Here is a 130,038-nt window from a genome sequence, read left to right on the forward strand (position 1 = left end):
CATTACTATGACATGTGCTTTTGCTCCTGGTTTTAAATGCAATTGAGGCTTTCTGCATGCTCTTCAGAGGGGATGCAGTGGCACATCTGGAAAGCTTTTCTTCATTTTCTCCAGCAGTAATGTTGCAACAGCTTAGAGACCTTAGTTTGTTTCCATCTGCCTGTGCAGATTTCTAAGAGGTAGATCTGAATGATGTTTTTATTCCAGTAGAAATCTCACTGAGATTTGATTGTGGCCTTCACACATGCTCAAGAGACATTTTATCTATGTAGATGGACAGATGGAAACTAATCCTGCGAAGAGGGAGGCACCTTCACATCAGAACGCTCTATGACTTAATTACAACCAACACACCTGTGTCAGATGTTTGCATCTTGAAAACTGGGCACATTACACCAAATACTTTTTCCAGACATTTGACATCAGCGACATATGACAAACAGGCTAAAATAGTACTTCTTTCTGAACTCAGACTATGGAAAACTCCTACAATTTCATGCAAAGTAGTTTAGCATAACAGTTGCCCTCCGATGTGTACGTTATGGGTTATTAATGAGATTAGTTAAATTGCATTTCTGATGTGCCTTTGAGCTACAGGTCAAAAGGGAATTGACTGAGACTACATAACTGGCTTTTATTCCACAGCTCTTCAACCATGTTTCCAAGGCAGACGATTCATTTATTTGTCCCTGTGATCCAGAACAGTCCACAGCAGGAGAAGGCCTTAAAAAAGAAAGGCAAAGCATTGCCAGTGTCATAGAGCACGAGAAGCTTTGGTTTGAGTGGTGTTTGTTATTAGTTCCACATGCACATTCTCTGCAAGAGGATGTCCATGTTATTATGATTTATCTTCCTTCCCCTACCAATGGTCTTCATTACAATAGGTGTCTCTGTTCACAGTTTCTTCACTATTGGCTTGCAGATACTTACCCTAGTTTAAACACTGAACATTATCAAGCATAGTTACTGTTCAGTGATATAATTCTACTTAGTCTTTTATTTTCTTAATTAGTTAATACGCTGTCATTTGAAATGGTGGTATTTCACCCAGTTAAAACCAGATTAAAGAACAGAACATGAACTATTAATACAGGACCTAAATACATGCTTGAAAAACTCCCTGATATCTTCAGTGATTATTTTATTATAGAGTCTTTTATTGCAGTGAACCTAGATGTTGGATCTAAATAAAGGAAACTTATATATACTTTTTACAACAGAATTAGTGTAATAGGTCAACCTTTGAGGCTGCCAACATTGCAATAAGATAGTCAGAGGTCAAAAAAGAAAACTAGTTAAGTTTGAATGTATTAATGGCTTTGGTTTTAAGAATGATATCAATGTCTTATGCAAAATACTTCTCCTTAGGAAAATGAAAATATGTCAGAAAGGTTGTATAGCTAAATTGCAGAGAGATAGCTTTTTGCTTTCTCAAAGGTGTTTGAAATACTTATTCAAATACAGAGGTAAGCCTTATCTTTTAAATAAAATGCAGGCTGCTAAAGATTTAGATGGGTCAGAGGAGAAAACCTGGCCTATATGTTTTTACAAAAAAGCTATCAGAAGCTACAGTCTTATCCCCAGCCCAAATGGAATTTAGGAGTATAAATAAATTGCACCAGTGTCAGAAATTATGAGTGTATAGCAGCTGACTGCAAGGAAAGCTTGTGACCATACTGTGGTGAAGCAGAAGAGCCAAACAGTCTCTAAGCCTCTTGTAGTTTACAGCCCATTTCAGACATCTTCTCTGCCCAAGAAGTCACATGAAAGAAATTTAATTTTAAGACAGAGCTTTCTCCATTCAACTTTTGTTTGCTCTTTCTAGAGTTCAGCACCAAATCAGAAGTTTGCCTTGACAAATAAAATTTCCTTGTACCCTCTCGACTGTTCAGTAACTAGGCAGACTACACAGCTGAGCTCATGCTGACTGTACTTGGGAGACAAAGTAGAGAACAGCTTGATTTACTGTCAGCAGGAAGCTGCTTCTTCCAGTGTGAGAATGTGGTGTCTGAGGAGGAAACAGTAGCTCCTGCTGCAGTTCACAGTATTTCTGACATGAAAAGGGAAAGGACATGATTTATTCACAACAGTGCTATTTTCTGAGCGCACAGGTGAAAAGTAAGCAAGCTCACCTTTATGAAATGAGTGCGCACATTTCCCCTCTTACATTAAACCTTTCAATCTACAAGGAAGCTCATCTACAAATGCAATTGATAATGTGTTCAATGTGGAACTGAACAGCTGGATTTTAGAGCGTTAATATAGTGAAATTAATTTTTTTTGTGCAGTTTTTATTTTCTTTACATTGACATGTCAGCATAACATACTGCAGCACCAGCCTGCATGGCTGACTGCATTGGCTCTGCTATCACAGTTGACCTTTGTTTTACAAGCAACCAATTCTACACAGGTTACTTTCACTGGCCTCTATCGTGTGTAATTTATCCTGTGCTCTTTGTATGAACAACTTCTCTGGGGAACACATTACAGTGTTTCTCTTCAGCATGTGCAAAGGCAACAATGACAGTCAAATATCTACCTCATAATTTCTGCTGGAATAAAAAACTGTTTGGGTTTGTCACAAAAAAGCTTTACCATCCTTGCAGTCTATGAGTTTTTCAAAGTAAAATGATAAGTCCAGCTTCCTAGTCTCAAGCCACAGGATGTAAGCCCCTCATCATTTACACAAAGGCTAATTATTCCCTAAAAGTATTTAAAGATTTTCTGTAACAATTTTAATAATTTGTGCTTCTGAGAACACTTAAATGGTGCAATTGCATTTTCACCTACATTGGCATGTGTGACAGCACAGGATAGAAAACATATCAGCCTCTGGTGGATAAAGTTCTAATAGGAGTGAAGCTTTAAAGCATTTCAGTGATTCTACACGGCCATAAAGAGAATTTAAAATCATAACAATTGGGATCTGTATTAAATAATTCTGTCTTCAGATCTGTTAGTTATGCATGGAAACAAGAACTGGGTATTTGCTCAAGGTGGAAAGCAACTGTGAAATTCAGCACAAGAACACAGAAGAGGCTCTCCATGAAATACTATCCTAGTATAACAAATTTGAAGACAGACCTAAGCTATACCCTACATATTTCCCTAACAACTCTGTGATACTCTGGAACAAGAATCATTCAAGCTGAAAAAAGCAGCAAGAATATAGGCACATTTTTTCACCAGCTGGCTTTTCCTTTCTGGTCTGATATAATAAAAATCTAAATAAATTGGTCTTTCTGTAGAAACCATGTATTTTTCATGCATTTCTTCCCAGTTCTACCACATGAATCTTTTCCTTTGGTCTCCCTCTAAGACCGAGAGTGTCTCTCATGACCCTGAGCTCTTTTTTTTGAGTGGACAGCAGGCCAAGGGGCAGTGTGTGCCTTGGCTAGTTTGGAACAGGAGACAGGGTGCCAACTGCCCAGCTTAACTCTGCTCCTGAGCTTTTGGGGAGCTCACCAGAAGACAGAATACCTGACCCTTCTCTGCCTTCATTTACACACAGTACTCTGTCTTCCTTCTCATATTCCTAGAGACCAACTTTTACAAAATTTATATGACATCAAGGCCATTGGGATTTCCACCCTTCTATCCAGGATTACTGAAGCAGGTCAACACATACAGAAAGTTACTTTATACAGATCACAGACTTTTCCCTTGGCAAGGGAATGAGTCTTCTAGTGCAGCACTAAGTGAATTGTCCTTCTTTCCCAAACACTTGCTAGCTTTTATTTTCAGTTACACTAACTACATGCATGGCAAACATAATCACTTTGCTGTTTCTCATCTTTCTGGGCTGGTTTAGGTCCAGCTGGTGTGTTTTCTGTTTACTGGTCAGCAGCTACTTCAGAAACAAAAGAAGGACTGAGATGACTCCCTAAACTGGTTAATTCTGGCCTTCTCTGAAGTTTTCACACGCCACTTTCTGCCACCACTGTGTAATAAAAATATTGAATTTCTCTTTTCCAGTTACACAAACTGACAGCAGAAGACCAGGAGTAAAGCAAGCATACATGCCTCCATGTGCTGTGGGTGTGTGAACATACTGTGTGTCCTCCTGCAGAGAGATTAAGAAGTCCCTTGCAGGGATTTCTGGCATGCACAGACACAGGCAAAACAAAAGAGGACAGAAATAACTCTGTAGACCTTTGCACTTTGTTGTCTAAAATCCTCTGCGACCCTATATAGGCCTCACCCAGCCTTTATATTTGTAGCTGCTCTCTACAACAGCAAATTTGTGAAAAGCAGAAGGAATATATTAGTGCATTTGACTACTGAAAGGCAAAATTAAAAAAGGATTTTGAGAACTCTGTAGTTATTAGCAATCAAAAATGACAACATCCTTGTTGATGTTTTGAGTTAGGTTTAGGAAGGGAATTCCATTCTAGATAAATGTCCATCTGAAGGATAAGAATGTGCATCCAATGACATGGTAAATTGAATTGAAGAGAAACTGAAATTACCACAAAACAGGTCTTCCAACACTAGAAATGGAACTAAGATGGCCAATATGCCAGAAAGGCCTAGATAAATCATCCAACTTTTTTTGTCGTCTTTCAGAGAGAAGGAAAAGGAAAGGGGAAGAGGGGAGAGACAGAGATAGAGGAGATAGAAAGGCAGAACAGGGAACTACTGTCCACAGGTGTCACTGCTTTCTGGGAAGATGAACAGTAATGTTCTGAGGTATTTAAAAAACTATAATGATATGGCCTTTGCACAGTATCCTTAAAGCTGATTTAACTAAGACCCTTGCGTGCTCCACCTGGATAACACCAACCATCTCTTCTCATCTTCATCTTTGTTGCAGCACACCTGGAATTGAAGCCGTGGCTTTCTGGGACCATGAGGCATCTAATCATGTTGGCAATATGTGAATCCTTACTTCGCTCATTAGCTTCAATGTAATACATTTCTTTATGCAGAGAACAAAGGACAAATCTGGGGAAGTTTCTGAGAAAAAGCCTGTCTTGGCTTGCCCAGACCTGGGGGACAAGGCCCAGACATTGCTGACCCAGTGAGCCACCTTTGTGCTGATAAAGAAATAAGGCAGAAAAAAAAACCAAGAGGAGCAGAGACGATGCTGGCTCAGGAAAGCTAACCATTAATATTTCCTTTTACTTCAAAATGTAAATTGGACCTATTTTGCATTCACTAATTTTAAATTAAATATAGTCTGATGTAATGATTCTGAAATAGTTTCAGCTATGCATGTTTGCAAAGCCATTAAAATTATGATGTCTTTCTACACAGAAAATAAAATAAAAAAATAAAATAAAATAGTAAACTAAAATATTATTTCCATTTCTGTCCTTGAAAAATTAATTCTGCAAGGCACTAGTGAAGCTGTGACTTCACAAAGGACAGACATTTAGATAAACTGTAATTTCACTTGCTTGTCTTGTATAAGTGGGAAAAATTGGTAAAACTATGAATGGAAACAAAATAACTCAAGGATGACTAAACACAAAATAAGAAAATACCTTGAAATATTTGGAAATTTTTACATCTTTCATTGAGTGATGTTAGGCTTCAGAAAAGACTGGCAGCAGAAATACACAGCAGTCAGGAGTGTGTTTTACTTCATACTCATACAGTCCACTTTCTAAGGCATGTATCATTTATTTTGGACAATAAACACCTGTTGTGAGTCAGTATCTCCCCATTTGCAGGAATGGTTATAGCTATCAAGACGAATCTGTACTCAGAGAAGGAACATCTCCAGATGGAGTAGCAAGACAAAGTGTAGACAAGTCTTTAAACTTATTCTGCAGAAAATAATTCCAAGATGAGACTGCATAATGGACTTGTCTTTGCCTGGAATTTAGAGCAGCAGAGGTGACTTAGCTTCCCGTGCTTTTGGCAGCTATTCGCAGCTCCCTTACAGTTGGTTTTCCAGGCTCACAACTGCCAGTGATGGCAACACAAGGAAATCATTCCCAGGATCTGCCTCACTGTGAAGAGATTCAGCCACTGGACAACTGGTTTGCTACACAGAGTGTTGGACATGCACTTTGCTGTCTTCTGTGATATTTTTTTGTGATTTGACTGTTTTGCTCTGTTTGTAGAAGCAAGCAGCTAATCCATGTCTGGAGGAAAGTGTCTGGTTCAGTAGTCTGTTAACATGCCAGTGCAGTGACTTCTGCATTCCTGTTTCCTCTCCATACCTGCCAGTAATGCGGAATTTGCATATGCAATACTCTCTTGCACTCTGGGAGATACTTTGCTGCTGTTTTGCTCTGTGCTCAACAACTGCTCTCCCTTCTGAAATCTTCTGTTGTTGCTGTTGTTTTTAATTTATGATCTGTTCCATGAAAGGTCTTAGACTTATATCATGGCAGTCTTTGACATAAAGATTTAACTAGTTTCTTCCAATTCACCTTCCATACTGTGCACTGTGGAAACAAATAGTATGCTTGCAGGTCTCCAGGTTTGCAGAATGAGTCTTCAGAACCTTCTCTGCTACAAATCAAATAAATACACACTTTAATTAGTATAAAAACATCCATATTAAACAAAATTCAGGATTACATGGGAAAACCTCCTTTTGCTTCTGAGAGCTAGCAAGAAAAAAGCAGCGAACAGTGGATCAATTTATGTAACAACAGCACTTTTCCCCATCTTTTTGTGTAATGAAAATTATTAATTAAGACTTGCTAATTTAAACATTAAAACATTAAGAAATGCCAGAATAAAAATTGCTTGAGCAATCCTAATTCCACCTCCACCCCCATACACACATTCTGTACTTAATGAGCCTGCATGGCCTTTAATTACACTTTCAGGTATCATGTAGGCTCCTTTTATAGTACAGAATGCACAAAACTATTAAGTTTGCCTATTTTCTTCTCCTTTCTTTCTTTATCTTTTTTAATGTTACCAAATTTTAATTATACATGACAGAGGGACAGCATTCCTAACAGCAGGAAACTCCTTACAGTTTCCTGAAAACCTGTGGCTAAAGAGAGACAAGAATCTATTAGAACCACAGCACAGAAACCTGCAGTGTCAGCATCAAGCAGATGATCCATGCAGGATATTACTAATGGCCCAGCCGTGATGAAAGGGTTGCAACTGACTCAGTGCCAGTCAACCCAAAGGTGTACCCCTAAGATATCTGACTCCATAGTTCTGCAGCTCAGGACATCTTATTCCCTACCTCTTGCACTGCACAGCAGGTGAAGGAGCTGCTTTTCAATCTGTCACTTTTTCTAGCAGTGATGAGATCTCCGTAGCTTCAACCACGTGTAATGTAAGAACAGGCCATCTCAGTTTTCAGGATAAAAAGAGACAAATAAGCAGACCAGCTTGAGTAAATAGGGAATTGTGGCAGGACTCCAACACAAAAAAACAATATACCAAAGATGGAAGCAGGGATGGGCTACACAGGAGGAATTTATAAACATTGACTGGGCATGTAGGGATGGTGTCAAGAAAGTAAAAGCTCAGAAGGAGTTTTAACTTGCATGAAAATAGTAACAAAAAGAGCTTCAGCTGCTAAAGGGTAAGCAGCTGAACAAGGACATGGCATGTGGTCACTGAGTAGGCTGGGTGTTTTACTCAAAGAGGACACAGTCAAACCTGAGGAGCTCAATGCCTCTTTGCACAGTGAGGTCTCCTAGGGCTTCAGGCCTGGGATTCATGGAGGGGAGAGATGACAATGAGTGGGTGAGTTAGGAGTGACTGGAGAAAACTTGGTTTATACAAGTCCATAGAAACACAAGGGCTGTGTCCAAGGATGCTGAGAGAACTGTCTGATGCCAGTGCAAGATCACTTTCGGTCATCTTTGAGGAGCTATGGGTATCCCTGCCAACTGTAGAAATGCTGCACTTATATTTAAAAAGAACTCAAAGAACAGCACAAACAACTGCAGACTATCCAGTCACACTTCAATCCCTGGAAAGAAAACCCATGAAACAAGTTCTCTTTCATGATATATTGGAACACATGAAGGAGAAATAGGCAATTGTGAAAAACCAGCACAGGTTCACCAAGGATAAGTCATTACAGTGAACATGCCTGATTGCCCTTTTTTGATAAAAGAATGGATTTTTGGATGGGTGAGAGCAATGGATGTCATTTACCTTGAATTTAGCAACATTTTCAACTCTTGTTCTGTTACAACAGTGTTCTTGTATTTAAGCTAAGACATTATGGTCTGCATGTGTAGCCAACTGATCAAACTTCCAATGAGGTCAGAGGGTTGTGCTTAATGAGTTGTACTCTATGTAAGGGCTGTGTTGACGTATCTGTCCTAGGGCTGATCCAGGAGAATCAGCTGCCCAAAGAGGCTGTAGAGTCTCCATTGCTGAGGGTTTTCAAGACCAGACTGAGTCCTAAGCAAACTGGTCTGACTTCATTGCTGTAGCATCCTAGGAGACAAGAGGGCTCATGTATATGCCTCAAACACCAATAGCCAGATAGCTGTGTAGCCAACCATAGATTGTTGGCAATAAGAGCCAAGAATTGTTGGTAATAATACACTGAGAAAGTACAGGATGTGGCTGGAGTAGAGATCATAAGGAAGTAGGACAGCACATTTCTGGGACAAATGTCCTCATTCTGGCTCCTGGAGATGAGCACAACGCTGCACAAGTGCAGGGATGAGGCTGAGAAATGGGCATGAACTGTAGGAGGGGATTGTGACCACCAGAGATCCCCAAAGCCATTTCCAGAAAGGTCTAGAGGAGTGGACTGCACAGGATTGGTAATTTGCACACAAAGTGAGAAACTTAGCTCCAAGATGAGGAGATTTATCTGTAAAAGGTACCCCCATAAACCCTGGGTGCTCAGGTGCTCCCAGAACCCTGAACATACCATCAACTGCATCAGTGCTGGAACCACAACTGGTGTTCTCGCCTTCTTCCTTTTTTTTCCTTTCACTCTCTCTCCTCCTCTCCAGTTCATCCCTCTGTTTCTCTTTCACCCTACCCCATTACCCAAACCCAGTGCCAAGTGCTTATACCAATTCACATGCCAAGAGTGTCATTTACTAATAAAACTTTTTAAGCTTTTGCAACTCCTCTGACTCGTAATTTCTTTCAACCATGAGCATCTACAAATCTTGGGTACTCTGTTCCCCTTTAAGCCAGAATTTCTGACTCTGCTTTGAACCTGGAAGATCCTGAAATTACCATAATGGGAGCTGAATACTGGAAAAGTGCTATGGGTGCGGAATTCTCTTCAGACACTAAGTTATTTCACATCCACTTTTCAACCAATGTACAGAGACTCCAACTACTCTACTGATGAAAACTTTCTTTCCCTTACTTACTGTATCAATTGTATAATTGGTTCTGATCAGTGTATCTTAGTTGTGCTTACATATCAGAGACTACAGATATCCCAGTACAAGTACCCACAAAACAAGAAACTGCTTAACTGAGAAGCAGACATCTGGCTTGTGCTTCCAGTTCATAAAAACAAGAATAAGGATGAAAATAGGGATAGGATGTGCTTGGGCATGGGAAACAGAGGGTGACACTGGGGAAAAAGAGACTGATAGAAATACATTAAGAGCAAGCAGAGCACCAGGAAAAAATGAGAAGATGCAGGGCAGATGAAGCCATTCTCCTTCAACACTAATCCTATTGTTGTCCTGGTTGTGCTGCCAGTACAAAATGGTGCCCCTGTTCATAGGGAAGGCGGTATAGAGCAGAGGAATGAGGTTGCAAAGAACTGCTCGAAGTACTCCTACCTTTCTGCAGCCCCAGACCAGTCCTTAGAGGGTACATACAGCATGGCAATGCATCTAGAAGGATAAGTGGAAAAAGGATTTATTTTACTCCCAGGTTTGGGAGCAAATTGTTCTGCTCCAAACATTAGAGCAATTCTGTTCTGCTGCATTGTCCTTTTCCCTTTCTGTGGCCCTATTTGACACTGGATTTCTGATGTCTGCACCAAAATGGCAGAGCTCTCACAGAAAGTATCTCCCTCACCATCAAGCTCCAGTTTGCTCTAGGACCCTATTTCAAGGCACACCATGTTATCTTGATATAAATAATACAGAAAGGGGCTAAATAAGGCAGACTGGATTCTGATCTACATATACACATGATTTGAGCTTTTAATGTATTTTACTGACAAAATGAATCAGTAAGAGAATTTCACATGGGATCTTGGTTTCTGACAGCATTGTTCAGACATCTGTAAAGATAATAGATATTTTAAGCAGGAAAATGAATGAGCATGGTAATGATCATGTACACAAGGTCTTAGTGAAGACCTTTCACACAGGGCTTGTCTGCCAGGATAGACCAGGGAGAAGAGGGAATGATGGTTCTTCTGGTGAGCACTGGCCACTGCCTCTCTGCTGTCCCACATACCTTGGCCTCCTTCTAGCATGTTGGTGTATAAGTTTCTCTGCACATGACAGCACTGCTGGGTCAGGAGGGCAGTTCACTCGTGCACACAACCCAGATCACTGCATGTCTTTCCAGAGCAGGGCAGAAGCTGCTGTGCATCAGCCTACAACATACAAACAACAGTGCACATTTGTCAGCAGCTCACACACCAGGCAAACCAGGTCAGGCACTTGTAGACAGAGGAACATGTCAATAATATTACCTTAATATTCCCACTTGCTATTACAAAATGTCAACTGCTTTTACTAAATGTCAACCCCTAATTCCAGCTGAGAGAGACTAGAAAGCACAATCTATCAGTCAGCAAAGCTTACTCACTAGTGCAAATAACCCCTGCATCTCTCTACCCTGAAACAACAGGCTTAGCATGGGCTAGAAATCGTTTCTTCTTCTTCATTCTTCTCTCTCCACTCTCTTCCAGACCAGAAAATTTCAGCTAAAATAGTTCATGAGAGAGTACTAGCATGCAGAATAACCTTCTTTACCCACTCTCTCAAATATGCTCAAAGCATTCGGCATGAAGTCCTTCTAATAGTGACCTCAGCCTCTTACTGAGAGGGTGATACAATTTAACAGGTTGTGGTGTGGAACAGCACAAGGATTTCAAAGGTCTGAGCAAGAGGTGACGACATGGTGGATTTTGTATTATGGGGCCATTTCTGGAATCCAGAGCCTGTGCTCAGTAGTGCTGAGGCAGAGCCGTTGGTGTGTGGTGGGTGTGTGAGGCTGATTTACACCTCACAGCTGACATAAAGACACCCAGGCACTACCAGCGTTCATCCGACCTGAAGTCACAGGGCTTGTTTGGAACAGGTGGAGGCTTTTCTTTTTGCAGTCCTTTGCATTTTTTCCTTTGCTGAGTTTTTGGGTAGGAGATAACATCCAGTGGGGTGTCTCTACATGGGGGAAAGACAATGCTGCTGTCTGCAGCAAAACCAGTCATAAAAATCCATAACCAAACTATATATCCTACGGCTGATAGACCCCTGTGGGTCTTACAATTCTCCCCTTAATCTTCACTAGTCCTTCTCCTACTCCAGTAAGCGATCACCCCTCGGACCGGGCCGGTCCCTGCTCACGCCACCACCGGCACCCCCAGCCGCGGCAGCTGCTGCCCGCAGGCGGGAGCTAACGGGGAACGGGAACTAACTCCCACGGGAACGCGGAGCCCTCAGCGGGCATTAGCGATGGTGGCGACGCTGACGTTTGTTTAACGAGCGGGACAGGCGTCTCCTGGCCAGGGCGGACCCCTTTCCGCGCCCCTCAGCAGCCCCGATGCGGAGCGCCAGGCTCGCCCCGGCGGAGGAGCGCGGCGGGATCCCGGCGGCTCGGCGGCCAAGGGCGGGCGCTCGGCTCGACCCGGCCCGGCCCGGCCCAGCCCGGCTCCGCAGCGAGGGCACGCCCGCAGCGTAACCCCAGCCGGGCCGGGGCCTCCCCGGGGAGGCCGGGAAGGGCGGCGGGGCGGGGCCGGACGGGGCAGAGCCGAGCCGAGCCGAGCCGAGCCGTGATGGAGGGTGCCGAGGCGGCCAGCCTGCTGGGGGAGCGCAGCCTGGGGCCGCCGGGCCGGTTCAAGACGTACCGGCGGCGGTGGTTCCTGCTGGCCGTCGTGTGCCTGCTGAACTGCTCCAACGCCATGGTGAGTGCGGCCGGCTCTCCCGCCAAGGACAGCCGCTCCGCAGCCGGCCTGGCGCCGGGTGGCTCCTCCGGGGTGGTGGGGAAGGGGCGGCCGCCGGCGGCCCCGGGTGCCCGAGCGGCAGGCGGAGGCGCAGAGAGGGCAGGGCACGCAGCCCTCCCCTGCCGCCTCGCCGTGCCGCATGTCTGCAGAGCAGCTCTGGCTGCTCCTCCTTCCGCTGCTGCGGAGGGAAGACGGGCTGATATGGTTCGCCGGAGAAAAGCCACCTCCTGTTTCTTCCTAGAAGCAGCCAGGCAGTCCTTAGGGCTCTGCCCCAGTGCCCTGTCTCAGATCCACCCCCTCATCCTTGGAGCACCGGGACTCGGTTGTACGGGCACGGTTCAGGGAAGCGTCAGCCTGGCCGTGGCCGTGCTTTATGGACGGAATAAGCGGCTTTTACTTTGGAACTTTGTCGTTCTGGCTGTGACCTCGGCCTTCACGCTTTCCTTTCTGAGCGGGGGGATCCGGGACACGGGGAGGTGGTGACGGGGGAAGGGCAGGATGGGGCGGGAGGGTGTGTGTGATCTCCAAGAGCACAGCAGGAAGTACCGCAGCGTCAAGTCAGACTGGGATGACACAAAATGTGTCCTGGAGCACAGCAAAAGTTGCTGCCGAGTCCAGTTCGTAAGCCACGGGGAGACAGAGAGAGTATTCATCGTCTGTGAGGGTCACATGCTCTAGCCTAGGAATAGCAGAGTAGTGTTGAAACGCCGTGGTAGAGGAACAGGAGTTAACTCTGCTGCATTGCTGGCCTGTGACAGCAGATTTATCTGGTCAGGAAAAGAAGCAAGCTTCCTTTCAGGGTCTGTTGCATACACAGAACACTATGGAAGTAATTCTGCATTAAGCAGATGGTTGTATGAACTTCTTTTTGCCTGCTCTTACTTCCTTGTTTGAGAGACTTGAAAAAATTGGATGCCAGATCATACCCTACCTGTTGAACAGATTTAAATTAAGCTCAGCAGTTACAGAGATAAACCCATGAAGTTTCCTCTTATCAAGGCTTAATATATTAAAAAGAAGCCCAGATCTTTGCTCATCAAGTCATTGAGGACATTGTTGATAATTATCAGACTGATGTAGAATTATTCATGATCTTGAGGATTACCATGCTCTGAATGCGGCCTGTCTGGCAGACAAGATCAGGCACTGCAACCTGCAAACATTTAAATGCTTTGAAGGAAGATTAGGTATTCCATGATGCAAGAGTGTTGGAGTAGAGAAATGGAAAAACATAGTGAGAATTTAGCTGTATATGAAAAAAAGAAAAAGCACTTTCTCAGTGGAAAAACAGTATATCCTTTAAGAGTGTAAAAAAGTGTGCTGCAGAAAAGCCCCACTGCTTGCTTGCAGTTAAATTGGCAGAGCAGAAGAACGTTATGTGGCAAAATATAAACGCAAACTGCTAGAAGTGAATGGTGACAGTGGGTGAAGGAAGCTGCACCAAGCCTTTTCCAGGATGTCTTGTCAGATTTTGACTTTGCTGGAACCTTAAAAGTGAAAGTGGAGGGTTTCTTAAACAGATCTTTTCAGTACATCTGCAAGTATTACTGTATCCTCTCTGTGTTGCTGAAAACTTTGTAGCCCTGGAAGATTGAGGTGTTCTGTCTTCTTTTTATCTTGACAATTTCCTGACTACCACAATATTATTTTTCCATAGTATGAAATTAGGTGAGAACTTTATGACTTCAAGACTGGGTGCCTAATAATCCTCGAGTGGAATTACTGTTTCTAAGCCATTGCAAAGATCTGGAATGGCAACTATGCTGACATATACAGTTGAAAGCAAACATTTCCTGATACTAAAGTTGCTCCTGAAAGTTCTTGATAAAAATCACATTAAAGTGGATGGAGTGGTTGAAAGTCTGTGAAATCAAAGTTGCCATTTCAAAGTTCCAGATGAAGATTAATTTACCAGTTCTGAGGCGTGAAAAATTGCCCTTCAAGTTAAGATGCGTCAATTCCTGTGCAGATGTTGCATGCAACACTTTGTTCTATGTACAGCTGTGTCAGGCTATCTGCAAAAGCATATAGTAAGGACACATGACTTTTGAATTGTCTGACTTATTTGCTGGACCTCATTTGCTGGACCAAACTCCCAGAATGTTGCCTTGTATTCCTCACTCTTGTCCATAAACATTCAGTTTTCTATTAGTGGTCTTTGGTGGCACTAACAGTGGCAATCAGGAGACAGTACTGAGTGGGGGAGACTTTCAGTGTCAAGAAAACAAGGTAGAAGCAACTTAACTGCAGGACAGAAGATTTGGTCATGCAGCAGGGGGGCAGGCTGAGAAAGGAGTATTTCTCAGCCTGGTTTAGGGTGTTGTTGAGCAAAGCCAGATCAGACTGTGTGGTGATGAAAGGGGCACTCTTCCCTATATCCTGCTTCTCCTCTTCATCGTGTGAAATCCTTTCATTAACTGCAGCAGAGTGGGGTTAACATGATATAGAGGCTTTTACACCAACAATAAATAGCCCCTTACTGATGCTTCTATTACTGACCTAAGTTTAAAAGCCTCTGTCTCTCCCTGCTGTACAAAGTGGGTACTACCTTAGCAGGAATTTGTTCTCATTTCCTAAATAGGGCTATTCTGGGAATTCCTAGCTGCCAATACAGTGTAAAAAACTCCTGCCTTATCTTAAGAAGGCCATAAGCAGACGTCAGCATAATATACTTGCTATACTTGTTGCCTGAAGTCGTGGGCAGCGAGGACATTCTGACCACAGCTAAGCACAGATGATTTATCCCCATTTGTCTCTTGCAGCACTGCTGATGGGGCGGGGTGTAGGTGTGACATATCTGCCTGTGGTTTCTCCCCAGATTTGTTTTCCGAACTTATGCTGTGGTTTTGAGTGTGATTTTTTTCATCTGAAGGCTTATTTTTTAAAGAGTATTCATGGTGTGCTTGCAGATGCTGTAGCATATAGCTCCTTAATTTATTCCTCCTGCCTGTGAAGTTGAACGGGTGGCAACTTTTGTGTTTCACAGGACTGACTCTCTCTTGCTTTAGCACTGGGGACACAGAAAAAGACAGAAGAATGAAACTGAGAGTTTTTACTGCCTGGTTCTGTGTTCACCAGCATGACCAAGCTGGGGAGGAGCAGGGGAGCAGAGGGTTGGAGCTAACTCATACTCGGACAAGTGGTTATTGACTCACCAACTGGAGTACTTACACCACCTCTCAGTGTTCTTGGGAGAGGAAAGAGAGCTGCACAAGTGGAGCCTGGCATGCTCCAGGGCAGGGTGCACACGCTCCTTACCCATACTTGTCTTCTCCAGCAGTGCCCCTGTAGATATGCATGCGCACGCAGCAGCTGCTCTTTATTCCTTCTACTTCTCCTGAGAGCTGTAGAGACTAAGAGACATCTTGGCAAGGATCTGGCTTTTTCTGAAGATCACACCACTGTCTTAATGTCCTAGACAACTGTGTCAGCATGGGTGCCTTCAGCTGAGCACAGAGGCTGTTTGCTTCCAAACTGTGTGGGCCTTTTACCCTTGAAGATGAGGACTCTGATATAAGGGCATTGTCATCCAGTCTCAGGGGGTAAAAGACAGCATCCATGTCACAGAAAGACCTCTTACATCACCATGTAAGCAGTGTTCAGGTGCATGAAAGAAAGCATGCTGGAATTGGCAGAATTGCGGTAGGGAAAGCCCATGTGGGGACTGGCGAGCTGTGCTGGTGCCTCTTACGAAGCAGAAGCTCCTGTTTCATGCAAAACAACCCCCTTGGCTCCTCCTTTTAAAACTATACATAAAAGGTACTGCAGGGGCATTTCTACAGTCTAGTCAGCTATACAGTATGTCAGCAAATGAGAAAAGCACTCCATATATATATTTGCTAGCTGATACCACCACAGACAGGGCAAAGTGGCCTGATTCCCTCCCTGGCTGGTTGCATGTGTTTGCCTTTCTACAAATACTTTGCTTTCTACTTTTAGAATCTTGATTTGTTCATTAGGAGAGTAGGCACTGATTACCAGCTTGTCTTTTGTGAGGAACATGTTTGGCACTGCTTCTGGCACGGCTGTGCCTGGTTATATGTGTGATGCATCAATATATTGTTGCTGCACTTTGAGCACCAAAAGTTTCGCATCTGTCTTATATGCTGCCTTCTATGGCTCCCACCTATTGTCTGCCAAAGTGTAGAGCCTGTATGGAGTCCTTCCTTCAGTCACCACCTTGTTGCCATTGCAGACACAGAGCTAGTATCTCACAGCCTACCAACAACCTCCTGCAGAAGGGTGCAGAAGGACAAACACTGGGCTGTCTTGGAATGAGTAGAGGGAAATCAGATCCTGCAGGTGAAATAGGTCCTGGAGAGTCTGTGTGGGAGGGATGGTAATAGGGTGGATGAACTGAACCAGGAGAAGATGGAGTTATAAGGGGAATGAGTGCAGGAGGAAAACAAAAGGAGTTAGGCTGATTCTGGGAGGAAGAGAGCAGGATACATGTCTGAGCATCAGCTATGAATTTACATGGATATCAGTAAGGGCAACAGAAAAGCTTATAAATGGGAGTCAGGATGAGAACAGCTGTAACCTGTTTTGATTACAGGAATGTCCATGCAGGCCTGCAGTTGTCATAGATCATGATCATAGAATCCTAGACTGGTGTGGGTTAGAAGGGACATTAAAGATCACCTAGTTCCACCCCTCTGCCATGAGCAGAGACACCTTCCACTTGACCAAGCTGTTTATCCAGCCTGATCTTGAACGCCTCCAGACATGGAGAGTCCATGACCTCTCTGTGCAACCTGTTCTAGTGCCTCACCAACCTTACAGTAGATTTCCTAATATCTAATCTAAATATACCCTCCCTTATTTTATAGCCATTCCCCCTGGTTCTATCACTATATACTTGTGAAAAGTTCCCCTCCGTCTTTCTTTTCAGCCACGTTTAATGGAGATTAAGTCTTGGTTAATGGAGAAGGGAGCAAGCAGTCTTTGGGAGGTGCAGGAGAATTAATATGTCAGCTAGAAGAAGATTAAAGCAGAGGGCAAGAGAGCTGAAAGTGGAGCCAGTACCATTCCCCACATCAGTATTAGTCAGATAGTTTGAGTGCCAGTGCCCTGGCCCTGGTGCAAGCTTCATTGTTAAAGAAGGTGTGGAGGGGGGCCTTCTGTAACTGAGGATATGACTCTGGGTAGAAAACATTTCTCTTTTTTTCCTAGTTTTGGGGCATGGCTCCCCAGTCAGCCAGCTGTGTGCAGTGGGAGTTACAGCTGTATTCCAGTGCAAGCTGCAACAGGCTTATGGATCATCAGAAGCTCTTCTGTCCTTTTCCTCAGCTGCTGAGCACAAGTTTTTATAGTGAAGAGTGTGTGCTGAGGTATGTCTTCCAAATCAGACTAGCATGCACTGAAGCTTTTGCTATCTTAAAACCTAGAAACCACAGTGAGATGAACATGTTTCTAAGGCTTGAACTCAAAAGAGGAGTGTAGGAACTAAAATTCCTGCCTTTGGAGAAGAAACAATGTCTGTTATTATGCTAGCTGTTCCAACATCCTGCTGGATGCATATTTGAAAGGAGGAAAAAGTCCATACCAAATGTTGAAGGAGCAAAATTTAAAACATCAGTGAAATAACCAATGATATTGGATTATACTACAGGAGGAGCTGTAATTTGAAAACAACTAATGCAAAATCTTTGAGAATGCTGGGGAAGTGAGTTTGACAAGTGTCAGGGGATGGAGCTCACAAACTCATTGTGGCTCTTTGACTTGCAAAGGCAAGAGTCCCTGTGATTTAGTGGCTCTGCATGGGCTTCCATATAAATCTCAATTAACATGCAGTGGTTCAGAAAGTGAACTACTGCTGACTTCCATCATCATCCACTCCAGCTTGTGCCAAGTTGAGAATTTTGTCAAAGTTTGCCAAAAGGTTTTCATTAATTGTAGCACTGGCAGGACTTTGAAGGGACCTAAGCTGTAGTAGGTGAGTGAAAATTGCTTGTCAGCCTCGCAGCCAGGAATTGATATTGTGGCATCTCTTGAGCTGCCTTTGAAGAAGTGCACGTAAGCATGGATGAAGCAGTGCAGTGTGTAACAAGAACTCATCTTCTGTAGCTGACGCTGAGACTCTGGTTTTGCGTGGCCTCTCAAGTAATGGAGCTACATGCAGCTTGACCATACCACAAGGGTATGTTTCCCCTGCACAAAGTGAAGCTTGTGCAGGAACTGAAAATTGCAAGGACTGAACGACCCTTCAGGGACAGAGGTGTGTCTCTGTTTCTCCTTCCTTTATCTGTCCCAGAAGCAACAAGCTTCTGGGGTCTGACATCCTATAACCCCACATGTTCTCTCTCCCCTTCCATCTGTCACTTTGGTCTACTGTGGTAAGCCTTGATACAGGCCATTCAATTAAGACTTGTACTTGATTCTTGTGAGGCCCTTCCAACTCAGAATATTCTGTCATTCTGTGATTCTGTGGTTTTGGTGTGCCAAAGATAAAGACAATGGCCTTTGGGGAGTGGCAGAGGATGGAACTTCTCTCTGTCTCTATTCTGCATCTTTAGAGCTTACAGGGTTTTGACCTCACCAGGAGAGAGCTGCATCTTCTTTACCTGTTCTACCTGTGGAGGCCTACCTCAGGGCAGCCCCTGAGTAAGTACCAGCCTTGGCCATGGCAAGTTATAGAAAAATGTGTTGGATAAGGGCTCTAGCTTCCAGCAGAGAGCTAATTAACTACTGTGGGTGGAGTTACCACAACTGGGAAAACCAAGAGCAGAAGGTGGCATACTGACTGTGTATTTCTCTGCGTAGGCAACACTCCACAATGCTGCCTTTTTGTTGCAGGGACATGTGGTGACTTCTTTGACTATAGTTTCATCTTGAGCTCCATTGCCCAGTTCTGAATTTCTTTGTTAGAGCAACACATGGTAAACAATGAAACATACTTTTTCTCTCCAGAGCTGTAAGCAAACACATTTCCTATTTTGAGGGACAAGCTCAGTCTTGGACAACCTGCAACTTTCCACCATCCGTGCTCTCAACATGGATATGCTAGGACTGGAGCTCTTACTCAGAATAGGAATGTGGGGCACCTCTATGCTTTGTGTTCTGCAAGAAATGGTTTTACTAAATCTAATGGGATTGTGCCAGTGCTCGATCCCATATCACCTAGATGCGTTCAGTCACTGAACAGAAAATGCTGGGCTCTGGCTTGTGGCATCAATTTCCTAATGATGTAATGCATGGTTGAGCATGTTGTGAAGAGGAGCAGGAGGGGTGGAAAATGTACCTGAAGCTGGCTTACAAAATGTATCATCTTTTTAATTACAGTGTTTCCTGGTAGAGTGTTTCATCACCACCACCAGTAAGTGGAAGGCTTAAGGAACCCAGAAGTGCTATTGCTGGAAATACGCAGCTGGGATTTGTTTAGCAGAAGTTTAGCATACCATAAGCAAATTAATGCTCATGCCTTAGTAATGTTTGTAACATCTAAACAGTTACATTAGCATTAAACATTTAAACTCCCATCCCAGTCTGATGGAAGTCTGGAAAGTGACCTGGATTAGCCTCCTTGTTGTCTAAGAGTACAGTTTCCTTCAGCACCTAGCATCTTCATTCATCTGACTGTAGAAGCCGAGTAAACACCAAATCCATCCCCTACCAGACCTCTGAATGATGTCACACAGGTGTGTCTGAGCCCAGCATGCTGATGTGAGCTTTGAACTGAATACAGGAGATACAATATGGCAGCTCCTTTCGAAGAAGAAAGGGCTGATGCTAGGAGTCCTTGCAAGGCTGCTGAGAATATATTCAAAACTTCTCTTTCACTACTATTTACCCATTGCATCCCTGCTAGGCTAGCTAAAGAATGATTTGCTAAAGAATGGCTATTGTCATGCAGTGACTCTAGGGAGAAGAAAAGTCCATTTCCTCTTCTGCTCCTGTCTAAGATGGTAAGTTTTTATGGACCTTATCATGTAAGAAAGAAAGCCCAGGCACACTGGAAATAACAAGAAGCAGTTTTTAGGAGCACACCATCCTCTGAGGTTACCCAAGCCTTTTTCAGTTACATATAAACACCACATCTGATGCTTGATGCAGGTTGCAGGCTGTGAAGAGGAAGCTTGTAATGACAGAGGGGAGTACCTGGACAGTGACTGTGGCTGCAGTTCTTTGTAGAAAGGTATAACTTTCTTTTTGTAGAAAGGTATAACAGAAATGTTCACATTTCTGCAGACTCTATAACCGTGGGTATTCAGTAGCAGCAAGATCATCTTCTAACAGTGAGGTAGCCTGTAATTGACATTATTGAATGGTTAGGCCATTTGACAGGTTAGACCAGTATTTTTTAAAAGCACAAGGATGCATCTTGGCAAAGAATCTACAGAAACATCCTCTAACTTGTAGTACCTCATTTTCTTTTTTGTGGATGTGATCTGAGAACCTGATTTGAGGATCAAGCAGTTCTCATCATTCCCATAAGAAACCAGAAGCAGACAGAAACGATGAAATCATTGTCTAAAACGAAGTCTAGGGAGCTGTGTTCAGATATGGCACTGGAAGAAAAATGTGGACAGTTGTTGAAGTACCTCTTCTGTGTGTACCTCTGTGTTCTCATACATACAATAATACAATCTCTAGTACAGTACCATAATACAATTTTCTAACTGTTGAGTGTGTGTCTAGGAAGGCAGGGCATAATGTATCTCTTGCTGACATATAGTAAAGTTGTTGTCACAAGGCCACATCCAGATGTTACTAATGGAACTGAAAATACCAAGTTTCAGAGGATCTTAGCTGCAGAGAGGAGGTGGCAGATTCTATTTTGTTTATGTTAACACAGAATGAGTCCATCTGGTTTCCGTCAGGCAAGTAAGTGCATCAGGGCCAATGTGTTCAACATGGCGAAAGAAAAAGGTAGTCTGACTTCTGCTTTTGACAGCCTTCAGCATCAGTACTAGGGGATTGGGGATGAGGCAGTGAAATGTATGGGGTGCTCTGGGCTGAGTAACCGCAGACACTGAGGTCTTGAACTTTTATTACCAGCCTTAACATTACAATTTCAAGGGGAGACTAAGACAGCAAGCCTCCTCACAACTCAGTTTGAGGGGATGAATTGCTGAATTACTGTTCTGTTGGAGGTTTTCATGCTTACCCATTTTTGGTCTTTGTTTTGCAGCTGTGGCTGACGTTTGCTCCTGTGGCTGATAAGACAGCTGCTTACTTCCACATTTCCCTGGAGTCAGTCAACTGGCTCTCAATGGTGTACCTCCTCATCTCAATCCCATTTGGTCTGGTGGCAACATGGGTCCTCGACAGTGTGGGGCTCCGCTGTGCTGTGAGTTGAAGTGTTCTGTTCCCCCGAGGAAGTTTCACCTAGAGGTAGCTGTAGATGCACAAAGCAGTAATGTACATACTTTGAATAGGAGTCTTGCCAAATGCTGCAAAGAATTAGCACATTGAAAGCTCTATCCTAGTTCAATCACATCCCCTCTCTAGGAGTGGTGGAGAGAGCAGTGGGAAGAGTCAGAATAAAGCTTCGTGTTTGTCTTTCTCAGCTTTAGTTTTCATTGTCTTAGACAACTGGCAGGGACAGATGTTGTGAGCTGACTCTGTGAAGAGCTTTCTGCAATTGAGTCAGATATGCTGCGGAGAAGTCTTAGCACCACAATTTTGTTGTCAGGACCAGTTTAAGGAATAGCAGGACAGAGTGCAAGCAAGAGACTCCTGTCAGGTCAGAGCTTGGTCTCTGCAAAGCCAGCTTGTGGTCTCTACACAATCCCAGAATTGTGTTGTGAAAAGCAGCATTGAAACACTAGCATGCGAATAGAATAGAAGAACATTTGCAGGATCCATAAGCTGAATGATTAATTGCCATGATCTTTGGATTGTCATTGCAAAATATGGGTGATGGCGCAAACTTGACAGCAAGGTGTAATTAATAAACTCCAGATTTCTCATCAGTGTGGTTCTTACATGGGGCTGAGACAGTCATCTTGCTCCCCATCACCCCAAGACACTCCCTAAGGAGGCAGGTTGGATCAGGAGCATCTTGCAGTGGCCTAGAGGGGTTGGGATGGTCTGCAGGCAGTGATTACTAATATGCAGTGTCTCCTGAAGAGTATTTGAGACCTTGCTCATGCTAATCTATTGTATTAAGTTCAGCCCTCAGGCTTCAGCATGCAAATCCTGTTTGTTTCTGCTCACTGCAGGTGGTCCTGAGTGCATGGCTGAACATGGTTGGTAGCATCACCCGGATGTTCAGCGTTCTGAAGTTCCTGAGCTGGGGTTCCCAGAGTTACTGGTACCTGTTTATTGGACAATGCTTCTGTGCATTAGCACAGCCTCTTATCATTTTTTCACCAACGAAGCTGGCAGCACTATGGTTCCCAGACCACCAGAGAGCAACAGCAAATATGATTGCATCAATGTGTAAGTGATAGCTGCAAAGTAACACTGCTGCCTCACAGAACTTGCTAGCAATTTGTTTGCCTTTCAGAGGCAGCAGGCAGAGGAAGTCCTTTGTACTGAAGCAATTTGCTCTTGCAAATACAGCTCCACCCAAGAGTCTTGTAGTCATGTGCAACAAAACAGGTGAACAAGAACTGGGTATAAGCCATATCCAGGTGCAGTGCTCAGTATAAGCCACCCAGACTCCTAACCTTCTTCCTCTCTTCCAGGACCAGGTTGGCATCTTTGCGTAAATATCACATAGGTTGACAACAGCCCTTAATGTTACTAAGTCTTTAGTGACCTTCATTTTGCAGTTTCTTAGGAAGGTGTCTTAAATTACATTGTAGTGCCAATGGTCATGGTTGCCAAACTCTGAGATAAGGCTGCTATGGCAATTTTGCCCACCAGTTCATCCAGTAGGAAGGCTGAGCACATATTCCTAATTGGTATGTATGCACACACAGATAAAATACACTTGTCTGTCTGCACAAACATGTTGTGGATGCTAAATGGCAGGACTGTCCATGCAGGAAGCACACCTGCCTTGCTAAGTGCCTGGAAGCTGGGCAACTGGAGGAGAAGCACCACATAAGCTTGCTGTAATCGCATTCCTCTCTTGGTTCCTTTGGGCACAAAGAGACAGGATACTCCACTTGATAGACCTGTTTCCTCCATTCATGTGACATTTTATCCAGCAGCCAGAGAAATCTCTTCCTCTTTCCTCCAAGGACTTGAGAGGTCCTTCAGAAACTGGGCTGGCTTACTGGCTCCAGCTGTGAAGTCTCATAGTACCTGCATGTGTCTGGCAGCCCCATCTGTCCTTCCCACAAAACAGCCAGTAGCTGCTTTCCCTCCCCATAGCCTCAAGCTGTAAAGAAGAGCACCTCTATGCAGCTTTTCCAATGCTGCTGCCAGACTAGAGCACAGGCACTGTTTTTCAGCAAGAATGAATCTGTGATGTCAGAACAAATAAATTATTTTTGCACTGCTTTTCCTAGAATGGGGTGGATATGATGGCTCACCTGCTTTTCCAGTGCTGAGACAGACCTTCACCTCCCCTTGTGAGAGAAGGAGCTCTGATGTCAGTGTGGCATGAAACACTACCAAGGAACCACTGGGCACTCAGTGCTTCATTGCTCTGAAGGACTGCAACCTACAAACAAAGTGCTCTTTTTAAATGAGAGAGCAGCCAGAGAAGCTAAAGAGCATTTTGTTCATGCAACATCCTCAGTCTTTACAGAACCAAATGAATCTAACTATGATGAAGAACAAACCTGAAGAGCAAGGAAAAGTGGAATCCCAAGACCTGAAGCTGTTCAGTGTCTGGCATGTTAGGATGTCACAGTGCAGGCTGAATGGGCTGTGATGATTGTTGTCTGCTGCAACACCTGCATATTGCTCTATGGAAGGCTTCATTTAATAATGCCTGGTTACATACATAATGTCTGCTGTACAATAGCAGGATCTCATTTCAAGAAAATTGTAATAATGTCTGGAAGGAGCATCTACCACAGCCCCAGTCATTTAATCCGGTGGTTAATTAGCTCATGGCAAATGTCAACATCTCAATCTCTCTTTATGCCCTGTGTATTCAGTCTTGCCGCACCTGTCTGTCAGGTAGTTATGGACAAAATCATCTCTTCTTTTCTTTGTCTTGAAAGACTCAATGGCTCCCACCCAGCCACTTTACAGCCAGATTTCTCTTTGCTTCTTCCCACTTGTCTCCATTCTTCCTGTTGCTGATGTGAACTTCTTGTGTCATCTTGCTTCAATTTATCAGTGCCCACTTCCTGTGTAATTAATGCTGAGCAGCACTCAGCATTCCAGTACTCTCAGTATCAGTGCTGCCTACAGAAACTGGCTCTACAGCCTTGTGCTGTTAATGCCTATGGGTAGGCTTCCCTGGGCTTTTGTGACAAATATGAACCTTACACCAAGGATCCTGCTGAGCAGCTGAAATTACTATGACTCAGCTGTCATAATGATTAATGACTCAGCTCCTGAGTGCTTGTTCTAGCCATCACTTTTAGAGAGTTAGAGAGAAGCAGTGTAGGGCCAAGAACTCATTCCCTGTGAAAATCACAAGAAATTCTCCTGTGTCAGAAGTAGAAGGAAGAGTAGAGAAGTAGAAGATGTCTGATTACACTGAAGTGACCTCTGTTTCATCCATAGGAGTCTTCATTTACTGAAGTCTGTTGGTATGTCATTTTCTGCACCCTGAAGACTTTCTGTGCATCAGCATCACTGACCACAAAACACAGCCTCACTGCAGAGTACCACAAGCTACTCCACCAGCACCCCTGGCTCATAATGTATACTTGATTAACTCAGTGACCTCCTTTCTATTCATAATCTAGGCTCTTCCCAGGAAAAGAAGGCAACTGAAGCTATGTAATTACTCAGGTGGTCTCAGTCCTTTCAAGTTTAGCCCAGTGCTCACCTATACTTTTCCAATCCTCATCTACACTTTCTGGAACTGCTTCAGCATGTTGATAGTTCATGGAAACAGCTCACTAGTTTACAGGCAGTCCCTTACAATGCCCAGTTGCATTTTATCCCAACAGAGAAGAAGCAATCCATCTCCTTGGAAACTTGGAAAACTTGTTTCCACGTACTTAGAAGCAGGTAGTATTTCACCAGCATCTTAAGCTAGTACTTTCCCAAGCACAGAGTAGAAATACTAGAGTTGTGTGCTATAGGATTATTAGTGATGTTTTAGTATCAGAGATAGAAAGCAGCTCTTGGAATCATCTTGTCCAACCCCCTGCTTAATCAGGGTTGTCTAGACCAGGTTGCCCAGGTTTATGTTCAGTCAGGTTTTGATTATCTCCAGGGATGGAGGTGTACCAGCTTATCTGAGCATCTTGTTTTAGTGCTGGGCACAGTAAAGAGGTTTATATTTGGGTAGAGTTTCCTGTGTTACACTTTGTACACCACTGAGTGAAATCTGATGCATCCTACCAGTCTCATGGATTTATGTGTGTCTGGCTTATTTAATTCCTCCAGCCTAGTCTTTCTCCACTGAGGGTAAATCTTCATTACTTCAAACTTTGTCTGGTCTCAGAGCTGAAGGTCAGTCTTGCCAATCACAGAAGATGTGAAGAAGGCATTGAATACCTTGATGTTTTCTGTGTCCTTTATCTCCTGCCCCATCCAGCAACAGGCCCAAGGGTACTTTTCTCCTTGTCTTTCACCAGACTCATCAGGCTGGCTTTGCCTTTCTTAACCCCATCCCTCCACACAAGTAGAAAAGCAGCTTTACTTGTATGCCTATTTGCAGAATGTTGCCTTAACATTAAAAAATTGTCACTTGCAGTTCTGGATATTCCCAAGTGGAGTCCCAGGAGTGCTGCTTCACTCACTGCTCAGCTCCAGCCCCATAATAATACAACTGCCTTTTTTACAAAATCTGCAGGATTCTCTGCTGGCATGTAATTTTTGTAGCTGGTCGTGGAGATCAACTTGTATACCTGACTGGTCTTTGCAAAGGAAGTATAAATGCTTGGAAGGCCTCAGGAATGACCTAGTTTCCTTTTAGAGTGCTGTTCATGGCCTTTTGCAGAGAAAAGTAATGGCATCCTGGTAACCCTCATAAAGGGCATTGCCAGCAGCTCTGAAGAGCTGTGTCTGGTTTTAGATTCCTATATATAAGACGGACATGGACATATTAGTGTAAGTGCAGATAAGCCACTAAGACAATTAAGGGAAAGGAGCATCTGTCATGGCAGTAGAGGCTAAGAGTGCTATGGCTGTTCTCCCTTGAGCAGGAGAATCCTTTGCACAGTTTATACATGCCTAAGGGCATAGAGGAATACAGAAAGAAAAATACCTGTGTAACTCTTGGTATCTAACACCAGGACAGATGACATGGATTCACCCATTTAAATTTTGTCCCTTCAACTTGACATTTACTGAAACAGCCTTGTTAGAGTGAGAACATCATAGTCCATAGCTGAAAAACAGTTCACAGGAGTTAGGAGTTGAAGTGAGATGTTTTTATAGAATGGATTTCATGGGGGTGAGACAACAGATGTGAACGCAGTAAGACCATGCAGTCAGCTTCTCCTAATGTTCCCCTCCTGGTTTTTCCTATATATGCCTTGTTCAGTCCATGCAGTGCTGCATACGGCAGCTGTGGCACTGGCAGGCAATAGGGGTGGATACATGATTCTGACTGCTTGCATGAAAAAAGTGTTTCTCTTCTATTTTCTTCCAGCCAATCCCTTGGGCATTCTTATAGCAAACTTGTTGTCACCTGCACTAGTTCCTGAAGGAAAGCACATTCCATTGATGGTAAATGAAAACTGCTTTAATCAGTCAGCTGGGCCAATTTGGGTCCAGCTGATTTATTTGTTTGGAGGTAGTGGAGCTGGAAAGACTAGTAACTTGTCTTGTCCTTCTGTTGTGTAGCTGGGTATTTACGCTGTCCCAGCAGTAACAGCCTGTGCTCTAGCAACTCTGGGGATTCACGAGAAGGTCCCGCCAACACCTCCGTCAGCCAGTGCCACTAACTCCAACTCACAGCCATTCTTCACAGGGCTCAAAATGGTAAGTGCTACAGCATAGGGACTGCCATGCTGGACTAGAGGGATGCAGCCCTACAAGACAGGGATATGCTGAATGATCTGCTTACAAAGCAGACTCTGAATGCCACTCCCCCAAACCTGCCATGGAAAGCCCCTTGAAGGAGATCAGGATCCCTTTGTTTTTCAGCAAGTAGAAGCTCCTCACAGCAAAGCTGCAAGAGATGCTATCTGACCATTCAACTGTGGGCTGGCACCTATTCAGATAATTCAAACAGGCAGACTTGGGCTAATCCAAGAGGAGCACACAACCTGAGTCTTCTGAACAGATGTAGTAACAGACAGGATACCACATGGCGAAGAAAAGGAAGAATTTGAGCACTGAAGAGTTCCTTCCTCACTACAGGGTCCCCATTGTAACCTATCCTCTGGCTGAACTGACAGGACAAAGCCATACTTTTGTCAATGATCATGGGGTTACCTTGTTAGCATTTTCAACTGAGGAGTCAGAGCCACTGACCCTCAAGTCTGCTGTCACAGCCAGAGAGACTTTTTTCCTCCTCCACTTACTTACATTAACTTATTTTTTTATAGCTCCTGAGAAACAAGCCGTACATAATCCTGGCAGTGTGTTTTGGAGGAGGAATTGGGATGTTCACCTGTTTTTCAGCTCTGCTAGAACAGATCCTTTGTGAAAAGGGGTATTCAAATGTGAGTCTTCTTCCTTTCTCCCCATTGTCCACATTGTCTGTGATACAATCAAATTGATTTTCCCTCATAAAGGACTGAGAGCAAAATGAAGATAATTGAATATGCTGCACTCTCATATCTCATTTGCTTATGTTATCTAATATAGATTAAGGAGTAGATTAATCCAGAACACAGTCAAACTCTTAGTATAATAGATGACCTGGATTTTTATCATTTTCATTACTGCCTGTGGTCAGGCTCCCATTTACAAATGAAAAATTTTTTAGGAAAAAAGAATGTTGTGATTTTTCTAAGCCGCTCCAGAGCACTCCTATCTATGCAGCCTTCTGAGTAGAATAGAGTAGAATAGGGCCTCAGCAGGCCCTAGAGGGAAGCTGAAGACCAGCTGATGCAAGCACCTTTTCCTCTTAGCACAGATTTGCATGAAGGCAGTGGTCACTGGTACTGTGACAGCTGTTTCTTCATCCTTCTCATGACACCAGCAGGTGCTGCTTTTACACAGTATGTGCACAGCTGGTTCCTGCTGCTCTCTTCCTCCTGCTTATTAGGAGGTCCCCTGAGTTCAGGTGTTTCCTCTCAGCAGGCTGCACTTCAGTCCTGGTGTTTGTATTGTCATGGGGGTCCTCTTAAAACACCTCTCCAGCTGTTCTGTATGCAGATTTACATGTCTGGTCTCTGACATACCCTCTTCAGCTCCCAGATCTAGTATCTGACTCAAGACTCCATAGCCAGGTCACATTTTGCACACTCCATTGGCTTTTAACTGGAAACCCCTTAAACTTTGCTGCCTTGCTTTCTGTGCATCATTATTTTATCTCTGTGTGACTGGCTTGTCCTGGCCCTTTAGACCAGAGAAGCTACTCCACATAACCTTTTTTTCCAGTGCCCCTGAGGGTCCTGAAAATGTTTTCCAAATTTTTTAAAAGCTTCTCTGCTTTCAGGATTGCTGTCTGCGTTTGAATTCTTATGGAGCTGAAGAAGTGCTACAAGCAAAGGGCAATCACTGCAGGCAACAGAGCATGTACCCTATTCTAGCCATTGCTCACTGCCTCTCAAATTAGACTTTGACACAGCTGGTGTCTCCTCTAATATGCTTTGGATATGCCAGTGCAGGTCCCTAGTAAGAAAAGGGCCAGGAGGATAATTACAGACATCAGAAGGTCCCAAGGCAGTTGGGCTGTTGCCAACAGTGTGGACAAAGCACCTGACTGCCCCTGGAAGAGCCCAGTGGCTCCAGGCTGGAATATTTAATGCCAGGGAACTGCTATTGCTCTGCATCCAGCCTCCCTTGACAGGTGTACAGACAGACTTGTCATCCTTTGTGAGTGCTGTCACCCCGCTGTCCCCACACACTTGTAGAAACATCTGGACTCTGTCATTTGCTACTCAGAGCCCTGTGAAGGCCTCAGCTACTACAGTGGGCAAGGAAGCTTAACCTATCTCAGTAAGTGAACCACTCGTAGCTGGTAGATGGGTCAGTGGCGTTAAAACCTCTTTCCTAACTGCTCTAGTTTCTCATTACTTGTTCTTCTGCCCTCCAGGATTTTGCTGGCCTGAATGGTGCACTGTTCACAGTCTGTGGTTTGCTGGGTGCTTTCCTGCTAGGCATGTATGTTGACCGGACAAGGAAGTTCATAGAGTCCACCAAGATTAGTTTCTGTCTGAGTGCACTTGCCAGCATCATGTTCGCAGTGGTGAGTTCTCCCTTGCATTGTGCCATTCCTATGGGCTTATTTCTGTTGCCACCTGATAAATCATCAATTTAAACTGAGGTCATTTGATGTCATAGTGTTTATTAAGCCCTGTGTTATCTTTGGGATTATCTCTTTGGGCTAGGAATGTTTTAAAGAAAAACCCTTTACTGAGGATTTGACAGTCACTGTGGAGCCTGAGACAGACTGATTTAGGATATAGTTAAATAGGCATTATTTGACTTCCCTATACTGGATCACCGTGTTTGCTTACTGACTCCTGAGACCATTCTTAAAAACAACAACAACAACAAAATAAAAAAAAGGGAATTGTTAAGTATTTATATCACAAAAATTAACAAGAATGTCATGTTTTTCCAACACCTGCCTTTAACAGTGGTGGGTGTCAGGGTTGTAACATTAGTGGAGAAAGAACCTAGTTATATTATAGTTCTGAAGTACTTTCTTGAGGGGGACAAGAGAAGCAGAAGAGGAGAACACTTGAATTCAGCCAGGAGAGGAAAGCACAACCTGGAGACTTTACACCCATGGGGCTAGGGTACAAATACTGCACTCAAGTACAGCCATTGCCAGTGGAATCTGAGGAATCTGGTCATGACACACAGCACTGCAGAGGACCCAGAATGGTGCAGGTTTCTGCTTTCCCAGGACTCTTATGCTGTGCATTTCTCCTCTGTGACAAAAATCCCAGACTTTCTTTAGAGGGTGATAACACCTTCCCTGGGGCCCAGACCCCAGAGATGTTATCTGCATTTGGAAGAGACAGACAAATGCAATGCTTTTGTCAATACAGGACAAGGTGCCTAAAGCCCTTGCATTTTCTGCTTTCACATTCTGGCATTAGTTTTGAGGATGATCTGAATACAAGTCAGCTTGCCTGGACTCAGGTAAAGCACTAAGAAGGCAAGAAGCTGTGTTAGGAGCAACAAGCAAACCTGTTCCTCTTTCCCTTCCCTCCTCACCTTCATACCATATGGATGAACTGTTAGTTCAAACTAGTAGAACAAAAATCACTCATTCAAATCCATTTGATCCTTTAGCGCTTTGAACTCAGATTCCAGACACAGAGTTTTCCTTGACTTAACCAGTTTAGCTGGACCAGGTTTGTTGCCATGCCAGGACAGACACCTCGTGTTCCTCTGTGGGAATTCATTACATGGTCAAGGAAGGCAGTACCAGCAGTATAGTACTTGGTCTATAGTAACATTGGCTGGACAAGGTCATACTCTTTTCTCCAGAGTTAGGGTAAAGGCTGTTCTACACACTAAACTAATCTCCAGGGTTTGTAAATATTTCAGGTGGGTTTTTTTGTTTGTTTGTTTTTTAGCTTGGGTCTTTTGATGTTAAAATCCCAGTGTTACAAACGCATGTCTGACTGATTTTCTTTATCACTGTGCTGCAGCAATCCAGAATTCTCACAAGTAACCTAATGCAAACATCATTTCCAAAATGTTAATTTGCTATGGGACAAAGGTGTGTGTTTCACTTTGCCCTAGAGAGATGTTGAACATACTCCTGGTAAGTTACTGACCAGTCAAGTTACTGTACTACAACCACATCAGTGCTTTTCAGGTAATTCTGCTGATACTTTCTTTACTTCACTTCAACAGATAGGTCTCCATTTTGTAGCCTTTTGTTGACTCTAGAGGGTTGAAAGTAAAATTGATTTCAGGAAAAGGTAGGGAGTATACTGATGAGTCACCCCCTGAGACTTCCTGCAGGTTAAAGGTTCAGAGACTTTCTGCACAGTAGTGCTGACATTGAGACTTTGGTACTGTTTCTGTTTGCCTGCAGATTTCTCGGTTCAGACATCAGGCTATTGTGTTGGCCATCACAAGTTCGCTCTTCGGTTTCTTTGGTTTTGCCATCTACCCCATTGCCATGGAGCTGGCTGTGGAGTGCTCCTACCCTGTAGGAGAGGGGACATCTACAGGCTTGATTTTTGTTGCAAGGTAAGAAGGCAGATTAAATCCAATTGATAGATGAGCTTGGGTTCCAACACTCATACACACACAGGGGTGTGGGTGCGGATAGAGAATAGCATAGACGTTAGTGCTTGCTGTCCTGCTGAATGTTTTTCTGGTGTCTGCACATGCCCCTGGGAAGGGGAGCTGGCTGGCTGAGCCATAGAGTTGAAGAGCTAAATTATTTAAAAGACTATGTGGAAGAGGCGCAAGAAAAGCAAGAAAGAAAATGAAGGTGTTCCTTGGTTGGCACAAATCATGATTTAACTATGTCCAGCACCACCTGATTTTGAAGCAGATGGGGTCTGCATGCCTGACAGAGGCACCTATTCCCATAAAAGTACAGGGATTAGTCAGTTCCCCATGCTCTGTTGAGGGAGATGGGGCTCATCAGTCCCTGAGTGATGGTGACTGTCCTTTCAGTTACCAATTGACCTGCCTAGGGCTGGCTCTGGACTTCAGCAGGAATGACTTGCTGAAGCTCTAAGCAGTGGCACCAGAGATCTGATGCCATGTGTTTGTGTCAGGTGGAGGTGCAGCAGCAAGAAACATCAGTGAGTGGCATCAGACACTGCCTTTGAAGGTTGTTGTCTCTCACTGGTTGTGGACTTAGTGACTGCTGCTAGAGAGTTGTGAATGAGGAAGAGGGTGAAGCCATAGCCTTTTTTGCATCATCAGTCCTGCAGTGAGAAGTGTTTCCAAGTCTCTGCCCAGTTAATATGCCCCAGCTTTTTGACAGGTGTAGTTCAACAGCTGCTCACATTCAGAGAGACTATGTAGTGGTCCTGCCACACTGGCCCTGTGTCTGGAGTTGACCTGGACAGAACCAGTTAACCAAATACCCAGGCCAGAGGAATCCAGCAGTAGTTTTCTCTGCTAGAAAGACCATGCTCCAGAAAGAGGCATAATTCTCTTCCAGCTGTGGAAGGTGACCTTGTCTGCAGCACCGGTACTTCAGGCAGGTAACATAACTGCATGTTATGTAGTAACATAACATAACTTCTCCCCACAGCCAGATTGAGGGTGTGATTTTAATGATTCTTCTACAAGCTCTCACTGTCCGTGTCTCTGAGGATCCATTCTCCACCTGTGCCCTTGACCAGGATGGAGCCCTGGACTGGACAAGTAAGTATGTCATTGGAAAATTATGCTGGACACTCACTTGCACCCCACATGCTCCCCACTCTCCTCCAGTTCTCAGTGTGAGGTAACCTGCAAGTCTGATTCCTATTGCAGCCTCTTCTAACTCCCTTTCTGAACCTCATGGTACACTCCTTGCTGCTCCTGGTAAACTAATTCTGCAAGATTGACATGGAAAGAACTCTTTAAGGTGCCATAAATGCCACTGCTGGCTCTGGGTTAGAATTTTTCTTGCAGTCACCCTGCAGAGACTTGAGTTTCATAAAGCTAGAAAGCAGCTGTTCTGAGGGGAAGACAGTGTCCATGTAGCATAACCAGGGTTTGTTTTCATATCGGAGGCCAAGATTACAAATGTTGTGACTGAAAGCTACATCCCTTTCTTCTACACACACAGCTTCCTGTGTTTGTAACATACTCATACAGCTTTGTTCTGACTTACTCCAAATTTTTCTTCCTTTCCTAGCTGGTCAGAAGAGACAGCAACTGAGATGAACAGGAGTGCATAAGTGTTTTCAGTGCAGGCTGAACCCTAGTCTTGATCTCTCAACTGGTTCATGTTTATGTAATACTGACATTTGGGGACACCGTAAGCAAAGGCTGACCATCACCTATTAAATATATCCTGCTTGGCTGAGCAGAAACTCTCCAAAATAAGGTCTACTAGCTGTAAGGGATCAAGGCTTCATAATAGCTGTCCCTGAAAAGCAATTTGACTGCTTCATCTCTGAAAGCCTGCAATTTGCCATTTAATCAGATCAGAGCTGGATCTTGGGATTAGGTACCCATTCCTATTCCTTTTGTGGTATGATACATACAGGAAAACCTGTGGAGAAGGGAATGAAAATATTCACTTGGGACACTGGTGAAATTAGAACTGCTTCCAGGCTCTGTTACATAGTCTTCTAGATACACTTTTTATTTCCCTTCAGAAAAGTTTCTTTAAGCACAAATTTTTTTTAATAAAAGTTAATGATTTTTTTCTACACTTTGCTCTCAGATGATAACAAGTACTACCTGTGAGGACCTGTTCCCTTGTGGAGCTCAAGTGATTTCATTCAATCTGTTTTGTAATGTTTTCCACCACCCCCAAAGACACAAATGTGTACACTTACACAGAGACACAGACTCCTACAAGTACAATGTGTGCACTAGTGTGAGACCTCCAGCCTGGGGGGGTCACGCTGGACAGTGTTTTGGAAGCCCTCCACATTTTACCTAAATACTCTTCCTACTCCTCTGTTAGGTAAAGCAAGATTTGTCTTGTTACCAAACTGGTAATGTCCCACTGTGCTCTGCACCCTGTCTTCAGGGGCATCCCTTGGGAGGAGGTCAGACAGAATGTGCTGTTTTGGGGGATTGACCCATATATTTCTACACCCATGGGGACTTCTGGATTTGCTGCCTAAAAGCGTATCTCTCTCACAGCTCCGGTACTGGTGCTGGCTGGCCTCTGCAGTGGTATGGCTTGCTTCTACGTCATCTTCTTCCACACTGACTACAAGCGGCTCCATGCTGAGACAATCAGTGCTGATTTGGCCAAGGCAGAAGATACAGAAACAGAACATGTTCCTGAATCCTAAACAGGCCAAAAAGGGGATGCCAAGGATCAAGGACTCAGACTAGTGGACATGGACCAATCCTGAGCTGGTACACTGGGATATCCATGTCATGTTGCACACAAGCAAGGACTAGAGCAAACAGCACCTTTGCTGTGCATGTCTCAGTCTTCTTTTTATATGGGGATCTGGGCTGTTAAGAATGGCTGTCCTGCCAGAAAGGTCAAAGTGGCAATAGACATTTATGCACACAACTAGAATTTTTAGCTGAATTGATTCAAGCTAAAGAAATGTCAGTGGAGGGTAGCACCATATTTTGGCCATTTTTTAATTTTCATGTACATGGGTCAAGGGTGAGGGTTTCAGAGAGATGGAAGCTTTGCCTACCACAAACCCAGAAAAAAACTTCTATTCAAGGACTGTGGTACAGCATAACCACGCTTCTGCTCATGTTGGAGCTAATTGTGCCTTTTAGCTAAAGGGCAGTAGAAGCTAGAGCATCCTTTCATTCCAGTGGGGATATATAAGTATGTGATCTGTAAATACAAGTCTGTTACAATGAGTCACTTTGTCTCCTACAGGAAAAGAACAACCTTGCCTGTAGTGCTGCCTATAAAAGAAAATATCAGTAAGCAGCAAAATACAGCAGCATTTCTCACCCCTCTGTCTCCTTGCTAAATGCTGAGGCGTTAAGGATTAGCTTGTTCCACTTGGGGTTCTGTTTCTTCACCTCTCCTACAATTTCAATGGTTTAAGTTTTCCACAAGAAGATGAACCTGCTGGTTTAGTCTTAGAATAATGTGATGCTCTCCTATAGAGCATCACTGGTTTTGGCAATGACACCATATTGTCATTGGTGGAAGCTGGCAGAAGAACTGACTCATCATAAGTTTCTGCAGGTGACAGGGGCTTTGGGGAGGAGACCAAGTAAGAAACAACATCAACAAACACCTTCTACCATCCATCTCTGCAACTGACATCTGTTCTTTAGTGTTAGATGAGATGGGAAGTGACACAAAAGATCCCGTTTGGAATTCAGTGACAGTAACCATTACAATGGATACAACTGCATTTTTAATTTTATAGTACTTCCACAGCAGCGTAATGTTCTGCTTTGGATTCAGGTCTAGGTGTACTACATGAGAATTTTTTACTTTATAACACTTACATGGTAAACAGAAATTAGATAGCTGGGATTTTGTGATGCTTCATGGTATACATATTTCAAGGGAATATGAGTACTTGCTGATAAAGGGACCTTGATGCAAATTGAACCTGTGATTAGCTCTATCCAGTCCAGCTAGAAGATGAGCCCAATGCCAAGAACACACTGTCCCTGAGGAACACAGCTTCTTAGGCGGTATCTAACGACACCTGGTCTTCTAAGGAGCCTGCTCATTCCCACAGCTGCATCCTTGCTATCACTAGTAAACACTGATGTTTGTCAAAAGGAGCAGGAAAGAAGTCTGAAACCAAAGTGAAACAAGATTTTTTAAACCTGTCAGAGGAATGAGATTTGCTGTCTTTCGCAAAACTAGCTGGTCAGTTCTGCAGCCCTGGAACTGACACACCAAACAGATTAATGCCAAATTTACCTGCCACTTCTGAATTCCGCTGTATTGGGAAGCAAGAAGCACTTGATACTTTATAATTTTATAAATTTACAGATGTTTATGTTTTTTAATAAAGGGTGGTTTAAGAAAAGATTAACCTCTTCTCATTGTATCAGTCTTTTAAAAATATTTTATAGATGCGAGGGTGTGTTGGATCTGCTGTGCAGCAAAAAACAAAGGCCCCTGTATCTGCCAGATGTCATTAACTTGTGCTTACACTGACAATGTGTGAAGTATAATCTCAGATACTTGAAATGACCATGGGAAATTAGCTGTAGGTTAAACTATGGTTAGCTCTGTTTTGAAGGATAGGTTAAAGGAGTAAGGAAATACTGCTAGCAACTGTCTCCAAAACCTGCTCTTGCCCTGGTCAGAGAGTCTGCTTTGCATCAGCTAAGACTCTATTATCTTTATCCAAGCACATAGAAGAGATTCTATAAAGGGGAGACTTTTCTGTCTACTAACGCATGAGACACAGACATATGTGAGGCTCTTTCTGGATTGCTAATGAGGGATTGCTCCCTCCCTGTATGATTTGTCATACCCTGACAGCATCCCATAAAGTCATGATGACACTGCTAGCAGTGAGGCCAGGCAGCTCACACAGGTACCTACTTTGCACCCTCAGCTATTCCTGCTGGCTTGGCTAACTTTGTCTTTTGTGTTTAGAACAAAAGAGGCTCGAGTGTCCATGCTAATCTGTAATTACCACCACAGCTGAAGTAGACTTCCTGCTGTGTACTCTTCTCTTCAAGACTGTATAACTCACCTATCTCACAGCTCACTTATAGATGTGCCTTTCCCTGGAAAAGCTATGGAAAAAGTAAAGCTGAAATCTTATCAGAACGGAGGAGCTTTGATGTTAAGGCATGGGTCAGGCATGCTGGGGACCCATCCATATCCCTTCCCTGCCAAAGGAGTAGCCTTCCATAATCCCAGCAGAGACTTCTACAGTTAGGTCTGTAGGTGTCACTGGAAAACTGCAGAAAGCTTCCTGCAAAGGTGAATGGTCCTGGCTGTGGCTGGGTCTCAGTAGAACCCTTCTGTTTTTGTGAAGCCAAAGGAAAAGGAGATGGGACAGTTATGTCACTGGTCCCATCACAGCAGTAGATCAGAGAGAAGCCCTCTGAAACAGGCAGGGATACACAGTCTTCTTGTGGCTGTAATCTGTAATCTGAGGCAATGCAGCCTCTCCCTACAGGAGTTCTGTCTGGGTGGGGACAGCAGACGCCACCAGGATAGATAGGGTAGATCTCAGATTGCAGGAAGATACATGTTTTTCCTGGGGCAGGGACAGGCAGCACACTATGTGCAGAACATGTGTTCAGGTGGTGCACCTCCTGCAGCAGGTGGCTGAGCTGCAGAAGGCAGTGAGGAGACTGCATAACATCAGGGAGACTGAAAAGGTGTTAGATAGCTGGTCCCAGACTTGGCCTGCAGTGGCCTCATAAGCTGACAAACAGCCAAAAAAAAATCCCTCATCAGCACACACAGAAGGTAAAGGAGCATTAGCTCTTTTGCAGAAGAATGGAAGCTTGCAGTGGCAAGGACCACAGGGCGAAGAGATTTCCCTCAAGCCTGAAGTGCCCTTGCACAACCACTTTGTTTCTCCACAGACTGAAGAGGAAAGACATGCCACATCATGAGAGGCACTAGAGCTGAGTAAAGCAGCCCCATCTGGTCCTGCCTCACAGCCAGCACAGCTAAGGAAAGGCTATGGGTGATAGCAATAGGTGACTTCTGATAGGTTCAGAGGTACCCATTTGATGACCTGACACACTCTCTAGAGAAGTGCTGCTTACTGGGAAGTAGTAGCAGGGATGTCACTGATAGGCTACTGAGCCTTTACAGTGCACTGACTATTACACACTGCTGTTTCATTAATCTTACCTTTAAAGGGAAAGTGAAAGGGCCAGTCAGGTCTGGAAAATCAGCAAATGGTTACAGGCTGGTACCACAGTCAAGGTTTTGGCTTCTTGGGCCACATGAGAAACCAGGTGTACTAAGGGCTGAAGTCTGTCTGTCAGAGAAGGGGAAGAACATCTTTGGCCATAGGCTTGCCAGGCTAGTAAAGAGGGCTTTAAATTCAGGAGATGGGAACCTCAGTCCCTCTTAGTCCTTCCAGTCTGATCGCAAGTCAGCAAGAGATGCCCAGAGCTTGGAGCAGGTCAGGAGGAGAATACGTGAAAAGTCACTAAGGAATTTCTGATAGTCTAGCCAGTAAGTCATCTTCATCAGAGATTGAACTTAAATGCCAACACACACATCACAGGGAACAAACAAGAGGAGTTAGAGATGGGCTAACAGGCACCACAGAGGTACAGTGGGGTGACTCTTAGAACTGGAGCATTGGAATGAGAGGTTACAGGCTCTTTTGGAAACAGGGAGGAGAGACCAGGAATTAGTACCAGGAAAGAGTGCTGCTCTCTGCCAGTGCTGAAGTGGATGGAGGTCCGTGCTGGAATGGATGAAGAGCCAGCTGAGAGCTCATGGGTCTGGGTTGAAGGCAGGACAGGGACAGATGACGTTATAGCAGGGGCCCACTACAGGCTGCCTGACCAGGAACACTGAGCAGATGAGTCCCTCTGCAGACAGGTAGGAGCAACCTCAACAAGCCTGGTCCACAGAGGGGACTTGAACCACCCTGACAGCAGTTCAAGTGAAAATACAGCAGGACAAAAGCAATCTTTGAGGTTTCTGCAACATAATGATAGTTTTCTTCCCCAAGTGATAGAGAATGAGACATGCTATGCAGGACTTTGTTCTCACCAAGAAGGAGAGGCTGGAGGGGAATGGGAAGCCCAAGGGCAGACTTGGCTGCAGTGACCATGAAATCATGGAGTTTGAGATCTTCAGGACAGTGACGAAGGTGCCCAGTAAGCTCAGTACCCTGAACTTCAGGCAGATCTTGGCTTCTTCAGGGGTGTTTAGGGATAAAGTCCTGGAGGGAAGAGAAGCCCAGGAAAGCTGGTTGATATTCAAGGATCACCTCCTTCAAGCTCAGCAGCAATGCACCCCAGCAAAGAGGAAGTCAGGCAAAAAATGCCAGGCAGCCTGCATGGATGAAGAAGGAACCCCTGGACAAACTCAAACACAGGGAAACAGAGGATGGAGGTAAGAACAGGTAGCCTGGGAAAGTGCAGAGAGATTGTCCAAACCACCAGGGAACAAGTAAGGAAAATTATTTTTGGCCTAGTTTTTTGTATGAGGGAGACCACAGAGGTGGCTTCTGTGAGAAGCTGCTGGAAACTTCCACCATGTCCAGCAGAGCCAATGGCTGATGGCTCTGAAGATGAACATGCTGCTGGCCAAGGCTGGGCCAACGAGAGATGATGGTAACACCTCTATGATAACGTATTTAAGAAGAAACCAAAACAAAGCTGGGAGTGCAGTTTTAATTATAGCCTGAGAAGAGGAGGAGGTGAGAACATGTTAGGGAAACAACATGGAGACAGCAAGATCAGTGGAGAAGGGGCAGGAAGTGCTCCAGGAACTGGAGCTGAGATTCCCCTGCAGCCCGTGGTACAGAGCATGGTGAAGCAGCTGCATGGTGGCCCTGCAGCCCATGGGGATCCACTGGGGATGCTGAGATCCACCCACAGCCCATGGAGATCCACAGGGGATGCAGAGATCCACCCACAGCCCATGGAAGAGCCCCATGCTGGAGCAGGTGGGTGCCTGGAGGAAGCTGTGATCTGGTGGGAGATACAGAGGAGAGAGGTGCCCTGCTTCCAGGCTGGAGCATCCCATCCTTGGAGGACTGCATCCCATCCTTGGAGGACTGCATCCCATGGAAGAGTGACCCATGCCGCAGCAGCTTTGGGAGGACTGCTGCTCCTGAGATTTGGAGCCACTCTGGAGAAGTTCACAGAAAACTGTGTCCCATGGGAGGGACCCCACGGTCTCACAGGGGGACGACTTCTCTCCCTGTGCAGCAGAAGAAAAGTTCAGCTGATGAACTGACCAAAACCCCATGCCATATCTCCCTGCACTGTTGGTGGGAAGGAGGGAGTGGTTGGGGGAAGAAATGTTGTTTTTAAGGGCTTATATTACTTCTCATTGTCCTCCTCTGATTTTGTTAGTAATAAACACACCTGGTATCTCTAAGCAGAGCCTGTTTTGCCCTTGGAGTGTTTTCTCCTGTGCAGCAGCATGGCAGGAGCTGCCGAGACCGCCGCCTTCCCAAGAGCATCTCTCTCTAGAAGAAGAGGATAGCTCAGGTTGCACCAGATGGTCGTGCACCATGATAACTTCTGAAGGCTGACAAAATAATGACAGGAGGGGTTCTTTGTATGATATTCCTGTGGGGCTTTATTGATCACACACAGAAAGGAACCAGGGACAAAGAACAAGAACTAAGCAAGGGTCCAGGACAAAATACCGCTTAGTGGAGGGTGGAGCAACAGAACTGAGGGCCAATGGGCTGAGGGAACAGGGGTGCAAGGGCAGGATTACAGGGTATCATCCAACTGGAATCTAGGGGAGGAGAGTCTAGGCACAGGGGCCAACAGGAAGGTTGGGAGTGGGGAACATTCTAGGATGGGGGGGGTGAAGAATAGGGATGATGTAACTGGGTGATTAACATAGAATTGCAGAGAACTGTGGGAGAACATTTCTCAAAATCTCTCTAACCTCAAGGGGTTTTTGCTTCCATGGTATTTGGGCCACAGCATCCTTTACTGATTCATGGGATAGCAATGCTTCTGGTCTTTATCTCAACTCATAAACTCTTTGTTAAATTCTTCTCGTTTCTGCCCAGCTGAAGACTTTGCCCTGTTCCAAGGTGGACAGCCCACTCATCCTGGATAACACTGAGATGATGGAGCCTGCCTCTGTCAATAAACCAGCTGACCTAAGCAGGCCCAGCCTGAGTACTTTTGTCTTGTTCCTGCTGACAGCAAGCACTGCCCATGAGTGCTTCCTCAGCTCCTCCATATCACCCCTTTGCATACCACACACTTTCAGAAACAGCAGCCCCTGAGTGGGACCTCCCCTTTTCCAATCACAACTTGCTTGGCAAGGAAAAAGCAGTTTAACCATCTGTCTCCCAGTCTGGAACGCCCTGGCCATGAGTGGGAGGATAGCCACATCCAGTGGTTGAAAGTGAGTACAGCAACCGGAACTGCAATATGTGTGAAGTTCTACTCACTGGCAAATGCCTTCAGAGAAATTAACAAAAGAAAAACAAAACAAAAAATCTAACACATAAATAATGGACCCTGCTCCGGGTTTGCATTTCTGCAATTGATCCTAGGGCAGATGTTTCCAGGGGACTCCACGGTCAGCCCGTGCCCCACAACTCAAACTCTCAAGTCCTCCTCCTCAGCGCACCCTGTGCCCCACATCCTGGGGCTCTGCTCTCCTACCAGCTTGCACTGCCCACTGCAGCCTCATTATGGCAGTGCCCAAATCCCTCTTCCTTCCCGGAGTCACGACTTGCTGCTGTTTTCTGCACTGTCCCAGGGTTGTACTCTACCAAGGCAGGAGCCCCAAGAAATTCAAGAAGGGGAAGTGCAGTTTGCAGTGAAAGGGAAGTAGGTGAGTGTTCAGGCAAATGAGCGAAGAAAGGCACAAACGATGAATATCACTTATTCAAGCCTTTGTTTTCGTTTTCTTTTCTTGTCTGGTGAATAAAACGGTAGTGAGTGGGGAGGCAGAGGAGCTCTCCTAAGGGAGCAAGGCATTGTGCAAAATCCCTTGGTGCGAAGCTAGCAGTTTACTTACAGAAAAGTTGCATAGAACTTGTTAGGTAGTTGTAGAATTTAATGGCCATTGTGGCCTATTTTGTGGGAAAGCAACACACCTCAGTGTTGAAAGCAGTCCATTCAGACAATCCCCTTTGTAGGGAAGAACCCAAATTTTGTGTGCTTTGAGTAGAAATGGGCAGGGTATGAGTCTTGTGGAGCCAGCAAGATCTATGGCACATTTGGGTATATTTGGGGTTTGGTGAGACAGTGTGTGAACCCTTTGGCATGGCCTTGGAGAAGTCTAAGAAACTCTTGGGAGGATTTAGGGTTTAGGTTGTTTGTGGACATTTTAGATGAGTCTTTGGGGGCAGTTGAGATGAATTCATGGCCCAAGAGAAAGGTTTCAGAGTGTTTACTGGACACAGGATATGGGAAATTTTGGGGGCCATGGACAAGCTTGCAGTTTGTTTGGTGGCTCCTGGAAGAGACTTACAGATATTTTGTGGATGGCAAAAAAGGTTTATCGGGTGTTTGTAGGGAATTATGGTTTGTGGGTCTTTGAAGAAGGACTTTCAGGGTTTCAGAAGCAGGGGTTGGAAACTTTGGAGGCTGTGAGGCAGGTTTGTGGTGTTTTGAGGGAACTTGGGAGGGTTTGTAGGTAGTCATGACACCCATGACACCAGGTCCCATTCAGAGGAGCATTCTAAGTATTTGGACATCTGGAGTGCAGCTTTGGGACAGTACTCTGACAGGATTGGAGAATACTGGAGATACTCAGGTAGGCTGTGGGAATAAGTAGAGGTACACTGGAGCAGGACTTAAGAGGAGTTTGAGCTGCTGGTGTGGGGATGGGAGTGTCTGGGGGCATTTGGGTAGGGTGGGGGGAAGCTGCTAAGCAAGGTTCAGAGGAAGGGGACTAGAGTAGGGATCGGGATGTTTTGAGGCCCTGGGGCAACTCAGGCACCCTTGGGTTTAGTCAGGCAGGGATTTTGGGGTCCTGAGGCTCTTGTATTCAAAGGAAGGCTACACAGATGGTGAAGAACCTTGAGGGGAGGCCATATGAGGAATGGCTAAGGTCACTTCATCTGTTCACCTTAGAGGAGACTAAGGCAAAACCTCATCCCGCTGTTTAACTTCCTTGTGAGAAAAGGTGGAGGGGAAGGCACTGATCTCCCTGGTGACCAATGACAGGACCTGAGGGAATGGCATGACCTTGTGTCAGGGGATGTTTAGGTCAGATATCAAGAAAAAGCTCTTCACCCAATGGGTGGCTGGGCACTAGAACAGGCTTCTCAGAGAAGTGGTCACAGCACCAGCCTGACAGAGCTCAAGAAGTTTTTGGACAATGCTCTCAGGCACATGGTGTCATTCTCTGGGACGGTGCTGTGCAGGGCCAGGAGTTTGGCTCGATGATCCTTGTGCATCCCTTCCAACTCAGCACATTCTGTGTTTCTGTGATTACGTGAGGCCGAATCTTGGGGGCTTCAAGCAGAGCTCTGGGTGTTTGGGGCGGTGGGGCTGGTTGGTTTAGGCTTTCCTGGGGACAGCAGAGCCGGTTTGCTTGTGCCCAGCGATAACCAAGACCGCCGAGTCGGTGTGGGGAGCCTTTTTAAACTGAGCGCACGAGTGGCGACGGGCTGCCTCAGCGCTGCGGGGACACGCTCCGGGAGGGTCCCGGCCGCTGCCCCGGCTCCCGCCAGCAGAGGACATCCCGCCGCCATCCCTCAGCGCCTCAGCGCGCTCCCGCCGTTGCAGCGCCGGCTCCCCCAGCGCTGCCTCAGGCAGGCGGAGGTCCCGCCACAGCGAGCAGAACGGCAGGGCCACGGGGCCATGGGGCTTGGGGTCATGGGGCTTGGGGCCATGGGGCATGGGGACTTGGGGCTGGGGGTCATGGGGCCATGGGGCTTGCCCACAGCACCACAGGCTCCGAGGGTACAGCGCGCATGTGCCGAGCGCCGAGCACAGACAGAGGCAGGGAAGGGGAAGGGACGGTACCCCGGGAGGAGAGGGAGAGAGGGAGAAGGGTAGGGAGTGGGGAGTGGGGTTGTGTCCGAGAGTGGAAGGGAGGGTCCGGGGGAGGAGGAGGAGAAGGAGAAGGAGAAGGAGAAGGAGAAGGAGAAGGAGAAGGAGAAGGAGAAGGAGAAGGAGAAGGAGAAGGAGAAGGAGAAGGAGAAGGAGAAGGAGAAGGAGAAGGAGAAGGAGAAGGAGAAGGAGAAGGAGAAGGAGAAGGGAGACAGCGATAAAGAAAGACGTGGGGACAACGAAATGAAGGGCAAAGAAAGTACGCGAAAAGGATACAGAAACAAGCCTGAGGGCCTACCAGTAGGACACAGAGAAATTGGGGAACAGAGGGGCAGAGTGGAAAAACCAGGAAGTGGGGCAGAAACAGAAGAAAAGGTATGGAGAACAGAAAAGGGAAGAAGCACAGCAGGAGAGAGGGAAGTGCACTCTGATTTGCAGAAAGGAATGTGGAGATGGGAAATAGGACAGGTAAGAAGATCCTCAGGCCTCAAGGATGCAGGCTGACCCCAGGAGAACTGCACATGAGCACAGACCCCATCTTGGCCAAGTCCCTGTCAGCAAGGCCAGGGGCTGGCACTGCTCCCTCACCAGCTGAGCACCCACCGTGCCCAGTGGTGCAGAGCCCAGCACCCGAGGAGGGGAAATCACCCTCCCAGCTGAGCTCTGGTATGGTGGCCTACACCTCTGTGCTTCCTCTTTTGTGGGGAAAGAACAGAGCAGGGGCTGAAGAATCAGAGCCTGAGCTGTTGGGGATGAGGAGCTATTGCTCACCTGCCTGACACTTTGCTTTTGTTGTGCAGCTCTGTTCCATGTGCCACTGGATCATGCAGAGCTCAGGTAGCAGCTCTACAGTCACCTTAACCCACCCACAAGGCATCTGCTGCTTGCAGGAGTGGGGAGCCATGTTCATGGAGATCCCTAGTGGAGATCCTTAGTTCATGCAGACCCTCCTGCCACCATCTGTCTCCCTTTGCACCAGCAGCACCTCTCCATAACTCACTTCTTTGGTTTCCTAATCCCAGCACCCATCAGAATTGGAGTCACCCCAGCCCAGCTCTCTGCTTAACCAGCCAAGTATTTACATCCTACAGTACTTCCCTATCCTCCAGCATCCCCAGCCTCACCAGCAAGGTCACTTGGCCTGTGCATATGTGGCCTGGTGTCATCCACCTTCCTTGGAGAGGAGCTGAACCCAGTGAGTGGTCTCTGCAGCTTGACATGCATGGTGAAAGACCAGTGATGTAACTTCTGAACAATGCACTATATCCACTCCAGCACTTGACACCTTTGCCAGACTTCCCCAGATCACTCATAACTCATCCAAACCACTCACGGGATAAAGCACTTTCCAGCACTTCCTGCATTGTAAGGGTTTTCTTCATCCTCCTTTCTTCTTGCTCAGCTGTTAAAGTGTGACTGTGGCCAGTTGTCCTTTATCTCTGTTGGCTCACAGCATGAGGTGCTGAGGTTTGGCTTGGAAGTCAAGTCAGTGCTAGATAAGCTGACTGGGCAAACTCAGCAGCAAGCATGGTGAAAAGTGGTAGAAGTGCTGTCTCATCTGCAGACAAACTCATCCACAGAGGAAGGATGCCCAGCTCCAAACTTGCTGAGTTGTACCAAAGTGACCTAGAGGAGACAAAACCTCAAGAAGAGGAACAAGTCACATAACTTTACAAGGTCAGAACACAGTCTGAACCACTAGGTAGAACTTTGACATGGACCTTGTCTATAAGCCCCAGTCTGCAGCAGTCCATCCCCAGTTTCACAGGGAAATGACAGAGAGAGAAAATGCCTACCTCCCAGTTCTTTGGTGAAAAATCCTGGTTCTATATTTATGTCATCTGCTTATGCAGGAGGTGGGGACTGAGCAATGAAAACATCCAGAGCTGTGCATCCAGGTGTGCATCCTTACTATAGGATCTCAGCCAGAAGGGCCTGGTTTTATCTTCTCTGGGAAAGCCTTTTGCAGTGGCAGCACAGTTCAGGTGGACATGGGAGAGGAGGAGCAAAACAGAATTGCACAGTAATCTTGTTCCCTATGTATGTATCCTTCCTTAACAACAGCCTGTGAGAGAAACACACCTTTGGGCTACTTCACTGATAATGAAGCCAATGTGAGCAGTGATCCCAACAAAGAACCTGGTTGCAGTTCAGTAGAGCAGTAAGTTATGTTTTCTAGACTCCACCGTGTATATTTGGTTGTCAGACATGCTCATTTCTGCCAGATGACATGGTTAAATGGCTTTCTGTGGAGCAAAGCAACCCAGGCATTTCAAAGAATTCACTTGTAGCCTAAATTTGAAATGTGATTAAGAGCGGAGGAGTGCAGAGAAGGAGCTGGACTGCAAAACCTCTGAATTCCAGCTGTCTGCATTTGCAGGCTCAAAGTGGGATATTTGCAGCACCAAGTTTCCTACTTTCAGAGAGCCATAATATAGGTGGATTTACCATCCTTGTGAGATCAGTGACTTGTGAGTCATTTGCAAAACAGAGCTTTCTGTTGAGCAGCCAGGGCACTCAGGAATCACTCTTGCAGCAGCAGAAATTATTTGGGAGGGGAACACTCCATTTGGGGAGCAGGAAAGGTTTCCTTCCTGAGGGACGTGGCTATTACTTCCATCCATCCTCCAGCCAGACAGCAATTGTTTTTCTAGCTCAACATTCACTACTGGGGTGTCACTGAGAGGCAGTGAAGTGGTTTGTCATCCCCAGCTGTGTTCTCCAGACCCCACAGCACATGGCAAGCATGGCCAAGGAGCTATACAACTGCTGTGCCATCTGCCTGGACAGCTGGGAGGAGGCCAGCTATGCACTGCCATGGCTGCTCTGCTTCTGCAGAGTGTGCCTCCTGTAGTGGGCTGCAAGCAAGCCTGAGTGCCCCCTCTGCAAGAGGAGGGTGACATCCATCCTGTACTCGGTGTGGGGAGATGACAGCTTTGAGGAGCATGTCGTTCCACCCCACAGGGCACCATCAGACATGTCCCACCTGAGATGGGGAGGTCTTGGATACCCAGCTACCCCCAGTCTCCACGTTCTGGCCATCAGTGGGAGGACAGTCACATCCAGTGGCTGAAGGTGAGTACAACAACCAGAACTGCAATGTGTGTGAAGTTGCACTCACTGATGAAAGCTTTCATTCTTAAAGGAATTTGAGAAAAACCCAAATCTAAACCAAAAATAATGGACAAAACTATGGTCCATGTTGTTCTACTGTGGGGATGTGAGGGGAGCAGAGAAGGAGAAAAAGGAGAAGTTTTGGTACAGGTGCTCCACAGTCAGCACAACTAGCTGTAGGAACAGGCATCCCTGCTGATGACCCTGCTCAAGTGATCTCCCCTGCAGGGAGCTGTGATCATGTATCAAACTCACAGAAAGTCTGATGTATGATCTCCTGAGCACTTAGCTGCCCCAAGTTTCCATTGCCTTGCAGCACTATCAGACATGTTCCACCTGAGAAGGAGTTCCTGCTGCTCCCAGTTCCCATAGCACTGCAGTCAGCCATGTGGCCACTGCCCTGGGGCCAGTAAACACCTCCTGTACTACATCTCAGCATCCCTACTCTACCTAGCTGTTCTCCATTACTGTCATAGTTGCATCAGGAGCTGGGGCAGCTTTTTGACAATGGTAAGCAGCAACAGTGCAGTGCCTTGTCCCATCCAGCCTGCACTATTTTGGCCTGAATGAGGCTTTGGTCCAGCTTCTACAGGCCTCCCTGCACAGGTGCACGAGGAACTTTGACCACCAGCTTATTGATAACATCACACACAGGCTCAGTGGGGAGGCCCAACATCAAATGGGCCTGGAGATCAGCAGTGCAGCTGGAGAGTGGGATGACAACCCCTCTTCAGTCCCTGGCCTTGATGCCACCCAAGGGGGTCTCCCAGGGCAGTCTTCATGGGGTCCCAGCAGTAGGTCCCATTCTGTACCCATTCCCACCCATTGGGAACAAGAACAGGCCTGGGAGAGCCCAAAGAAGGCTGTACCTGGGTGTTTCACGTGCAACTGGCCAATGAAAGCTCACTTGGGGCACTCTGACAAGCCTGCAAAAGGAGGGCCAGCAGCTGAGGACCCTTTCCAGACCCCCAGGAAGACAGCCTGCCATCCAGTGGCAGGGTGAGAGTGCATCAGGATCCAGCTAAATCAGTCCAGGCTGCAGCTGGGATATACATCAGCCCCTTGTGGTTCCAGCACTCCAAATCTATTTTACATTTATTAAAAGACAATGAAAGCATGAATGCTGCAGAAGACATATGAATATTACTACCTAATGCTGGTGGTGTTGCTCTCCCCACTTGTACTGTTTTCCTCCCCTTTCCTGGTGCTTTGACCACTGATTTATCAGTGTTTCCTGAGCATTACAAATTTGCATTTCTGCAGCTGATCCTAGGGCAGATGTTTCCAGCCAAGGGAAACCGTGTTTCCACCCACGGTCAGCCCGTGCCCCACAACTCAAACTCTCAAGTCCTCCTCCTCAGCGCACCCTGTGCCCCACATCCCTGGGCTCTGCTCTCCTACCAGCTTACACTGCCTGCTGCAGCCTCATTACGGCAGTGCCCAAATCCCTCCTCCTTCCCGGAGTCATGACTTGCTGCTGCTTTCTGCGTCGGCCCAGGACTGTAACCTACCAAGGCAGGAGCCCCAAGAAATTCAGCAAGGGGAAGTGCAAAGTCTTGTCCCTGCTTGCAGTGAAAGGGAAGTAGGTGAGTGTTCAGGCAAATGAGCGAAGAAAGGCACAAACGATAAATAAAATTAATTCAAGACTTTGCCTCACCTTGCCTTTCTTTGGCTGGTGAATAAAATTGTGGGGAGGAAAGGGAACTAGAGTGTGTGCTAAATCCCACAGTGGGCAGCTGGGGAAGAGGGCCCTCAGAGCAGCTCCCTACTGCTCTGGCGAAAGGGATTATGGGGGGGGGGGCATTAAAAACTGACAGGAGATTGGCTGTTTTCATATTTTCAAACTTTTGCACTATTGAATCTCACCTGCCACCTCTGCTGGGAGCAAAGGCAGGTGTGTGCCACAGGTGCTTGCTTCAAGTTGCCTTGGCAGCTGGGAGAGAGCAGAGAGGGACACACACAAATTCATTTCCCTGGGAAAGAGCTCTAGAGGCACTCGAGTGCAAGCACTGGAAACACTGCAGCCGTGCTGTCTTGTGTTAGGTACAATATGTGGAGATGTGGAAAGCGTCTCCGAGGCAGCACACTCCCCCTTCATGCAGTACACACACAGCTGTGTGTGAGGATCACTTGCATTTGCTCCTGACTAGGGAAGGGCTCAGTGTGTCCAGCAATGTGAGTCCAAAGGAATGTAACCTGTTCCTTTGTGTTTGGATTTACTGACCAAGCACTGAGCTGATTTGTCTCCTGGGGACTGGAAAAGCACATGAGCAAATGCACTTTTCTCCCCTGGTGGGAAGGTGGTTTGATGCCTTATTACTGTAATTGCCAAATCCATCAGTCATTGCAGGCTGTCTTCAAGATTCATCCTCTTTCACCCTCTGCTCAGGAAGGAGAGCCAGCTTATTTTGACAATGCTCACAGAAAAGTGCTTGGCATTTTTTTATTCTGCACTGTATCTGTGGTCATCCTTGTTCTTCTCACTCTTTAAAGGTAAGCTTACCTGTATCTGTCCAGGGCTTTCCTTTTTTTTTTTTTTTTTTTTTTTTTTTTTTGGTGGATTGGGTTTTCCGTTACTGTTTTGATTTTTTTGTATTTTTTTTGTAATTATAAATGCTAGTTGCATCCAACCCCAACTTTTATTTTCAAAAAGTGTTATATCTGCTTGTATTTTCAACTTCCTTAGAGTCCCACACTGGTTTAACTGACTTTTGTAATCAGTTTGGGTAAGTTTGTAGATCTTACAGTGCTGGGCACATTTTTGGAAGAAGGAAGAAGTGTGTGGGTTTGTTTCTATGGGTTTTTCTTTCAATTAAAGGCATATAATTTTAACTTCCATAAATTAATTGAGATGGTTGTGTCTCAAAAGAAATATGTTTTTGCTTTCCTTAAAACTGTAACATTCCCATGGGTTTTCGAGAGCAGGAAATTATAACTTCAGGCTGGGCAGAATGATTTTGGGAACCCTGTAGGTGTGTGGGTGCAATGATGTTCTTCAGAGAAATATAAGCAGAAGAAAATACATAACTCTTTAATTTCTGTGCATCATCTAGGAGGATTAAATCTGTATAAGTGCATACATTTACTATTACTCTTTTGCTTTTATTAAACATACTTTTAGTATGCTTAATAAGGAACAGTCAAGGCACAGATGAATATATATAGAGGGAAACATCTGATAAGAATAATAACAGCCTTTTGTAATCTAAGGTGTCAGCTCTGACTAAGCTATCTTCAGAAGTTTCAGCATGGTGCAAGCAAAAATGGGAGCTGTGTGATTATTTTAAAACATTCAGGACTGCAAGGCTGACAAAGTGTTTTTAAGTGAGAATGTTGAAATAGACAAAGTCATGAAAGATGTTCAGTATTCTACACAAAACGTGCTTTTATGGCTCCCTTTCAGCTGAAGCATACATGCCTGTGGCAATCTAAAATTCTAAAACTGAGTATTCTAGGTGTGAAGGACCGTGTCTTGTTTCTCTATAAATTGTTTGCTATTTATTTATAAAGCAGGATTGTCTTTTAAAAGTAGAGAAAGTGGTCCACCTATTTCAGAAGTGCAGGAGCACTGGAAACTTGCATATATGTGATGTTGCACCAAACTGTTCATGCCAGAAAGGTAATTCCTCATTAATTCATCTGAAGCTGTAAAATGTCTGGGCATTTCATTATTACAGGTCCACATTTCATCTGTGTAAGGTAGCAATGGTACTGCAGGAAAATGTTTACCCACTTTGCTAAATTAGGAACCTTGCTACCTTCAAGACATTTCTGTGCTCCCTTAGGATCTGAACTAACAGGGGGGTTATAGCATCTAGTTATGAGATAGGTCATTTTGTGGACATTCCCATTTTGAGAAGTTGTATGTCATGTAAATCCTGCCTTTTAAAACATAAGTACTCACTAATTCATCAGGAGAATGCATAGTTTCTCTCACCAGCACATAGAAACAAACTGCTTTTATAAATAATTCAGAGGATTTTTTGTTACGTGCTTTTACCAGCAGCTTACAAGTGTGCACTTATACAGAAAAATGCTAAAGCAGAATGAAATTAATTTCTAATATAGTTGGTCTGTAACTGACCTCCACTTTAAAGATTTAACTTAAAAAAAAGGGGGAAGGGGGGAAAATCCCTGGAAAGACTTGGAATTTGAGCTGTTGGGCAGAAGAGGAAAAAGTCGAGATGATCTTAGCATGTTATCAGTAGCAGAGTTTTTTTAACAGTAAATCCAGATGAACTTCCCCTGGGTTCCTTAGCTCAACCACATGGAAGTCATGGCAAATTCAGATCGTAACTAATGTCAACCTCACATAGCACTGAGATATTTCAATATTGTTCATAGTGATTTATCAAGTTCTGAAAACCCCTGTAGGGCTGTTTCACAGGACTGTTGTGACAAGAACTAGATAAAAAACAAAGGAAAACAACACATGAAGAGCTCAATTTGTGTTCCACTTCTTTCCTCCACTGTCTGCTTCAATCTGATTGTACTCCAATAATGCTAGGAGCCCCAGTAGTCATGTCATTTAAGCTAGGTCATTGTACCCTTCCTTCTTGAAGAGCTGATGTTGCTTTTTTTGAGACATGGGCCTAAGGAAAAATCAGGAAACTGGTTTTCAACCTTCCTATATCCCAGGTGATATATGAAGTCCCTGTCTCTTAGGGTCAGACATCACTTCCAGGCCAGGGGCAATCCTTGAAGGAGCACCCAGAACATAGAAATTGAGTCTCAGCAGCTTCCTAACAGCCTTGGGTGGAAGAACTTGAAAAACCTGGTCCAGGGAGTGATTGGAAAGGAGGGATCAGACCCCTTCCTGCTCCATTTCTTGAGTGTGGTGCAGTCAGAGAGATAGGGTGTAGACAACCCTGCAAGGACGTTCTGAGAAACATGTTGCAGTGATCACAAAGACACATAACCTGTCTGAGGAGTTATTTTCAGCTCAGGGCATAGACACCTACAAGGTTTGAACAGCCAGGGAAGTTAAACGTGCACTTGGCTAGTCTCCAGTCAAACCATGTATTCTAATTACTGTGCCTTTATATCCTCTTTTATTTCTCAAGTGAGACCATTACAGTGCCCACATGCTGCAAAGAGCAGAGTTAGACCTCTTGGTTTCTTTGTTCTGTACAGGCTGCCATCTGGCCAAGTGGCTTTGAAAAGCCCAAAAAAGGCAAAGGCAAGCTTAGGGCAGCAACCTTCTTCTGCAGTCTAGTGGGAATATAAGTGCTCAGCTGTGTGGGACAAATCCTATGGCAGGGGACGCTGCAAGTGAGCTAACCAGCTCAAAGATATAAATGATGAAGTAATTCAGCCTGACTTGGTGTACCCAGCTGGGACAAAGCAGCTTTTCTTTGGCTCACTCACAATACAGAGCTGAATTTGTGTGCTACACCAATTTCATGCTTTTTCACACCTTCGCTTATTTTGTTGAGGTCTAGTGATCACATCAGTATGGAACTGATGATCTCTTGGAGCAAATTCTCACAAATTTCTTGGTTCACTTCCATGCAAGCAGGTGCTGTTTCTGCAACAACAGAATCATTGGCAAGATAGCCTCAGAAGGCCAGATTCCACTGCCAAGCTACAAGTTCTCTAATGTGAGCTAATTAGACTGAGGTGACATGAGTTTAGAGATCTGTGTAGTAGGAAGAACAAATAATGTTACTTAAATACATGTATATGGAGTCTAAACTTCAGGCCTCAGCTGTGTAGGCCTGATACAACTGCAATGATGTGTGTTAATCAAACTCATTTACTCCAAAGAGACATGGTTGAACAGATAAAAGGATTCCTGTGCTGTAATAGAGTAATGTCATTGATAATTTAGGTGGTTGGTAAAGTAGCTGTACTTTCACATCTCAAAACTGTTACCAGAGCAGAACCAAGTGTGAAAGTTAGATAATTTAGAATCTTTCATACCCTTAATTAGAGGTCTGAAGGTTGTATTCACCTCAGCTCTATACATTCTCTATGTTGATGCATTGAATGATACAGTTTCAAAGATAATGATGCATCTGATACACATTTAAAATAGAAAAGATGTGAGGTAGGCCTTAGCTTGTACTGGTAGGTCATTTTGTCCATATTGATGGCGTAAAAAGATGCCACATGTGCAGCTCACAGACATGGGAAATTACTATCAGATCCCTGCCATTACTTTAATATCTGATAGCACACTGATCACTCTGAATGGTGAGAGTGTGCTAAGGCATCGCATATGCATGGAGCCAAGGGAGTTAATGTACTTGTCCATGGCACAAGCACATATGCTCCTTGATCAAGAGCACTAGTGCCATTGACATGTGTCAATACATTTAAGAGGGGCAGGCAGGATCCTAAGCAAACCTCTATTTTCTCTGAATTACTGACTGCTACAGTAACTTGCTGTACATGCTTGCTTCTCAAAGTTGACTTTTCAATTAAATGAACCAGACCTTGTGTTCAATCACTAATCTTCTATATGCATACACTGGCACAGCTCTAAGGTCTAAGCTGTATCATAGGCACAGCTGCAATAGTGGAGCTGGCCCAAGTATCTGAGAAGTTGCCAGCCTCCAGGGAAGTTGGAGGTACTTTTGTGTGCATTTACTGGTAGTGATCTGAGCTAAATCTTTTGTTAACTCTTCTCAAGTATCACTGGAAAAAGTGGGAAGGTCCAGAAAAAGCACCTGGATCATGACATCACCAGTGCCTATTGTTTATATGCACAATACATATTGGTATAATACTCTTGCATGTAGGGAGGGATCCAGAAGCAGATACAATGCATGAGAAAGTGGCACCCATATGGTCTTTGGGGTGATGCCAGATGGCACCTTAGGAGCCTTCAGCCTTGCTCCAGCTCAGAGAGTTTTCTGATAATCTCAGAGCAGAAGTTCTCACTCTAGGCAGAGGATTCATCTCTTAAAGACAGCTTTAAAATGCTTCTTTTCTCTCTGGTCTCTTTTCCTACAGTATGTGGAAAAGAACATGAGTTAGTCATGGTGGTAGCATATACAATTTCATCTGTATGTGACAAGCAATGAGGGAGATATTGTCTCTTCAGCTCTAGGGTGTGATTAAAGTAGACCAAAACCCTTTGCATCTGTCCATGGTTGGTTGAAGATGTCTACTGCCTAGAGATCCTACTTAATCTAATTAAGAAAGAGATCAAATCTGACTGAGACAGGTGGGGCTAGCACTGGCAATCAGTATCAACCCAGGCAATGAGAAAGGTAGACAGGAGTTTAGTGCTGTTTTAGAACACACTCCTGAGAAAATACAAGTTGGAGAAAGACTCAAATCAAATACTTTCTGCATTGAGCAGAATCTCCCCAGCCAGGGCTTGCAATTAAGTCAGTAAATTGCACAGGAAGGGGAACCTGTATTCAACATGACTACTCATGCATGCAAACAGTGAGGTGCAGGTGTCTTGCATTGCTATCAATTGGCTTTGCTCAATTAGAAAATCTGTGGTTAATGGAGCACTGAAACAGATGTCTGTAGACCTTATCACCATTCAGAAATAGGTATTTTCAACACTTTTGCATTCCACGATGTTGAAGAGAGGACTACAGTCCTCATTTCTATTCTTAATGCAACATAGATTTGGGCAAAAAAAAATTGCTTATAAGAAAGAGGCAGGCTTGAGAAGGTCTTGTTTCTCGCTGAGAGCTCAAAGAGATTGAAGTCAATTTACAGACTGGGCTAAGAAAGTACACTTTGTTCCCTGAAGCTCAGCTGTTGTTGTGTGGAAAAGCATCGCTGGTCACTTAGATCTTCACCATGCCTAGAGAGAAAATTAAGTTGTAAATTGGAAAAGATGTATCTCTGGCGGCTGAGGTAAGAGAGGGTCTGGTCTATACAGATTCCTATAGCGATAGAATAATTTGACTGGAAGAGACCTCCAGAAGTTGTCCAGTCCAGCCCTTCTTCTCTATTGGTTTGCTATCTGAGGTGTCAAGCTGCAAACATATCCAAGGACAGCAGTGTCCCTTATGCACAGTACCCTTGAGGTAAAAAAAGGCTCTCTTAGTACTGTAGGAATGCCCCTTCAGGCACCTTTATCTTACTGGTGCTGTCCCTGTGCACCTCCCAGGAGACTTTGGCTTCTTCATGATGGAGCCCTTCCTCATGGATGGTGAAGGCAGCCTAAAGAACTCCCCCTTGTTTTCTCATCTCCAAGCAGATCAAAGGCATATCTCTAGCTCTAATCTGCATGCTGTGTCACAGCAGCATGTTGTCTCAGTGGCTTCCACTCACTCCAAGGGATCAGTGCCTCCCTATGGAGGCTACATGACACAGAGCTAACTGTGCATCATACAATGGGTCTCATTGAGTGCAGGCTGGCTGTAGAGAATGATGCTGCTTAATGTTCTCATCATGTCTGAGTCAGTCATTTGGGAAAAACCAAAAGTAGGAAGTCATAATGATGCAGATAATACATTGCTTAATTCTTAGCCATCTTGTGGGTTTTTGTTAAGATCCTGCAGAAGTGATAGAACAGTCGTGGCAGTTGGTGGAGTACTTTCCCTTTAATATTGTGTCATTTTAGAAAAGTAGTCAGCAAACTGAAATCCAGCTTGAACAATTGTAACAATGGGAAGAAGATATCAAAACTTGAATCAAAAATTACTACGTGTTTTGCAGTTCCCACTTTTTCAAGTGGCAGATGGGCAGTAACTTTGAATTAAACCTTTTCATGTTCAGGGTTCGCACACAATCCATAAATGGCAACGGGGAAGCTCCAGGAGCTCCAAGCAAAAGATTTGCCTTTCTATTATAACCGAACAGCTATCTTGAAGCATACTGTCTGCAGTAGCATTTTGTTCAAGGTGTAAGACTTCTAGTGTAATTTCCAAAGATATTATGGTCTCCATTTATAATTTCAATTTATTGAATTCGTATCTCAGGTCAAGCACTTCAGCATTCCTGGCACCATCAGATCTACTTATGTGTTGCCTGATGATGTCAAAGAGAGGACAGCAGGGTAAAGAGAGGGTAGATATAAGGGAAACAGATCTCCTTCTCCAGAAGAGGTGTCTGTCAAATGGGCAAATTATTTCACCTTTTGGTCAAAATGCTCTAGCAGACTCAGGAATTCTTTGCTGGGGAATACAAGAGGGCTGCCCAGACCGTACAGGATTACTTTCTGACTTTCAGGCTCATTCTGGTCTCACTCAGAGACTGACTATCCTGCATCTGCAGCATTGCTACTGTATTACAAGATGACAATCATGCCCTGAACACCCAGGGCAGCAGTTTTGTTTTAATTTTGTTTTGTCTGCACCAACATAATTCAGGAGTAGTAGACTGAAGTTACCAAAGCTTAAGAGCAACAGAGTAAAGACAGGACAAAATCAGGCTCCCCAGATCGTCATTCTCTAGAAGTACCTCAGTTTCACTGTGGTTAGTTTCTGCTCTTAGTCAGGATGAGTGACTCAGCCAATGCAGGTTTGGCTGGCAGGGTGCAGCAGGGGGAGACCAATATTTCATATAACCACTGATCCCAACAAAATTAGGACCCAAGCCATGTATCCAAGGAAAAGACAATAGCATCTAGTGTTCTGAAAACAGATCAAGACTAACCAACACTCATCTGTCAATGAGATCTTGGTACCATTAAAGTCTGTGGGGAAAAAATTAACAACAAAACAGATGTAAGCTTTTAAGCCACTTGTTACACGTATAAGCAAATCTGGACTGGGTCAGCCAAAGCATGGTACATACAGTTTCCATTGTCTTAGGTCAGATCTCCACAAACCTTGTTTGATTGGTCACAAATCCAGTTTGCTCAGAGCCTGTAATTTGCTTCATCAAAACAGTATCAGAAGCAGCTTTTCTCATCAATGTGAAATAAATTCAGGCTCCTTGCTAAGAATTTTCACAGACAGTTCCCTTTGTCTTTGAAGACCTCGACCACCAAAGCCTCAGCCTTCTCTCCCTTAGAAAAATCCCTTGATAGCAGCCATTTCTGCTGCCAAGACCTCCAAACTATCACCAGCTTATTGGCAGCACAACATCTCATATAGATAGGCAGCAAATTTGACCTTAGTGAAAGCTCATTGGTGCTACCTAAAACAGTGGTGAGTCTTATCTATAGGTATGTTATTGAAAGTTTTGCTCCCCAAGTGCAAAACTACTTCAGATCAAGGAAAATATATCCCCATATTTCCCAGTTCACATACTAAGCACTTAATAAATTAGCAGTCATTCAAGGTGCAATCAAAATTTTCATCAGACTAACCCCTATCTCTTTCAGAGCTCTTACATCCCTTTCAGCTCTTACACTATGTTTCTCATTATCCATTGATATTTTAATGATATAGTAAAGAGAAACTTGGGATTTTCTTTGCATTCTCAGATCCATATGGATGTTTGTGCATTTTCTGTGATTTGCAGCCAGTGGTTTGTTCATGGGCAACAGCTGCAACTTGAGTGATGAGGGAAAAAGGCAGGAGAAGCCATCTCTAGCCTTCTCTATTGCATCCTCGATGCCTTTGCTGCTTAGCTTTGCTGTGCAAGTACAGGTGGCAGGCTGGTAAGGAAAAAGTTCATAGTTTTAGAAATGTATCTGGGATCATAGCCAGCTGATGAACACTGCAGAAGGAAAAAGGGAAAAGAAGCACTGCAACATCTCTAAGCACACTGGGCAGCTCATTTTCACAGTATTACTGTCTGCATCATTTTCACTCCAGCCTGTGCTTTGCATTGCCCAGAGAATTAAACCATATTACTACTACTTCATCAATAACACACTGAGGCAATGATTTAGAGCAAGGCTTTTTTTCCTATTAAAGACATGCCTGTGACTAAGGAATAGGTCTTGGTATCTTTCCTCTCTTCACATCTTGGGACAAAATGATTATGTTACTCTTACTGGGAAATTGGTATATCTCAGTGCATAAACTGGGGGAAGCTGACCAGAAGAGGCCAATTGCTGCTCAGGGGTAGGCTGGGCACAGATCAGTGAGGGGTGAGCAAATATATTGCACATAATTTCTCTTATTTGGGTTTTATTTCTGTCTCTCTTTTTGTTGTCTCCCTTTTCATTATTTTTTGTTATTATGTTTCATTATGTTTTATTATTAATATGTTTCATTTATGTTATTATTGTATTTTTTTTTTCTAATTCTTCTCTCTATCCTATTGGGGGAAGGGAGATTGTGAGTGAGTGAATGCATGGTACTCAGTTGCAGTGTGCAGTTAGACCACAACATCACTGCAGGCTCTATCACTGCTATTTTCTGCACTAGGTTTAGGAAAAATAACTCCTGCCTATTGTTTTCTCAGCCTAATCAGACTTGCCTATCTGTTTCCACAGAAATCATTATTACACCTGTCAGTTGACTTACGATTTTCCCAGATCTGAGCTTTCTGCATGTGCCTGGCATGGTGTAGAGTGGGCTTTTTGATGGGGAGGTGCAGACTGACTTGACCCTTTTCAGAGCCATTTGTGGATGCTGTGCATTTTGCCATGCCTCACTGATGGCACTTGGAGGGGGAAAGCTCATAGCTTTGAGCTCATAGCTCAAAGCCCTCCCAAGAAGGGCTTTCCCTGGGTTGTCAGGTTTAGGTGCTGAAACACACAGAGATGAAGGAATGTGACAAAATACTTTGCAAGCCAGTGGGAGGAGGGAGTGCAGAAGCCCAGTCCAGTACACTGATGACCGTATCACTTGTATCTTGCTTTTATCTTATGGCTTTATTTCTTTTCTTTGGCTTCCATTACTACTCCTCTTCACAAATCCCAGGATGGCTGGCAGGAGTCACCTCCAGACAGCCACAGCACTCTGAAATGTGTAGGAGGTGGAGTCCCTCTCTTCATCACTGCTGCAGATTCTTCCTTCTGTGCTCCCTGTGCATCTAGTATTGTAGGAATTGCACTTATATTGCATAAAGCTAATGCAAACTAGCATTACACTAAAATACATTTTTAGCTTTTACTGGCTGTAGCTAGTTAGATTTCTAACCTGGAGTAATGAGGCAGTTTAGATAACTAAGATAATTATGATTGAGGGGTATCCCACTGTTAATACCTCAAAGGGTCTCTCTCTACCTTACACACATAATTCAGCTTTTAAAATTCCCACAACCAAGCCAGTAGGACCAAGAATATAAGACCATCCTTTCATTATATAGTTTTAGCAAGTTGTCATGGGCCTATGCTCTTTAAGAAGAAACTTCCTAGCATATATTTTTAATACCCATCACCACTGGGAACTCTTTATCTGCTATGAAAAAACAGAAGTGACCAGTTTCAGGAATATTAGGTCTTTCTTGCATAGGAAATCATGTAATTTCTCACATTCCTCTGGGTATCTGATGGATTTTGTGTGTAAGATGCAGAAACAATCTGCATAGCAAGAGACAAAGATTAGAGTCAAAGATTACCCAGAAGGGAAGTAGATTAAAAAGAGGTTTTAAATGAGAGAAATATTCAAATACATAACACATAAACACACACACAGACACAGAGGGTAGAGATAGCTGATGTGATTCCATTGTTTCTTATGTGAATCCTCTTCCCTGAAGGCATGATGGCATGCATTTTAAATCCAAGGGCATTGAAAGAAATAATGCATTTGCAGCCACAGATAAAAGTAACAATGCTGCACACAAGAACAAAAGCAGATAGGACACATCTGTGTCTCTGGAGATTTAGTGACATATGGCAGTGGCGTGCTTTACATTCTCAAAAATCTGCAAAATATTCAAAATAAGTTGTTTTTCATAGCTGCAAAATCATTAGAACATGCCTCATTTTGCAAATTCTCTTGCCATTGCAGCTCTTTATGCAAATGAAATTGTATGTGAAATAACCTGATTTTTTTCCTGATGCTTCTCATGTTATTTCCTCCATAATTCATCACCACGTGTAGTGTGTGTGTATATTTCCTATGATCATTCTCTTTGGATTCTAAACGCAATAGGTAAAAATTCATGCAAGAGTACAGTGATAAACTGCAATGAAAATAAATAATAGAAGAGGAGCTGTGGCAGGAAGGTTTTAGGAAAATAGTTTTAATTTATAGGATTTAGCTCTGATAACCATAGTTTTTAATGGATTTTTTCTCTGTAAATATTCCAGTTATAAGAAAATTAAATACAATCATTACACAACTAAACTTAGTAATACCTCACAGTATAATGGCACTGCTGTGTTGGTTTTTTGTAAACACCAGAAATTCACTCATCTTCTTTTATGAAACAGTAAAACATACAAATAAACCAAAACAAAAGATATATGTCAAAGTAACAGAGAGAAAAAAGTGACATAGATGTGGTGAATACCTGCAAAAGGTACAAGGGGAGTGAATAAATATCACAACCACAGTATCATTTTAAGACCTTTTAGGAAGTATTGGGGGGCACAATATATAAAAGTAACAATGTGATGGATCAGAAATAGGCTGTTGATTGTAACTTACCAAGTTCTTAAAAAAGATTGTATGTGAAAGTGGTTTTAGGAGCTGTCTTGGAAAACAGAAGAAAGCAAAAAGACATTTTCTAAGTCAGAGGCAAGTTAGCATGCATATATGTTAATATAAAGTGATATGGAGAGAATATGATATTTTGTCTAGAAGCCACCACTTTAGGTACCAGTAATCTTTTATGAATCAAGTAATAACTTGTGTATTTGGACTCAGGCCTAAAGAAATAAGCACCAGCTAGAAAACAGTTAGAAGCTCCCCCTCTCAAAAAAACTGACAGATTATGAAAACAAAAGCAGGGAACAGTATGAAACAGAGGTAGAATGATTGATAATGCAGGTACCATTGCTGAAAAACTAGTAAAAATCCATGTTCTGCTACCTATCATCTTGTTAATATTTCATTATTTATTCTTTACTGTGCACAACCAGCCAGACTGTGTCTCAGGATTCTCAGTTAAGAAGATGACTACTTTGTGAACAAACCTTGGGAACTGGAAGGGCTGGACTCTTGCCTTATAGCTTGGGGACCTTGGCATGCAAAGCAGAGCAGTAAAATCAACCAGCCAGGACCAGACATGACAGCACAGCTCCTGGAAAGGAGAGAGCATCTGTCCTTCCTGGGGATGCCATATGGATAGTCTGGCCAGACCCAGCTGCATGTTCCCTTGCTGTGCAATTCTCAGCAATTACATCCTGGAAAGAAACATGAAATGCAACTATAGTATCTATTCTCAAAAGATTGGTAGAAGTTTATCGGTCATATCATTTGATCAGTGAGCTTCTTGCAGACTTCTTTGCACATGCAGAAGCACAGAGGGAATTCAGAGAGGTGTTTAAATGCAGTGCATGAGTAACTGCATTCTATAGAACTCTTCACAACCAGTCTGGGAATTGGTTGCCTTGTACTTTCCCAGTTGTCTGCTAACTCCAGGAGCAGTTTAGGGAACATTTTCAGATTATTCAAGAGTATATCTTGAGGAACAATCCAACCCTTGAGCTAGTATTTCCATGTCTCCTTTTTACTGATAAGACCCAGCACTGGATCCAACATCTCAGGTGTGTATCACCAGTGCTGAGTAGAGAGAATGGATCACCTCTCTTGATCTACTTGTGTGGTTCTTCCTGTTGCAGCTCAGGATGATGGTAACCTTTGCTACAAGGGTGCACTGCTGGCTTATAGGCAGCTTGATACTTATAAGGTTCCTCAGGGCTTTTCTGTTATTCTGTGAGCCCCCAGCCTGTTCTGGTACCTGGGGTTATTCCTCAGGTGCAGGGTGACTTTATTTCATTGAACTTCATGAGGTTCTTGTCAGTCATTTCTCCACGTTTTTTAAGGTCCTTCTGAGTGGTAGAAAACCTTGCGCTGTAACAGCCACTCCTCCCAGTTTTCTACCATTGGAAAAACACCCCAGCTTGCTAAAGGGTGCATCCTGTTGTATAATTCATATCAACATTATTTAGCAATGCTATTGAATAGCATTGTTCCCAGTACCCATCCCTGGAGTACTCTACTACTGGCTGGCTTTCAGCTGAACTTTTTGCTGCTGACTACAACCCTCTGAGCCTAACAGTTCAGCTACTTTTCTGTCCACTGTTCACTTATTTTAGCCTGAAAGGCATAGACAAACATGTGTGAGAATTTTTCAGAGATGGTGTCAAAAGTCTTGGTAAACTTGAGGTAAACATCCTATGCTGCTCTTCCCTCAAATTTTAATGAGTTTGTATGTTTTCCTACTTCTTCAAAGATTTCAGCAACAAGGGAGACACTATCATAGGCAGTGGATCATAAAAACTCTCAGATCTTTTGCCTAGAAAATGTCATGTGCTTTGCCAGTTACTTTTACTTACCAGTAACATAGTAGGCAAGCAAATATGGCACTGGTTTGGCACCCTTAAATACTGACATCCATCATCTAGTCTAGTTTTAAAGATGAAGCAGTGCCACTTCTTTTGGTTAAACTTCTGTGATGGCGGGGTAGTCAGTGGTAAAGCTTATTCTACCACTACTCCTGAGAGATTCAGGCTTCCCATCACCAGCAAACACTCCATTTAGCACAGAGAGTTGTAGTGTCACAATGCATTAGCACAAATGTTATAGGAGAAAAAAGCAGAAGTCTCTCTGGAGTATGAAACATTAAGTATTTGAAAATTACAATTAAAAAAAAAAAGAGTCTATGAACATACAAGTCGGGCTAGACATCCACCTCAGTTCCCTTCTCCAAAGCAGCTGTAGCAGAGAGACAGCAGTGTGATTAGGCTAGCCAGCTCTTTGTGGTACCAACAGCTGCTCTGGCTGTTTGCCAGGACACCCCAAGGCTCCATTGCCTCTGAATGTATGTCATTTTGTAAGCAAAACTATGCAGCACACAGATACATGGTCACCAATGCCAGCTCTGCAGACTATGAATAGATCAGCTAGGACTATGTTAACAGTTTTGAATACAAGAGATTGCAAAGTATCAGGATTACATTACAGAGAGGAGAGTTGAAAAAGGATGGAAAACTAGCTGTAGTTCTTGACTATTTCACCTGACAAAGTTTAACAGGGAAAGAGGCTTGGCATCAGCATGGATGAAACACACAGTGCAAAGACAGCTTTCCAAAGCCTACAGCAAAGGATTATGCTTAGATTTCTGCAAGCCAGACTTCCCCTGGGGGGTTGCTTCAATGCACCACGACAATGGAGGTACTAGGGCAGTCTAGAAGCCCAGCTGGGTCCAGAGACTGGAAGGTCACTTCCCCCTTGAGGCAGCCAGCTTAAAAGAAAGGTAGGTTAAAGGCAAGTATTATGTAAGTACTCAAGATGAGAGCAATAGTTCAGGAAGTAATTTTTCCCTAAAGCACAGGACCATGGGTGGGTAGGTGAGTGAAAGTACAGCAAATTTGCTCCAAACTCAGAGCGTCTCTCCACAGGACAATGTGGGGTGATTTTCACAGGCTTCCTTCACAGATAAGACTTTTATAAAGGAGTCAAGTCCTGCTGAGGCACTAGAAAGTACTAAGGCCGTAACAGAGGACTTAAATCGCTGCTTAAGTAAGCAGGGAAGATTACTTAAGATGCTGAAGGAGAGATACTGTGGTCAGTGCTTATCTTTGCCACTGGTGAAAACATAGCCTCCAATAGTGAGGTGTCAGCAAGGGCTGTTGAAGGTGTGCTTACAGCATTTGCTCCTCTGAGTGCCTGTGATCATATAGAATATTATGCGAGAAAGGGCCCATGAAATTGATGTAACAATGTAATTGACCAAAATGAACTAAAATACTCTTCTTTCTTGTTTACCAGGCACTGCCATGCTGGAAAGTCACAAAGCTCTCTTGAGTATCAAGAAAAATGAAAAGAACACAAGTTAAACAGACCTATGCAGTGTTTATAAACAGAATTTATTATTAGTTTTAAAAGGAATGGCTGCTTTGTTGTAGGGCAGCTTGTCTCAGGCTTGAAGGGTTTGCTAGGCATAGTAAGAGACTGGGAAGGCAGAATGGGTTGTTATATTTTGTTTGCACTGTCAAGAAAATATTCGTCACAACCTCTGTGAGAACAGTTTTGGTCTCAATGTGCAGAGATCTGATCAAGAAGTAAGAACCGTCATATACAGAGAGTGGGATTTGCAGTGGATAAATGCTTCAGTCCAAAGTAATAATGATTTAGAGTGCAGATTCTCTGCCAGGGATTGAATTCATACAATTCAGAGAATACACATTCATGTTGACAGGACTGGTTTGACCTCAGGGAACCTGCAGTATATGACCTTCCCTCTCTTAGGTGCAGCTCTTAAGTACAGTTCAGGCTGCCACTAGCCACAGCACCAAGATCTACACATTTCTGGGGGAACCAGGGTTCCAAGTAGTGTATCCCAGCAAACTTCTTGCTTTGCTGAGGGAAGATACCCAAACCTTCACCATCTGCAGTTGTTGTGGCAAGGAAAGCTGGTCATGCAAATTAGACAGATGCTCTCCACACCCACAGCAAAGGTGGGAACTAGGGCATCTTGGAAATTAAGCATAGACTAAAGTGTTGCTAATCTTTAGCATGCTCAGACGTTTGCATGGTGACTTTGTGTGGAGTCTGTTCCCAGTGCAAACTGAGTTAAGCATGTAATACCAGTAATTCAGTATCACTGTAATAGCCGTTAAATACTCTTGTCTTCCTACCATCAGATGGAAAAAAGTCAAGGGAAGTAACCCAGAGGCTGGCAAGACTGGTACACAAAACTGAAGAGGATAGGAAGAAGGGTTGTTACTGTTTCTTAAGCACAGGAAGAGGCCTGGTACATCAGCTCCCAGAAACAAGGATATCTGTTATCTATGCTTGGTAAAAACACAATATGGCTAAGTAATGCCAGTTCTGGCTCACAGTAGCCAGTGTCTGGAAAATAAGAACAAGCAAATTAATTAATTAAGTCATTAATTCATTAATTTGCGTGCCTTCCAATAAGCTGTCTTGTAGTTTTGGAACCACAACTCTACTCTCCATCAGCAGGAGAGACTCCAAGGAATGGGAACATTCAGTCAGCGACCTAAATTTTGTTCAATAGTTTCTGAATGTTAGTAATGAGTTAGAGTGTTAGTAGTTAATTATTTTGAGAGTTCATCATTCTCATATGCAGAAAAGCTGTGTCTTTCACATCCATATGCAGAATTTGGGTGATTTTTAGGAACTGCTTTCTAGTTACAAACCTAATAAGAGGCAGTTTTCAATAAAACAGACAAACAATGATGACTGTGTGACTGTGAATGACAGACTCCTTCTTTCTTTTCTTCTAGTCTCTCAGCAGGGGGAAAGCCAGAGACGCTTGTACAGAGAACTGCTGAGGAACTACAATCGTCTGGAGCGACCTGTAGTGAATGACTCCCAACCGCTCCTAGTCGAACTCCAGCTTTCCTTGCTGCAGATAATTGATGTGGTATGTTACTTGCTATTCTCTTCTCTGTGGCACCCCTTCAGCATAACAAATCTGATCTCCCATCTAGGAGACATACTTTTCCTCTTTATGAGGCTATCAGAGATGAAAGCAGTCTGTCTTTTGCTAAGTATCCTCCCTAAATGCTGGAGTACATGCTTTGACACTTTAGAGAAGTGAATTTTGTCCTAAAAGCACAGCCATTTCTGACACAACATGAGCTGCAAGGAAATTAATTATGTATTTTTTTTCCATTTGTTTTAAACAGAAAAAAGAATTCAATCAATTAGAAGCCATGTGTTACTACTAATTATTAATGATACATTCTTCTCAGAGCCGTGTAGGATGCAATAACTGAAGACCATGTGCAGCATTCAAAGCTACCATCACTGCACTTACATTTTTTCATTAGATATTATAATGGCATTGGCCTCTTCTCCCATCGTATTTTTACCATGCACTGCAGCTGAATGAGTCTGCCCTGAGATGAGCTTAAAAATACATAAAAGTAAAACCTGGAGGCACAGCCCTCTAATTGTCTTGACTACAACATGCTTTTACAGATTTGGAGATTTGACCATGGAAAATTTTAACATAATAATCCAAATCCTTTTTTCCATAATGAAGAGGATTCTGTATGATAAACCATTACATATATAGACAGGATTTCTTTCATCTACATGAGAAAAACAAGCCAGGAGAAAAATTTTGACCATCTTCACCCTGTCAGCAGAGCAAACAGGTGAACACACTAGTGCTCTTCATTTTACATTTTCCATAAACGGTATTTGGTGCTGGTTTCTGATACACTCACTGTCATGGAGGGAATGAGGAATAGAGAGAAAGATGTGGAAACATTTGTGCAGTTGCAAAGCAATTTAACAGGAGCCTTGAACATTTAAACTTTTTAAAGCTCTCACAGTCATCCTGAAAATGTGTAGTCTACCAGGAGCTCTCCCTAGAGAGGTAAGCAGGACCCTGAAAGTGTAGCCCCACAGTATCACAACATGCAAGTGGCAGGTCTAGTCAGCTGTGGTATTCCTGGAGGCAGGCAGGAGCCACTCAGATAGGGTATGTATCTTACTGTTTTGAAATGTTACCAACTGCATTGAACTGGAAGAGAGAGGAAATCAGTACTGTCAACCAAAAAAAACCTCTACATGAATGAAAGAGCAAAGATTTCCTGCAGCTAATTTCAAGTAAATTTCAGCAAGCAATTCTAGGTTTAGCAGAGATATCTCAGCTCCAAAGATCTTCCATCAGTCCTTCTTTATCTGTGGTATTTTCTTTCAACCTAATTTGAAGGTTAGGGGTAGTAAAGGGGACTCTTCAGCCATGGGGCTGCAACTGTACATTTTCAAAGTCAGCAGGAGTTACATAAAACATTTTTTCAACTGTGTTTCACATTCATATATGAAACCAAACCTTTCAGGAAATTGATATTTAAAAAAAATACTTTATCTGCATTAAGTCAATGTCTATTATAAACAATGTAGCTCTAGTGCTCCCTTTTGGTTGTCCACAATAGGAATGTTTATACCTTTCAGAAACGAAGCTTTTCTTTCCTACATCTTTGCACCCAGTACCAATACTACATATTAATCTGTTTTAATCAGAATTAATAACCTGTCCCAGGCTTGTGGTCTTGCAAACTCAAAGTATTTTAAAACACATCCAGAGCTACCTGAAATGTTTATCTTGGGTGATGTGAAAAGGGGCCTGTCTCCTCAGTGGAGGACAGAAAATCAGTTGGCTGTTGTGTCCCTATAGTATAAATGTCATTGTGTATATATATATATATATATATATATAAATGGCATCAGCAAGTAGCTAAACCAACCAGCCTGAAAATGCACAAAACACTGATCCCCGGATCCTTTAAATCAGGAATCAATGAATGAATGTGCCAGCAAGAAGTGCTGTACTTGTGAGCCCCTCTTCCTCCATTGCTGGCTGGACAGACAGTAGCATCTGTCTGCTCCAGCTGCTGAAGTAAGTGTCTGTTAAAAAGGAGGTTCATTATAACCACAAAGATTTAAAGAGAAGCAGTCAAGCTACGAGAGGTAATCTCTATCAGCTGAGACACCATGAGGCAAAACAAGTGGCCGTCTCTGTTCAATCAGATGGGAGTCTGGGGATCAGTAGACTCTGCCCCCTCAGCTGCCCTGCCTGCTGGAAGACAAAGCAGCTGGTGCACACTCTTCACTTAGGGAAGAGGATAGACAGCATCACAGTCTTGGCAATGGTGTGTGCATTAACAAAGTTAAATGCTGCTCTTTCTGAGGACTTGTGTGTCCAGTGTGGTCCATTACCATAAAAGAGCAGGGTCTCAGCATGAGGGCACTTTTTACACCATATTCCCTGAGGAGAAAACAAGCACTCCATACTCAGGGAAGTGTCATGTGCCAAGGCATACTATAGCATTGCTGGACTCACTGAGATACTTTGCAAGCAGTCACTGCAATGGGCATGAGACAGTGTACCTTGTTCTGGTTTTCCTGCAGAAGAAAACAATGTGAAGAAGATGAAAACAAATTCCCTGTTTTATTGTTAAGTGGAAATGAGGAGCGGTCTGCCACTGATACTCAAAAAATCTTGTGCTTTACCCATACCAAGACCTGGCATCACATCTAAAGCACTTCTGTCTGAGACAGGTTCCAGCATATGTCTCCATCACTCTGTTTCCTTACACATACTTTATTAAAATGTAATGAATCCTAAATTCATCTTCTGCAGACAGGGTGCTGAGAAGAGCATTGATGACAATCTAGTTGCACTCTGCTACATAGAGAGTAAAGACTGCTCTGAGATCACCGTGGTTTTCCAAGCAGTTGTACAAGTAACTACTTAAAATCTTACCTCTTCTTCTCAAAACTGTTCAAAGAAAATTTCAAAGCATGACTGCTTTGGATTATTTTTTCTGCTTCTAAGTGCATGTATTTGCCTACACAGGATATGCATAGTTTTTAGGATTCAAAGCCAGCCATCATACTCAAAGCTGAGAAGAACATGTTCTCTACTTGTCACAGTTGTGGTATACAAATGCAAATGAAGGACTTCAGGGTTCGGAGTTTTTTCCCCAAAATTATATTAATTCATAACTACAGCCATGACAGGCCCATTACATTCAGGAAACAAATGAGCAGAAAGAGGGACAGTTACAGCCCCTGTTTAACAGCAGGGTTCAGTTCAGTTTGCCTTGTCCTCTGTGTGTAAGGACAACTTCCTGCTGAGCTGTCTCATGTGTATGCCATTTCTGAGGGTCACTTTTGCTTGGAGCCTGACCCCCAGGCACTCCTTCTGCATCAGAAGGGCATTGGCTGGTGCTCTCTCCCACAGAGCACTGTCAGCCACTGCCAAGCCCTGCCAACCCAAGCAAGGGTAGACATCCAAGAGGGCTTGGAACAAAAATTCTCTTATTTTGTCTAAGAGTCCAGTCAGTTGGTGAAGCTAGAGTAATTAAGAAATGAGGCATAACATTTTCTGCAGCAGAGGAAATACAAGCATTTTCCTTTGGCACAATGTGAAAGGAAGCTTCTAGGTGGAAACTATTTGTCATCATGAATGATTGTTTTCATTTCCTGTGTTGGCATTTGCAGGAGAGCTTACCTGAAGGGGCATATATGCGGTTGCACTGTTAAGTTATTTAAAAAAAAAAATACAGCTGTTGAGGTCTCTGCATATGGTGGAGTCCTGTAGTACTTTTCTCCTCTGTGTTCAGCCTTCCAGTTGCCACTGTCAGAGGTCATAAGGACAAAAATAGGGATTGCAAGTGATCAGTGGGAAGCCACAAAACTGCTGAAAAAAATCCCCAACAATCCATGAGTCATTATGCACCTCCAGAAGTGAAAAAATACATAAACTTTCTGTATTTTGGGCTGCAAATCCAAAACAAATGCTGTGCCTGGAAAAACTTATTATGGACTGTTTTGATTCAATTGCACAGTGTGTAAAATGATTGTACATCCTAAGGACTGCAGGATTATCCCAAACCTCATGGTTAGGTTAGGTTAACCTCATGTTAAACCTTATCACAGGGTTGCAAACAATCTCACTTTTAAACCACAGATGTTGTTGACATGGTGTGTCAAAGCTCTCTACATTTTTGGAAAGCACCAAAGACTGAGAGTTTAGTGGGAGGATGAAAACAAAGGTTCACTTCAGGGTCTTTTCCTTAAAACTGGGTCTGAGCCTCGCTGTTCAGTGAAAACAAGAGAAAGGTCCTTACATATTTTCACTGAGCACTCAGATGTAGTCATTATCACTATAAGCAGCATACTAGCTTAGCAGCATAAGTATTTTTGCCCTCTGAATCCAGACCTTATCAAAGCGTTGGATTTGAACTTCCACCGGTTTCCCCTAAGTCAACCCCTGGAGGAGTTGAGGTTTTTTGTTATTTCAGGTTGGTTTGTCAGGGATTTTTTAGGAAGTGTTTGGTAAGAGAACAGCTTTTAAATGCAGGCATCTGTTGACATTGAAGCTGCCTTCACCAGCCTGCTCATTTCTCAGATGATCTGCTCATCAAATAAATAATAGGACTGTCGAACCCGGTCCTCAGGAGCTCAGACCTTTTTGCTGGGGAGTCTGTATTTGAGTGAGAGTTGCCAAAGCTAGAGGTTGCCTGTCAGTATACTGTGCCAGAAATCAAACGTGAGAAGGCAGGAAGGGAGGCTATGCCTGGCCCTGGGGTGCATCCTGTCTGACACAGCCCTCCTACTGTTGGGTTTTTCCCAAAATCTCTGTCAGATCTGAATGCCTTTAGCAGTTGATACCCTTGTTTTAAAAATATTTTGTTTCATAAGCATTCTAGGGCTGGTTCTGCAGGTGTATTGGAAGTTCAAGAAACAGAAAGTTCAAGGTTTCTTTTCTATCTCTAATTCACCTCTTTCTCCTTAAACTGATTTTACAGCATCTAGGTCATTCCCTCCCACCTTTCATTCCAGTATTCTCACACATACAAAAATCTATGCTGAGTATTATGTAGTAAACCAAGATCAACAGACAAGTGATTCTAGGAAACAAAAATATGCCATGTGCATAAGCACCTATTCATTTGTTGTTCCAAATATAGTATCAGTATTTACTAGATTAAGCCATAATCCCTGCAGTACATCCCGTACAAATCTTTTACAGATAGATATCTTCAAGTATGTTAGTTTGACCATTCAGATGACTCTTTCAGCCCTTCTAGATTAAAATAACCTCTTTTTTTTTCTTTCCTAATAATGCCTCTGCATTTATCTGTGGGCTTCCTGCATAGCTTTTGGGAGCAATGTTTACTTTGTTTCTCCTTGAAAGACCTACTCTACTAAACCACTTATCTTTCTGGAAAGTTTATTTTTACTCTCATCTTGCTAGAGCAAATTTTATGAGACCAGAGCAGCAAGACTGATGCAAAATAGTGCAACTGAGAAGAAAAACAAACTGGGCACCATTAAGAAAGCTGAAAACCAATTTGTGATCATGATCATTAAAATTCCAGACAGAAAAATTACAGAAAGTATTCTAGACCAACAGATTCATTAAATCCCAAAATCTCTCTTGGTCACAAAACTCACTTAGTGTGACCAATTTTCAACTCCAGGAAGAAAAAATAAAATTCCTCTCCATTAGCATGGGAGGATATTGAAAACTGGGAAATTCAAGGCTAATTGAGTCATGAATTATTGTTTTGGCTGTCTTGTATGTGACATTTTCAAAATGCCAGTCTCACTAAACCAATTAAACATGCAATATCTGAATTTGCTAGCCCAGTGAAGTTAAGCACTATGGGTAGTATGGCTTCCTGACTAATATTACTTGCACACGCTTGCATGAAACATTATGATTGAGTTTTTATTACCTGAAGCTTACTGGCATCTCTCTATTTTATGTCAGACCCCCCTTCTGCCCTGCTAGGCTCAGAGTAGAGGCAGCTCACTTAGTGAGAAGCAATTCCATGGTTTGTTTTCTTTCAGCATGGTCCCCCAAGCTGTACTGTTTGGCAGAGGCCTTAACAAAAGAAAGGCTGATTTCCTTCTGAGATTTTTAGTTGTGGTCATCCAACTTCGGCATTTCACAATAATTAAACAATTTTCTGTCTGACTGGTGAAAAGACTCTGTTGTTTGTAGATGTGGGAATTTAGATCTTCAGCTCATGTATATTTCTTCATTTTGGGTAACTGAGTAATCTGAGGCATCAAAGATTTGCAATAAAAGAGTTAAGTCATAGCTGTTGGGGTGGCCTTGAACCTAGTATTTCTTAGTTTCTCTGACTTCTCTGAGGATACGTCCTGAGAGACAGTGAGTTCAGCTCCTGAGTAAAAACCTTTCTTTCCATTTTTATCCCTGATCACAGGCTTTAAGAGTCACCTGACTTTTGGAGCATACCTAAATCCCCTTACTTTTTGCTGTGCTGTCACAGCAGCATGCAAATATAGGAAGAAAAAGCTAAGGCAACCTTGCAGATAGACTGAGTATGAGTCTCAGATAAGAACTCAGGGTTGGCTTTCTCCATCCTCCTGCTGTTTTCCTTGTGATTTCAAATGCTGGAAAAGACAATTAATAATTAATATCCTAGAATAAAGATTTGTGTCTAGTCCTGTTTGTTTGAAGCACCTGCCAAATGTGCACAGAATACATGGAGGGCTATTTCAGGAGGAGGTATTCACCCTGGAGAATATAAAAACCACCTACATGCTATGTGTGGATGTTTTGGGGTTTTAATGGAGGACAGCTTGTGTATGGTGACATAACACCCTTTCCCCCAGGAACTAAGCATATATGTCAGTTTATCCAAGCAGTCAGAGAGCAGCGCTGTGCTGGAAGGCCATGTGAGGCCCTCTGACCCAGTGTCCGGGGTTTCCATCATAAGTATCTTTGAAATAGTGGGACAAATCTGGTGGATTCACTCTTCCCAGGGATCCCAGAGAACTGTGGGGGCAGGGAGTCCTGCAATTTGCAGGTCTTTGTGGAGGAACTTTAATAAGACAAACAGTCTCAAGACCAGTGAGTCTACATTGTGTCAGAGCTCTCAAGTGTCCTGATCTTCAGGGAGTAGTGCAAAGCTGCAACCTAGAAAAATAAAATTAGTTTCCTAAGTCAAGTACCCACAGCACCAGGCAGTAGTTGGAAGTCATGTTGCATGTGCACGGCAAGAACAAGACTGCCTTTTTTCACCACAATGGAAATTGGAAGATTGAAAAATATTGGGGGATGAAGGCAGTAAGACACAAATCAAGTAGGCTTGGGAGACTCTCAGTCACAAGTTGTGCCAGTGAGGAGTGGGAGGGAAGCCTACTCTGAAGCCCTGACTGGCAACAGAACCTGGCATTTCTTCCCTTATTTCTTACTTCCACTCTCACCTTTGGGGAATGCATGGGTTCAGTAGTTCCTGCAGTGGCTTTTGTATCCAGGCCTTTGCATTCTACATCCATATCTGATTGGTCTCTGACATACAGGGAGCCAAAACTTTCACAAGGAACACCTCTTTGTAAGACTTTGATAACCATGCATTATATAGCATAAGGAATATGGCTGGCATTCCTGTGTTTACAGGCTTCTCTAGGACAGTCCCTCTTTCAATGACGTGCTTCTCCCTGTACAAGGTTCTTTAAATTCTCCACTCTCACCACAAGTGATTGCTCCTGACTCAGAGAGTTGCCAAAGGAGGAGTGTGATCTGACAGGGGCCAAACCCTCCAATATGTAAAGTTCCTGTCTTAAAAGGAAGTGAATAGACTCTGCTGAAAGAGGCAGGTACAGATGCAATGTACCTGTACCTTCCCCAAACTGCTCTTCTGGGGAGAGAAGAATGTGGGTGGTTAAAGACAGTGGGAACACACAGCCTACACAGGCTACTACACTGCTTTGGTAGTAGCTGCTACACAGTGGAAAGACAAAAACCAGATTGCACTTCTTGCCCACAGTGAAGGAGCACATACTGCTACAAGACAGGAGGGGACCAAGAAAGGCATGACCTCAAGGAGAAGCCAGTGGCATTAGATGGGAGTGTGATTCAACCCCAGGTGAAAAACACTTATGAGACATCACCTTCAGCCATTCATAGGGGGAAATCATGAGCAACAAGGGTGTTCAGCTATGAGCACTTGCATACATGTATCTTCATCCTGATGTAATTTTGTATTTCCCTCCAGTCTTTCACCTTAACTCTGGGCCTTCCTGTCTGATTTCCATCTTCCTCCTGAGGGTGCTTTGTTAAAGGGATTGAAATTAAGCACTTAAATTAAAGGGATTGAGATGAAGTACTTAAGTTATCCCTACATAGATGAGGTTACCATGGCAAGGTTTATTCCAGTTTTTTAATAAGACCTGTGAAATGCAAAGGCTGTCCAGTGATACTTACTTGAATGTTGCCAGGACAACCTGGGCACTCCTCAAAATTACAGAATAAGGTTCTGTGAGCCTTCAACCATTCAGTGCATTTGAGCTGAGTTTCAGATAATCAGCTGAAGATTGTGGGCAGATTGGTGGTTCAGCAGTGGAAAGGAGTGCTTTTGCAGTCATTGACTGAGGATAGAAGTATTTGGAATCAATTAATTCCTCTGGATATTCTGAATAAGATCCCGCTCAAAATCATTCTCTCTGCTAACAAAACTTTCCAAGTCTCCAGCTCAATGTCTTCATGTCATTTGACTGTTTCCTTCCTCATCTTCAGATTTTCAGGTACAAAAACAATGTGAAAAAAAATTTAAATTACCTGAAGTAATATTAAAGTAGTTGCACATGACCACTGAGAGCTACATGTTCAGTTAGGGACTTTTCTCATCATTGTCTTGAAATAATTCACTGGCTGATTCAACCCCCACTTCTGTGGCTCTGTGAGAGGGCAAGAATTAATGACTTCTGCTGGTCACCTAGTAACAAATGCCTTGCTGCAGAGATGCCATGTAATCATATGATGTGACTACTGAACCAGGAAGGGCTTTAGGATTTTTTTTTGTCCAGGTAATACGGCCCAGGAAATTATGTGGCTATGGCAGTTATGTTTTATTTAGATATGGACCTGACAAGGGAGAATCTATTGACAGGCAGTGGTGCACATTACAGACAGATGTACATATATTGTAAGCTTTGAATTTAGGGCAGGAAAAAGAAAACCGAACTAAAGCATTCACATGTCACAGCATGTGCACCAGAAAAAACCAAACTGTCACTTTCCATGGGTCAAAGGTGGCTGTAGGAATAAGCAGATATCCAGGGCAGAGGATTAACTGGAGTCAGGCTACAGACAGAAAGGGGAGAAGATGACCAAGATAAATACAGGGGGGGATTTAGAGAACAAGTTTTGCACTCACTATGACCACAGCTTTTCCAGAATTTTTAAATAGCAGGAGCAAAATTATTTGTCTGAGCTGAACATTTGCAAACCAGGAGAACTGCCAGGGGAGTGATGGAAAACACCTTTGGGAGCTGATGATTTTCAGCCTCACCTAGAATCTTTGCAGTGCTGCTTTTAATGTTTAGCTGCACAAAAAGATGGGAGCTGAGAGCCAGCCCAATACAGAGGGAAGGTCATCCCCAAGACTGACAGTGCCAAGACAGAAATCTTGAACAGAAAAAGCAGTGTGATAGATTATTCAGTTTTTCTTCTGGGAGGAAAGACATCCTCTCATCTAACGTTTAAACCCCTCTGCATAAACCAGTGACACATAATGAGGGAAATGCCTCCAGCACTTCCCAAGCTCAATAATTAGCTTTCACTTACGGAAAGCTAAGTTACCAGGGATCTCCTGAAACAGAGTAAAGCACACATGTTCTCCAGGTTGTTTGTGAGTGTCCATCTAACAGAAAAATACATTCTCTTCTGCGCCAAGGTATTTTAGAGGTGCATACAGCACACCGTTCATGATAAAGATGGCAGGAACTGTAACCTTCTGCAGCATTGGAAAGGCAAGGCAACCAGCCTGCTGCAAAGGCCAAAGTAATTTCTTACAGAATGCAAAGCTACATGGCTCAATAGGCCACCACAAAGATGGAAAGCTCCATAAACACCTCAGTTCTAAAATGCCTCTCAGTCTAACAGAGGGTGGATTCAGACTCAAGGTTCCCATGGCTCTCATCTCCTCTGCAGCCCCAGCAGACACTTTTTCCTTGGTTTCTCAGGGTCCTTCTCTAGAAAGGACTTTGCAGGAGGGCCACACCTGGACAAATGCCTGCCCAGTGTAAAGTCAGCTTTGCTGCTTCTGCAAAACAGGAACTTCTGGGAAACTCAGATCTTTGTTTGAAAAATGTTTTGTTCTGTTGTGCAATAAGAAGAACCCATCAGTTGACCAGCGCTGCATATGGAAACATTTTCTCTGTTTTGCTGAAATGTCAAATGCCGTTTAAGATCTTGGCAGCCTGAAGGCAAGGATGGGAATAGTCTCTGAATGGCCAAGAAAACATCCTGAAGTTACATTTTTTTTCATCCAAGTTAAGAGACGTAAGCAGCCCAAAGCCCTAGTTAGACCTTGTGGTTTTGCTCAGATCTAAACACAAGACAAGAAAGACCATTGTTACTCTCTAGATAAGCATTTGAGAACTCAAAAAGATAAGTTTTCCTTTGACTACAAAACATATCTAAGCACAATAGCCCTGTGAAAAGGAGGCAAATCAGACCTAAGACAATAAATTTAATGCTACATGAAAAACCTGGCTGAAGAATTGTTTGGAGTCAAAGCTGATTAACCAAGTCATTAGTATCCGACACAGAGATAAACAGTTAAGGACAACAAACTGTTTTATGAAATACAGAAGTCAGCCCAAGATATCTTCCTTTGCAAGCTGTCATGTGTAAACTTACTGTGCCAGAAAAAAGTTAGTTTCCTTGTAAATCAGAGCCTTGTATGAAAGGCTCCTGATGGAAGGCATCTGCACTTGCTGGAAACCCCCAGCCTCACAGATGTACATTGGACTTTAATGCATTCCTGTGTGGTTTACGTAGGTAGATGACAAAATAAGGAATGTCTCCTCCTCCCCTACCCTGTAGGTTTCAGTGCAGATGGGGAAAATCCTTAGTTTTGTACGGCAAAGACATCAGCAGACTGTTGTTGGCCATGTTTTTAATCATGGTGTTCAAGTTCATTTAACAGTACAGAGAAAGTCTTTGTTAGGAGGACATGTGCACCTTAAAAGTACAAAGCATTATTTGGCTAACAACACAAAATATTTTAGTACTTGATATGCAGTTCAGATGACCGTCATGTTTGCCAGCCCTACAGGACACCTCAGGAGCCATTGGTGGCCAGGAATGCATCAGTCAGATGGGCTGGTGGCTGGCCTCTGAGGATCCCTGGAACACAACCCCTGTGTTTCTGAGTTGTTTTCATTTTCCAGTGGTCAGTGGACATAGATAGGTTCGGTGACTCCATCAATTATCAACTCTGGGGTTATTCTTTACTTTAGGATTTTATTTTCAAGATGGTGTTTGAATCCTTCAGCATCTAAAAAACTTGTCTCAACAAGCCTAGTCCTTCTCTTATTTTTCTGCAGATTTTCTTACAATTGCTTCAACCACCACCAACCAAGGGAATAAAAGGGGATGCAGAAGGACCAGGCCTCTGGAGGTGTGTTGTAGTTTGCATAGAGAGAGGTGAACATTTGCTGGAGCAGCAGAGAAGAGAAGAGAAGAGAAGAGAAAGGGAAATGTATGAACAGTACAACAATATAAAATAATATCATATTTTTGTGTTGCATCTTACAGCAGCAAAAGCAGTGTAGTCAGGTCTTAAGGGGACTGAAGAGGAGGTAGTGTGATAGACAGACAGGTAGATAGACAATTTTGTGTAGAGCACTATGGCAAAGACCTGTTTTATGTCTGAAATTTATCTTTTCTGGGGACAGGAGCCTGGCTACAGAGCCTAATTCTGGCCACAGTGACAAAATAATCAGGAATCCTCCAGGTCAGTGATGTCTCCCTTTCTAGGTTGAGGTATTTCTGGAGCTCCAACAACCTAACTGTAAATAGAGGAGATCATGCTACAGACAAGGTTCATGCTGAGTTCAGCAGTACCACTGGTCTAGTGTCTGGTGTGCTGGGGAATCAGTAATTAGGAGACTTCTCTGGGCAGTTCTCCTTCCTGCCTTTGCCTAGGAATCTGCAGTTCCTGCAGAAGTAACTCCAGAGGGCTCACAGATGACCACACACACCTAGGGTTGCAGCTTGGTTTGAGATGTTGCAGTTTGGTTCCAAGCAGCTCTTCCCTGACACTTCTGAGGTAGTTTCTTTGCTAATGTTCTATGAAGGTAGCTCAGGAGGGGAGGATGGGAGGAAAGGCAGAATGAATGTAGGTGAGCAGACCAGAATTTTTCCAAAGTGAATAAGGCTGTTTAAGTTTTTCTACCTTGTTAGAGGCTAAGTACTGTAATAAGTACATGACCAGAGAAGGCATGCATGTCCAGGAAATTCTCTGTATGGTTCAAATGGCTGCCAAGCAGCTTGCAATTGCAATGTCTCCCATCCCAAACACTGCAGATAACTATGTAAGCTTCCTAGGGTGTGGATACACACAGGGACAGCTGGGTATACAGTGAGCCAGTCCCCCTGAGCAGCACAGCCTCAGATCCTGGGAAGTGCAGGCCATGGCTGTGGTGGTGCTTGGGTACCTGTGTATCTCCACCACAGTGACTCCATAGCCCTGCTTCTCCATCCCCACAGTGCAGGGTTCTGCATCTGCAGGTAACTGCAGAAAACTTATGACTCCCCAAAGAACTTGGGCACCAACTGGGTGGTGAGAGCATCTTTGTTTCTGTTATAAGAGATTCTTCCTCATGGCCTCTGCATGCAGAATTGGATCTGCAGGTTCCTGTTCTATGCAGGTGTCATGTGAGCTCCTTCTCATGCAACATTTGTGTCCTCTATGCCAAGTGATAGCTTCTGCCCGAGGCCAGCCCTTTTTTCCTTTAGCCAGAGCAAAGTTACATAGCAGTGACACTTGAAAAGAACCACACTTCCAGCATTATTTCACCATTGCTTTGCAGTGGCAGCAAATACAACATAAAATCTCTCCAACTATGACATGCAGTGTGGTACTGGAAAACATCTTGTTTTGAGCAAGTAGCCAGAAGGTAAAACTTGGTAAAGAGTTTGTCCCCAGAAAAATAAGATAAATGATCTATCCATTACTTTCCTTTCTATTGTTGATCTATTATGATAGACATAGGGAGTCCATAGTTTTAAAGAATAAGAAGAGTCCCATAGGAAGAGTCACAATTGTCTGGGTCAAATAGAGCTCACCATCTCCTCCATGGAGTTTGGTTTGTGTACCCCAAGAATCTGTATTCTCTAAGAGGCACAGACACTCTTTCATCTCTAATCAAACTGTTTCATCCCCTTTTCTCCTGTCTTTTCTTTCCTTCCCCTTTTTGTTCAAAGGATGAGAAGAATCAGGTGTTGATCACCAATGCTTGGCTGCAAATGGTGAGTAACCTCTGACAGTAAAGAAACCGTCTACTTGAAAACTACTGAATGTGATTTCTTAGCTGAAAAACAAGACTGCTATCTTATAGCTTGTGTATAATGCAATACAAGGAGCCATTTTGAGTCCTTTAAATTTCCCTAGTGCTCCTGTTAGAATTGAAAACTAAATTCAGGAGACTACACTAAGCCTTTAGACAGACCTGTTGACCTTCAGAACATGAAACCAACCACATTGTTTTGCTAGTGGATGTAGGGATCTAGTAACAAAGAGCCCAGAGTTAAGGTCCCATCACAGGTAAGAAGAGAATCTTCAAGGACCTCAAGGCCCTCGCCATAAGCAGTGATGGGGACTATAAGCCAGACACCCAGTAAGACCTAGGCAATCTGCACTTGCTACTTTTGGGAAAATCCTGCCTCTGCCTGAAATTGGGAGTCTGAACTCAGAAACGGTCACTGGACTGCATGCAGACTACTCATAGGGGAGTGGTGGTTAGTCCAGGGAACACAGAGGGCCTGATGCTGTTTGCTGCTGGCAGCATCTAGGCACATCTCTGGGATATTGCCTTCCCTCATGCTTTACAAACCTCTTCCACAAATATTCCTCCTCCCTCTTCTGCAACCTGCTCCAACTAAAGGTTCACCTGTACCGCTCATGCAGAATAAGCAAAACTGACCTTCACTAAGGGAAGTGACCTCCTTTGCAGGAGGAGGTTTTCCATCAGGTCTGCCTGGCTGCCTGTGGTGAGGGATACAGTATTTTCTTGTGGCGCATAAACAGATCTCCTTAAGGACTTGTGCACAGGAAAGAAGCAGTTCTTGAAGGAAAAAACAGTGGGAGACTTGAATGATTAAACTAATTCTACTTTGATTTTCACAGCCAAACACTATCTCATATTAATATGTTCAACTGAACAGGCTGTTTCTTCCTCAGCTAGGGATGTGCAGCAGAAATTAGTGTTTTTATATTGCAAAAACTAACTCAGTCAAACCTATATCACTACAGAATTGTTAGGTCAAAGCCTGTGGGTTTCCTGTCCCTTGCAGAGATGTTCTGCAGGTGTAGCACTGATAAGGGTTTCCCTCCCAGTGAGCTTCACTGTAAGTCAGAAGGCTCTTCCCAAAAGCTGCTCCTGCATCTTTCTCAAATTAACTGTGTTGAAGTGGAGGAGATGGGATCAGAAACAGCCCTTTGGCATATAAAACTCGCTTGCCTACCTCACAGAGCAACGTGGTTAGTAGAAGTGTCACCCAATTTTTGTAACATTGAATTATTTCCATGCAACAGGGACTCTCAGACCGTGGTCCACCTACCCCACTTACCACCTCAAAAAACACTTCAGAACCACAGACCTCATGGAGGTGCCTTACTGCCAGTGGTTCTGTCAGCCCACCAGGAAAGGTTTTGGATGTCTGACTTCTGGCCACAGATGAAGAGCTAGACTCTGTCTTCAGTAGTCACACTGTTATTTCCCCTCTATATATGCCAGTTTTTCTTAATAATCAAAGCTGAGCATTAAACTATTACCATACCGCTGCTATTGCCATAATATTCCAGAGAATTTAGAAGACTTTTACAAGCTCATATAATTTGATGTATGTGTTTCCCAACAGTCCTGGGTTGATGCTTATTTGTCTTGGGATCAGTACGAATATCCAGGAGTGCAGAACTTGCGATTTCCCGCTGACCAGATTTGGGTACCAGACATTCTTCTATATAACAGGTAAGCAGGATGTGAAATGACCAGTAGGAGACTAGAACTAAGCACTAAAAATCAGTCATGCTTTACTGATACTATGGGCTTTTGCCCTTGATGGATCTGGCTCTTACCCTTAAACAGTAACAAAAACAAGCGAGCATCAGCTGACAGATTTTTCTAATAGCCAGTCTAACTCTTCCTTGCTCTAGTTCTGCAGATGTCTTCTTTAACTTTTTCTCAGTAAACACAGAGAGGAAGTTATCTATAGTTTCTTCAAAATTACCATTCTCTGCAGGAGAGCTATTGTCCTATATTTGTCATAGTGTTTCTGATTGAAGTAAACAAATGGATTTTCATCTCACTTTCGTTTTCACATATTTTATAAACCTCTCCATCATTCTTCTTCTACTTGGAACATTCTCTAATCTGTTTTTCCTATCTACAGTGATGAATCTGGTTCTCTAGACAGCATTTCTGCAGTGTTGAATGAAGTAGAAACTCTCTAGACAGCTGTTTCCTTAATGCTTTCCAGGAGGAGGGGATTTGGGGTTTTCTCTAGTAATATCCTAATTCTGGATTTATTTTTTGAAGTATTGCAAACCCCAGATGTTGTAATTCAGTTCTGTTGTCTTACTAAATTTTCCCTGTTATGTCTTTCTCTGACAGTTTTCAGGGTAATACTTTCTAATTACCCAGATTAAATTTCATTTTGTTAGTTTCCAGAGTTCACCATGATCCATATTCCATTCCAAACCATCCCGACAAGATATCCAAAGGAGGCCAGGACACACCTAGATTGTTTAAGTGTTCTTCTTTACTTCAACTTTGCTTCTTACTGTCTCTTTATTCCTTTTCAGTCTCTAAAAAGGAGGCATACAGCTTGGTCCATATTACTGTAGTTTATAACAACATGCTGAAATTCAGATAGATCACCAGCCTTCTCTTAGTAAGAAAAATAGATTCATTTGATGCAGTTGGCCCTTCACAAATCTGTGCCAGATGTTTCATGCCATTTTCTTTGAAGTTAGGCTGATTTGTCTATAATTTCACCTTTAAAAGGAGTCAGAATTTTCTTTGATCTCCTCTTATTCACCAAGCCCTTCCCTCTTCTCCACAAGCTCTCACAGATAATTGTTAATGCATCAGAGGGTATTTCGGCCAGCCCTTTCAGTTCTCAAGAGCAAATTTCAACAGCTCTGCTGACTAGAATCTGTCTTATCTACATTTCCTTAACCTGTTTGTCCCCTGTTCTGCCATGGACTCCTGCCATGTGTGAGAATGAGCTGGAAAGAGTGAGCCACACAGCATGCAGGATACTGCAACTCTCTGCACCCTGTTGTTTTTTTCATTTCTGTAGCAAGCAATGGGTCAATCTGATCCTTTGTCTTTTCCTTGTCCCCTTGTATTTATAAAACCCCTTTTTTATTGTCTTTTATGTCTTTGATAATTATCATGCAGTCTAGACTTAAGCTTTTCAGTGTCATCCCCTTTGTTTTTGTGTTGGGGACAATACTGAGGACTGAGGACTCAACACATAGATAAAGAGCAGATCAGAAGAGTAATGGAGGCTCTTGAATTTTTTTAAATCTGGCTGAAAGACAGGATGTGTAGGATGGTGTAGTCGTGCAACATAGACCTGTATATAGCCACTACAGGCAAGGCTCTACAAGCCAGGGGATCCCTCTGTGGTTAATCTCTTCCCAAGAGACCCTCTTCCCAAAAGCCCCCAGGCCTGCCTCTTTAAAGAATCATGTCCTTTTCTGGATCATTATTCTCTTAATTTTCTTGGAATTTCTGGAATACTTATGAAATTCTCTTTTCTTGGTCTCTTTTGCTCTTGGAATTTCAATGAATCTCCTCCTACAAGCCCCTAAAATAACTTCTTTTCAGTGGTTTTTCCAATGCTAGAAGAAAACTCTTGTCCTCTCTGTATCTCAGGAGCCTGCAGAATTGTTATGTCAGGCCACCATTGTTGTTACAACAGATATCTTTGCAAAGTAACAAATAACTTGATTTATGAGGTGAGCTGCCTCATTTTGACAGTTGCCCTAGAAAAGCATCATTGTCCTGACTGTCCAGTTTTTGAATACAGCTAATGTGACACCTTTGCTTTTTTTCCTTCTGCCTTTGTTGTGAGACATGCAACACTCTGCCTCTCAGTTCTTTGATCAGTATGCAAGCAGCCTGCCCAGGTGCAGTTGATAGTAACTATGAGGAACTGAGATATTAGTCAAGGATAGACACCTCACCCAGATGTAGGAACTTAATTCAGCCAAAAGGTTATTTTTATGTTGACAGTTACATCTTTACTCACACATCAGCTTGCTCTTTCTTTGTTTTGTTCTGTTTTGTTTACACTGTGTTACAGTGCAGATGAAAGATTTGATGCAACATTTCACACAAATGTGCTGGTGAACTACTCTGGATCCTGCCAATATATTCCTCCAGGTAGGGCGCAGAGAGTATTTTTTTACTTTTAATCAAATAATTTCAAGCAGATTTCCTTCATGAATGAAACCAAAGTGTTTAAAAGCCATCTGTGGAAATTTTGCAACCTGTCTAATAATGGGACAGACCCACTAAGAAAATTTAATTCCATTATCAGTGGTATTTACACTTTATGAATCAGGAAAACGTTCTCCTGAGCAGTTTTCTCAGAACATCCAGAGGCCCACCTAAGGTGTCGTCCAAAGTAAGGTGGTATGCACCCTGTCATCATGTTTCATGTGCAGTTCAGCTAATTCTCCGTTTTGTGGAGAAGTGTGTGAGCAGAGGAGACCCTGAGAGCAATACTCGCTCAGCATTGAAATCCTTCCTGCCAGACTGAGGCTAAAAATCGAGGTGAAAAGACAAACTGGAACTGGTCTCAGCCAGTTGGGCCCAAGTCTCAGTCTCTTTTCAGCTGTGCTGCTGATTCTCTGCCTACATGGTCCAGGAGCCAGGACTCACCAGCTAACACACAGGCTATCCCATAGTTGCTCACTGTGGTGGACAAAAAACTCCTAAACTTTGTGTCACAGTGTAGCATTGTCCTCAGCACATCCACAGGGCCCAGTGGGGACTAGCAATGACCCTCCTGATGGCTGCTCCACTGCTTTTCCCTGCCCATTAGACCCCTTAAAGCATCTCAGAACATGAACTAGACACATCCAGAGTTAAATTCAAGTCTTGGTTACCTCACGGATGACAAAGGCCAGCACTGAACGAGGTGTAGCACAACAATGTATTTTCAAAGGACTGTGGGTCTGAGGCAGGGCCTGACCAGGAACTCCTTTCAAAGAGCTGGTCACAGTACAATGAGTCCCCGGGGTGTACTCTTTGCTCTTGTCAGAGCAAAGCAAGTGCCTGTAATTTGCTGGGGCCAGCTGGCATTGACACAGGCTGGGCTGCTCCTGGGAGGCAACCTACCTCAAGGATGAAGTGAAAAACATCTTCACTGGTGGAGGAAGGGAGTATCATGACAGCATCTTCCACCTGCAGTACTTGCTTGGTTACCCCATGATTTTTGAAGAGGAAACTTGCTTACAGTCAGAGACAGATAAGGGTAAGGTGAAATACACCCCACACACACTTGATCATGAATGATTTCTTCCTACAGGCATTTTGAAGAGCACATGTTACATTGATGTCCGCTGGTTCCCCTTTGATGTGCAGAAGTGTGATTTGAAGTTTGGCTCCTGGACTCACAGTGGCTGGTTGATTGACCTGCAAATGCTTGAGGCTGATATTTCCAACTACATCTCAAATGGAGAATGGGATTTAGTGGGTAAATTGGCCAACCTACAGATTTTCAATAGACTAATTTTCAAATGCAAACCGCATATATATATAAATAATCAATCAATTGGACATGGAATGCCGATATTAAAAATACAGATCTAAGAAGAACCAAAAGAAGGAAAAGAATCATATATCAGAGACAGCCTTACAGCAACATTCATTGAACTTTGTCTGAAAACAGTGTGTTCTAAAGCAATTGCCTGCCAATGAGTACATAAATAAAAGCTACTAGTCCTGACACATCTGAGCAGTACTGAGCAGTCAGTATGAAACTTGGATATGTCTCATGTAGGTGCGTGGAATACTACTGTCACATTTACTCTAATACACCAGCAAAATTGATTGATGTAAAAAGTATTTCACCAAAACTTTTACATAAATGGATATTTCTCACCTAGAAAAGCATCAAAGTGTCTACCCATTCATAAAACCCACAGATTAGTATGTCTCTCTTCTATGCTTTGGAAGATACCTGTATTTTCAAAAGAACTTATGCCCTGAACTAGTTATTCAGAGTGACCTTCTCATGAGTTATTTTGAACTTATTTATGTTGCTGTAAGTCACAAGCAATGTTACAGAAATTGATGGAACTTAGACAACTGCAAGGAGAGGTTACAAAAAAGACACTTTATTTTCCACTCTGGGTGTACAAATAAGGAAATAAGTGCCCCAACAAACTGCATGCAATATTTTTACCATTGAGGGCATCCAAGAAATTATACTCAGTTTTATGAGAAGCCAGAAGACTCTACAGTGGAGTCTTCCTAAAGTCCAGTTATTTCAGAGCAATCCTCCCTGTCCAGTGCTCCTTTATGGTGGTTATTTTTGTGAAATAATTTTGCATATCTGGTTAAGAGTTCGTGGTTTGTCTGCCTTCAACCCTGACCAGGGGAGAACAAAACAGGGACTTATTTAGCTCATACAGCAAAATCATTAAATATCACCTTAGGCAAGCCATGGCTATATCCTTTAAGAAAACCTTGCTAAGCCTCTGCCAAAATGCACACATTATCAATCATCTGTTATGTCCACAGAAACAAAAGAGAAGTGAGCAAATTTGGCATGGAAGATACAAGGTGCTGAGTTCTTCCAGCTCTCCTGACATTTCCAGTGCTCTTGCAGTCCCCATCATGCAGGATGTCAGGCAATTTGCTGCAGCAGGTTCACCATCAGCAACCCTGCAGTACATCCATACTGGACAGCTATTTCTCTGAACCTTCAGATATAACAGACTGAGTTTAACTCCTTTTTGAAAAGTAAGCCATACCCTGTCTGCTTTTCCTGACAAAAAAAGCATCAAATATGTATAGAGGATCACAGAACAATAAGAAGCAGTGGCACTTGTCACACAGAAAATCTGCTGCAATAGCACATCAATAGTACATCAACAGTATGTTACCGTTCACACAATGTGGGAAGGCAGAATGCACATTTTTCTTGTTGAGGTTGTGATTCCCAGAACTGTTTTCTTCTGGCTCAGATGAACTTTATTAGCTAAACTAGGTTCAAGTGACTCAGAATGCATGAAAGTAAACCCTAGAAAACACAGAAGGTGGACTAAGAGCAGCAGAGGTGACACAAATTGGCTCATAAACCATCACTTCTTGGTGCAGTCCAGGGAGGTGTCTGGGAGTCCTGCACCTCTCCTCACTGCTCTGATCATATCCACTGCTCTGATCATCCTCTCTGTAGGTGTTCCAGGGAAGAGAAACGAGATGTACTATGAATGCTGCAAAGAACCATACCCAGATGTGACGTACACCATCACCATGCGTCGACGCACCCTCTACTATGGCTTGAACTTACTCATTCCCTGTGTTCTCATATCTGGTTTAGCACTGCTTGTATTCCTTTTGCCAGCTGATTCAGGAGAGAAGATTTCTTTAGGTAAGTGCTAAATATTCATTTGTTTCATAAGCATCCTATAAAATAGGAAAATAAATATCTCATGGTGGTATGGTGCTCAATGAATAAAGATTTCACTAGAAGAGCAATATAAGTATTTTTTGGTTGCAGGAACAAGGATAACAGCTTTCTGTCTGGTATTCACACATCCTGTGCTACACATATAACATCTTGTGGACTGGGAGGAAGCTGAACTTGTTGCTGGCACAGGCAGCAGTGATAGTATTCTGTCATGCCTGTTGTTACGTCTTTTAGTACATCTCAATGCATATCACAGCTCTTTGACTTTCGGTTACAACATACTAAGAAGCAAAGAGTGAAAGGCTGTGAACAGCAGCAGCTGGGCACCTGATTTTCATCTTCAAAGTTCAGCTCTCAAAACAACTAGCCATAAGTTCCCTATAAACACAGCCATGGAAGGGCTAAAAGAGATTTACTGTTGTGTGTGTTGATAAAAATGGGAAGGGTTCTCCCAGGAGAAGATAGGGGAGAGCTGCAAATATGCCAGACTGGCTGAGATGAGACCTTAACAGTTAATTCTGCATGATTCTCAGGACATGTCTCAGGACAGAGACTTTTAAGTCATATGAAGTGTCCCCAGTGGGATTTTACTTTGTTAAAAAATAAAAGGTATCTGAGCAGCCTCAGTAAAGAAGTAAAACACAAGGGTGTCAGGGGTTCAATTGCTGTCTATGAAATGTAGGATATGGATAAGAAAATGAGTTATTTGAGCTGTAGTACAATGTTGACACAAAAAACGGGAGCTAATGTTAATGCATTGACCTTTTGATTTCTCAGTATCAGGATGGTTAGATTTAGCAACAGCCTTTCCAGATACAACAGAGAGCTTGTTCTAAAACAGACTGCATGTCTTTGAGGTATGTTATATAATATGCAATAGCAAAACTTAGGCTGCTGTCCGTGCAAGTCTCTCCTAATCCTTAACAACCATTTGGGCTTTGTGCAATGTTTTGGAAAAGCACTGTAGTTCACCAGTTTTGCAAGCTTCGTTTCACTTGGCAAAAAAGATTTCTCCATTACTTTGAGAGAAGCAAGGGTTTGTGTTCATTAGAGAAAAGTGAAAAGAGAGCAGATAGAATTGCAGATAAAAACACTTGCACTTTGTGGAAGTTCTAATCTTCATTGATAGACATGAAGTCATGGGTTTGGCTTAGCTGTATATCAGGACAAAGCTATATTTAACAGCAAAGACATCAGAGGATCAGCTGCAGAGTTCATTTTCTTTATTCTTTCCAAATGTGTTCACTCCCTCCAGGTATCACTGTCCTTCTTTCCCTGACTGTATTCATGCTGCTTGTGGCTGAGATCATGCCTGCAACTTCTGACTCTGTCCCACTAATAGGTAAGTCGATTTTCACTGCTTTGTGCACCATGTGTGATGCCTCTCAAGAGCTGTTCAAAGCCAATTTGAGGACTGACTCTTTTTGTTACTCCAGTTCAGCGATGTCAGGAATGTCAGCCTGGACTTCACCATGTGCATATATGAAAAGGACTTACATAAGGGTACAAAAAGGCACTGGAAATATTAGATAAGCAGGTAACTGCAAAGATTGAAGGGACACAGAATCAACACTGCAGAAAATGAAATCCTTCTTCTTTTGCATCTCCCTGCCTCCCTGTTATTGCACAAATCCTTCCCACCTTCCCTATTCTCTCTATCTTAAAAGCAACTCAGGATACAAGAGTCAAAATTCAATTATTCCACTGGAGCATTTTTAATATGTACTGAAAACTATAGGACAGATCATAATCTTGGGATTGTGGGCTAGACAGACATCATTACAGCCTCTGTTTTTATAGGACCATCCCTTTACCTTGGTCCCATGGGGCCTTATTGCAGGGAAGAGAAAACAAACTTGTCCTATTTTACAAAATAAAAGAGAATGAACACTACCTGAAGGACTTGTGAGTACAAATCATGAATAAAGTAGATGTTCTAGACAGGAGAAATGAACAAATAGTCAATAATATGTCCAGGTGCTGATGGAAGATGCACCTTACAATTGTATAATGAAAGCCTCAAAAAAGTTATATAGTGACTAGGACAAAAAATACATTTATTCAGACAGCTTCATTATCTCTCTTTAAGGCTTTAAAACTACAACTGACTCTGGGGAAGGCAGATAAGCATGCAACAGTATGGACAATGGCACCCATAGGCAAGAGTTTCTGAAAGCGTCCAAAAAACTTACACATCTTAGTAAAAGGCAACAGGACTCTTGGCTTTGAGTCATACAGGAACTTCCAAAAAACTAATAAAATGTCTTTCTGAATGTGGGACACAATGGAGACAGACACAGTTCTAAGAGAAACTGGTGGTAGGGAGACCAAAGCTGTCGTGAACCACTTTTGACATAACTTTGCTGCATATAATGCATAACAAATCCCATTTAGAATTTGTAAAGTGGTACACTTACCTATGGCCAGTTCACTATCTTTAACCTAAACAGTTTCTACTAATACAGTCTTCTACCATAGAAGGTAGGATTTGTACCAAGAAAAGCTATGAATAATTATGTATTTTTATGGACTTTGATGCTACAATAACAATTTCTGGTTGTCAGAGAATTACTAAAATTACTGTAAATTATATCCACTACTCTCTCATTCTCTGCAAATATTTGAATTTGTTATGGTAGACAGTCCTGTTGGTCAGACATGATTTATTCTTATTAAATGTTGGATGGCTGTTCCCAGTCCCCGCCCTCTTTCTCAACTGTCCAGAAATGTTCCCTGAGAACTTGCTGCCTGATTTACCCAGGGGCAGAGTCAGAATAACAAAGCTGTTGTTCTCTAGATTGTCCTTTGAGCTTTGTAAAGGTGGATGCAACATCTGTCTTTCTCCATCTCCTTGGTTTTGCAATGATCCCTTTAGGATTCTTGATGATCCTGATGGATTTGGGCAGGCTCAGATCTCACAATCAGTCTCTGAGTCCATCCTTACCTATTGCTTGTCGTGTACCTCATCCTTGAACCATTTCTAAACACAGAAATGTCAGGGACCTTGATGGTGCAAACTGAGGCAAAGTTCATATTTCCTTGACCTTATCACTGTTCACTGTCACTAAATCATCCCCTCCTTTCAGCAACAAGTCCACGTTTGCCTTGTTCAGCTGTTTGTGTAGTGTTTGTGTAGTCATAGAAATTCTTCTTCTTGCCCTTGTTTCCCTTGCCAGTCTCAATTAATTAAACATTTCTGACACCAACCATAATGACAAGACAATGCTTCCAAATTTTCATTTTGGAGCCTGCCTCTGCTTCCCACAGCCCCTTCTCCTCTGCAGTGAAGCCCTACCATAAGCTCACAGTTCAGCCATACTCATCTACTGGTGTTCTATTTCTTGCATTTGGAGATGCTGTGCTTTAAACCCTTTCAGTCTTCCTGTCCTGCTTTATCCTTCAAAACACTCCCTGGTGGGAATACTTGTTCCCCACAAAAATGACAAGTCTGTTCACCTGAAGTCCAAGGTCTATGCTCTGCTGTCCACAGTCAGTTAATGGTCCTGAGCTTCACAATTTCACAGTAGCTCCAGCCTAGGTTGCCTCTGATTGTTATGTTTCGAAACAGTTCTTCATTCTTAGTGAAGCACCCTATGCACCAACCCTGTTTATACATGATATATGTGCCACCTTTTCAGCAGTCATCATAAAGCCCCCGGTGGCAATGAGGATTTGTGATACAGAGGTTTTCCTGAGTTGTTTTAAGTAGTCCCCATGTCCACTGTCTTTGGATAGTCTATTATGCTCCACAGAATCACTTCTGTTGGCCTCATCACTGAAGCTGATCACAAACTCTCCAGCAGCTCTTGCCCATCCAGACAGAAGCCCTCCTCCCTGCCCCCGTCCAAGTGCCTCCTTCACGTAACTTCTTCTCCTGAAGGACTTCTGTTAGTGAGAAATGTCTCTCAACATCTCAGTTTTCCAGCAACATTATTTTTACATGACTATTTGCAGAGTTTCAGTTGGTCCTGCATATTCCCCAGACATAATGTATTGCTCACTCTGGAGGTAAGCTCCTCTACCTTGTTTCACCATTCTTAAAGTCTTCCTTTCTCTGAATACCCAATACCATTTTTTTCCACCCTTGTCTGCTACTTCTACATTTACATCTGGGTTGGTATCTCCCTTCCACAGTATTTCTAGTTTAAAACCCTGCCCCTAACTCCTTGTTTCACTCTAGATTTGCAGGGAGACTGCTTGCTTATCCATTTGGTTTCTTCACCCAAACAGCCCTTTTTCAGAAAGTTCCCACAGCTGGACTGTGTGCTTTTACATGATCTCAAGTTCTGTTAATCTTATCCTTCCTCTAACAAAGTAACATAATATCTTTTCCTCACAGTGGTCTTACACTTGATCCCAAATGGGATATTTTATTTGCTGAACTGAATATGCCAGGTCATGATCACAGTCATGATCTCTGGTTCAGTTAAAATCCTGAGAATTAATATTTGGAAAAGGAGTACATTTGGAAAGCTCATTCAAGTTTTGAAGAATGAGTGTGGCTAGAAGCAAGTTGCAGGAATAAATAAATTTTCTAAAGCATGTGGTTTGTGAAGAATGTAGATAACTTGATCCTGAAGTAGAAAGATCTCTTGCTGATCTGCTGAAGAGTCACTGTTACTGGTCTTCATGCATGTGGATGCAGAGATACCTTGAAAACTTGACTCCCACATTTTAAAAATCTGCATTATATTCTTAGGGCCTGAGGTTTTTTTAAAAAGACATGCATCCACACCTCTCTGGATCTGCATGCACCCTCACAGCCTTTGCTGTTTCAAAGCCACTAATGCTTAACATGCTGTACTTTCCTCTCCTTCTGACCTTGGCTTTAACTACTGAACTCTAATAATACAGGAAAATGTCACAGCTGATGTTGGAGTGTCTTTACCAAGGTGGCAAAGGAGAGCTGGTCTAATGTGACACCAAGAAAAGTACTAGCTTTTTTGATCTGGAGCATATTTACAGAGTAATGTATTTATTGGAGTACTTAGAGAATAATTCGTTTGTCTTAGTTAACGTGAACCTCAAATTATATTAAGAACAAACAAAGCACCTCTCACACCAAATAATCAGAAGGATGCAGGTGGGACAAGACAGTTGCTCTTTTGTACCTTTGCAAAGTAGGTCATCCCTTCCTTGGTATGTGCTCTGCATGCTCTGTCTGTTTATAAAAGTCTCCAAAGCAGAGGCTGTCTTACTCCACACATCCAACTTTCCCAAATGAGAGATTCCCATCTCTCAGTAGGCTACCAACTCTCATGTTAATATATGTTAAAAACAGGTTAACTTTTTCTGTGAAGTGACAAGACTTGGCCCAGGAATCAGTACTTTTGAGTACCAGGACCCTGCTGCTCCTACTGCTCCCGAGCTTTCCTTTACATGATGAGCAATCCACATTCTGTGCCAAGAAATGTTTCAGTTGGACAGGCTGGCTCCCTGCTCTCACTCAACTTGCTTGGATTTGCATTCACATGAGTAGCTAACTGCTCCCTGCCCAGCAGCATGTCAGCTCCCATCCTTCTCTAACATACCCTCCCTTTTGGGGAAAATATTTATTTTCAAAGCCCAATTTTTAACATGCAAAGAAACAGTCTATGCAAAGAAAGACACCACAATATTTCAAAGGTTGAATTCTGTCCTTCCACAGAGATGCCAATGAAAGGAGAAGGTTGAACCAGGGAATGATGCCTCTGTTTCTGTTTAAAACATTAATCACCCATAGCACAGCAATAAGCTCAACCATTTAAATCAAAAGAGTTGAAGTCCCATGATATCTACAAACACAACATTTTGGCCAGAATCCAGCACAAGTCAACTTTATGAACAAGGGTTCTTTCTCTGAAGGGTACTGGAAGTCCCTCCTGGGAGTTAAAACCTCTAGAGTGTAGCTCCTAAAAGATTTTCAGACTATGGCTATACAGCAGCAACTGTGTCCTAAACTTACCCTTCCTACTGTAGCTTAATCATGCCTTCCAGGAAGTGTGTCTTGCTGCAGTCGTGATTTTACTTACTTCTAATTTTTCTCTTTAAAGTTACTTTTACCAAGAGTCCATGTAAGTAGGAGACTGGAGTTCCTTATTTGAGGAATGTATGTACAAAAAGGCAGAGAACTCCAGATGTGCTACACAACTAAATTACTGGTCTGACTGCACTAATCACTGGGTAAAATCATAAAGCATGTGTGATGCAGCTCAGGTATAAGACAATTGTTTCTTTTTCTCTTTCAGAAAACCTATGTATTTATGCAGATTTGTTTTTCACTATAAATGCCAGAAATTTCTTGTGGATTTCATGCACTTTCCAGTCCCTATTATTGCACTGATCCAGTGCATTACATAGGAAGATGTAACCATGTCCCACTGTGTTAATTTCCTGGTTCAGCAATTAAATCAAAATCAAACAAATACAGTTACTAATGAGTACAATTATTTTAATTAGAGCCTTTGTACAAGATCATGCTCTCCCTTTTGAAATTAAAAGACTAGGTAATTAATGTGAAAACTACATTTGAAGTTTTTAGCTCTACACTGTAAGGATTTTCTTTTTTTAAATAAAGATATTGTGATCCGTGTTAGGTGAATGGTTGAACCCAATTATATAAGAAGTATTTTCAAACCTAAATGATTCTGTTATTTTAGGTAAATAATAATGGACAAGGATCTGGTTTTGGTAATGGTTATATGGTTTCTCAGGAAGGAATGAGTTCCTTCCTTAGGCAATAGACATAACGCCTGAATGCCTTTAAAGTCTTCATATCCCTGATCTGTTTCATTAAATTGTGTTTTCTATTCAAAAGCAACCTTATAATTAAGACTAGGAAATCATGCATTAAGAAATAACTAAGAAACAAATTCCTTGAAGTCAATACAGATTCCTAACTACCACTCTTACCTTTCATTACTATCTTTGGCTGGAGCCTCCCTAAGATTACACACTTGGTGGTCATGTGGTCCCACATCCAGTAGTACCAAATAAAACAGTGACTAGAATGAAATTTACCATGCACTGCTGTAGGAAAGTCTTCAATAATGCCTCAGGATAAGTTGCTAGTTTGGGCACATAGACTTTAAAAAAATCCTTTCCTAATGTAGTATTTAGTTCCTACCAAAATCAGCCTGTTTTTCAGAAAGATGGAATAATCCACAGCCCATGTTAAGTCAGACATGGCCAAAAGCCAGTGCTCTGGAAAATTTATGCTAAGCCAGTGAGGAGCCTAACCAGCACATCTTCCTGACTATTCTCTTCTCATGCCTGCAATATCACCTCCAGAGGGACAAAACTTTTAGGGCCACATGGCACTGTCTTCACTTTGCCCCTCCTGCTGTGTGGTTAATAATTTCTGATTGTTTTCCATGCCAAAATAATTCCAAAGTGCTGCAAATCCTTATTTTCTACCAGCTCTCCCCAAAATAACACCACTGATTTTGGATCCAGAGTCAGTATTTTGCTTTAAATGGAGTTTATAGCAGAAACTGGGGAACATTAGGAAGCTGGAATGTACAGTGTTTGAAAGGGGAATATGAAGCTCATAAATATGAGGAACTGGCACTTCCTATTATTAACATCCATGCGATGCTTGGCATTTTGGCTGGATGTATCAAATAAAACACAATAAAAATAAAGTTATCTCCATCTCCAGTTAGCAAAACTGCTTTTCCTCTGTCTTATTTTGCTAAGTTTCTCTGATTTTTTAAAAACCACAACTTACTTGCTGCTTGGGGCTCCATTATGATGACATTTTCCAGCTGTGTCCCCTCCTCACTGTTCTGTACCATGTTATTTCAGTAAGCATAAGCACTTTGCACTGTAGTTATGTACTTCTGCAGCAGATGCTTGAGGTGATTTCTTGCATTTAGTCATACAGCAGATGAGACTGGAAATTACTAGGACAGGGAAGCAATGTGGTGCTTTGTCACCTTCTGGAGTTACAGATTGCTTCAAGTTTGAACATATGGCATTAGTTGTTTTGACTAGAGAGAAAATTAGATTAATCCCTATTACATTTTTTATCATCTTCCATTATGTTCTCAGCTGATGCCATCTCACTTTGTCCCTTTTTGAGTTTTTGGAGTGCTTTTTGCCCCTATTTTTCGTGGTCCTGCCTGGTACCTTGTCAGAAGCAATACCCTGCTCAGTCTCTCTCATGAAACAAAAACTCTCATTCAAGGCAGTTCTTAGTTTCATTCCCCATGATCAGTGATCCTTTTTCAAAAGCTAAGAGTCTTGGATGCTTTCTCGCTACAGAAGAATACAATCAAACAAAATAAGAGAACAGTTTTACTTTTCAAACTGCCACTTCTTAAAAAGCATATAGAAGGAGCAGAGTTTCAAAACACAAGTACCATGATCATATGTTCACTTCCGTATTTCATTGCTGTCTGTGTACAACAGTAAGTCATAAAGAGACTTTCTCCCCTATCTTTGGATTTTCTTGGTCTCAAAGGGCCACTGCCCTTTGTAGACTGTCAGAGCATCTGTCCAGCCCCAGGCCTGGTCCCTACCATAGGAGAAAAGAAGGGTGATTGGAAGACCCTCTGCCAGTATCTGAGGTTTTCATCAACCTCCACAGGCTTTAGTTCTCTCACCTGAACCATTTCCAGAAGGAGGAGCAGTGAATATCTCATTCTGAGCCTACAAGAAGCACAAAGCATTCAGCCCTGAATGACTGAAATTCCTAGACTTAGAGTGACTCTAAGCCAGTTATTCATTTCATATGCGAAACTTGATGTTTTTTCTAAAAGGTAGAATACAAACAGGAGCACCAGTGGGAAGCATCCGACATCCAACTTGATCAGTGTAAATACCTGAGCTCAATACTTTCTTCCTTCTCCTTCCTTCCTTTCATAGGAACCACATGACTGTAACTGGTCACAGTGCAGATGCTCTATCTCTCTTGTTATTGACTATGTTAACAAATCTGGGTCTGTTAACAATCTGAATTACTGCTCGCATGATTATGATATGAAATGATATGATATAATATGATATGATATGGTATATAATATCACTGTTCAGTGGCAAAATCTAGGCAAAACTTTCATCTTAAGGATTCTGTTTTGTTTACCCTGTCTCTAATCAGTCCTTGAAGTTAATCCAGTTCCACTTCAGCAATATGTCTTCCAAAACATCTCTAAAATAATCCTAAGGTTCTTCTCCAACATCAGATAATGACACAAAACATCCAAAAATGAATTGAATGCTCCTCAAATTAGGAATTGAAAATTGTTGCTATCCTTTTGATATAGGTGACATCAGAGTATGCCTGCAAAGAACAAGTAACTGTTCTCAGTGACTTTTTAGAAGACCTTCTGACTATCTGTAGTTTTATTAGGTCCATATTTGTTATGACAACAGCACCTGATCATCTTCTGATTGTCCTGGGACAGGTACTAACAACTCCTAGATGTTAATACTGCTCTCCAAATAATCTGTTACATAATGCCTCTGGCAAAGAAAAGGAAGAAAATAAATTGTACAAGAGCAAATATTTAATACTTCTTGAAGATGAATCAAGCATCCAAACCAGCTGTTTTATTTACTCACCTCTGCTAAAGAAAGCATCATACAGGTTTTAAAACCTATGAAGAGCATTTAGAAGTGACCAGTACAGTATCCTCAGAATTCCCAAGGAATGTTGCTGTAAGTTAGGGATATTGAGGGGCTACAAACACAGGTCTTCTAGAGCATTTTTCTGGCCTGTGGCAGGTACCCAGGGCAGAGTGCAAATGAACTACTTGCTCTCCAGAAGTCAGTCACTTCCCAGCTTTCCTCAGAGCAATTGAATTATCAGCAACCAGATCCCTGGTTTTTCATATGCACCCTGATCTGGGATTGCTGTTCCTAACACTTCCTACAGTGAAGGTAATTGTTAAAGATTGCAAGCTGATTTAATAACTAGGAATTACAAGCAGGACACAGAGAGATGTTTAGTGGCAGTTGTTAAGCATTTTCCTCCTGCAGTTAAAGGGGCTAAGCTTCTTTGTAAAATCTGATTTGCCTTTACCTCTGCCAACAGACACATGGCCATAGGACTTTGTGGGAGCAACAGCTTGAAAGCACTAAAGGAATAAATAGGATTCAGGATGGTTCCTAAAATACTACCAGAAAAGGTCTGGTGGCTAGCCCAAGGCTGTTGCTTGGGAGACCAAAGCTTGTCTCCTCCATGCCCTACCTTTCAGGAGAGCATCCTCTTTCTGTGCTCAGCAACATCAGTGGAGATGCAGAAATAGAGTTTGCTAATTCAGGGCAGTGTGGGGCTAGGGTAGAATGAGTGAAGATGCAAGTCCTGTGGCTCCAAGCGACATATTATCAATAAGCATTGTAGCTTGATCCTTTCAGCAGCAAGACTTCTCTGCTCACAGAGTTGCTGGAGAAGGTCGAGTCATAGTCATCATCAGAGATGATGCTAGAGGTGATGTCACATTCCATTGTGGGGAACTGTGAGGAGTTCTTTTAATAATGGATGGTTGGGAATGAAAAAAAGCAAAACAAGGCAAACATTTTATCTGAAAACAGTTTATTGGTAATGAAAAGACAAAACAAAAAGGATTTACTCCACTAAAGAGGGCTAGAGAAGACAGAACAAAAGAAATAAAAATGGGAGGGAGAGGTAGAGAGAGGAGACAGAGGGAAAAGAGAGTGTTACCACTGGAGGATTGTAGATGTCCTGAGGTGGGGCTGTGCACTCTGCTGCTTGTCAAGGCTCCCATGGTGACGGGCAGCCAGACACGAGGTAAGGGGGATCAGGCAAGAGGGCCAGGAGCCTGGACAGGGTCACAACAAGGATCTATGTGGGCTTGTTTGGAGGTGGGCAGGGTTGAACACAGGGGACTCAGGCAGGGATGCTGGGATGAAGCAAGCAGGGTGCTGGTCAAGGACACAGGGAGGCAGGACAGACATGAGGGTGAGCAATAGCCAGCAAGAGCAGGAGAACCAGAAAGTCACCTGGGGCCAGGGCAAAAGCATAAGACTCAAGAAGCCCTCAGAAAGACAAAAGGCAAAGAACATAACAGCCCCAGAGAGCACCCATGGCTTATGATGCAGTTACTTTCTATGCTCCAGCTCCTCTCAAAGCGTGCCTGCTGGCAGGAGACCACTGGCCCACTCCAATATCCTACTGCAGTCCAGTGGTAGAGAGGAGACCTTTTGCCATCTGACTACAGGGTGTCTCTGGGGTGCAGTGTCTTCGGTGTTCCCCTGCTGACTTCCCATACCATGTGAAACTTGAACTGGTGGCCAGGAAAAGTGGCCCCAGAGACAAGGCTTTCCTCCATCTTCTGCTGACTGCCTCCTGGACATGGCACCTATGCAACTCTTCCCCCACATGCCTCTGACAGCCGTTGTTGAGGCATAACAAAACTAATTGGCTCCTCACAGGTGAGCAGGGATAGCAGCCCTTGTGCCTGAACCAAGTAATGGGTTTGACCTTGCTAGTGTGAGAGCAAAAGATTGTCAGGAACAGAAATGAGCAGACTGGAAGGTTAGGCCATGCTTTTAAGGCGGTGCACAGAGGACAGCACAGAAATTTTCCTCATCAGTTCTTCTGCTGCAGTAAGGCTATATTTTCCTGCTGCCAGGAAAGAGAGGTGTTGCAGCAGCCAAAGCTGCACTCACTTTGCCACTACAGTCCCGTGCCTAGAGTGTGTTCCATCCTAGGAACAGGAGGCTTAGATGTGACTAGAGCTATGGCTCCATGGCCTTTTGTCTGACAGATTGTGTTCAAAGGAGGCAAGAAGGAGGATGCCTTTTGCATAGTATAGAAAAAAGGATTTGTTACTTTGGGGAATCTGGGGGGCGGGGAGGGGGGCAAAAGACAAAAATAGCAAAGGTGCAACAACTTCTACATGCGGGGGGGGGGGGGGGGGGGGATTCAAGGGGAAGGTACAAATCCTTAGCAAATTGGAGAAATTCTGAGGAGGGATAAAGGGTACAGTTTACAAAGGCATTGTCCAATGAGAGAGGTAGGGATGAAAACTAGGGCACATGGACTAATGAGAAATCCAGTTTTAGGGGATTTCCAAAGAGAAATTCCATGCAGGGGGCTGACACAAAGCAGGATTGACAGATAGTTTAGGATAGATTGACAAGGCGGGTGGGAGGGTATAATTTTGGACTAAACCATTAGCTTGGGCAATAACAAAACTTACCATCAGCAAGAAACACTGCAACAGACAGGATATAAGATTAAACCCTGGAAGAAAGGATCAGAAAATGCTAAGTTAGGATATAATTTCAGACCCATGAATGTTTTGCCTTGTGGACATACCCACTGAGTTCTGAGACCTTTCATTCCCTTACAGGGGAATGGTCACTGAGTCTACTCCCAGGTTCTTGGCCATCCCTACCTGGTTCGAGATTGTAAGGACAGTCAGATTTTCAATCAAGATGCATAGGCATGTGATCTAGAAATTCCTTTGTGATCAATGGCTATTAGGTCTACCTCCTCCTATCACACAAAAGGAAGCAACAGCCTTTATCCTATCTCCAGCTGGAGATTTGAAAGACCAGTAACTGTGCCAGTCATTGCTATCTTTTTCCTTCACTTTCACTGTTGTCTCTTCAGGACTGGCAAAATCCAGCCTAAAGAGCAGCCCTGGGAATTTCCAGGACTTTGTGACTTTCTCTCTGAATGCAGCACCTGCACCTAGCTGGTGGGCATAGGTCTACCTGCCAGATTTCACAGATACCTTGTATATCTTATATTTGACTGGCTCATACTAACACATTGGGCTCAAGTACCATGCACTGTGTCCTCCAGCTTTACTTTCCAACTGAAGACTTCAGTGCACTTTATACAGGAACACCTCACTCCTCCCCTCAAAATGCAGATGACACATCTCCAACCTCTTGCCTACCACCGGTCAAAAGTGTAAAATATCTTTTTTTTTATGTGTCTCTGGCTTCCCTTTGGTTCCCAGTCTGTTCTAGAGAGAACTCTTTTCTATTTATTAGATGTCAGCAGTTTCCTGACATCTGTTTCTGGGTATACAGCATAAAAAAGCCTGGGAGTGTCAATTCCCCTGCTTATCATTAGCTAGGATCTTGAGTCAGATATCAGGTTGTTTCCAAGTTTAACCAGGGGAGTATTTTTCCAAGGACATGTGAAAAAGCTTAGCTCAAGCCATTTTAAAGGGACCATTTCAGGCCTTTGAAGTCTGGTGGCATCAAAATGCATAGAGCTAAGGAAGTTCTTTAGTGACTCATGGCAGTAATCAACAGTATCAACACCGCTGTGTTTCTGTTATACGAGGCATGCAACAGCTTCCCTGAAGCCTGGTTTGCTCTGCTTCTGCCTGCCTGTTGACTCTCCTCTCTATGAATAAGTGCAATAGAGACCTTTAAATTCATCACACCCTTGGGAGTGTTCTAATCTAGATTCATAATTCATTTTGTCATGAAAAACCATACCTCTTGAAGCAATTGCAGCCTTATTTTCAGGAAGACATTAGAACCTCATTATTGGAGACAAGCTTTTTGCTCCTGAAGCAGTGGGATTTGGTATTAAGAAACACAGGCAAAACAAAACTTGTTTTGGAGCTTTGGTTGAATATTTTACTTTTCCTTCAACCTGCAGGAGGGACGGCTGGGAGTTGCAAGAGGCTGCAGTCTGGGGCAGTATGATGTGCTGTCCCACACTGCACCATTATGTCAGCCAACAGTAATGCTCCTTGGTATCTTGCCACTGAAACCTTCAAATGTCATTGCCCCTGTGGGTAATTCTGCTTTACACTCCAACGCATCAGCTTCACTCCTGGCATGAGGAAACTGTGCTGCCACTTAGGACATATGGCTTTAAGCCTCATCTCTGGCTTCCAAGATCTTGGTTTCTTTCCTGTGCAGCATATTTAAATTTAGCTAGGAGGCTGTAGTGTAGTTTCATAGGAACTAGAATAAATGGTCTTGAGGGCTAAGAAGAGTAATGAGAAATATGCTTTACCACCTGGGACTAGTAGTGGGGCAAAATGGGCAATTGGTGACAGCTTTTGAAGGGATTCAGAGGCACCATGAGGACAGCATCTCCTTCCAGCATCTCTGCTGGCACCACAGAAGGCCTAGGACTGGGAATGCTGGAGTTCAGTGTGTGTTGTCAGCTAAACTTCTAACTGTCCTGGCAGCAGGCACAAAGGTGTTGTCACTATGAGGCCCTACACTCCTCTTAAGGGACAAAAACCAAACAGTTTTCACCTTTCATGTATTCTAGGCCTTCCCACACAGGAGAGAAGGGAGCTGAGCAGATAAACACCTCGGATGCTCCAGTGCAGCAGACCAAAGAAGAGGGTGTTCTGATGTGATGCAGTATTTTTCAAACATAGATCTCAAGGCATAGCCAAGGAATGTTATGTGCTCTTTGTATCCCCCCCACCCCCCCTTAACCAAGTCTTCGTTTTGCTTGCAGCTCAGTATTTCGCTAGCATCATGGTCATCGTTGGTCTATCTGTGGTGGTAACAGTGCTGGTTCTGCAGTTTCACCATCATGACCCCCAAGCAGGAAAGATGCCCAAATGGGTAAGCAGCTTTGGTGATAAACATTCAAAAGGTTACTACTAAAAGAAAAGAAAATTGTCTAAAAGCTACAGTAAACTTGTGAGAGGCAGAAGTTTTCTCCATTAATCTGAAGAGTCAGTTACAGCATAATTGACACTTGTGTTTGTAATTGAAGGGAAAGAGGAATACTAAATGTGCTTTTCCACTAAAACCACTTTAGGTTATTCTCCATCAAAATTAGTTCCTCCTATGTGGCCTTTCTTTTCAACCTTATGATGGAGTGGTTGAGTTATGACAAAGTTATCTCATTCAGCACCCACTTTGCAAGTGCAAACCTTTAATTTCTTATCCAGCAGATACCAGTACTGACAGAATGTGCTAAATAAACACTAGTCTCTACTGGGCAGTCTGTCTGCTGCCATCTGATCTATTCCCAGTGCATTAGCATGTGTACTCTCTTTTCTCTACAGCAGCAGACTTTGTCAGCCCAGTGAGATCTGGCACCAATGTCAGCTGACTTTCAAATAGAATGTTTCCCTTAGATTTTCAAGTTAAAAGAAAATTATGGGTTTTTTTCCCCCTCTCTCTTTTTCCTGATAGATTTTGGAGTAGATAGGGTATGCTTGAGTTTACAGAATGAAAAAGAACAAAAAAAGAAATAGATACAGATAGTCACAGTCAACTATCTACCACCCTGTTTGTGGGAGTCCAGTTGTACAACATCCTCTGATATCTTGTTCACCACGTTTGTCACACTACATAATTATCCTGACATGCTGGATAATTGAGTATCACATGGTTACCAATGTCAGCCCAAGTTCAGAACTGCTTTCCAATTCCTCTCTTAAAATAAACTCCCGCTTCAATGCAATTTCTTTTTTAAAGTCAAATAACAATTAAGCATACTTACAATTATTTCCCAAAGCGCTGTATGATTTTAAAACATCTTACTTTCAAGGCAGCAGAGAATGTGAATTCTGGATGAACCTGCCTGTAGGCAAAATCTGAGGGCATAAATCTGGGAAATATGCTTCAGATGTCTACATGGACAGAGTCTGCAGCAGTGTAACAGATCCCATTTCATAGTTTTTGAGGAGCCCAGACGCAATGGCTCATGTTAGACCTGCTCACAGGCCCTGCAGTCAGCTCTTGCTCTCTGCCAGTCTCTTGTTTTCTTGGCTGGAAACACAATGTACGGCAATTTCTCATCCAGGAGGAACCTTCCTCAGTGGCCTGACAGCTGAACTGGCATACATTACAAAGCACAGCATCAGGAAGCAAAAACTGTGGAAAGCATTACTGGGAAGTACAGATGATAGACTGTAAAAGCTGTAGACCAGACAAGCTGACAGGCCTTAGGGATCTCAAGAGGAGAAGAATGAATGCCAAATGTGTAGGGAAGAAGCTGGCCCCACAAAAGTAGGCCCTTTTACTCTGCAAGACATGGCCAAGGCTCAGTTGTTAGAATTCATGTCCTTCTCTATTGTTTTCTTGTTGTTTTGTTTTGTTTTGTTTTTTTCAATTTTACCTGTCCACCCATGGCAGGTGCCTCTTTAAGAGACACCTTGAATGACTTTGGCTCAATTAAAAAAAAAAAATCTGAAGTGAATAAGTAACTTAAAAAAGAAGAATTATTTTTTTGCATTACATTTTTCTGCATTTCCAGTGCCAGCTGCTGCCTTTACTATTTACTTCCTTCTCACAACGTCCTCTTCCTGTCAGAGCCAGGTATCAGTTTATTGCAAACTCTAACCCTGATTAATTAGACATTGTTGCAGGGTTGTTCTCACCTCCTGCTGAAAAGGATTTTTCTGCTGGAGTCAGTTGGAGGAGGCATTGGACAACTGGGCATGTGTGAGAGCTTCTGCAGACCCAGAAGACTTGTATGCATGCATTTCCTAAAGACATCTGCTTTCTGAACCATTTACAGTTGAGCAGTTTATTTTCCCTGCCTGTCTCTTGAGGGGTCTGTGCTTGCACATTGAGACAGAAGAGAGAGGAGAGTGTCTGTTAGTGTTTATCCTCTCTGTAGGTGTTCACTTTCCTTATTTCACTGCTTAGAATTGTGCCTTCCTTTCTATTAATCTTTGATGACTTAAAACCCAGCCTTTTCCAAGGGAGGAATTTAAATCCAAAGTGTTCAGTCAGGGCATTTGTTGGCTACTCAGTTGAGAAATGAGAGCTGCTGGCTGACTGACACTTTTGATAATGTCTGCTGAGCTATCATGGAAAAGAACCCTAAAGAAGGCCTAGTTAGGGAGCTGTTTGGGAGTGGATAACATCAGGTATAGACTAGAGCTCAACTGACCTTTCTCTACTGACAGCCAAGACTGTTGCATGGACAAGAGAAATGGAGAGACCAAGCACTGAGGAAAGAAAGGGTTTTGTGGGAAAAGGCAACAGAACTCTGGCTCTTTGTTATGCCTAAAGCAGGTTTGTTATGTTTCAGGCTTATCTTTTTATACGCTTCAAACCTGGACATGCACAGTTCTTCTCAGGTGCAGATGTCCCTTATCAAGAGAGCTTTAATTGGAGACTCTCTGCTCTGGACTAGGCCAGGCAGGTGGCTGTGATGGAAGCTAGCAGTACTACTGCATTATAGCTAGGAGAAACTCACAGAAGGGTTGTTGACCTCTGAAGATAGCTGTACCTGTATACTTCCTTCATAGAAATCTATATATGACAGTGCAGGTGAGAGTATAGATTCATATCATCATATTCACCTGTTTTCCAAAAACTTCTATGCTGCAGCTGTCTCTTGGATTAATTGGTATGACAAGAACAGATTGATGCCTTAGTGTCTGTTTTTTCAGGGAAATAGGGCATTTGAAATCCAAGCTAATTAAAAGCTATGTTACTGTCTTCTGGGTATTTATTTTTCTATGTGAAATGGGTTTGAATGTAGTTATAAATGTAATTTCCCTAAGGAATAAAGACTCTGTCTTAAAAGAAAAAGCATTGCTCCTATATAAAAGCACTTTTTCACCTCACATTTCCTTTCAGAGTTAAGGCAGACATATTAACGTTTTCTAATAAAGTTTGTCTGACTTAGTGTTTTGGAATTTCACAGTCCTGGAGAATTATCTTCTCTCTCCCCATTGCAACTGACACTGTTGACACATTGCTAGCAATTAAGACCTTTATTTTGTTCTGTGTTGTTCTATTTTGTGTCCATAAGCAGTCTGAGCACATTAAGTTCAATTAAAGGCAGAATCAGTTTTTTAGGCTACAACACTATAGGTTACTATTTTTTTTGTGGTGACTATGGAGAAAATAATGAAATATTTAAAGCAGAATAATATGAATAATGGAAAACCGTCTTTCAGGACTGTCATAGTTTAAACCCAGCCGGCACTTAAGTACCCACAAGAGCCACTCGCTCACATCCCAGCTCCCTTCTCTTGTGTTGATGAGAATCAGAAAAAAACTCCAACACTTTGTGGGTTGAGAGAAGAACAGTTTAATAATTAAAACAGAATACAGTATAATAAGAATAATAATATTAATTATAGTAATGAATAACAAGAATAAAAATAATAGTAACAGCAAGGGTGAAAGAGAGAGCAATAAAATGCAAGAGAAACAAGTGATGCACAATATAATTGCTCACCACCTGCTGAATGATGCACAGTCTGTTTTTGAGCAGCAATTGACAGCCTACAACCAACTCCCCACACTTTATATCCTTTTGGAATATCCCTCTGGCAAGTTCAGGTCAGCTGCCCTGGCCATGCTTCCTTGCGGCATTGTGTGCACCTGCTCACTGACAGAGCACAGGAAACTGAAAAGTCCTTGATTTCAGGGTAAGCACTACTTTCCAACAACCAAAACATCAGTGTTTTATCAACATTATTCTCATACTGAATCTAAAACCGCATGCTGTACCAGCTGTTAGGAAAAAACATTAACTCTGTTCCAGCCAAAACTATAACAATAATGAAGAACAAAAAAGTCACTAGTGAGAGAGAGGCAAAATGGCTTGCAGAAAATGGTAGAGGGCTGTGACCTAGAAGAGCTCACACTGCAGAATTTAGAAATTGTGTGACTGTCTTTCACTGGTCATTGGTTTTGGCTATTATTATTATTCCTATCTGTGGTTATTAATGCTTCCTCCTTTCTGAAATTAAGCTTGTCACTACAGCAGAAACTCAAAAGTGCTAGCTGTAATTTCCCCATTCCTCTATCTGTACTATGCAAACACAGGAGTCAACTCTTCTGCATCTAAAACACCTTTGGAAGCAAAGTGTGGTCCCAAGTCAAACATGACCAAAGTAACAAAAGCAAGATTACACAGACAATCCTTGTGAGTCAAGGCTCAGAAGAGAAACCGGAGGCCACATCTGTTCTCTCCTTGATGTCAGATTATTTGGCTTGCAGCCAGGATGATGAAGATATCAAAGAGTCCTGTCTGCATAGAGGGTCCTTCTCAAGCACATTGTAAACTCACATTTTATATGCATAACACCTGGAGGGTCTTATAATTACAAGATTTTGCTAATTTAGTATGCTGCTCTTCACACAAGTGGTTACTTGGCTGAATCCACAGCCTTTTCCTGCCTTTTGCAGTTAACAATGTCACCAGTAGAAATTCTAGCAGGCTCAGATTTCAGACCAAACATTTGAAGATCAGTTCACTGGAAAAAAATTCTGGTTGCATTCTCCAGAGTTAGCTCACTTAACGACCTTGACAAGAAACATATGAGGCACAATCTGCCATGTGCACGTTGGAGCATCTTGTGATGCACCAGCACACAGGAAATGACAGCTGTTAAAAGTGGCACTCAGATTGTGAACTGCTAAATGTAACTGATTTACTCTTTTGAAAAAAAGCCAGCTGTATTATCTGGCTGAACTCCTCAAAGGAGTATAAAATAACCTTAAAAAAAAAAAAACAAAAAACCAACCAAGGTCTTTTATTTGGATGTAAACAATAGCAGTGGGGATGGGAAATGTTTTAGAAACTGTCATATAGGGATTTTGTTCAGCAAAATCCCATTGGACCCCCAGAAGTATTTAACTGTATCTCTGTCCTTACAATCTGAGAAATGTTTGAAAACCATACAGCCAATTCTGTGCTGTCTGCTCAGTTGCAGAGATCTGGGAGTATTTGATAAAGATCGGTCTCCAAGGACCATTCTGAAAAGTAAGATTTTACCTCTCTTTTGATTTATAAGCTAAGTAGGCATTGAACACCCCCATATTCAAGGCAGATCCAATAAACTGCTATACTTGGTAAAAAGCTAGACCCTGAAAGAAACATTTTCAAAGCAGATAGCTGAAGAAAACAGAAATCCAGCAGCATTTCTAAGAAACTGTGCAGACTAACTATAATAGTCACAATATATTTCAAAAACTTTTAAAATGCTGAAGAATCTCATGTATTTCTGCCATGGTTACTCTCTTTCAGGTCCGTGTCATCCTGCTGAATTGGTGTGCTTGGTTTTTACGAATGAAAAAACCTGGGGAAAACATAAAGCCCCTCTCTTGCAAATACAGCTATTCCAAGCACCAGCTGAGTGTAAACAGCCTGGAGGTGAACGTCCTTCCTGGGCATCAGTCCAGCAATGGCAACACCATCTACAGCTACCACACCATGGAGAGCCCGTGCTGTCCACAGCAGAACGACCTGGGCAGCAAGAGCACAAAGATGACTTGTCCCTTAGCAGAAGATATTGAGCTTGTGCAAAAGAAAGCTTTAATGGATACCCTTCCAGTGATTGTGAAGATCCTGGAGGAAGTCCAGTTCATAGCAATGCGGTTCAGGAAACAAGATGAGGGTGAGGAGATCTGCAGTGAGTGGAAGTTTGCAGCTGCTGTCATAGACAGATTATGTCTGGTTGCATTTACTCTTTTTGCCATCATTTGCACATTTACAATACTCATGTCTGCTCCAAATTTTATAGAAGCTGTTTCAAAGGATTTTGCATAAGGTTTTCAGACAGCATGATAATCAAAAAGTGAATATTGTCAGTAATTTTACTAGATAATTTAACTCAAATAGAGAAGTGTACTTATATGTGCTAACATACACAGAAGGGGATTAAAATAATTTCAGGACGTAATTATTCCTGATGTTAGTGATTGTAGTTACTGAATAGTAAATATATTGAACTCTGTTACTTATTCCATAGACTAGTGCCACATGTACTTATGTCATGACCTGTGGTAAGTGATACACAAGAATTCAATACTACAATATATGTATTACAAGTTAACACTTGTTTCAAAGTCTTACTTTGTATTTGTGAACTTTTGGATATTGTTCATTTAAATTATCATTGAAGACTATATGTTTTGCATAATTTTGTTGTTTTCAGTATGTCTGTGTTTTATAATTACTGTTTGGTGTGGCTGTGACATGCACTTCTCAGATTTGGAAGACATATCTCCACAGTCTCATGATGCTGTATATTGTATTAACAAAAATAAACTGTCATCATATTGGCTCAAGCTAGCATAATGACTGGATTTTTTTTTTTTTGGTAAATTTGTGGAGAATGTATCTTTCCCAGAAAATCACTTTGTTTTGTTTTGTTTTGTTTTAATTTTAATTAGGAAATATTAGTTGTGACATTGGAAAGAAAATTCTTTCTCCTTGATGACAATCATATATATAATTTGCAACACTTACTTAACTGTTTCTGTCACCTTGAAATTCTACTTAATTTAAAATACCACTGCTGTCTTGGAGCACAGTTGCCAACCTAATACTGACTAAGTCTGCAATTAGGGCAGAATCTTGTGTCTCCATAATATCTAGGAAATGGTCTGCAGATTTAATTTGGCTCATATTTCCTATCTAGTCTATACAACTAAAGTAGTATTTTTTGAAAATTCTGTTAGTGCAGTCTCCTTTCATGTGGTCACTAGGCTTTGTTAAAAGGAGTGTATAAATGACTAATTTTATTTTGCAAAACTTTAATGTATCAATGTTTATTATCAATTTTCTGTCTCTAAATATTCTCTAATATAATGTCTGTATGTTAATAAAACACAATTGAATTATGCTACTTCCTTGAATATGGGGGGAAGCACTATTCTCAATAGCAGCTTTTTTCTATCCAGTACTGTGGGTAGGAATGACACGTCTGCTGTGTGATTTTATTTTCCCTACTGATCACAGCAGAGTTACAAAAGAACATGGTCTGATGTAGACATCTTTGTTTTTTGGAGCACCATAGCATTTCTCTGAATGTTCACTAGAAGGAAATAACATATTTTCTTCTCTGTCAGTCTTTCAACTTCTTGTTCTTCTAGGGTTAGTAAAAACTAACATTTCCCCTGCCTGCATGATGGGATTCTTTCTATTACTGTTGGAGAGAACGATGCTCATGATTTAATTCAACAGGAAGTACTTCCATCTAAAATGGATGGTGAAGCTGGTAGTTCCACAGATAGAAGCAATATTCTACTATTTCTTTAAGGAAAAGGTCCCTCAGCTTTTCCACTTTATTAGGTGGTGATAGCTTGCTTTAAACAGAGACTTCACTGTTTTAATATGAAACCTCTGTAGCAGTAAGATTAGATCATCACCATGGATTTACGATACTTCTTGGAGTTATGTTCAAAAAAGCACATAAGGAGGGGAACCTAAAAAGGTGCTGACTAAAGTGACCTGTTTTATATTTCATTTAGCTTTCCTGGTTTCTTCAGCTCCAGGTGCAGCTCCAAGTGGAGCTCCAGTGGCTGATGGTACAACCCCCTACTGAAACTTTTATCTGTATTTCGGAGAGATCTCTTCTTCTTCATAAGAACACTAGTCCTCTAAGTAACTCTTTCCAAACCTGCAGGAGAAAAATCTTAATACCTGCTTATTTCTCCTTCCCTTTTTGCTGCTTCTTACTTACAAAATTGTCCTTGCTGAGGCACAAAAAGTGATTCAGAAGGAGATTTCCTAATAGAAAAACTTCAATGAAGAGCAGAATTATTCTGGGGCTTTGGGTTAGTTATTCCAGGCTCTTCTCTTGGACAGCAGCTGAAATACTCATTTCATTTTTCTGTTAGTTAAAAGTCTAAATGTCCAATTATTTCTGCAACTTGTGATGAAGGATGCTAAATGAACTTTGAAGCACTTGCTCAAGAACCACTAATATTTTTGCTTGAAAAGCACTTTTGAAAGTAATTTTCAGTGACAGGATAAAAAAGGTAAAAGCTAATGTGAATGCACATAGTCACAGTAACTTAGCCTCTTAATGCAAAGTATGTTCCCTTACATGAAATGAGTTGTTGTATAAGAGTATTTTTAACTGGATGCATAGACCTTAGGATCAGAAGGAGGATGGAAACTATCTGAAAACAACAACAAAAAATTAGTTTAAATAACCTTTTTTCATATATAAATGTTGGTGGAAATAAAAAAAAAATCCATTTATAGGCCATGATGTTATACTGTTAGATTGCCAAGGCTGGAATTTCTCTGATAGAAATGTCCTAAAACAAAAATAGTACCAGTGGTATGCAATTTACAACTCTTTACACTGTACTGAAACTATTTGCTGATTACTTTTTCAGATCACATATGAGACTGATCTTTTTGCTATCCACTTATCACTTGGCCTTTTGAAGGTAATAGCATTACACAAAGTTTGTAGAACAAACTGTGTAAGATAGCAGAGAAAAATGGTTGCTGTACATAGAGAATATTGCAGAATAAAGTGTGAACCAATCTAAGATTTTCCTGAGAATTACAGTACACTTGGAAAGATTGATACATAATGATTCACAGCTCTTTATGGCATCACGAGTTAGTGCCATGGTGCATTTAACTCCCAGAGAAGGAAGAAATCCCAAATTGATTGCAAAGGTTAAATGGCAACAAGATACCTAGCCATAATATCATTTCCAAAATCCAGGCACTTGCAGAAATATTACACAAGGAATGATGGACCTTACTGTCTCCTGGTAACACAGAACATGATAGTAAAGGTCCTTGTGCACTTTATCTTGCTGAGGAGCACCTTATTTCCCAGAAGGCATGGCAGGCTTCTGCTATGAAGCTATTCAGCATGAGAATAACCTGGTTTATTAATCAAACATAATCTTTACTTTGACTCATGAGTTACATTAACATATCTAGACATACACGTGAAAACTTGTGGGTTTGTTTTGGTAGAATATTTTTGTATCGCAAATTTTCTAATTTATCTGCCGCCATGAGGATTACAGCTGTATAACTTTGAACAGTGAATATCAAGTATTTCTATATTACAATAAGGTTGCATACATCTTTAATTTGAAATTAACTTTTCAGTAGTGACAACAATAAATAAGTAGAGGATCATGATCTAAACCCATTATTCTGAACTACCAAGTGACTAGTAAAAGAGGATGCTATAAATCAGGAGAAAGTTAATGAAGAACAGGACTAATCTGGGATTTTAGACAATAAGAATATCAAATACTGAGAAATTCCCAAATACTATGAAATCCCCACAGAAATAAATAAAGGCAAAACATTTAAGGTTTAAGGGCTGAAATGCCTTCCCTTTTGTGAGGCTCCTCTTGGCAGAATTTGGAACAAAAATTTAGAACTCTGTTAAACATTTGGGGAGGTTACATCTGGGTTAAGAGATTGGGCTGAGCAGTGATCCTCTGGCTGAAAGGCTTTCCAGAATTACATGCCCAGTTTGGAATTAGATGCTAAACAAGGGTTTCTAGGTTAGCTTGGTTGTTTTTGGTTTTTGTTTGTTTGTTTGTTTGTTTGTTTGTTTTTTGATGACAGACTAAGGCAGAAAGGACATGAAACATACGAAACTCCAAGTTTCAATGTAGGGTTGAAAGAGTAGCTGTGTCTCAAGTGCTTTCAGAAGGTGCTTAGTCTTAACTTCCAATAACAGACAATTCAGTTTCCCTAATAAATTATTGGCATATTTATAACTTCTTGTTAATATCTAGCATATAAATTAATCTAGTAGTCTCAATAACTTGAAAAACCCACCTTTCATGTGACAAAGCAAAATGTCAGGATTGCTATCTGATTAAGTATGAGTTAAAAAAAAACTTTATGGTGATAATCATTATCATTATTAGCAAAGTCCTCATCATTGCACAGTTATTTTAATATTTGGAATATCTTGATCATGTCAGAGACACAATTTTGGAAAAGAAAGGTTACTAGCTCTTCAACACATAGAGAATTTATTTTGTGAACAGAAGCCTGAGTTGTTATACAGGCTGTCAGCACGCTGCCCCTGTAGATGTTCTTTTAATGGACGAAACTGATGAAGACCTTCCCAAATAAAACATAGCTGTAACTCAGACCAGATAGACTTGTCTGACTGAAGGAAAAAGTGTGTTGGGAAAAAAAACAAACCAAAACTGAATGCTAGAAAAAAACATTCATTCATTCTGATAGCAAGTTCTAAAAATAAATATTGGAAAGAAATAGAAAATTTAATGGTTTTGATTTTCAGAACACATTCTTAACTCATACAAACATTATATCTTCTTGGATTCTTAAATCTATTCATCAGAGAAAACAGGATCTAAATTCCCGATCAAGTACAGGAATATGGTACTGTGCCTTTAGGAGTATCTACTTCCTTATATACAAAATTATTTTTGTTGAAATAATTTGCATGTTTATACAACTTATACAGCATCAGAAAGGAGACTTATACATAACAGAGTACAGTGAGTTTTGATCTAAATAAATTTAAAGACCATATCTGTGGCATTCTTAGCTTTCAGGCACATGACATTGCATTCCAAATTTTTCAAGCCACATTCATTATTAACATTCAAGGAAAGAACATAAAAATGGGAAGGCATCCTTAGAAATCTCAATATCCTTTAACTGTCTGCATCCCTCAAGATTAAAGCTGTACATTCAGCTATTTTTGTCAACAAATAGCACTGGGGTTTTTTTTCTATAGAAATTTCATTTCAATAAAAGGAATGAAAATACCTTTTTCATTGAGAAAAAAGCCTGACAAACTAAAGAAAAAGGCGAAGAAGTTTCCTTATAATGTTTTGTGAAATTGTGTGGGAGAAAAAATAGTCTTGATGGTATTTCAGGTAGAGATTTCTGAAATCTATATAGCACAGAGTTATAGTAGGGCAGATTGCAGTAGAAAAGGGCAGGGTGGGGGGGCAAGGCTTTTAAACTACTAGAGGAGAGTTAAAGTAGAAGTTGAAAATAAATTCTTTACTGTGAGGGTGGTGAGACACTGGAACAGCTTTCCCAGAGAAGTTGTGGATGCCCTATCCCTAAAAGCGTTCAAGGCCAGTTTGGATGGTGCTCTGAGCAACCTGGTCTAGTGCAAGGTGTCCCTGCCCATGGCATGGTGTTTGCAACTACATGATCTGTAAGGTCCTTTCCAATCCAAACCATTATATGATCCTATAATTCTATGGTTCAATGATCCTGTGTCAGTGCACACTGATGTAAACCTTTCACTCAGCATCCTAGCAAAGGTTTAGATTTCATCTTTTATGCATCCAAATGTTCACTTTCCAGCTCAAACAAATGATGGTTTTGAACAGAAGAATGGAATTTCAAAGAAATCCTTATCTGTCATTGGCAGTTACCTGGTCTGGTTATGGAATGCTGAATGTTACACTTGCAGATCAGCTTCACAGTTCCTCTGCACTTCCAAATGAATCTTTGGGACTAACACATTCATTTACATAGATGAAGAATCTGTCACTGTGTGTAGTAGTTTAACCCCAGGCAGCAAGCAAGTGCCACACACAGCCATTCTCACTCGATGCCCGGTCACCAGCAGGCTGGCCTGTGCAGAGAATTGGAAGGGTAGAAGCTGGAAAATTGCCAGGTGCAGAAAACAATTGAGCTGCATAGGGAATGCAGAAGCCTCATGCATAGGCCAAGAAACCCCTTTGAACTCATTCCCCATTTCCCAAGGGGAGGCAGGTGTTTCACATCTCCAGGACATCAGGGACCCCTCAAGCCTCACAGTGACTTGAGAAGACAAATGCCATCACTCCAAACATCCTTCCTCCTGCTGGTACCCAGCTTGAAATACTGAGCAGCATGTGGGATGGTCAGGAATATCTCTTTGGCCACTTTGGTTCTACCCCGTCTCCCAACTTCTTCACCAGCTTGGCAGTAGGATGAAGCAGTAAAGATGCTGGCTCCTTGAAAGGCCTGCTCAGCAATAGCAAAAACATTTCTATATTATCAAATCTGTGTGCAGCACAAATCCAAAACACAGCCCCATACCTGACACGATGAAAAAACCTAACTCTACCCCATCCAAAACCAGCACATAGTGCTGTCATTATCCCAAGGACTTGCAGTGAAAAACATCCCGTGAACCAACAGAATGTCCTGAGGACACAGAAACAACAACATCAGAAAGTGAAAACAATCATTAAAATGTCACAGACAAGAAAAAACAGCCAGAAACCTGGAATCCACTCGGCATAAAATATTGAAGTTCATGAAGGAAGAGATAAGGTCAAAGCCACAGAGAACTCTAAAAATAGATGTACCAATATTATTCTGAATTTCATTTTCGTTAGAAATAATTCAGATGAAAAGCTTTCACTAGATTTTATGATCTTTTGAGAAAGCATATGATTAGTAGTTAAGAATTCATTTTTATTTATATAGCACTGTCAGTTTGATTATATAAAGAAAAATTGCTCTTAAGCAAAAGCCAGTATTATTAATTTTATAATCAATGGAAGAATAATGCATAATTAACCTTTACATCTCCACAGAATGTGTCAGGCTGCGAGGACTATCCAAAATTACAGGTGATGCCTCCCGTTTTCCCTTTAAATAGGGGAAACAAAAAGGAGACATGCTGACATATGAACAACCAACATCCATGTTCTGGAACTCTGCAGCAAACAAATGTATTTGCATTTAGGGCATTGTTTTCTGTTTGGTTAATTTGGGGGTTTTGTTGTTGTTGTTATTGCAGGGTTTTTGTTTGGCTGTTTCATTGGTTTTTATTGTTGTTATGGTTTGGTTTCAGTTTTGTATTATTGGCGTGGTTTTTATATCCTGTCAAAAATCTCTGTGGAAAAGAAAAATCAGGGAACAGAAAGACTTATAGTGACTTTTTTGACCATGACACTACAAACCGAGTATTTTTTTACTATGTGTAATTTGCCAATTTTAACACTGCATACTTAAACTGTACTTGGAAGTTCATCACTAAGTTCAGCCCATCTGAAGCATAATTAAATTATCCATAGTGTGTTGATGACAGGTCCAGTGCCCGATGAAGAGGACCAACAACTTCTATGACCTGATTATGCCTTCCTAAATAGAAATTAGTTTCTAAAGCTTTGCAGCTAACAGTCCTTGAGGCAATAACAGACCACATATTATGTGTTGAGAAGAACTGAGAATATGAAACATGTTTATGGTTAACGTGAACATCTCCACATATGACCTGAGTATTTAGTAGTGCATTTTCTCAGCACTTTGAATGCCAAGACACCTTGACTTCACAAGGAAGTCAGAGCTGAAGCAGTTTTTTGCCAGTTCAGAGAGTTTTATGATTCTGTGCAACTAAATTACAAAATCCCATTGCAAAATTATGTGATTCTTACATAGCACAGACATGTAATAATGAGGAGAAGGAAGTGGATGTGACAAAAGAGAATCTTCTACATTAGTTATTGGGTTCATAAGATTCTGAACAGGAGAAATTGAAGGTTTAGGACTGTGCTAAATACATAAACTCAAGCACTAGCTCAACTCCAATTTGACATGCCCTGTTTGTTAAAGTCCCTTGGGTGTTCTTTGAAGACATGTCCACTGAATATTACCACTCTAGCAAACCTTTCTACTGAGTTCCTGCTGCTGCTGAATTTAAAATGAACATGCTCTGGGAATAAGTGTCCCAGCGTACACCCCATGAACAGATCTAAGGTCAGCAGAAAAGATTGCCAAAGATTCAGGTTCTCAGCAGGAGTTTTTTAAAGGCAAGTAGTGTTTGTGGTAATGAGGAGGACACCTAGAGACTTAGTTCTCCCTAATTATATTAAGATGTCCTCAGCCTTAATTGGAATACTGCTGCCAGAAACATTCTAGACAACACATCTGGGAAAATGGCATTAAGCTCATGATATTCAAGGTGGAACAGGGAAACAATAGGTCCAAAGAGATCAGACAATTGAAGGGAATGGCCCTGTCTCAGAGACTGATGCAGTGCAATGACCTGAAAGGCTCAAGCTGTGGACATGCTGACTACTACATGTTCCAAAAGGACTGCTTCAGCGTATTTTCCCCATTGCCCAGAAGGCTTTATCTTGAAGAATAGCAGCAGATTACAACCAGGTGTCCAAGGAAAAGACTTCACCAACAGACTTTTCAGTCAGCTGTGCAAATTTTAGATTTTAATTCCACATTTTACCTTTAGAGAAAGGAATACAGAGCAAATTTGCGCCAGCTATTTCTTCAATATCTCTGGACAGGTCTAGTTAAAGATGAGAAAGGTCAGGTTCATGTACCATCTAGAATGGCTGTCCTGAAGTCAATCTTGTACAAAGCTTCCTAAAGGCTTCAGGGGATATGCTGCACTGGCTGACAAAGCAGAAACCTGATTGTTTAGAAAGCTAATACAGATGTTCTCCATCTTTTCTGACATACTCAAAAAAAACCCGAAAAAACAACAAAACCACCCAAAAAAACAGCATTCTTGGGAGTTTCCCTAGACTTCTAAAACAAGACTTAAATGCATGGTCACATAATCAGAATTGGATCACTTGTCCCTTATTAATAGATTTTTTTGGTAATGGTTGCTCCCACAGGATAACACTATCCTTTTCATGCAGCAATATAACAATCTCAGTTTTTGATATTTCGGTATTTGAAGGAGTTTTTCAACAGGAAAAAGCAGTCAGATTTATACCAAGCAAAAATTTGGGCTTTTGGAAAACTAAGGGTCAATGACAAGCATCTGCGAAACACTAAAGATACCTATGAAATTATCAGAATTCAGTTGTGAGAGAGAGAGAGAGAAACATGAGTTTGTAAGGAGAAATGTCTTTTTCATAGTTCCTTGGATAAAGACCAACTGACATGAAGACCAACTCATCTTCCAAATCTGGAAAAGGCAAAAAATAAACCAAACATGGGTCCATGCTCTTCTTCCATGGCTGTTGAAAGACGGAAACAGAAGAACTGTTTATGCTTAGACAGCAATAAGTGTGTCATTTCAGACAGATGTTGATGTAAAAATACTGTATAGTAGCTTTTGTCATTCCCATGGACACAACAAAAGAACTTGGCTTTTATCTCATTGACCAACCATCAAAAAATAGTTCCAGCTTTTTATAGCTCAGGGATCACATTTTCTACCACATTCTAGTAGTGTCTACTTAGCGAGATGACAATCAGTTTTGCTCTCAGACATGCTGTGGAGTTCTTCTCCACTGAGATAGGGTTTTCCAGCTGATGCATCTGAAGTCTGTGTCATGGGGTTCCCTAACAGAAAAAAGTGACAAAGTGAAAAGGGAATTTGTCCAGTGGCAGAAACAGCCATTCAGGGTTTAGTCTTCAACACAGGCAGAATTTTGCCGTAGTGTTCACCACTTTTAATGGACAGAAGGCAAATATTTTATTGCCTCTTCCCAGAAGTGCAACATATAAACATCCTTACAGTAAGAATCCCTGGTGTTCCTAATGTTTTCCTCTGCATCAGGAGGAAATCCCAGCCAGACACCCGTAGTATCTTGAGGCTGGATATAAAATTATGGCAGATACCTGACATAGGAGTACTTATCCATTGCATAGTGAACATTTTAAGTACAGGGGGCATCTACTGAATATTTAGCAGTATTCCGCTCACAAAACACTGCATCCATCAAAAGAGGGGTAAGCACCCTTGTCTAACATCAGAGTTTATTCATAAGAAAAGCTCAACACCAATACCACCAAGTATCTGCAAAACTTCCAAGGAGTAAAAATGAAAGCGTCATGATATGAAAATCCAGTAAGAAATTATGCGTGTTTAAAAAGTGATGATCTGAAGTTAAATCTGATTTTCCATTCAGCCATAATTTATAGATGTTCACTGAGTTTATGAAATAGTCTCAGAAGTAAGGCTAGTGAATACTAGTGGTGGATGTCGTGGAATTATTCTCCCCACAACATACAGAGAAGTAGAACACATATATTCTTTTCTGACTGCAGTGAAGGACTTGTGCACTGCCCTGGGTGTACTTAGCATGGAGAAGATAACTCAGAAAGAGTCTGCCATAGTGACCCATTATGAAGCTCTAATTTTAGTGACTGAAGGAATGCTTAACCTCTCAGTACCATTGAATTTATCCCTGAACTGCTCTGTCCTAAGAAACAATAACAGCACATCTTCTCTACATTTCACACCAATAGCATGGATGTAATACAAAGAAATTCTGATGGTTTTGTTGCTTGCAAATAGTTTTGCTAAAGTAGCTTTGAGACCAAGAAGGTCTAGATCGTAAAGCACAATCATATTTTGTGTGAAATGTGGATCCCTGCTTTCCTTTATCAGGGGCATCTGAAGGGTGACTTGGATCTTTGAGTCAGGTGTCTACATTCACACCTCAGCATCTAAATGCATATTGTCATTGTTTTGAGTCATCTTCAGAACCCTGGCTTTCCACAAACATAAACTAATGGTTCAAGTGCTTTGACCTCCATAAAACATGCTGGGGCTCATAGTTTTGTACAGAAACACTCAACCTGCATTTTCAACAACAGCTTATGGACCCCACGCAAGCTCACCTTCCTAAAATTAACTTGGAACATTTGGTGATTCACTGCAAGTACAAGTCAAAGGATTTGTGTAATATGAAAGCAGTAGGCTAAACTCTTCCTGCACTTGTTATATGGACTGGGTGAAAGAACTCTTGCTGTATGATGGGCATATAAGTTGCTAAGACAATGATTTCAAATTATAAGCAGCAGAAATATTTGTGTGGTACAAAAGTAACTTCCGCTTTCTGTTTTGCTTTTCAGCTATATCAGAGCCATCATAAGAGATGTCCTAAATATTCAGAGACATCTCTTAAAGAAAAAAAATAGTGAAACACTTCAGGGCAATTAAGATTTTCACTACAGTGCAGTAAGCACTTCTAACATAAAGATTTAATGAAAATTATTAACTGTGATTAAGGGTAGCTGGGAACAATGTAATCTAATAATTATTATTCACAAGGCTTTTCACCATGTTCTAAGCAGAAAACAATGAACTGTTTAGGTATCATCCTTTCAAACATACTACGAAACAGAAACAAGTTAAGTGCCCTCAGAATTATGGTCAAACCAATAATATCATTCCTATAGGCAAACAGGAGCAAGTGTTTTTGAGAAAAACATGACACAAGAGTGAGTGTATTGGTCTTGCTTATGTATTAAGTGCACAACATTAATAGCAATCCCTATTTGGAAACATAAAACAGTATTTCTAAAAGGATTTGGAAGTCTTAAAGAGATTAGAAAAATCAACTCTACTGCTCAAATAAATTTTCCTGATGAAGTATAATAGCAACAATATGCAACTTGTGCTCCTCTAGGGAAAAAAACTGTGTTTCTGATGAACAGCTTATGTTTCACATTCCTTACATCTTATCATGTTTTATTATCTGAAAGAACATTTTAACACTCACATGACCTAAAATGCATTAATCTCACAGCTGGTTATATGATCACCCATAAGAGGGGCCAGTGAATAGATCTGCCTGCCTGGATTTACACTGATGTACTGAAGAGGGTTGGTTTTCACCATCCAGCCTCAGTGAACCTGGTGAGAATAGTTCCACTGGCTTGTCTGAATCCAGCCCCAAGACATGCAGTATTTTACCACAAAATGTCCAGCCCTTGCCTGGACGCCAGGAGCCTGGGCCCCCTTCCCTGTTCCCATACAGTTGGTGGGCCCATCAAAAAGTAGCTTTTGGAAAAGCTAATTTGGGAAGAACTCAGCTAGAGAAGGAGCTGAACCCAGGTTGAACTCAATCTCCATTCACTTCATTTTTCTAAGAAACATTTTCTCAAGTGCAAAAGTGTTTTTTTTTCTAAGGAAACTGTGGAAATCCTGGAGGTAGGTGCTTAACCAGCTGAATTTAGATAGGATTCTGTCCTGCTGCTTTTCTGAGTTATGATCTGTTGGTGACAAAGTGTTCCCGTGGTGCTTGTAAGGGGAGCAAGGCAGCAGGAGTTGACACAATGGTTAAAATTATCTATCCCACCCACCTGCTCTGACATCCCTCCAGACAGGTGGTTTGCAGCACTGACCAGCGTGGGGCACCTGGCAAGAGGCTGCAAGCACTTCAGTTTGTCCCAACAGAATGCTTTTTAGCATCAGTCTTAACAATGATTACTGTTTGGGGGTCTTATTTCTTTAAGCACTTGAGTTATAACTGCCAAATATTTATGCTGTGAAGCACTTATCTCTACTTAGCAAAAGAACACTTTACCTTAAAATAAAAAAAAAGTGTTTTGCTTAATAAAACATGCTTTATATACTAGTTGAAATGGTTTTTTTTTGAAGGTGTTCAAAGCACAAATAAGAATTAATTGCTCAGTGATGTTTTGTACCACAACTTCAATTGATTAATCATGATTTTTTAATCAGGATTAATAATCATAATCCATAATCAGGATTTTTTCTCTTTTTAACATTCAAAACACACACAAAATAATTCTTGAGTATTAAAAGGTTTGACTTTTTATGCTATATGTACTATTTCATTAGGTAAGCTCAGGATCGATACAAATGCACTATGGTTAGGAGTGAGTTTATTGAAGAGAAAATCAATTTTCATTCTTTTCAGTCACTAATCTTCACAATATAGATCAGCAGTATCAAGAAGGATGAAAGTGAACCTGTCATACCAAGAGGTTTAGACAAGATGGTTGTAACAAGTGCTTGAACAATTTCATCTGTTTTTTCTTGATCCATGTGGTTTTGTTCATGGCTGCAACTCAAGGATTATTATAATTAGGGCATTTATCTCTTTATGCTGTAGAGAGAAGAGAAAAAAATAAAAATAGGCATCCTTCCGAGAACTTTTCGGAAGCCTTTTCTTTCCTTCTTTTTCTTTATTTGTTCATTGGAAACATTTCCATAGAATCTTTGGGCTTATGATCCTATTTACATGGCTCACTCCAGAATTTAGTTTTGGTCTTCTGTACCAGCTTTCTAGTTATGCACCAACTTTCTCAGCTATTTAGTAAAAGAATAACTACACAGGAAAAATACATTTCCTGAATTTCATTCCCAGAAATATACTGTATATTTTTTTAATTCTGCACCATTCTAGTCCATTGAATTGCAGACTATGAATACTGTTTAAATTCAAAATAGATGCTTATTATCATTAATACTTCGAGCTGATCATTCTAAAGACAATTTTCACTGATTTCCACATATAGAAGCCTATTCTTCTCGGTATGTTTCTAATTTGACCATTAAACTCCTTATATATATTACTAAATGAGACCTTAAGCATGAGGAAATTAATTAAAATTTTAATGATTTTACTTCACTATCTTAGTACTAGATGTTATTAAACCCTTGTTGCATGCCCGGAGGAGCAAAGTTCATTAAATATTGTGTTATTTATCTTCCTTATTTTCTATGGGAAAGGTTCTCCTTTATTTTGCTAGTACTTCACTTTATTGCTATAGAAGCCTAGTTTGTATAACTAATATTAATTTATGGACACATACTGGAGCTTTTTTTCCCCAAATAGAGAGCTATGAAACCCATACATCAGTTTGGTTCAAAAACTGCTCCTAAAAGCTGAAGTTAATAACATCTTCCCAAAAGGACTGGTATGTGTTTTGTTGCCTAATGGATTTTAGAATAGGAATTTAACTAATTAGACATCCTGTAGAAACTGTCAGACAAAGGGCAGAATTATGATTTACAGGTCAGGTTACTCAGAATGATACAACGTGAATGCAAACAGTGGTTCTAAAGTCAGGAGTGGTCATTATTAAATACAACAGGTATAGGAAGAAAGCGTAGCTTATCATCTTTTATGATGAGCAGAAGCAAAGACAAAAAGAGATGAAGTTACTTACCATGTGGGGTCTGTGGTACAATCAAGAATTATATAAAATCACTGCAATTCTACCCAAAAACCTTAAGCATAAACTAACATTTTTCCCTCCTTGTTTATGCATCCATTAGTTTGTATCTAAGGTCTCAAAATTCTTATCCTGTGTGTTTCTAAGCATATAATATTACTTTGATTCAGCTGCTATAAATGTCCTGCTTAAGAAGATTTTAGAGGATTACTAGGGTACCCGTAGGAAAAATGAATAGGATTTAAAAAAATATAATATTGAGAACTTGAAAATGAATAGCTTTTTAGTCTTCCCTCAAAGTGTTCCTTTGTGAAATCAGAAAGCTTAAAACCACTATACCGCAAAAAGTGATTGATTTGTACAAAGCCATGGATAATATATATGCTAACATAGAACATAAAATGTATAAATATTAAGAAGTTATTTATTAAAACCTGAGTTGATAGGAAATGGGCTGAAGAGAACATCCAAGAATCCTCCGTTATCCAAGAGAAGCCAGATCTAACAAATAGGACAGCCATTTCTCATTATTTCTGCTTAACAAACTGTGATTGTTAAATCAAATTTGCCTTTTAATCTATGAAGTATAATTCATTAAATAAAACTATTTTAGAAATGTATTTAAGAAAAATCTACAAACTTGAAACATTAGGATGGCATTTCTGAGCATTCTTAGGAGCTCTGCATCTAAAGTCATCTAAAGCTATCAATAAAGGCAATCTAAACTAAAAAAAAGGTTTCAGTGTATTCTTTAAATTTTTAATTCTTTGGCTATTGCCATGTACTGAGCAAAGTACACTCCTGTTGCAGAAACACAAACATCCATATACATATGACATCCATATTAAAATATTTTCTTATGAATTAAATAGGTAAAATTAAATGTCAGCCTATACATATGTTATCAAAATAAACCAAGGACTTTCCTTGAAGTATCTGAAGATATACATAATTCTCCATAAAAAAAATCTGTGGGAAGATATGGATAGCAAATTTTTTCATAGGTGGTGACAGATCACTATCAGCTTTTGATGTCCTCAAGATGAACCCTGAAATCAAGGGGTTTATTCCAATACAACAACCCAGGTGTTATTCTGGAATACTCTGTCCTGACTGTGGAGGACAATATGAAGTTTTACCCTCTGTCACACACATCCCCCAGCCTCTCTGCAGACAACACACAGACGAAAAAAAAAGGTTTAGAAATCCCAAAATCTGTTTCAAGTTTGAGCACAGAAAATTAATCTCACAGCTAAAGTGAGCCAAACAAATCACCTGAAAGGCGGTCACTGGAAGGGAGGGGGTTTATTTATTGCTCTTCTGCTCTCTGACATGAAGGAATTAAAACAATTAGGCCAGTTTATTTGCAGATAGTAGTTAACAAAGTAATGCTCAAATAATCTACAAACAAGACTCATGATAGAATATTGCTAGGTAATGCGAAGCCTGGGTCAAAAATGCCTCCCTGCAGCTCTTCCGGCTGATCAGAAAGCTTTGAGTGTTGGAAAGGAGGGACAGCAGCAATATAATCAAACACAGAAAATAGCAGTTTTCTGTGTAAATACCTGTGAAGATTAGAACTGAATTTTAGCATATTGCTTAGATGCATTGAGTGGGTTTGACTAGATGAAGATTATTGCTTCTCTGTACCACATAAAAGAGACATGAAAATACACAACCATTCACATTCATAGAGTACAAATATAATACCTGAGAATGAATATATTATTCTACTCAGATTGTCAGATAATTGAAATATTTTAATCCTTTCCATTAAATACTTGTACCTGATTCAATGTATTTGTCATGCTTCAATGTGCCAGCAAAAAAACGTATCTTCAAGACTTTACAAAGGCTGAGGTAGTTTCAGATGCAGTATTTACGGATTTCCACTGAATATAAAAATGCACTGAGAAATATTTAATATTTCTAAATATTTTTGAGCATTCTGATTGACCAAGAAGATTTTTTATTGTCATACACACAAAAATGGAAGTGCCTACATATCAGAACATGTTCTGTTCAGTTGTCAAAGAATAAAGTCGTACTGGTAGTATTGCAGATTATATATATTATATTATTATAAAATATCTATGTCAAGCAGTGAAAATGATGTAAACGTTGAATACTGGACATCATACATAAGCAACTGCATACTTGGTTTGAACATGGTCATGGGTGCAGCTGCATATTTATACTTTACAGCCCTTATTTGCTTCATCACACATGTGAACAAACAGCTAATTTGGGTCATTTACTTGTATATGTGCCCAATTTCCTATAAAAACAGAACTGTTGCATGTCCTACACAAACACTTGTTTTTACTTCCTTTACTTGCAACTTCAAATCATGATCTTTAGTGGGATCATTAATATACATGAACTATTTTTGTTAATTTTTGTTAATTTTTTGTGTTAATTTCAGATAAGGATTGAAAGGGTTTTAAATTCTATATGGAAATACTAGTTTTTAGTAAGAGATAAATAAAATTTCCTAGATATGCAAATTTTCCAAAACTAAATTGTATCAGCACTGTTTAATTACACAAGTGTACACAAAGAGACACTCTGAAAGACACAAAATGCATTTTCATTTGGCTTGTCAAATGAAAAGAGGAAACATTCTCAAGGGAACAAGAAAAATTATATCAGGTATTATTATGTGTTCCGACTTCTATCTTGAAGGGCAAATATTTGTGATACAGTAAACAAGAAATAAAGATTAATAAAGTGAACATGAAAAGGCTAAAGAAATGCTGTGTCACTTAAATCACATAGAATTAATTTTTGTTTCATGACAACTGCTGGAAGAAGAATTAAAAAAGAAATCTTTATATGGTTTGTGCTGAACAGCAATAGAGATGTTTCGCAGAGCTTGTCTTTAAGGGCTGATACAGCTTTTTCTGAGAATCTAATTCTGTGTTACCTAGTGTTTTTACTTTTCCACACTTTTTTTTTTCTGTCATTTGTAGCTTTTCCTTTTTTAACAGTCTGGCAATTAACAGAAAACCAGATTATCAGAGTTGATATTCTCATGGATGTCACATTTACTTGAAGTCCTTGGGTAAAATCTCAGAACAAAATTTTACCTTTTTTCTCTAGAATTCTTTAGGAGTCAGGGCTACAGAATACCAAAGCAATACAGCTGTAATTTCATATTTTGTAAGGGAAAGTAACAAAATAAAAGGAAGCGAAGAAAAAATATTTGAAAACAAGTATCATTAAAATAATCAAAAATATTAACATATATGCTCTGTCCAATATAGTAAAGCAGTTTCAAAGGCAATGTGATGGCCTCTTATGACCATGTTCCAAAGTAGGTGGATGAAAGAGTGACTGATCTTATCTGGATTTGTGCAAGGCATTTATCACTGTCCCCTTGTGTGCTGGTTTTACCCTGGCGGGCGGGCCCACTAGCAAGTTTTTCCCCATGAGAACTTCCTCTGTGGATTGATGGGACCAATTGGAGGCTGGTTTAGTTGTTGACAGCCTGAGAAAAGAATTGGAAAAGTCGGTTTGCTCCGTGCATCACATTTGAAGCAGGTAAGCCCCGGGAACGCTCTCTTGCATTTTCGGCCTCTTAAGGTGTGGCATTGGCCTAGCACCGGTCCCTTCTAGTATGGGGCCCGGGCCAGGCACAGGGCCAAGCTCCAGAGGCTGCCGGGCCCCGTCTTTAAGCAGGGGCCCCAGTGGTCAAGAGGAGGAGAGGCCCATTGCTGGGATCCTCGCCTTTTCCCGGTGCGGCCGTGGCTCGGCGGGGCCCTGCCCTGCCCCGGCTCGGAGCAGCCCTGGGGTGGCCGAGCCCGCCCGGCCGCCCTCACGGCCTGGGGGGAGGCAGCTGGGCCCGGTTTGGGAGAGCCCCCCACGGCTTTGTGTGCTGGGCAAGGCAGAGGGAGAACCCCCGGCCTGCAGCTGGAGCCGGGTGCAGTGAGAGCCGGAAGAAAGCCATGGAGCCAGAGCCTTGGCACCCATTTCTCCTCTGGCTGGACTTTGCAGTTTTCGTCCTGCCCCTCCAGCGTGGCCTGGGCGGCCTGAGCTCCTGACACAGCTGCAGCATGGCCGGGCCCATCTCCTGCAACTTCTGTGGGAGATTTTAAGTTTTTTTCCAATGCTCAGATAAGACTTACCGCCTTTCATCTTCCCGTGGGTGAGAGGAAGAAGAACAGAAAAGATACACCAAAGTCAATGAAGTCAAAGCTAAGTTTCTAAAGGGAAGGAGAATGAAGAGACCCTATGAAGGTGGGCTGAAATATCTTTTTTGTAAGTTATAGGGGTGGACTGTACTTCACAAAAATTTTCTTTAAACCATAGAAAAAAAGAGAGACCTGGGGGGGTGGGGGGATGGAGCAAGGTGTAAAGGGTTTGAAGAATCCTTTGCCCTGAGGAAAAGAGGGGGATCTCTGTTCCTGGGAATAATATATAAACAGAGAGAGAAGTGAGCTAAAGAGAACTTTTGCCTTGGAGTAGCTCATCCTTAGAAGTAATACCCCATGACTTTTTAACATGGCCCACAACTCAAGAGACTGTAAGGACTGTAAGACTGTAGGAGGAGTTTCATGACAGCAGATCCCGGGTGGCTGTTAATGCTGAAAAAGTGGAGTCAAGAGAGAACTGGTGATCCTTATAGCTAAAGAAAAAGAAACTCCTCTCCTTAAAGTGAACTGAAAAAGATTATTTAAGTAAGGAATTGACTGAAGTGTCCCTGTGTGTTCTTAAGCTGTAACAAAGGTGAAAGAGGAACTGGTCTGAAAATGTGTTCTGAATTTGCTATTATTATTCTTGTGTTGTTAATAACGTGGTTTTTTTTTTCTTTATTCCCTTTTTAAGTTTTAGGCCTGCTTTACTTTTACTCCTAATCCTATTTCACAACAAAAGATAAATACAAGATAAATATAATTGGCAAACCTTAAACCATTACATTTTTGGTGTGTTGGCCAGGAAATGAACAAACTAAATCATTACAGTCCCACACAACATCCTTGTCTCTAAACTGGAGAGATGTGGATTTGCCAGACAGTGTCCTTGCTGGACAAGGAAAGGGCTGGATGTCACACTCGAAGGGTTGTGGTCAATGGCTCAATGTCCAAGCGGAGACCAAGAGGTATCCTCAGGGTTCAGCACTGGGATTGGCACTTCTCAACACCTTTTTTGCCCCATGGACAGTGGGGTAGAGGGCAGGTTTGCCACTGAAACTGAGCAGTGTGGGGCAGTCAACACACTGGAGGGAAGGGATGTCACACAGAGAGACCTTGACACTCTTGGCAGGTGGGTCTACGCAAACCTCAGGAAGTTTGTGAAGTGCAAGGTCCTACTCCTGGGCTGGGGCAATCCCAAGCACAAAATCAGTCTGGGTGGGGAATGAATAGAAAGCAATCCTGAGAGAAGTACTCAGAAGTGTTGTTGGACAAGAAGCTTGACATGACCTGGTGATGTGCACTTGCAGTGCTGAAAGCCAACTGCATCCTGGGCTGCATCCAAAGAAGTGGCCAGCAGTGCGAGGGAAATCAATCTGCCTCTCTGTTCATGTGTGATCCCACCCGAAGGGCTGTGTCCAGCTGTCCTGAGATCCCAGCACAGGATGAACGTGGACATGTTGAAGGTCCACAAAGTTGACCAGAGGGCTGAAGTACCTTTCCTACAGACACAGGCTGAGAGAGTTGGGGCTGTTCAGTTTGGAAAAGAGGACTCCACAGGACCTTAGGGCACATTCCAGTACCTGGAGGGGGCTACAAGAGATCTGTACCGGGACTTTTTGTAAGGCCATGTAGCAACAGGACTGGGGGGAATGGCTTTTAACTGAAAGAGGGTCAGTTTTATGGCAGCGAGATGGTAGAAATATTTACAGTGAGGGTAGTGAGGCATTGGGGGAGGTCCAGAGAAGCGGTGGATGGCCCATTACTGGAAGTGTTTAAAGCCAGGCTGGATGAGGCTTTGTGTAACCTGGTCTTGTGAAAGGTGTCCCTTCCCATGGTGGGGTGGCGTTGGAAACAGATGGTCTTTAAGGACCATTCCAATCCAAACCTTTCTGTGACTGTATGATTGTAGTCCAAACAAAGTCTGTAATCTAAACAAGTGTTCACTATTTTATGCCAAAGAATGAATCTTTTGAAACTCATCTGCATTTTGCAGATTAAAATGGATTTTGCTTAGGCAGGTGTAACTTTTAGTTGTGTCCCCTGCCCAGTTGTCATTGTCGGGCAGGGGAAAGTTACAAGGTTTGTGAGCACTGGCCTTTCAGGCGCTCAGCTTCATGGCTTCTCACAGAAACCTGCAGTTTCCAGCTGGCAGAAAAAGACCGGGAGAGCAGCTCAGATTTTTTCCACAGGCTTTATTATCATCCGTGAAGGGGTCAGGATACAAATCCAAAGATGGGGGATCACACATGTACTTTTATAGGGTTTGGGGGGATCACAAGTAAACCAATGGAAAACAGGGTTAACACATTTTGGCCAACTACATTATCTTTCTTTGTTTGGGACAACCAATTATAAAGAACCAAACCTAACCAATAATATTCTAGAAAGATAAGAAGAAGAGCTTGCATTTTTCTAGCATGAGTCATTCTAAACAAGTAGTTCTTCTTATCTCAAAGAAGGTTCCAGGGGGCTGTCACAGGACTAATTGCAGAGGGATTCATCTCTACAGGCGGGATGCTTGGAAACAATCATTTCAACAAAAATATAAGGGTCTTTATCTTAAGCTTTGCTAAAGAGTTCTGAACAGTATGCCCAGTTTTGGTTTGCATCTTGTAGTGGATTTGTATAATCTAGTGGATTTACTATATAAAGTATATAGTATTGGGCAAAGAAAGCACTTTCATATTTCAACAGGAAGGAGACATTTGAAAAGAAGCTCTGCTTCATCTTTGCAGCCATTTTTCTCTGTTACACTACACACAGGTACCTTGGTTCCCTTACCATTACTATCATAAGTGGAAGCTATGACTCCAGGGGAAATTGGGGCTGTTATTATGCGGTCTTGAGCAGCCCAAATTTAATACCAGTGTTGATAGGTATGAAGACTAATGGGTAATACACATCACCAGTTCTAGAGCAGAATGTAAGAGAGGTGTTTGTAAGAGTGAAAAAATGTAATAATTTTGGAGAGGACACTGTGTTATTGTGAATGCCCTGTTCAGTAACCTGTGGTGGCAGAAATAAATTGTCTAAATCTGTTCACTGATTCCCTCAATACATTGAACAGATGCTTGGTCAACCTTGGAGGGAAAACTTCAGGCATAAAAATAAGCAGACAGTTCTTCTTTGCAAATGTCATGAAGGTATGCGGTCAAGCAAATATGGACTGCTCCTGATGCAGAGGTGGAGAGCATACAGCTGCTGTCTGCTCTGCAAAGGCATGAAGATTCTCTGTGGACGCGCCTTCTGTGAAAGCAAAAAGGAGATAATCAGCTGGGTAATGGCTAAAAAACTCAATAGACAAGATAATGGTAGAGTTCAAAGACGACAGCAGTAAAGCAGTTGCACAGGTCAAAGACTGTGACTGTGACTGAAAATGGTGAGCAGTGAAAGCTCCTTACTGTAAGAAAAAAACACTGCATTTTGTGTCAGAAGATAAAAATTGGAATTTTTCTTATCTTGGAAAAGGGATATATTGGGTAAATGGTCTCTGTTGATATGAGAAATTTAGTGGGTTTTTATATACTTATTTTTGGATAGTAGACTTGAAGAAAATTACCTATGACTTGATAGGCAGCATGTAAGAATATTTAACTACTCTGTATGTGAGAAGTGGAGTCTTTAAGTTAGAAAGTTCTTCATCATTCTCAGAAAAAAAAGGAAAATGAGGTTTAAAATATCAAAACCTCTGGGTTATATTAAGAATATTTCAAAGGCACTCAATATTGACTCATTAATCTATGACTCTGAGATCAGTAGTGGTCACAGATCCTGGACTTCAGTTACTTTATCCTTTGTTTCACTAGGTGCTTCATTTTTATAGAGTATGTGTAATTCAGCCCACGTAATTTTAGCCTTTGGAAAGAACAGCTCCTTTCTGTTAGCCTGCTGTCTTAAACCGTCCCCAGTCAATGGAATGAGAAGGGTGCCTCACTAACGTCATAATAAATCAGGGAAAATATCTAAAACAGATGGAATAAACATGTTAAACAGATGGAATATGTTGTGTCCACACAGTATGCGTTTTTCCTCCTCCACCTCCTTCCCCTTACTTTTTTAAGGGGCACTAGAGGCAGCTCAGAGAATAGTCCTATTAGCGTTATGCCACAATTAAGCGAAATACTTCTGCCTGTCAGTAACTAGCATTCACACTACCTCTAGTTTGCCATGACAACCTGTATTAACACAAAAAACATCTTTGGGTTCTGCAAATGCTCTACAGCTTCATCTGGCAGCCAGCTGGTCATGTCAGTTCTGGGGCACATTACATAACCTGCTGTCTGCAGAGCTCTTCTTCTTCTGAGAAATGCCAGGAGCAGACAGCCGTGACACTGCAGCGCCAAGTGCTGTGCTTGTTATCTGAGTCAGGGCAGCCCACGGCCTCTGCCTACCCTGACAACAAAGGCTTCAGGAAAGTATCACCATCATTAAATTCACACCAGATGTTCCAAACAAGAGACACAAATGTTCTCCTCTCCTTCTGTGTTTAAAGTGAGATGCAGCACGCCGTTGTGTGGACTGGGTTTCGTGCAATTCTAAAAACATATCATAGCCAAAGCATAGATCACACCTTGTCCCCTACTGCACAAAGAGGTATATCTGATTATCTCTCCATGTGCTATCACTGCAAACAGTAACTCTCAGAAAAATTCCTCTGGATTGCCACAACATTAATTCTTGGAAAAACTGAAGCTGTCAATTCAGGTCTAGAAAAATTGCTTAAATGACCCATTGAATTCTAATCTCTACTGGAATGCTAATCTCTTGGTTTGGACTCTAAAACAAGTTTTCATAATTTTTAATATTTTTTTCCAACTTCTAATCACCCTTGTTAGAAGTTTTCTTTACAGATGTATAATTTTTTTTACACAGATTCTTCCATATTTTTTTCCAAAGTGGAATGAATGAGAAGTGGTTATGCGAGCATTTCTTAAGTTACAGCAGCAATTTTCTCAAGAAAATATTTTAAAAATCTAAGAATAAAAGAGATTTTTGCTCTCAGATTTTAAAATCTTTAGTGCACAGTGAGATAAGCAGTGGGAAATGTTGTGAAAACAGGATTTAAGCTGAAATCAGTGGTTCTTTAATATGCATTTGTTGCCTTAAAACACATAGCTTGGCAAGTCTTCATTGCGTGACTGAAGAAATATGATGTATCTATGAGAAACGATAAACGAGAAATTCCTGCCACTTTGAGATGAAGCCAAATAAAATTTATGACACTAGTAACACATAAACTACTGCTGGTTGTAGAGGGAAATGGGATAAATATTTACTTACTGCAAAATCAGTAAAGGAACATTAATAGAATTTTCAAAAATCAGAGCACTCAATAGAACAGAACACTGTTCATTCTGATAGATCAGAACACTTGTTTTTTCAAAAATAGAACACTTTCAAAAATCAGGATTAAAAGAGACTAACAATGGAGGACTATATATCCATGTGTCCACTCCCAGTCTATGATGTTATACTTCAGATGTGTAGTTTATTAATTGAACTCTTTCAAAACACAGAGATTACTTTTTGTGTTTTCTTCCTATGTCTTGTAATTTTTTAAGTTAGTTTTAAGTAGTAGCTTTGTGCAGACCTTTCTGCAGAAACATAACTAATATGATTGATGAGAGGCTTCACAGTAGTGAAATAAATACTGTACTGATTCTTTTGAACTAGTCACTATATAAAATATGCTGAAAATGCTATTACAATTGTGAAAATCTTACAGAAAAAACGCTAAAGATGTAAGAAAAGCAGAATAACTGTTTTAATGACTCTCTCTTTCTATGCGCTTCACTACCTTCAAACATACC

General features: G+C 42.1%; 2 protein-coding genes across 2 annotated transcripts; both read left to right on the plus strand.

Annotated features, from left to right (window-relative positions):
* The first annotated feature begins 11,875 nt into the window (after positions 1–11,875).
* SLC49A3 (solute carrier family 49 member 3) lies at positions 11,876–34,119 on the plus strand. The gene is made up of 10 exons (XM_062513290.1): positions 11,876–12,004; positions 21,174–21,332; positions 22,207–22,426; positions 26,664–26,740; positions 26,858–26,995; positions 27,565–27,681; positions 29,223–29,375; positions 31,188–31,345; positions 32,370–32,482; positions 33,923–34,119. Exons 1-10 carry the CDS (start codon positions 11,876–11,878, stop codon positions 34,075–34,077), a joined length of 1,419 nt encoding a protein of 472 aa, XP_062369274.1. The 3' UTR covers positions 34,078–34,119.
* A 14,631-nt stretch (positions 34,120–48,750) lies between these two features.
* LOC134056485 (neuronal acetylcholine receptor subunit alpha-7-like) lies at positions 48,751–106,022 on the plus strand. The gene is made up of 10 exons (XM_062513289.1): positions 48,751–48,982; positions 64,671–64,810; positions 78,161–78,205; positions 79,817–79,926; positions 82,271–82,350; positions 83,501–83,668; positions 85,376–85,570; positions 86,865–86,951; positions 100,005–100,114; positions 105,501–106,022. Exons 1-10 carry the CDS (start codon positions 48,904–48,906, stop codon positions 106,020–106,022), a joined length of 1,536 nt encoding a protein of 511 aa, XP_062369273.1. The 5' UTR covers positions 48,751–48,903.
* The last annotated feature ends 24,016 nt before the right edge of the window (positions 106,023–130,038 follow it).

This window comes from Cinclus cinclus, chromosome Z (genome assembly GCF_963662255.1).
Source record: "Cinclus cinclus chromosome Z, bCinCin1.1, whole genome shotgun sequence".
In the NCBI taxonomy this organism is placed as follows: domain Eukaryota; kingdom Metazoa; phylum Chordata; class Aves; order Passeriformes; family Cinclidae; genus Cinclus; species Cinclus cinclus.

What these genes read in the sequence shown, in the direction of transcription:
- SLC49A3 (XM_062513290.1), top strand. Translation starts at nt 11,876, where the DNA reads ATGGAGGGTGCCGAGGCGGCCAGCCTGCTGGGGGAGCGCAGCCTGGGG. An exon ending in AAATATGATTGCATCAATGT is followed by an intron (nt 22,427 to 26,663) that starts GTAAGTGATAGC and finishes ATTTTCTTCCAG; the next exon opens with CCAATCCCTTGGGCATTCTT. An exon ending in TCTTCACAGGGCTCAAAATG is followed by an intron (nt 26,996 to 27,564) that starts GTAAGTGCTACA and finishes ATTTTTTTATAG; the next exon opens with CTCCTGAGAAACAAGCCGTA.
- LOC134056485 (XM_062513289.1), top strand. Translation starts at nt 48,904, where the DNA reads ATGCTCACAGAAAAGTGCTTGGCATTTTTTTATTCTGCACTGTATCTG. An exon ending in TGGAGAATGGGATTTAGTGG is followed by an intron (nt 83,669 to 85,375) that starts GTAAATTGGCCA and finishes TCCTCTCTGTAG; the next exon opens with GTGTTCCAGGGAAGAGAAAC. An exon ending in TGACTCTGTCCCACTAATAG is followed by an intron (nt 86,952 to 100,004) that starts GTAAGTCGATTT and finishes TTTTGCTTGCAG; the next exon opens with CTCAGTATTTCGCTAGCATC.